This window comes from Acipenser ruthenus, chromosome 27 (genome assembly GCF_902713425.1).
Source record: "Acipenser ruthenus chromosome 27, fAciRut3.2 maternal haplotype, whole genome shotgun sequence".
Taxonomy (NCBI): Eukaryota; Metazoa; Chordata; class Actinopteri; order Acipenseriformes; family Acipenseridae; genus Acipenser; species Acipenser ruthenus.
The window spans coordinates 26013004-26157182 of NC_081215.1; the positions used below are offsets into that span (position 1 = coordinate 26013004).

General features: G+C 38.7%; 5 protein-coding genes across 7 annotated transcripts in view; 2 read left to right on the forward strand and 3 right to left on the reverse strand.

Moving 5' to 3' along the window:
• Positions 1–4299: 4299 nt before the first annotated feature.
• LOC117432150 (fin bud initiation factor-like) lies at positions 4300–7492 on the reverse strand. The gene has a single exon (XM_034053671.3). It carries the CDS (start codon positions 6720–6722, stop codon positions 6087–6089), a length of 636 nt encoding a protein of 211 aa, XP_033909562.1. The 5' UTR covers positions 6723–7492; the 3' UTR covers positions 4300–6086.
• A 26668-nt stretch (positions 7493–34160) lies between these two features.
• Positions 34161–40554, forward strand: LOC117432016 (sodium-coupled monocarboxylate transporter 2-like). The gene is made up of 15 exons (XM_034053389.3): positions 34161–34669; positions 34889–34954; positions 35052–35103; positions 35654–35721; positions 36012–36166; positions 36689–36829; positions 37117–37246; positions 37367–37455; positions 37725–37837; positions 38009–38076; positions 38187–38273; positions 38474–38652; positions 39253–39356; positions 39491–39615; positions 39854–40554. Exons 1-15 carry the CDS (start codon positions 34313–34315, stop codon positions 40013–40015), a joined length of 1896 nt encoding a protein of 631 aa, XP_033909280.1. The 5' UTR covers positions 34161–34312; the 3' UTR covers positions 40016–40554.
• Positions 40555–42509: 1955 nt separating this feature from the next.
• LOC117432295 (anoctamin-3-like) lies at positions 42510–113914 on the reverse strand. 2 transcript variants are annotated; one of them, XM_059002120.1, is made up of 27 exons: positions 113379–113914; positions 102284–102454; positions 77168–77359; positions 72217–72344; positions 71428–71583; positions 70865–70965; positions 70292–70336; positions 68929–69060; positions 68426–68532; positions 67900–67955; positions 66692–66813; positions 66127–66261; positions 64983–65079; positions 63065–63125; positions 52719–52801; positions 50184–50324; positions 49292–49456; positions 48924–48960; positions 48716–48827; positions 47538–47595; positions 47006–47103; positions 46485–46636; positions 45894–46046; positions 45550–45697; positions 45370–45450; positions 45101–45206; positions 42510–44862 (listed from the first exon to the last, which is right to left on the reverse strand). In XM_059002120.1, the coding sequence occupies exons 1-27, from the start codon at positions 113530–113532 to the stop codon at positions 44680–44682; spliced, it is 3174 nt and encodes a 1057-aa protein (XP_058858103.1). In that variant the 5' UTR covers positions 113533–113914; the 3' UTR covers positions 42510–44679. The 2 variants fall into 2 exon arrangements, with proteins under 2 accessions (XP_058858103.1, XP_058858104.1); XM_059002121.1 differs by lacking the exons at positions 102284–102454; positions 113379–113914 and adding an exon at positions 90409–90585.
• LOC117432296 (nuclear pore complex protein DDB_G0274915-like) lies at positions 55036–62846 on the forward strand. Its single transcript, XM_034905022.2, has 4 exons — positions 55036–55562; positions 58150–59291; positions 60363–60533; positions 61991–62846. The coding sequence occupies exons 2-4, from the start codon at positions 58184–58186 to the stop codon at positions 62110–62112; spliced, it is 1401 nt and encodes a 466-aa protein (XP_034760913.2). The 5' UTR covers positions 55036–55562; positions 58150–58183; the 3' UTR covers positions 62113–62846.
• Positions 113915–140534: 26620 nt separating the features above from the next.
• The window catches only part of LOC117432014 (leucine zipper protein 2-like), a 76649-nt gene continuing 73004 nt past the window's right edge, over positions 140535–144179 (reverse strand). For both annotated transcript variants that reach the window (XM_034053386.3, XM_034053385.3), the window contains exon 12: positions 140535–144179. This exon is cut by the window's right edge. The gene's annotated coding sequence lies outside the window, so the exon portion shown is untranslated.

Genomic DNA, 144179 nt, shown 5'->3' on the forward strand with positions numbered 1-144179 from the left:
GTGTTTCTTGTGCAGATCATGGCTCAATTTACTGAAGCTTCTTAACATTTTATGAAATTACAGAAATTTAGTACAGTTAACAGATTTTCCAGCCATTGCATTTTCCTCTTACTCAACTGACTCATAAAGTACAGAAGGAAAAAGCATCTGCAGCAAGGCATCAATACTATACATTTGGAATTCAATACTTTGAATACACTTTGAATCAATACATGAATGGATACCAGGATATATAGGACAGCCAGACTATCACAGGATGAGTATCTTGTCTTGTACAATCTAAGAAGGAATGCATGGAGCAGATGTGAAAGAATGAAAATCATTTTGCAATGTCTTCAAACTCAAAAGTCACTTGAGACGCGTCTGGGTTTCTAGACAACCTGTTTTCAGCCCACTGATTCCCAGTTCACTGTGGGATAGATTTTCAGATCGGTCTAAAGTTTGATTCTGTTCTTTGCACATTTCTTGAGTTGGCGGTGTTGCTCTCTTCTAGAGCTGCTTGTCGTGCAGTCTCCTGATGTGTTCATGGTCCTCCCATGCAGGATCTGCTTTGCATGCCCGTCTCTATAGAAATTCATTGGCCAGGCTTTTGAGTGTGTTATTTCATCGTCACGCTTAAGTAAGCCTACAGTTTTTATAACACACCACGTTGACATCAAAATTAATGACCCCAATAAAGAGAACTCTTTGCTAAAAACACACAGGCCAAATTCCCTTTTCAAACTTATTTCCGTATGTTTTTAGAGTCAGGTTTTAGGTCCAGTGCTAATACCAATAGGCACCTGCTTTTTTGTTGTTGTTGTTCTTCTTCTATGTAGTATTCTATTCCATGTGACTGTGAGGATTCATTAATGAAATTCTGCAGTATGAATGTGTTATGCCAAGGGTTTATGTAGCTTTAGTTCACCAGACAATTGGGCAGGATTGGCAGTCTCTGCTTGAGATGCCAGGATAGAATGGCAGTGGATGTAAAATACAGGGCAGAACCAAGGGATGCTTGCAGAGCTGCAAGAGGAGGACCTCGTGCCACCTGGCAGCGTGGTGCATTGTCCCTTACCTCTTTCATGAGCATGAAGTTCACCAACATTGTCTTGTAAGACTCTGCAGCAAACAATCACCATAGTGTGGTGTTCTAGCAGGGTGGATAGAGAAGATGAAACAAATGTGTGTTTGTAATAAAAGCAAGTACAGAATAACAGAGCATACTGTAGATATGAATGCCACTGTACTTTGAATGTGCCATACTCTATAGTAATATTATGTCTATTCCAATATGCTATGTTGGTGATGTGGCTGGCATCACTACTGACATCTGGCTGACTTTACAATTTGTAACCATTTAACTGGCAGTACTGTATGTAGTGAGTGTGTAAGCTACTTGGGCATAAAAGCAATGGTCTTTATCACTGCAGACATGCATCCTGACCACTTTTCTACCAATGCATAATACCAAAGATATGTAAGCATGCATGTACAGAGAACTGTCTTCTAATAGGATTCAACTGCCCAACCACTCATCTGTCCCACCAAAATGCACAAGCTGTATATGCTTTCAGTGCCAGAGTGTATTTTAAAATGCAACACCGCTGAGTTAGTGGTGTTTGCTGCATTTCAGTTTGCTTTTACCCCTTGGCTGTTTAATGTACTGGACCACTACTATAGCTTGAGTTTAAAACAAGCTGTCATGTGTTTGACAAATGACAGCACTGAATTGCTGGGGAAGTGCAAGTGGAATGCATATAGAGTAAATGGCATAATGTTCCAATTTTGTATTCATGTTTCCCCTTGTTGTTTTTATTATTGCAGACTACAGACTTCCAGGGGTTCTGACCCATGCAAAGTGTACTTATTATTCTTTAACCATGAAAAGCTCAATTAGGTTGGACATCATTAGTTCCAGGCAAATGCAAAAAACTGGGCCAGTCAAATGTACTTCCAAAGAGCAAGTTTAGTGCTATCCAACTGGGAAAGGGGCTGTAAAAGTTTGAGTAATGCAATAGGATACCATAATAATACCAGTGTATTACCCTAAAGAAACCTTAGCAGGACCATACACAGACCACAGCATTTCCAGCAATGGGCACATAGCACAATGGTCCAAAGCAGGGTTTAGCAGCACACTGGTAAAGAGTATAAGCCTGAACTGACCTATAATTGAAAATGCATGTTATTTTGTGCAAATGTAGCACAGTAAACCTTTCTAAGGGATGCGTCTAACTATAATGATCTAAGTGGCAGAGATGGACTTCAAAATATACAGTATACTTATATGATCCAAAAAGTTTACTTTTGTTTTTGTTAGTTATTGACTTGTTCGTTTTTTTTTTATGTATGTATTTATTTTTTAATTCTGTATTGCAACACATGATGAAGATGAAGGAACAACACATGTTCTTCTATAGTGTTGACTTTGAGACCTCTGACCTTATTATTATTAATAATAATAATAATAATAATAATAATAATAATAATAATAATAATAATAATAATAATAACAAAAAGAACCAACACATCTTCACTGGAAAAAAAGAAGGGACCAGCGATGATAATGGAAAACTTGGTTTGCACTACTGTAAGCTACATAACAAACCCCTTAAAACGACTTTGCCTGCAACCTGGTTGATGTTTCGCTGGTACAGTGTGCTGTTGTTTATCATTCAAAGTGAGAAAACCCCCACTGGAAAACAATTTCCATGAAACCCTTGAAATCAGACTGTGCTTTCTCTGTAGGGGAGCGGAGGAGAAATAGGAGCCAAGTGTTTATCATCAATCAGAGCTGTCAAATTGTAATTAGCTGGAAAGCAACCCAGAATCAGACCTTCTGATGCAGTTTCTGCACCATGATGGAAAAGGTATGAGGGTCCAGCAGGATGAGGGAGCTGACCTCCCACAGTACAGAAAGAGAGCACGTTATACACACTGATTAAGTGTGGTTGCATAATATAATATAAACCAAGTCGCTAGTGGAAAATAGGGGTTAGATAAGCTGTATACAAACTAAGGCATGTCGAGCTGTGCTGGAATGTTTTACAAAGAAATGATGACATAGCAGTGAACCTCTGCAAATTAACCAGGAGGTTGTGTGGTCCAGTGGTTAAAGCAAAGGGCTTGTAACCAGGAGGTCCCCGGTTCAAATCTCACCTCAGCCACTGACTCATTTTGTGACCCTGAGTAAGTCACTAAACCTCCTTGTGCTCCGTCTTTTGGGTGGATGTAATTAAATGCTAAATAAACTAATAATAACAGACCACCACTGAGTAAGGTCATCTAAGAGTTGTGCTAATCTGGTTCTGTGAAACTATCCTCAATACATTTTTTACTTTATTTGGTAGTCCAAGATCAGTGCCATCAGTGTCTGTGAAACTAGCCTTAAAAACCATACAGGCAAGTCCTTATTACAAGAGATCCTCTTGTCAATACTGGAATGTTGGATGGTAGTTGATGTCTTTCCTGTGTTTTTTTTCTTTTTGTAAGTTTTGTATTTTGACATACTGTACCAAAATGTATGATAGTAATATGAACCTAAAAAGGACCGTAGACAGCCATGAAACATGACAGAGGCACTTGCCGTGCTCTTTGTGACATGCCACTTAGTTTTAAATCCTAATCTATCAAACAAATATTTTCAACAGTGATGTCATTATCCAAATACCGAGAAGACTGCATACATAAAGCTGTGTGTGATATTAATTATAAAATCACATTCAACAATAAAATTAGCTTAAGCGGGTTGACAAGACGGAGATGGATTAGCTGAGGAAGCACATCATAACCAATGAGGGTTGCACCTCAAGCTTTTCAGCTGACAAGTCGATCTGATTGGCTGTTTGAATGTGTTCTGATTTATACTCATGAATATGCATTTGACTTCTACTAATGCCTTGTGAACCACAGCCCTATGAACTGGACACCACCCTCAACTCAACTACCAGTGTCAATCACGCATGAAATTCAGCTTGTCTCCCACTTACTTGAAATGCAAAAAGATTTTATGATTTTAACCGAGGCATGTGCCTCGGGTGTCTCATAGCTGGCTACGGCGTTGCTAAATGTATCAGTTCCAGTAACAGGGCCACTGTGTAATATGTGTTTTATATCTAAAGCTGTTGTCTGCGTTTTTCTTTTCTTTTTTTTATGGTTGCAATGCACTGGTATTATAATGGCAACACAATGGTTTTGTTTCAATTTTTTTTGTAAGGGCTATCTGTGAATGAAAGCTGTTTTCATTTGTATGGACAGCAAGGTATTGGAAACAGAGCCAGCAACAATACCCAGCAATGATTAATACATTTTTCCAAGTTCATCCTTAAAAGAAAAAAAAAACTTTATTTCAACCAATAATAACATGTAGAATACAATGTTGGATTGAAATCATTCCTGTTATGTTGAATAGAGCAATATCATGAGTAGGAATGATTATAGGATACTGAGAACATTTGACACAATATTACAGTTCTTCCTTTTTTGTGTTCATTAAATATACAGTCACAGCATTAAATTAATACAAGTTAAAGCTCATTTATATAACAATTTGTATTACAACAAAAGTTTTCTTTCATGTTATAATGTATATACAATATTTTCATTTAGAAAAGTGTTATAGTGACATGAAAAGATATGTAGCAACATAGGTAGACGTTGATTAAGATCAAAACGTTTGTCTAAATTCATTATTACATTTTTATTTTCCTACTAAAAATCTTAAGAAAGTGGATTACGATCACAAAACAATTCACCACATCACGCTTTTTAATTGTACAAGTAGCCAATTTGTTGCACAAACAGCTTTAGCAGGAGCTCTTAAATTAACATCCTGACTTTGTTTTTTCAAGCTTTGTAAGGCCAACATTTTGTTTTCTTTTTTTAGAAAAATAAAACATGTGTTATTTAAGCACGGTGGAAGATGCTTTGTGAATATGGGCCAAAGTGCTTCTGAATCAGGCTTTGGTTGGGTGAAGACATCTGCAGTATATGTAGCAAATACCCCTGGAGAAAAACATAACTCACTTTGATGTGCACCAAATCCAATTTAGCACAGGGCAAAGCATTGAATAGCTTTGGTAGAAATTGCAATAACTTAGCAATGGCCTTTTAATATATATTATAATATGTAGGACCAGGATTCTAGAAATGGCATGCAATACTACAAATATATTAAGTATATTTGTAGAATGGTGTACACAAATACTGGACTGTTCTATTGCCTTTTAATGTTTATTTTTTTATGAATCTACTCCAAAGTACTTCAATATTAATGCTGAATTAGTATTTCTTTTTTACTTTGCAGTAATGCTCAATGGTCATGATGCTCATGCAGGACTGCAGCTACAGCACCTCATGATCTGTTCAGTACTGAATTGTTCTACTGAAACCTATGCATAGCATTCTGAATGATCATGTTTTACAAGTGTTTTCCAATAACACAAATAAGCCGATTCAAGTCTTTGCCTTGTCCGTGGAGTATATTTATTTTAGAAGGGACTACCTGATAGAATGTGTTAAAATAACAGAGGACTGTAAATTCATATTTCAAATAGTAACTTGCATGCATATTGCAGATAAACTCAATCAAGCAATAATAATAATAATAATAATAATAATAATAATAATAATAATAATAATAATAATAATAATAGTGACATGAAAAGATATGTAGCAACATAGGTAGACATTGATTAAGATCAAAACGTTTGTCTAAATTCATTATTACATTTTTATTTATAATACTACTACTACTACTACTACTACTACTACTAATAATAATAATAATAATAATAATAATTAGTATGACATCAGGTGCATACATGTTAAGCAAGCACTTTAGCTAAGGTAGAGAATAACATCATTTTACCTTTTGAAAACAAGCACAACCTTCAAGTCTCATTCTGGCATTGAACCTATAGACAGAGCAGAAGATTGCAATATAGCAACCGTACACTACTTTTGACAGACGCATAAAGGGAATAAGCACTGGTGTTAAATGTTTTCTATACCAATGTTGCAACACTTTTTGGAAGCATTCATGCTTCGAATCATGGTTAAAACCTGTGTTATTTCACACACACGTGTATTATATTATCATGTCGTTAAGAATGCTCTTTCACATACTCGTTCTTGAGTCTGCCTAACCTTGTCCCGTGGCTCCTTATTGTCAGAGAGAGGAGCTCATGTTTATCCTTTAGCCCGACGTATGTATCCAACGTGCCTGTCAGGACGCCGCGGGTGTGCACTATCATGTCCAAAAAGTCATCGTTGATGCGATGCTCCTCTTTCAGTTCGTTCTCCTGGCTCTGTTTAAACTTCACTTCCAGTTCGATTAAAGATTTCTCGGAATTGGTAAATGCTTCCTCGATCTGTGACGTCTCCCTCCTCAGGTAATTGCTGTAGCTCTCTTCCCCGTCCAAATCGTACGAGATGCTCTTGCCGACTCCCTCCAGCACCCGCCCGGCATCCTCAATCTGCCGCTTTATGACTGTAAAGTCGTCTCGGATCACCGAGTCCTGGTCTTGCTCCATTCCGCACGTTCTATGGTCAGTCATTTTAAAAAGCATCTGGCAGATGTCCGGGTCGTCGTTTTCCTCGTAATTTCCATCTGGGACAAAGTAGTGGTGCAGAGTCCCGTTTGACATTTCTGGTAATAGTGGTCCATTATAAAAATCACAGCATACGGGCAACAGAGAAATACTAGCAGCCAACAGCAACTTAAACACAAACTCAAACATTTTTTTAATGATCTTAATATCAAAAGTTATAGTTTGTGTGTGTGTGTGTGTGTGTGTGTGTGTGTGTGTGTGTGTGTGTGTGTGTGTGTGTGTGTGTGTGTGTTTTACTCTATATATAATATAGTTAAAACGCGTATAATCCTTTGCAAAGGCTATCAGGGTTTCAATAAACACACGGCTGCAAAATATTTAATAACGATTTGCTTGCAAAACATCACAAGGCTTTCCAGTAAACAAGTCAATCCTAAATCCTGCGAGCTTATCAAGTTTGCAAAAAAAAATAAATAAATAAATAAATACAAAATGAGAAAACAAACAAACAAACAAACAAACAGAAAAAAACAGGCGTAAAACAAACAGGAAAACGTTTTTAAGATGATTTCCCCCGTGATACCCTCTGTGATAAGAATAGTTCCGCTCTGGATAACAACAACAACATCTATGGCTGCAGGATGAAATGTCTGTGTTTTTTTTCTTGGCTGTTGAATTTACCGAGGATGTTTTCAGGCTTGAAGGAGTAGAGAGTTGGATTAGGGAATGGTTTTGTAGTGTCTTTGGCCGTCTCTTCTGCTACTTCAACATCTGGATAGCGAAGACAGACTCTTTGGTTGGCTAATGATATCCCTTGGATATGTCTGCTCTCAAATTACAGCACAGCTCCGTCACTTAAAAGGAAAAGAGCAATTTCTGAAAGAACCCTAAGTGGGACCCTCTTATTAAAACTGTAGCACGTTTGTTCCGTCTAGGACGACATTATATAATACATTACTGACTCAATGTAAACGTGATCGCTCCCTTACACCTTAGTTGTTCCTTGCTAGTTTCATCTTACATAAAAGGGGTGTAATTTTACAGAGGATATACCATTATGTAAGTTTATATAACTGCATTCGTTTTCAATCAAAGACAAAACTGAGTATCTATTTAGCCTTATATTATTAGTTTATTTAGCAGACGCCTTTATCCGAGGCGACTTACAGAGGCTATAGGGTGTGTGAACTATGCATCAGCTGCAGAGTCACTTACAACAACATCTCAACCGAAAGACAGAGCACACACACACACACACACACACACACACACACACACACACACACACACACACACACATATATATATATATATATATATATATATATATATATATATATATATATATATATATATATATATATATATATATAATTATACGTCGCCCTGGATAAGATCGTCTGCTAAGAAATAAATAATATGTCTATATCTTTATGGACCATATTTATGATATTATAATAAGACGTGTATATACCAGCATTATGAATACAGTTTTAATGAATACTGCTGTAGAAGGCAAACAGCAGATGACTAATCTTTGTCCTACATAATGTCAAGCCAGGTCACATCTCTCAGCACGCCTCTACAGTTTCATCCTTTGTGTTTGTTCTTTTTTCAGAGAAGCCGCATTCTTGAGCAGTGGCGGTGGCTAGTTCTCTGCCTGTAGCCCCAGTCTATCAGTGTATGCTCCTGGGTCAGCCCATACTGGTGTCTTAACCTGCAGTGGAAATCTAATAGGATCTCACTGTGAATCATAACAGAGACCGCAGTGTGCCTGACCGGCAACACAGATACATGATGCTTTTAAGAGTATTACAAACCTTCACAAAAACAACTTTCGTATAGACGCCTCATATCAGAAGTGCTACATCAGTTGAAGACTTTAAGTCAACACTGAAAACTTAATTAAACTGAATTTTAAATGCTTTGTCTTTCATTCCTATACTGCTATGGATCAGACTGATATGCAATTGGGAAACCTCGTTTGAAGAACAGTCTGTTTGTTTCTTTAGTCCCAGTTACTGACTATTTGTTTTTACTGGATCATCTTTTTGGAAATACTCATTTAGCTCGCTTCACATTTTTGGCATTATCTAATGGTGCTACAATAAAACACGCAATTATATGTTTGTGTCTTTGTGTGTGTGGTGGGCAGGTATTACTATCAATTTGAGAAAACGTCCCCACAAAGATAGTAACTCCTAAAAAAACGACGTTGTAGGGACTTCCCCACTTTGTAAAACACCTTTTTAAGAACCAAACATGCCTTTAAAAAAAAAAAAAAAGCCAAAATATTTGTTGTCGACTTTCACTCGTGTGGAGTTTTGTTTGACTGGAGTTAGAAATAATAAATAAAAATATAGTGAGAGTCAATGAGAAGTAAACACACATACAGGAATGCAAACCTGTGTGTGTGCAAATGCATTATACCTAGGCCTTCTGTTTTTCGGGTTTTATTAATTGTATTTTTCGGTGATATTTTTTTGGTATTTTTGAGTTTTATGTAAATCGGTTTTTTTTTTTTTCTGGGGCTTTCGTTGTTGACATACTGTATGAAATTAGTTTTTTCGGTTACTTTCCAAAATGCTTGCGCGGTTTTTTTTTGTGTGTGTGTCAAAATATGTAACTCGACAGTACTTGCACACTTAAGTTGTACTTTCTTTGCTGTCTTCCCTATGGTCACGGGTGTAGGCATTTTTGTACACTTCGCCACAATTCTGTTTTAAATCCTCCATGTTTTAACTGTAATACACCTTTAAATCCCGCCAACAAGCCTCCACCCTGATTGTAATCTCGTGGAGTCTCCAATAGAAATGTAGGAATGTGCTGTCACTCAGTAGTTGGGGCGGGTTTACAGTATTCAGAACCAATCAATGATAGATACAATTCAAGAAGGCGGGACATTGCCCAGCAGCACTGGGAAATGTATTTATTATTATTTTTGTAGTAGGTTTTATTTTTTTTAAATGTGAAAAGGGTAAAGTCAACGTGAATTGATCAACCATTTCCACAGTTTTACAGTGTTTTCCGGTGTTTATTGGTTATCCACCGATTTAATTTATTTTTATACCGGGGGTGTTTTATCGGGTTTTATCTGTTAAAACCGAACATCAGAAGCCCTATTTATACCCCTGCTTTAAAAGGTAATACAAAGTTGCAGTAATTCTGTCAGCGCTCCATGCTTGTCTATGTGCTACCACTAGAGGGCGTAGTAACAGTTTGAAAACATATTTTGTCAATCATAACAGTAGCATTTTATCGTGCTGTAAAAAAAAAAAAAAAGCCCAGCTCGTTGAACCCATATGGCGTAGATACATATAAATAAAATAGCATCTGTTCTATTAAGCATGAAGTCAGATTATTTCCTTCGATTGGAAGAACACACTGCTGACAGAAATACAGCAGGAGAGACATGATCAGAATGCTGCAATCAATCAGGCCCTAATAAAACACAGTCACCAGGCTTTTCTCATGCTCTCGCTGGCTCTCTAAAGATGCCGCATGAAGTAATGCAGTTCTGTGGAAACACAGCTGGCCCACAACCACAATCTTGCTTCAAAATCTATCTGTCTGCCTGTAACGATTTAACTGCACGGAATTTATAGCGCATTCAGCATTATTATTATTATTATTATTATTATTATTATTATTATTATTATTATTATTATTATTATTCTGACAATGTAATTTAATGACAAAAGCTACAAAATGGTTTCAGTTTCGTTTAGTCTTTCAGCACTATGGGGTGCTTGATATGATTAGTATTTCTTTACATGCATGTTTTTTTTTTCAAGCTTTGGGATCTGTCGCAAGCCATACACTTTTATGCAGTATTTATTTATTTATTTTTGCTAAATGTACTTCCTATCATTAGTGTAGTCTTGAAAATTGCTCATCATTTGTCACATGGACTGGCACACACACACACACACATAGTACAAGGTGAGAGAAAGGGAACCCAAATCAAATGGTGCATTGCATGCTTTTAAAAGTTCAGCAATAAGTTTGCATGCCAAGGTAAATTAGTTTCTAAAATCGTAGCACACATCACGGTGTTCCCCTGATGGTTTAGTTAAAAACTACTTGCTTATGAGTTGCACACAGTAGTAATCAGAAGCAGCAGAGTGGGGCTCTTTTTCGATGAACCTCAGTACACCTATTATTATCTAATTGTTTCCCATTATGGGAGATCCCCTTTTATCTAAACTACCCTCATGCTACCTTTTCCAACCAGTTTTGAGGGAAAATCTTTGTCCACGTCTCTGGAGCAGAAGTTTCTAATTTAGTCAGAATTTTTTTTTTTTTTTTTTCTTTACTATCAAAAGACAGGCCTTAACTCAGAACAGAGACCAGAATGAAACACTGGTTTATTGAGCCACCATAGCTGTATTTTCACACTGGCAATTATTTTGATTGGATCCAGGCATGGGTGACTGTGTGGACTGCACAACAGTGTTCATAAAGAACCACAGGTTATCATGGAGACATTCACTCCTGTGATCTGTGCCCTGCAGTTGAGAGAATGCAGATCGGGCCCTTGCAGTTCTGCAGTTATTAAAACGCACACTTCCTATGTCTGGAGACACTCTCGTTTGTGTATAAGTCGACAGGCAAAGCTCTTTAATGGTTTGAACAGTGGTAGTAGAATGTGCTGCAGAAAACCACGTGTGTGTGCGCGCGTGTGTGTGTGTGTGTGTGTGTGTGCGCGCGGGGGGGGGGGCAGGGGGGGCTGCAGAGGTTTTTTGTCTCCTTTTGTTTTTTATAGAAAAGCCCTTGTCTGCAGGCTGCGCGCATTTGGAAGCTTAATTCCATTCTAACAGGAAGCAGCTCTGTTGAATTCCAGGGCAATGACTTTCAGAGAGAGAGAGAGAGAGAGAGAGAGCCTCCACATGTCGTGACGGTGGGTACGCTGAAGCGTATCGTATTGCATGCTATAGGAATGCATCTTCTTCTCTATACGTGCACGGAAACGGTGCATTCCATAACAATTAACATTACTATATATGCGAAAAAAGTTTTTTTTAAAAAAGAAATCTAGGCTTATCTTTTTCCGTTGTGAAACTTTTTGAAAATTTGATCTCAGTCTCCACTGACTATATTTCCACTTCATTAAAAGGTACAGTCTGGACAAAAAAAAATAACCGAACAAAAAATGTAATTACAAATATTCGCCACTGGAAAGCAAAGCTTAGTTTGTAGCCTATAAAAATAAATAAATAAAATAAAAACAGATTAATAAAAAAATTAAACACTATAGATTTCCAGTTTTCTCTACTGTAAACATTGTTTCAGGTGCCAGCCTGACTTTTAATGCCTTCTGTCTTTCAAAAACATTTCTTTTTTAAAGGCAGATCTTTGGCGAGAGTCAATTTTCTGATGAAAAAAAAAAAACAGTTTTTGCTTCTACTGTTTCTATAATGAAGAAGAAAAGTATTTCATAAAATGAAGACTCAATATTTTAATAATTAGCTGCAACGTACTATATATTTTAATAGATGTCTTGGGGTCGATGATATGCTGGTAAAAGAGTGGGTATTGATGACATCATTGAAAAACCCAAGCTTTCTATTACAAACTTTCTAATGACCATTACAAGTCATCTGCCGTTATTTAATACGCACTGGAAATATAACAGATTCAAAATAAACTCATTCTGTTTTCATCCTCACACTTTGCTGTATGCTTTTTTATAATAATAATAATAATAATAATAATAATAATAATAATCATAATAATCATAATAATAATAATAATAATAATAATAATAATAATAATAATACATTTAGATTCCTTTGAACTGCACTGAACGGGTCTGTATTGTATAAAATAGTATACGTGCTATGTTTCTGATGTGTTTCTAAATTGGAAGAAAGTAGCTTCCTCGCGATGTTTATTTAGAGGATAATAGTCCACATTTTTTTTTCACTGAGATAAGAATAGTGTCCTTCAGTCTTGCAGCAGACAAAGCATCTGGCATGAGAAAGACATGCGGCACCCCAGATCAATCAATACAATGTCATACTTTCAGGGGCTGATGAATATAGCTTTTTTTTAAATTGTATTATTATATTATTTTACTATTTAGTATTATTTTCTTGGATGGAACGATAATTGTGATCACTGCCTATTTTTGGATTGCTTTTCCAAAACATGTTCTTAATTAAGCAGTTTTTTTTTTTTTTTTTACAAAAAACAGCTTTACAAAAAACGTTTCTGTGAGTTTAAATCGAAACGAGAGCAGTATACACAGATAAGAAAGATTAACGAAAAAGAAGAAAGGTCACGGTCCTGAAAGATGAGTATTCCATTTGATTCCACAGGGGCCGACTTGACCTGGGGACGAGATTAGTTTGGGCCTTTGTTGGGCCAAGTTGTCTGTGAACTGTTTAGCACTGTATCATTCATACACAAACCCCGACCTCGTTTTTAAATTAACCTAACAATGGTGCCAAACAAGTCAATCCTGACTGTAGAAATGGGAATAATGATCTTGCTGATGCAGTGCTGTGTAGGGTTAATATCTGTAATGCACATGTCTGCTCTCTGTGCTTTTAGATAATAAAGTACTGTATGCTGCATGGGTTAAAAAGCACATGCTACACCATGACTACACTATACACCTAGTATCTTTAAAAATAACCCAGACCTGCTTAGTATGTATAGAATGTGTAATAATTTGATAAAGAGTAAACAGGGGCAGACTTACAACTGCATGCGTGTTTTAGACAGGTTCCCATCTTAAAAAGAGCAGTCTGGTTCTTTTAACTCGTTTTACAGAGTGAGAAATGAACCGAATTAAAAACATGTTAACAGAATGATGGAGAGTAAACCGGACGTCGTCTCATTTAAATCAGACACGATCTCAGCAAAAACCAGCCTTAATGAAACGGCTGTTCATAATCGAGTATACCTGCGGATTTAAGTGAAATGAAAACACAGCGGAAAGTATGTCTCTCTTGCCAAGGTACACACACCAGGATTCGGGTTTGAAGTGTGAAAAACTGGAAAGGTGGTCCTGTTCTGTGTTGCATTCTGGCAAGTACATTTTCTCTGAACAGCGTCCGTGAACTTCCCTTTTTTTTCTTTCTTTCATTCTGATGGGACAATTTGTAAGGGAAAAGACTGACGGAACAAACATCGTTCAGTGTTTTTTTTTTTTTTTTTGCACTTGTTAAAACATTTGTTTTGTGTTTGTGATAAACTCTTCCAATGTAAATACAGTTTTCATGATAAAGTCAACGTAATTACAAAATATATCTCTGGGATCTCGACATATCAAACCGTTGTCGAGATCACAAGATAAATGATCTCAGGAACTAGACATAACCATTATAACCAAGGCCTTTCCTTTCAATGTAATATTTTTATGACAGTTTTTATTTTCCCTTTCACAAAAAATGACGCGAATTCCTCATTTGGTAGATTTGTTTGCGTGCTGTGTGGAGTGACAATTTGAAATCAGTTCTTACGGTGTTATAGCATCAGAAGGGTATTCTGTGTGGTGACATAGCCAACGGTTCGCGCAATTTATCTCGCTTTTACTTCAAAAGTGTCTATTAAAATGACTATAAAAGTTAGATCAGTCAGTCAGCTCGATGTGTTATTTGATTTGTGATGGATTGTGCTGTGTACATGCTCTCCACTCAATATGAGAATATATCTATATTTCCACTGTTATTTTATAAAAAGAACTTACCGCAGTGCGCTGTCCAAAAGTGATTTAAGTGGCACCTATATAGTCCTATTACCCACAACAGTTGTTTAAAAATAGCGATCATATACATTTTTTTATAGAGCAACACCACATCCTTGCTAGAATTGCTTTGTGATATAATCGCTGGATGGTCACGTTCATAGTATCTTAATCTACTACAGCCCCCCCCCCCCGTTATTTCACTGGGCTGACGTTGAGAGCCTGAACCTGCATACTTTGGTATCCCCGGTAAGATTATAGTAAGAGAGGAGCAGAGAGTTAGCTGGATGGATCATGCGGTGTATCAGCAGCCAGGGAAGTGTCAGTAAATGAGGAGGTGCAGCTTTCCATTGCTTCAGCTCCACTCCTTACAGGGGGCCCTGTTGTTCCATAGCTTCTCCTAATGTTATAGTCCAGACTCAGTCCATTTGCAAGCAGGAATTATTTTTTATTGGCAATGCTGGCCATTTCAGTCAAGCGAAAAAAAAAAAAAGAAAAAAACACATTTTGGAAACAGATTTTCATTTTTCAGTATTCCAGATGTCTGCATCCCATACTGTATGTTGAAGAATTATATCCAGAATGGAACAGGAATTCTGTGTTATAGTATGCACATCCAAACATGGAATGAAAGTGATTATTCTTCTGTCTTGAAACCCTGTAATAGGAATACTGAATATAGACATCTGTATTATTGTCATGCTACTCACTGTAGAATGGAATATCTTTAACAGTATATCAGTTTCACTTGTATTTTTACAGCTGGTTTTATAAAGTATATTATGTATTTTTGATATAAGTAGTTTGCTTAATAAACTAGGGGATTCTGGGTTTGAAAAACTCCTTGGTCCCTAATTTAATACACACAGAGGAAATGCTGGCAATGCTAAAACAAACACTGATTGAGGAAGGACATCATATGGGATTGTCTTATGATTTAGTTTTGCATTGCCCACACAGAATCATGACATTTTCTGTTTTTTTTTCTATCTTGTTTTAAATAAATACCTCTTCTGTTTTGTTTAAAAATGGATCTGTTCTGCTTAAAGCAGAGCAGGTTTCTCACTTGTGCTGTGTATTGTTTCAACACCAGCACACATACATAACTGTCCCTGAAATTCTTCTTAAGGATTTGCTCCAACCAAACGTGCTATTTAAAGTAGAAACAGTATTAGCGCAAAGCTGTAAATCTGTCATGACGTTATTTATTGCTTTCAGCTTATCTCCTAGAAATCCTGCATGCATCAATAATTTCACTTATATCAGCACTGGCGGTGTGCTAGCACCGTTTTGACGATATAGGTTTGAAATGGACAGATTAAGCACTGCAAACAGGTCAATAGTAGACCATACATCAAGCCATTTGCGTAATCGGATACCTTAAGTGGTAATAACAACCTGCTATCTGCTTTAAAAGTAATGTTAAATATTCAAAGGCTATATTTAAACAGCACATTCCTTACCCTGGGCCCTTATTCGAAGTGCATGTCCACATCAACATGGAATCCATGCACATGATAATTGGGTTGCAAACTTTGTCAAGGTGAGCAGTTCTAGCTGAGAATGTTGGAGCACACATGTTGGTGCACCAGCTTCATTATGAAGAGTACTTTATCATCTGGCCCTGACTCCCTTCATGACACATTGCCTTCTCATTATTCCTGACAGGCGCATGACAAAGTGAAGGATCGAGAGCAGTAAGATAATTAAGGCCCCTTACACAAAATGCCTGAACAAATTTGTGATGATGATGAGGAAGCAGATGGATTCAAATTGGATTCAATGCTCATAGGAGGCATATGGCAACATTGATATATCTTTGCACAGAACCAGTGGGATTTGCACAGGAACAGGTGGGAAGGTGTGTGTGGGTGTGTGCATGTTTTGTTATTGTAATTGTAATGACATCACCACATTCTAACAGTTATGCCACAGCTGTATTTAATAAGAGAAAAGTTTCAGAAATGATTTAGTGCACATGGACTAAACCTGAATGCAATAAGGAACAACAACAAAATAAAACTACAATCAGTGTTTTTTTTGGAGGTTTTCAGAGAACATGTACATTTCACAAAGGAGATCAGCTTTCAGCAGAGGACTTTTGCAGTGATGTATTGACCTGTTCAGGAACCTGCTATCTCCATGTGTTTGAGCGTTCTACAGCTTGGAAGATGCATCACAGAGTATCCTGCATTTTAATGATGTACAGGTTTTAAGGTCAAGTGATGTTTGAAGCAAAAACAGTTTGTATCTTGTAAAATGTCAGCATCTACAGAGTAACTGATGCATTTGGAGGCCATAATTCACAAAGCTTGTGGCTTGGTGCTATAATCTTGTGCATGAGCAAGCGAGGAAACAATGCACACTTGGAATGGGGTCTTCATGCTGGCACAGCCGACCAATGAATGTTATTACGAGACAGTGAGATCTTCAGCTACCAAAACTTGTAGATTTTCTGTGAGAAGCTGCAGTAGATCTCCTCAGTTTGTAGCTTTTGTCATTTAATCTTAGGAATATTTCATAGGAGAACTTTTATTTTATTATTATTTTACTGTAGCTTTTCAATCTCTGCATAGTAGCAGCCTTGATCGTTTAAAAGGGCTGACCAAACAAGCTGCTTTTTTAGAAGGATTTCTAAAATATGTTTAGACTAAGATAGACATTTTAGAATCTCAAATTCAACAGACAAATAGCCTGCCAAAGATTAAGTAGAGGGTTTGGTTAAGTTTTGTTTATAAAATAGAAATATTAAATAGAAGAAAGCTACAGTAATTATTGAACTAACTGGGATATTGCCAATGAGTTTTCTGATGCTCACAAATATGTTGCCTATGGATGAGACTCCTACAGATAAAACTGCTGAAATGAAAAGTCATAACAACTGGATATTCTAGTTGAATATAATTGGAGGGAGTCTTGTGGGTTTGAGCAAGATTTTATCGGAACACAAAGAACGGCCAAGGCAGTAATCCTCTTTTGTTTGTAATTTTCAGTTAAAAACCTTTCTGCAGAGGCTAAATTAGATCATTGGTACCTATTTGTATGGTTTCAAGGCTGAATTTTATTTTCACGGTTATCTCAGATTTCTGTTAAATGCACCCATTGCCACGTAATATGTAGTTCACCGTGGAAAGTCCCATTTCTGTTAGAATAGTGTAAATATTGATATTTTTCATCACTTTAAAATAAACAAAGCAAGTGTTTGCCTTACCGACACACTACATGTAACTCTGCATTAGGAACCTGGCAGACGGTTTAGTTTCATGGCCTAAGTGTTACACTTACAACTTGCTGCTTCAATAGCAAACAGGATATGGAAGGTATGACAAGTTTATTATTATTTCTTTCGAGTTTCTGGCATATTGAGAGCAGAATGGCGGTTTATCATGCCTGTGTGTAATTAGGAACCACATGGTTAGGCTGGTGGGGTGAATGTCTGCACTGAGGGCTTCATGTTTTTAAAGCTTCCCTCTTAAGATTCATTAAGCAGTTTTATTAATTTTATTTTCACGGTTTTCAAGTCTTTAATTAAAGCCAGCTCAACCTGGTCCTTTACTTGAGCTCTTGTTTACAAATACTGCAAACAAACTGTAAAAAATCTTAAAAACAATGCCCACTTGGCAGAAACGGAATCATTTACTCCCCACATCTAGACTAACTGCTGTGGCTGCTGTACTATGATAAATATTGCCACTAAGTTAAGCATAATGTTCTTAATGCGGAATCCACTGATGATTTATAGCTCTTGATTATCTAACTTACTGAAAACACCTTTTTGTGTAAAATGTGAGTTTTGATGTTTGAGTAATATTATTTATCTACCAATTTCTTATAACCGCAAAATCAAAAGAGATTAATACACCATTCACCAGTCACAGGACAAAAAGAAAAAGCTAAATCAAATTATCTACCCCATAAATAAATAAATGTTATCTTTTGACCCAGACTGTTAAGTGAGTTTGGTCTATTTCAGTAATTCATTGTCTTCGTGAGTGCAGGACCCCAAAAGACTTGGCAGCCAGGAGCTAGTGTGGGACCTTGGACTGCTTAAAAGCAAAAATATGTTTGTTCCCCTTCCAAAAACCAACAAAGCCAGTATTTATCTGCTACAACCAGATGCTGTTAGAAAACTATTCAACCTAAATACAGCCTAACAGAGGAATTTAGATCTGCTTGATTACACAGTAGCGAAGTCAGGAGCTGTAAAACGAAAAATTCTTCACAATTTTACTGCTGGTATGCGGTTAAGCAGATTTTTTTTTTTTTTTGTTAGCTGGTACATTAAGGGGACAATCCAGTATGGGCTTTAGGGTTTGGCCAGCACTAAACATTGGTATTGGCAAGGGACTGGAGCTAGATTATTTTATTCTGTTTTCTCATTGCTTCTGTGAATTTTTTTTTTAGGTGAATTAGGATGCAGACAACAGGAAATCCTACAGACGGAATGTGTAACTGGTGGTATGGAAGAGAGAAAGGTTTGTCTCCATTGGGTCCTTTCCTAAATGATGGACCTATCTTCTGGAAATGTTGGGTTCTGTGACAACACTTAACAAGTGCAACCTGCAGCCATCCCAGAAATATGGAACACTTCGGAGCTAACTTTTAAGCAATTCTCAGATAGTAGAGACAGTTGCTTCACCTTGAGCCTTGGTGAAATGTAGAAAACATTCGCGAACTGAAAAAATATAATCATCAATAAGTACAGATGTTAATGCATCTCATAAATATATAAATTCATGAAATAAGATTATCTTATCTGCCAGCATTTTGTTCAAGAAGATGTCCAAGGACACCATTAACTAAGTCCATGAACACACTTGAGGGATCATTAAGACCAATTCATGGACAGTTCATGTGCCTTAAGTCTAGAACACCAGTTCAGTTGGGCAGCAAATGCCAAGAGTATTATATGGATTAAGATCTTCTTGAGGTTTTAACTTCCTGACTACAGCAAAATAAAACAGGTTAGTGCAGTACAGCTCAGGTAACGACTGCATACAAAGTTTCCATAGCGATTAAAATGTTCCAGGAGAACCCAAAGTCTTACCACTCTGAACTCTGAAATGGTAAGCAAGGTTGGTCCAGGACACCAACATTGATTCAAAACCTCCCAATGAAAACCATGTGCTGTAGGGATTCAACCTCTGGGCTTAGCAAGGGCCATGCATGTGCTTTGAGTGAGACAGTGGAATGCAGACTGAGGGACAATAGCATGATGACATCATTGCTGCACAGCTCATGAACAAGCTCTTTATTCCATGATAATCAGACTAGTAGGGCTTCCCTTCACTGAATGAACCATGAGGTTTGAGGCACTCAAGCTGTAAAGACCTAATTGCAATACTAAACCTCTTGTGCATGCATCCAAGAGATCACCATGAAAACAGCTGGTAGCAATGATGTAGACAGTAAGTGGTTATGAGATAGAAGAATAGACAGGCAGATACAAAATAAATAGTGGCTGTAGCCACACACCAAAAGTACTGTAAATAAATAGGTGGAATATTTATTTTTCCAGTTCCTCTCTGGTAGTCTATCCTAAACCCTGCAGTCTCTCAAACATAATAAATCTGATCCATTTCATGTGAGTTCTACATGGCTTTTCCTGTCTAACAGCCCATTACACAGACGTAGTTTGTGATTTTCACCGCCATCGATTTCAATTTGCCTTGTCATTTAGCCTGGATAATTGCAGGCTGCCTCTCGAAGTTGTGCTTTCCCAGCCAAAACTGGAATCCGGTTTTTGGAGTGAAAGTATTTAGTGTCCAATTTCCCAGCTAGAGTGGAGAGCTACAGTGGACGTTCTGGTGCACAGGATTCCTTCAGTGATAGAGAAGAGAGCCAGGCTGAGTATCTACTGTACAGGACAGGAGAAGCAACTATCTTGTACTTCTTGACTGTGATATTATTGCTAAAGGCAAGCTATACAAATGTATTGCATACATGTAATATAAACAGATTGTTGATTTGGGGTGTGAAAGCCGCAGGGGGTCATTTAAGAAATTCATTCAATATCACAGAACTGCACTTACTGCTCTTTGCAAGGAGAGAGCTGTTTTAGATTGCTGGGTTATTTACATGGACAGCATCAGTTGATATAAAACAGAAAGCTCTATAGAAGGGATAGACTCACAGACCATAATGTTTTATAGAATGTGTGATCTACTCATACTCTGATACAGGCCAGTAACTTTTAAGAGATATGTAGTAACCCCATCTGCTCTTCATATGATGTACACTCAACTCATTGCAAAACACATGGTTCAAAGTCAAAAACAAATCTGTAATGTGCAAATGGGGAGCTGATTCACGAAGGAGTCGCTGGAAATAGAATGACCTCTGCACTGCTCATCATTCATTCTCATGGTTGATTGGTTTCTTTAATCCCAGGAAAAGACTTTAATGGACCATGGATACACAGATGGAATGTGAAAGGACTTTATGAACTTCATTTCCAGAGGAATTGCTTAAGAACCACAGATTGTAATGCATTTTGCACATGCTGATTTAAAAAACAAAACCATAACATGTTTCTTAATAGCCTACTGAAGGGCTTTTCGGTGTTAGAAAAGTAACAGCCCATCAATCAAATTTATAACTAAGTGAGTTCCGGGTTAGTGGCATCCTTTTTAAAAAGCAAAAGACCTGTTTCACATTGCAAGATAGCCTAGATATGTTTGACCTGTTGTGCCACCATCACATGTGCCTCAGGTAACCCTGCTAATCTAAAGTTACCTCAGAAAACAATTAATGTTAATGCAGTGCATACACAGATACCACCCTGCCTGCAGATACTTGGATCCCTATATCAACCGGTGCAAGAGCAAAGACAAATTTTCCGAAAGGAATAAAACCATTTCAATGGTAAAAAAAAATTAGCAAGAAACCGCTTAGTTGAAGCAACAAGAAGGTATTGTTATTATGTGCAATTCATTGGTAAATTATTTGGAAAAAGTTTGAAAATTTTCACGTGAGGAAAGATGAAAGATGTCTTTGGCTTTGTTTATTATTTTAATTTTTTGGCATGTATTGTAGACTGTGTGTGTCCTTTTTGTAAGTCTTTCTGATTACGTCGTGTGTATATTTACCGCGGTGATTGCACCCCAAAGACATCCTGTATTTTTTTAACAAATTGTTTCGATGCATAATTTTGTATATGAAGATCTCTCTATTTAATCGTGACTTGATTGCAGGAAATCACAAGCTATAATTTAGAACTCCAGCGGTGCTCGGAACTCCACCAAGATTCTGAGACGTGCTGTTTTGATAAACAGTTTCTGTACAAGAACAAGGACCTAATGTACCAGGAATTGTTGTGTTCAAATGAGTTTGTTTCACTTAAAGTTTTTGTCTCCACTAGGTGTCAACATTCCACCATCTTAGTCCTAATCAGTCATGATTGAAAGAGTCATATGATTGGATAACTTCTTGAAATGGAAGAGTAGTCACCATAGCTATTACATAGATCTGTTGTATTCTGTCTTCTGGTGGTCTCTTGTAATCATGCCTCACCCCCTACATTGGACTCTTTTCCCATCTTTTTCATATAGGAGGTCTGGGGTTCTCCAGGAAAGAAGAAAGAGGATTAATTTACTTCTATAAATGTTATCATGTTGGCTGTTATCACCTTTGGACTCCTATGTTCCTTCCACTATTCACTTGTGTTTTTTTTTAATATGCAGCAAATAAAAACAACCTGTTAATAAAAGTACTCACATGCTAAACAGTTACACATGTGGAATTAAACTTATTTGGCACATCTAATTACGTTTAGATTTTATATATTCCATCAAGTTGTCAGAGGTGGGTTTGCAGGCTGTTCCATAGGGCTGTCAGCTGTGGTTAATGTTGGTTGGATCACAGGTTGTCATTTTTCTTTACTGTCTGGCTGAACCAAGAGCCATCAAGAAAAGGGGACACTGGGGAGGAATGACGAAAGCACAATACTTCAGCAATGAAAAATCTCTTTTGTGTGTGTTTTTTTATTCAAAGTCTTGACTTGAAAGCTTGCCCCGAAGGTATTCAGTCAGGCCTCCTGATTATCAGAATGATATATTAAAACACAACCCTTCCAAGAACATAGAGCGGGCGCATGTTTTATACTCATTATATTATTAAGTGGTTAAAATCATTTTTTAGATGCAAAGGTTAAAGCCAGATTCTGTTTGGAAGTGCATGAAACCAGCTGCTGAATGGCATGAATGAATGTTGCATAAACAGACTAATGAAAAGAAGTGAAACCATATGGCTCGGAAGAGAGCATGGGAGAGCATGGGTCCTGGAGAAGCCTCTGGGTTATTGCGGAGGTTGGCAATACTTTTCCCAAGGAAATTTGCTTCTGATTAATGACGCCACATAGGATTGTATGTGCACCCCATTCATTGATGGGTTCTTAATTGAAGTTGCTAATTATATCATTTTTTAATTGACCAATGTCATTCTTTTTTTTCTTTTATTGATTCAAAATGTAGTTTTGATCATTTAGGTCAGATAAAGCATTGTCCAATGTACACCTATCCTTTCCTTTCCTTAAATAAATATTCTAGCACTTAATCATACTGTTGCCTATCAGGGCGAAAGATGAAATGTAAAAATAAATTGACAGTTAGGCACCTGTATTTTACTTGGTTTATATAACCCCTACAACAGGGAAAGCATTTCCAAAAAATGTTTTTCATGTGTCTCGCTTTTTAACAGCAAACCAGTCATGGTCTAGTTTCAGCTCATTAAATTGTGATTTCATGCGAACTTGTCAGTTCTGCCTCCTCAGCACAGGAACCTAGACAGAAAGAGGAAATGGGTTTTAATAATAATAATAATAATAATAATAATAATAATAATAATAATATAAAATCATTGGAACTCAAATCTAAATCATTCTAAGGTTGAGAAACAGGTCAGAATTTCAATGTAATTTGATTATTTTTGTTTTACTTCTCCATTGAGTTTTGTGTTAAGGATTTCCTGCTGTGTTGCCAATGTTCTTGTGTCTAGATTGCCTCTTGCAGCGTCTGTACATGGAGTCTGATGTGCTTGTGTTTACTGCTGAGCATGCAAGCCACAGACCACACTGGGAACCATAGTTTAGCTCGGCACTAGCCATTCCTTACACATATAAAGACCCTTTTACTGATCTAGCCTACATTACCTATGGCAGGCAGCTCATAGTAAAAGCACCTTAACACAGACTTGCCAAAAAATAAAAGATTTTTGGAGATTTGGAGAAAACCTTGACTACCCAGAAGGAACTGTTATTAGTACATAGATCAGGTTACTACCACAAGAGAATCACCCTCGTTCCACATGGCAACCAGAGTTTAGAGTCTTTTTGCAAAAACTTTAATATGGTACACTGGGCTACTGAAGAAAGATTCTGTGATGATGAGCTCTCATAACAACTCACTTTTTATAAGACAGCTACATTTACAATGCACTCCTAGAAGTGTCAGATTCTGTGATCTTTAGCTCTTTAGACCAAGCTGAACAGATATATACGCTATGAAATTTTTCTCATAAAGCGGTTGACCAAAGAAACCACTGCATTTAAAAAAAAAACGAGTGGAAAAAATGACATAAAAAAATAACTGTTCCATAAAGCTGGTTTGGCTGTGGCTCTCTGTCTCCATGCCACATGCGGGATGAAGGGAAAAAACTGTCAAAAGAACATTTCAGATTTGTTTTGCAAATCAAGTGGATTTCAGAATGAAAAGAAAAAAAAACAAGAAGTATACATTTCTCCTTACTTCATCCCTGTAGTTTTTTTTTTTTTTTTTTAATACCGCAAAAAATGTATCACACCGACACATTATTTGCCAATTAAAAATAAATCATCTATTTCTTTTATTTGACAGTCTGAAAGAATGCAATCTGTGCTACTGTTTTCCCTAATAAATCATTTCTGATGGTGCTGGAGGAGATTTAGGGCACAAATATTGTAGGGAACAATAAGCATCTGTCTTTAATTGTATTTATTAAAGAAATATATATATATATATATATATATATATATATATATATATATATATATATATATATATATATATATATATATATGCTCTACTCTTCCTTGTCGAGGTTCCTATCTGTCAAAAAACCCTTCGGTCCCCCAGATCCTCTGTTTATCAATTGTTCCCGTAATGTCATTACAAGACACTGGTTCGCAACTCACCTTTCTTCACTTATCTCCAAAGTTTGTCTTTACAGACGCGGTTCTTGCGGGGAGCTGGTGGTCCATCCTTTTGGGGGGTTAGTGAGTCTCACTTCCCCGGCCTTCTTTACAGACGCGGTTCTTGCGGGGAGCTGGTGGTCCATCCTTTTGGGGGGTTAGTGAGTCTCACTTCCCCGGCCTTCGTTCAAAGGGGGTTCTTTCACAGCTCATGCGCTATTTCTTGTCTCACCAAGAGACTCCATTGTTTTTTTTTCTCTCACTGTACCAGTAAGAGCTGTAGTCATCTACAATCTTTAAATACTAAAGTCCAAATATTAACAAACTCTATCTTTCAGATACCCCTGCGGGTGCACTCCAGTGCCTGGCCTTGGAGGACTCGCCTCACCTCTTTGAGGGCGGCTCCTGGAGACAGGGGTTCTCTTTCCTTCTTCTTTCCAGGTTATGAACCTTTCCGTGTTTTTAAGAGGGTCCCGGGGGCCCATGAGGCTGACTTCCGCCATACGACATTCTTGCGGTATAAAGTCTGGACCCCATCCTTTGCCCTGGCCCACAGGCCATTAACAGCTCAAACCTTACCTGGCCAACAGGCCACTAACAGTTCAAAACAAGCACTCCTGGCCTGCAGGCCATCATCACTCCCTCTAAGCCTCTAAATACTAACCCATATTCTAACCCATATTCTTCACGCAGCCCTAGCTACCACCTGTGAAGTATAAAACAATTGTGAACCGGTGTGGACAGTAATTGCAGTGTAGTTAATGCCACTTAAATAAAAGTGGTCCTACCAACATCGCCGGTGCTTTAACTAGGTTTCCTAATTTGTCAGTAATTTAGCATTTTGCAAGACCTGGAGCAGCAGTACTGGGAGCATATTAGACCTGCCTCCCTCCCCATGCCCTGCCTGCTGTGTAACCTGCAGCCTGGAAGGTTCCTAGGGATCCTATTTTCTTCTCGTCGCTTTGTCTGCTTCGAAAGCTAATATATTCCATATGCTGATATTCTCATGCGGGGTTCCGTGCCAAAGCAAAGAGACGTCAGTCTCAACAAAATATAAAAAGTATATTACAAGGGTTTGGAAACACACTCCAAAAATATAGCGGCTTAAGACTCCAAAAGCTGATATCGTCTGAACCAAACCTGATACTGATGTGATCCATGAATTGAAAAAATAGGAGCAAGCAATGTTCTTGTATTGACGGTGTGCTATAGGCTCAAGTACATATACAGAATGTCGTATCTATACATATGGAGCCTTGTGATGGGGTGCTAGCTCGCCCCTATAAATTTGTGTTTGTTATTGTTGTTAGTTTTACTGTTTTCTTTATGTTTTTTGTGATTTGTTTTGGTTTGGATCAGCAGGGAAGGGGTTAAGTTCCTCCCTGTGAAAATAGATGTGAGAATGTGGCTGGAGCCTTAAGTGCTTAATTGTTAATTATTAGTTGATTGGGCTCCAGCCACAGAGTATAAAGGGCAGGTGAAACCCTTTGTGTGGAGGTGTTTTTTTCTGTTTGGGAGTGCTGGGTTTTGGGGAGTTTTGTGTTTGGAAGGAGGGAGTGTTTTGTTTGAAAAGCCTTGGAACCTGACCATTTATTTTGTAAGTTGTCACGTGTATTATTTGTATTTGAACCTTTTTGTTGGCCCTTGTGCCTATTTATTTGATTATGTTTTGTTTAATAAAGATCATTATTTCGCCCTTTTCACTGTCTCTGAGCCTCAAACCTCTGTCATCCTGCCACAAGCCTATATACACTTCAAAGCCACTTGTCTCACTGTATAACAAGGGTTTGAGCATGGTTTTAGATCTGCTTTGCTATTTTATCTTAAGAGTGTGTTCCACAAGGCTGGTGCTCAACAGCTGAAAGGCCATTGATCCATTAAAACAGGTCAAGCAGTCAAAGCTTCCTCAGTCTTATCAGTGCATCATCAGCATGGCTTCTGTGTACACTGTTAGAACCTGGCCGATAACAGTCTTCAGTGTGATCCCCATCTTAGTGACTTAACCGCTGTACAAAAGGTAGCTTTTCTTCTATCATTATTTGTAGCATGCATTAGGCTTAGGGCTGGCCATTTTCCAACACATAGGGTTGTGATCTCTAATAATGTGGTTGGACAAAATTATATAAAAAAACTGACACACGCTTGAGTGTAGGCTTTTATCAGCAAAGCTGCAAAGAGGAAAAGGCGTATTTTAAAAAAGTTTGCTCTGTGTTGTGCATCGAGTCTCCTCTGAGGTTAGCGCTTCTGAGAATAAATATGTTTTGTACTTTGTGACCACTAGCAGGCACAGCCAGTGCACATTTTGTGTGTCTTCTGTTTCCAAATCCATCAAAATAAATGTCAGAGGACGTGTAAAAATAGTTTTTTTTCCAACCCAGTCCCTTTTTAAATTTTCCAGGTTTCCTGTTGAAATAATTGCCTCCTTTTTGGAAACCTAAGCATTCTGCTTGCTGTGCTACAATCTAGTATGTGGCAGCCATGCCTTTGAAGACATTTTTATTTGTCCATATGGCAGCATTAAGTAAGAAGAACAAGAAACATGGGACGTAACCCTCACCTTGAAACCAACTACACCCAAAACAATATTTCATGAACCACATTTCATTTTATTACAATTGTTCATTCTTTTGGCCTTTAATGTCTTGAATGGTTTCAGTGAAGCCATGCATCTGTAATTTTGTTTTTAATCACATTTTTTAAAACCATCTACATTTAAAGGTATAATTTCACCTGTGCCTTGCCCTTTCACTGCATCTTTGATAAATAAATACTATAGGAAAACCAATATATTACCTGTACTTCATAGTGAAGAAAACACTCATTGTACAATACTTCTGATGGCACCACTTATTTGCCACTGAAGGTCATTGGGTAGTCATAAAACAAATCATTGTGTCTGGGCTTCAAGGGAGGCGATAGGCTACAACAGAAGATGTAAAGCCAGCAAGGTCTGCTGTTCGTTTGTATTGCTTCTGATCTTTATAATTAACTTCACAGTTGATCCAGTATATAACCAGATTGCCTTACATGTGTAACAGGTCAGGCTGTCTGAAACATATGTAGGTAACTATTCTAGAACACCCACTATATACCATGAAAGAAACACTGCTTTGCAACGGTTAAGGAAACAACAACGATTAAAAATGATCATTAATGATGATTGATTCTGCCGATTTCTTCTTACTCTTGTGATTTAATTGTTAATCCTTTCAGATTTTTGCTGAGAAAGTCATACAGCTCCCCTTCTCTTAATTCAGCATTAGGTTAACACATTCTTTCCACATGCGCTGAGAGACAGTTTATTTGGCAGGCTGACTCTCGAAACACTTTTTGTGCGTTAATAGTTGGCACGGTACTAGAATGGCACAGTCAGGAAAAAATTATTGATTTCACTCATTTTAATATTTAATACGCAATATTAAGAAACCCGCTTCCAGGATTATGCTTCTACAAGTCCAAAGTCCATTGGCATGCCTAAGCTAGTGACAGTATAGGGGCTCTATCTAATGAACTGTGCCTGAAATACAGCCAATTTGATATTTTGCACAAGGGACATCATTATGAAGCGTAGCCTGGTAAATCCTAAAGAACACAGTGCCCCCAGGTTGGTACACAAAGTAGGCGCGTTGTATCCCTACGCAGAAGTTGAACATAATATTCTGGGCCCTGGAGTCTAATCTAATTCAGTAATATTTGAATGTAATTGAATCTTACATTTGTTAAATAATACTGACGCCATTTCTGTGTTTAAATGTAAGTGGAGAAAGAGAGACACGTCCGTGCTGTAACTGTTCTGGGATATTCCAACTGTCAGATTCAATACAGGGAGCTGCCATTAGGTACCAAGGGCTCTCAAGCTGCAGTTAATCGTGTCACATCCAATGCAGGTTAACATGTGCACTGGAAAGGATACAAGTCTAATTACATTTCAGCAAAGGCTCTTCATCAACGCTGTGTTCTACATCTCAGAATGAGTTGGGATTGTTGATCAGAAACGAGAGCAGGCCTGTTCTAGTACCACATCTGTGAATGTCTGGGTTGCAGTGCGTAGGTGTAGGGGTGATGCAGGTGCTCCAGAAAAACGACAAACACAAAGTTCACGGTTCAAGTTCTTTTATTTTCTTTAGTGGTCGGCTTGACCATTGAAATAATAGTGCTGGCTTTACCCAGCTATGGGTATTGCCAGCGTGTAAACCAAGGGGTTGCAGTCCTCAAATAATAATACAAAAACACAGACACACAACGCAGATACATCTCTGGACAGTGAGTGCTGTAGGTGCAGGTGTGGTCAGTGGTGTTTGTTTGATCACAGGTGCAGTGCAGTCCGGGTTTATCGCTGGCTTGAAGCGGCAGCTCCCGGATTCGTATGAGCCGTCTGGCAAAGACAAATATACACAATTACACAAAACAAACAAAACACATCACTCACGATTTACAAATTGATCACTTCCTTTCTCGGTCCTAGTGGTAACCACATCAAAAGGAACAGACTGCTGGGGCCACTTCCCCCTAAATACCCTTCGCCACGCCCTCTTTTGGTGGCGCGGCCAGTCACGTCTCCTCCAATTCGTGACTGACACATCGCATACCGCATTAAGGCAATGACTTCTGGTATCACGGCCCCGCCTCCTTCCTGCATGGCCGGCTTCCGACTGACCCTGGAATGAACTGCCAAACCATCAATTACGGGGCACTCTGCTCCGATTATACCGCACCCTCACAGGGAGATTGTTGACTCGGATTAATTCGGTCTCACCATCATAGAAATCTAAGGAATGGCGGTGATGATCTAAACGACTGTATCGAATCAGCTCTATCAGTTACACACACAGTGATTTTTCAAGTAGAATGTGAAACTTTGCAGCAATGTTGCCCCATCTCCCTCTTTGTTATGTGTAAGACATACCCGTGTAAACATCCATGCCTCCTCCCCAGCCTGAAACACAGAGTCTCGCCTTCTGATTTGTGCAATTTCCTGTGTAATGGAGACCTGGCAGCCCAGAGGATTTTACCAACCAGGGTCTTATGTGGTACAGAGAAAGCATTATTGAGCTAACCCAAATACAAATCAGCCATTTTAGAATTTTAGTGGTCTGATTACATACAAACCTTTTTTTTACTGGTTTATTGTGTGCTTGTGTGTCGTCGCTTCTGTTGAGTATTGAAATTGCTCTGGCTCTTTACAGGAGACTAGTATTGATTATTGGAACTGCGCCTGTTTCCAGTTGTGAAAATAAGCATGAGTTCCAATCTGTAGAGATTCCCTTCTGTAGTATTACAGCCAGCCAGGGATTTCTGTGGAATGCCATCAGCTTTTCAGACATTTGCAGTAGTAATGTATTTTAAGTGATACAAAACCATCCGAAATCGCACCAAGAATCATAAATACAGTCCGGCAACTTGTCCAATGTAAATACGCATGTTGTCTCTGTTAACTTTCTTTAATAAATAGCTCCTTTTACAAACCTGATAAATCAGTTGGAGACAGTCTGATCCTGAGCAGAGCAAATCAAATCACTGGAGTTAAGTAAGCCAGTACAACCCAAACCTCATAAAACACAACTGAACTCACTATCTATGAGTATGGGTTTTGCTATGTGTTGCATTTAGCATATACTGTTCAGTTGCCTTTAGCACATCCCCCCCCCCCCACCAACCCACCCCCCAGTCCCATTTTTTTAGGTTTGCACATCTAGAAGGTGAGATTCCATATTGAATTGTTTATTTGCTCCTGGATAAAAGACCCTAGATAGTCAGAGGTGTGTGTGCAACCCTGCGCTGCACTGGTTTTAGAACTTTTAACCTCATCTCAGCTTGCCGACAGGGGACAGAATCCGTAACAGCAGTGTATCAACACTGCCTGTTACATATGGTGCAGATCCTTGTGCCCCAACTTTGATAGGGGTTACTGTAAAGTTTACGAGTTGTGTCATTGCTGCCAGAAGATGATGTATTATTGATGTACTGCATGATTTGAAATGGATGATTTGAAATGGAGTGATGTCAAGGAAACTATGAGTGATGTCAAGGAAACTGACCTTGGCACTGTATTCAGTTTCAGGGTGAAATAAGAAACTACATAATCAGCAACAACTGGATTGTATCAAACTCCCAGCCATTTCACAAAGTGAAATCATTTATTAGGATGCAAGACTTTGCCAGGATGATGCAACAGTTTCCATTGTTGTATTTCTCAGAAGGAACTTGGAAAATGCTTTACCTGTAAAAATACATTTTCATGAGATGCATTAGCTGGCATATACCCAGTAATGTTACCTGGACCCCTCTCTTGTCTGGGATTGTTAAAACTGGATAATTATCATAAGAATTTCTATCAAACTTACCTTGTAAATGTCTGGAACCGAAGACGCAAATATTGCCACTTTCTTTCCTCAGAAAGTTTTAAACAAGGGTTTTATAAATATATGTAAAGAAAACTAACAATTATACATAACTTTATTGTTTACAAAAGGTTGTTCAAAACGTTCTAAGCCACACCTTGAATCAGAGCTCCACAATGCAATCCATCCACTGCTCCTGTACTGTGCTGATTGCCTGCTGGAAAGGAAGATTCTTGCTTTTGATGTAACGGAAATTCATTTCCAAGAGGGGAGGGAAATGGTGTATGGAGACGTTTTTTGGGAGAAGCAGTGTACCAAATGCAATTGCCCCTCAAACGGTAAATGCCTAGGCAAGAACAGAGAGGTACGGTAAAGCTAAAACTGGTAACCTGCTAAACTGCATATTGACTGTGCAAAATTACCATGGTAAACCCTAATATAGGTGCGCTTCTGTGTCAGCCTGAGAAATGATTGAAAAGCTGTTAAGGCTGTACGACACCGTCCCCAAAAGGCTAGTCCACTCTAACATGCTGCTAAATGCAGTTGTTTTTACAGAATTCAAGCACTAATTATGCAATACACTATTCAGCCTGATGACAGAACATTCACCAGTTCATTAGCATTACGAACAGAGCCTGCATCTGATTTATATAAAGCAAATCTTAAAGGTGGTAAGAATTCCAAAGTGTATTGCAATCTGTTGGAGAAACATGCACTTTAAGAAACTAATGTTACAATCACTTAAGGTAATAAAACGAAAGTGGACCCATGTGATCAGTAATATTATTGGTTCATAGGAGGCATGTAAAACTTGCATCAGTATGTCATTGTCTTTTCTGGTTGGTTAAGAAAGGTGATTAATGGGGAATATCTTTTCTGATTGGTTAAGAAATGGTACAACAGTGTGCACATGTGTATTCGATCTTTGATTCTGTTATGACCTGTGCTTAGGGAAATACCCAGCTGTTTGACTGTATTGAATAAAATATTGTTGTTGAAATCTACAATGGGAATCACAATAATTATTTATACTGACAGATGCATGAAGGAAAAAAGAAAACTAACTTCTAACTAACATTTTTATTTTAAATTCAACATAATCTGACCTCAAGGTTTTATGAGGAAAAAAGTGACAAACAAAAAACAATACCAAGCTAGACTTTAAGTTTCATTCTAATGGAAGTGTTCAGTTGATTGAATACCATACTTATCACTTTTATGAAGGTTACAGCTATATAAATGTATTTCCTTCTCTGAATTAAGAAATATTTAATTTGATGTCAATAAACCTGGTCTGCTGTTTTAGTGAACAAGTTAGGTGGATCTTAATTGGAACCAAATGGTTTTGGTTGTTATGAAAGGTAACATTTTGAAACCTTCACCTTGAAAGAGATAGTCCTGCAAATTTGTAGAAATGAATGTCTTGTTTGCATTTTTAAATCAGCTATAATGTGAAATTCATCAAATGTGAAATCAGTATTTTCCCCCCAAAAAATGTAGGTAAAAAAAAAGTTTAACAGAACTTTATAAATGTTTCGTTTGTATTAAAAAATGCAAATTATAAAAGTTTTTAATGTCAGTGGTCACATGGTTTGCTGTGCTGTCATGCTGCTCAAGTAAATACATTCTTGCAGCAGCTTGGAAATTCACAAAGTCACATGATCAATGCTTATGACATCTCTGGTGCAAAGATTCCATGGAAATGTTTCAATAGTTTGGTCCCTGTAAAGCTGTTTAATACACCCCCATTGGGTTAGCTCCAGCAAGTCAAGAACGACACCATATGCATGAATTTCTATGGAAAAGGAATGAGCCGGCCCCCGTTCTGCGATCTCGATGGTTGATCCATGAAATCTTTAGAGGCGCATTGACCAACAAATGTATTAGGAGATCTTTATATCCCCATGTGGCGGAGTGTCCCGCCCCTATTTATTATTATTTGTATTTTTGTTTGCAGCGCGGATAAAAGCGCTGTGTCTTTTGTTATTGTTATTTATAATTTAAAACCTGTGAGGATGCGTGGCTGATCAGCTACTGATTATTTAACTAGCTGACAGTCACGCATTCTTACCAAACTTGTGCAGACTGTGGCCGAGGGGTAATAAGATAATTAACAGCTAGTTAACCCCTCGGCCAGAGTATAAGAACCTGCAGCTGTCCGTGCTGCGGGGTGGTTGAGTGTAGAGAGGAGAGTACGGGAGAGCGGAGAGAGAGAGAGCGAGGAGAATATAATGAACAATTGTTATATATTTAAAAATATACTTGTTTCTGTTTGTTTGGCCATCGCGCCTTTTTGTTTTGTGTTTTGTTGTTTGTTTAAATGTTTTGTTTATTTGATTTATTAAATACGCTGACTGCTGTTGTGTTCAGCTTCACCCACCCATCCATTGTGTGGGTTCAGTTACTTCCTGGTCCGTGTCGTCACCACTGCAAGCCATCCTGCCACATCCCAGTAATTAAAGATAGCAGATTTATTGCCTTCATAAAAACAAAACAAAACAAAGAAACTGTGCTCTGGGAACAGAGGGCCATAGTTTTCCCTTTAAGTGTTCCTTGAGTTTAAGGGTGTTGTAAAAGCAGCTCAGCACATTCAAGTCACTACCATAATTAAGGTAAAATGAATCCTGAAGTGCTGTAGTTAAATGTAATACTTAAAGTGTATGAAACCAACCCCAAGTATTAGTGAATCACACAACTGTTACAGAAGCAGTGGAGACAGAACCAGATAATAGATGTTCTATTTATTGAAGCCTTGATTTTATTTTACAGGCTGGGGAGGGGGAGCTGTGACTGCACTTAACCCCTTGATTCAGTGTCTCACACATTGACCCGACTGGTAATTGGCTTGTTCAGAGAATAGCAAACAAAGTCCATAGCAAACAAAGTCCACGTTGTCTGCATTCAACAGTTTTGAAATGGGTTCTGGTGAAGAATAATTAACCAGTTGTGACTTACCCATTATTAGTTTAACTGTGTTGGTTATTTTTTTTTATTTTATTTGAACCAGGAATGGGTTTTGCTGTCTCTTCTGTACATAACCCCCACATTCTTCTGCAATGAGTATAGAAGCATGACATGGGGAAATCTACAGTATATAGCTGCTATAAAATATCCAGTGAAATGAAAACAATAAAATCTAGGCTTTCAAGTGCACATTTGACAATCAATAGCCTTTACCTATTTGAAGCACAAACATAATCCATCTAAAAAAATTAAAAAAACACAGACCCTTCCCATTGAGTGTAATCATTAATGAAGTGTGGAAAAGTGAGGAAGAAAGATATCTCAGCAAGCAGCCTATCACATAATCACACTTTCCATACCATACTATAACTATCAATACCTTATGCATTGTAATTGGGGCATTGAGCTGCTATTTAAAGCAACTGCCTTCTTTTGATCGTTTCCAGTTTAGATTAGATTGGCAGGTCAGATTTTGGCAAAGTATGCAGACAATCTGTAGACGTTTCTAGGTGCGGTGTGCCCTTTCTACTTTGCACTGAGGTGAGGAGAAGCTGCACTCTGGCTAGTCTTGTTTGTCTTGCACCAGGCTGCAGTTGTGAAGCCATCACATTGTGAGATGCCGGAGTTTGTCAGTCCTGGGGTGGGTGTCTTCAGCACTTGGGATTATGTGGTGTTTGCAGCCCTGTTCGTGGTCTCCTCTGGGATTGGGATCTTCTTTGCAGTGAAGGAGAGGAAGAAGGCCTCCTCCAGGGAGTTCCTGGTAGGAGGGAAGCAGATGAGCTGCGTACCAGTGGCCCTGTCCCTCACCGCCAGCTTCATGTCAGCAGTGACCGTGCTGGGGACCCCCTCTGAGGTGTACCGTTTCGGGGGGGCCTTTGTCCTCTTTGGGTTTTCCTATTCCATGGTCGTGCTTTTCACAGCTGAGCTCTTCGTTCCTGTTTTCTACAGGTCTGGGATTACCAGCACCTATGAGGTAACTGCAGCTTTCAAATGCTTCGCTTTATAAAGTGTCACGCAAACGCTTTGGTTGAGAAGCACAGATCTCAAATATGTCATTTCCCGTAATGTGATGCTTTACTTAATAAATGGAGCTCCAACATATACACACATGTGTAATATATTCATGAGCTTCATTCCATAAACTTCATGTACACCTGTTTTTTTTTTGTTTTTTTGTTGTTTTTTTTTTAAGTACTTGGAGCTGCGGTTCAATAAGACAGTTCGCATTGCTGCTACCCTCATCTACATCATACAAACGGTAGGTATTTCAGATGTATTCATTTTTTTAATTTACACTGATGCATGTGTGCCCACAATGACCCTCCATTAAACTGTGCGTGTGGTTCTGCTTGCAGATTGTCTATACAGGAGTTGTGGTGTACGCTCCCGCTCTCGCTCTCAATCAGGGTAAGCAAAATAACTATTTTAGAAGACAAGGCACTGGTATTGGGTAATGGCAATGGATATTTTCTTTGTGGACCTCTGTGAAATATATCCTATTTTCCCTAGGGATCAGGAGTATTGTTTGTCATTTGTGTTGGCTTTACTGTAGCTAGGGATTGTATTGTCATGGAGGCACAAATTAGACAAATATATTTTTCAGCCTGGTAATCTGGTGTCTTTCATGAACACTTAATTCATTTGGCTGTTAAAATAAAACCTTTGAGGCAGCTCTTCTCTATGACATCATAGTCATGTCGAAATATAGGGCCCCTGCTTTAAATCACAAGAAACACTGAACTGATCAATGTGCTGTAACCCACTTTCCGCTGTGATACACAGACAACTGAAGGCCAGGAATTGAATCGACTCAATTGCTTTTCCGATACTGTCTCGTGGTGTGCCATATAGACAGTTCAAAATCACCTTCACAGCCCAGCGACTTTCACAATGCCTCACAATAATGTACACACTCTTTTGGCATTATTTCATACCTTTCTTTCTTTGTTTCTTACAGTGACTGGCTTCAATTTGTGGGGCTCCGTATTTGCGACTGGTATTGTCTGCACCTTTTACTGCACACTGGTAAGTATGGCAGTGTAAAGTTTAATCAATACTTTACTGGAGTTATCAGACAGACAAAACAAGCTTAACAGTGCTAATCTGTCTCTTCCTAACCATTCTGAGCAATGCAATTAGGCATAGCTGTGCAATGTAGTATCAATGGAAGTTCAATGGACCCTTTCTGGTTACCGTTATGTTAAGTCCTTTATTGACTCTTGACAGTGGGTGCTTGTTTGAAAGGAGGCCTTGTCTCATTGCTAGGACGAGGCGTCAGTAATGCCAGCTAGCACTGATGGTGTATTGTTTTTCAGGGTGGGCTGAAAGCAGTGGTGTGGACAGATGCCTTTCAGATGGTTGTGATGGTGCTGGGGTTCCTGACGGTCCTAATTCAAGGAACCATTGTTAATGGAGGGGTGACCAGTGCATGGGAGAAAGCGGAAGCAGGGTCCAGGCTGCTGGTCTTTGAGTAAGAGACATGACAACACGACACGTCTCAAACCGAATGCCTTCTCTTTGTAAAACTTCTTGATAACTTCAAATCTAGAAACATTCTTTAGCCGATTGCTGAGTAGCTAGTGTCCAGCTATCCTAGTGGACCCACTGTCCCTTTGAAATTTGCATGGTTTTACTTTGGTAACACTTTACATTAAGTGTCTCTAATTACTGTTTATTTACATATGTACTTACACATAATTGCAATGTTATTATACATAGTTACAAAGTACTTAATGTGTACATTTTTTACACAATATATGTAAGTACACAATTGTATCAGAAAAGGGTTAGGGTTCGATTTACCATTATATCATGTAAAAAGATTTACACACTAAATACATAGTATCTGCTTAATAACATTGTAATGATGTGTAAGCACACATGTATTTACTGTACTAACTACTATCTAAATACACAGTAATTAGGGGCCAGATGTACTATTTATGTGTTTTTAGAGAGGCATACTGTGTATTTAACAAGTTACTGTTATCAGTTTTGATCCAGATCCTTTAAGACGGCACACTTTTTGGACAATAACCGTTGGGGGAACCTTCACTTGGCTGGGAATCTATGGGGTCAACCAGTCCACCATCCAACGGTGCATCTCATGCAAATCAGAGAAGCATGCTAAACTGTAAGCGATAAACCTCTAAATAACTGCAGTAAAAAAGCCTCGGTGTCCTTTTGTAAAACTTAATGAGTGTTTGTCCAGGTTGAGTTTGACTTATTAAAATCAAACAGGGAATAAAAGGATGGCCTTTCTTATTTTTAGAGAAAAATTTATAACAAAGTCAATGAACGTGAATCGTCAACGTACAGAAATAGACAATGCAGTCTAAATGTCTGCTTATCACACGGTGGTCGTGCAGTGTGTACAGTCAGCGTGCATCTGACGCGCCCTGGTTTTGTTCTGTTTCTCAGTGCACTCTATTTCAATCTCATTGGACTGTGGGTGATCCTGGGCTGTGCAGTGTTTTCAGGGCTCCTGATGTTTGCCTACTACAGAAACTGTGATCCCTGGACTGCTGGGTTTGTGTCGGCTCCTGATCAGGTACAGTACAGTGCAGTGGCTTGCGGTTTATAATAAGACCGAAATGCTCTTAATCATTTGGAGAAAGCTTGTGCTAAACATACGGCCTTTCTTTTTTTTCCTTCTTTTTTTTCATTAAAGCTCATGCCATACTTTGTCATGGACATACTGGGCAGCCTCCCTGGACTTCCAGGGCTGTTTGTTGCCTGTGCTTTTAGTGGCACACTAAGGTATGCATGCCTGCTGTACTGTAATGTTGTATGATAGCAATGGCTCTACTGCAGCATGTTATCAAATATACAAGCAATGAGATACTTCCCCATAGGGAAGTGGATGCACTCCCCATGCATAGTTATGAGGAGATAACTTTCTTCTACCTGCTGTGGCAGACCCGTTGGCTGTAGATAACCTACGTTGTCAGTACTTTGACACTTGCAAAGCATGCTACTGTGACAAACCAGGTACTGCATTGCTAAAAATGCAACTGATATTTCCACAGCACTGTAGCAGCCAGCATCAATGCACTCGCAACCGTGACCTATGAAGATTTAGTGAAGAATTGCTTTAAGAATCTCTCTGACAGACTGGGCACGTGGATCAGCAAGGGACTGTGTGAGTACAGCTCTGCACCTGAATCAAGCATCTATTCCATATTTATTAATGTGAATTGCATTGGGTTTGGGAGGCTCTGGATTAAACCTCAGGTCAGAACACGTGAACGGGGTGGTGTGTGGTGCATTTGAAAGGGTTACCAGCTCGTTGTTGTCTTGTTTAATCTCCCAGGTATAGTGTTTGGGGTGGCCTGCACCTCAATGGCAGTAGCTGCATCACAGATGGGTGGAGTTGTGCAGGTAAGTGATACGCTTTGGGATGACGTTGTGAGCAGAGGGGCACTTCTCAGACACATTTGAATAAGTTGTTAGCATGCCTTCTTTAACGCTGTGCTGAACATTCCTCCCAGGCTGCACTGAGCATTCACGGGATGTGTGGGGGCCCTATGCTGGGACTTTTCTCTCTGGGCATCTTGTTTCCATGGACAAATTGGAAGGTGAGTCAGTTTTACAACATTAACTTTAATCTTTTATAACCCTAACCCTGACCCTGACCCTAACCTTAACCCTAAAATCAAAGCCAATAGAAATGGCTTGAAAAGCTCATGATGTTAATGTTTCTGTTGATTCTTTCCTTGATCTAGTCAAGCCCCATGGTTGTCACTGATATCCTGACGTGCCTGTTTAATCTTTCCAGGGGGCTGCTGGGGGCCTGGCGATGGGAATTGCCATGTCTTTCTGGGTGGGAATTGGAGGATTCGTTTACCCAGCGGGTCCTGACAAAGCATTTCCCTTGCCACTCAGCACCAACAGCTGCCTCCCACTGAACACCACAGACATCATAAGCACATCGGCACCCACCCTAGCCTCAGAGAGGTCAGTCTCATGTATTACCAGCATTAACAGAGATTCTGAACATCACACTTTTTTTTGGAAGAATCAGCAGGCTTGACTACTGTACTGTTTAATCTCTATTTATGCATTCAGATCCCTTCTAAAAGTTGCATGGTAAATTTTGCAATTTTCCATAATTGTTCTATGGTAATACTATGCATTTACCAGGGTTTGCCATCCTTCAGATGACACGTTAAACCGAGGTCCTATAAGTGACTCTGCAGCAGTTGTTGATGCATAGTTCACCCCCTAGTCTCTGTCAGTCGCTTTGGATAAAAGCGTCTGCTAAATGACTGATTCATAATTAATAATTAATAATATTTTTTTATGTCTATCGTGTTATCGTGTTTTCACTCCGCTTTTCTATGCTTTTACTATTGAAAACTTTTATAAGAGATAACTAATTATGTACATAACATTCCTCACAAAAAAGCAAAAATCTGTGGGATATATATATATATATATATATATATATATATATATATATATATATATATATATGCATGCTGTTGCTGCTTTTCACATATTTCTTTAAATTACGATAGATATGTTTTCTGATTATAAGCTTTCTTCTCTTTGTAGACCTCTGCTGGCAGATACCTGGTACTGCATGTCTTACCTTTACTACAGTGCTGTGGGCTGGATTGCGACTGTGATCGCTGGCTTTCTGATAACCTTAGTAACAGGTATGCAACAGGATCGTGTGTTTTTTTACTGGAAAAGAGAGCGCCAGTGTACACCGTAGATAGCTCTGCTTGCCTGGCATGGTTGGCATGTAAAAGATTTTGCACACCCCTAATAAAGCGAATGTTTTTGCTAGGTCCTAACCGTGGTGAAGACGTGAACCCAGTCCTGATACGTCCGGTCTGCAACCTGCTCTGTTTCTGGTCTGAGAAATACAAAGAGATGTGCTGGTGTGGGGTTCAGCACGATGCAGACTGCATGGTAAGCCCAACATAGAGAAGTGCTGCGTCTGCAAGTGTATTGCACTTATGAATAGAAGCATTTATTGTTAAGGACTTTAGCTCTGAGCTCGAAGCTGTCCAATGAGCACATAATGTCCTGCCTTGCACAATCTCGTGTTTCGTTCTTTATTGTCAGACTAATATATATGAATCAGCAGCTGATCGTGCAGATAGCACAGGTCTTGGTTGTTGTTACTGAAGCTTATTTTGTTTGACAGGAATTTCACGATAACGGTGCCTTTTCAATGAAATCAGAAACATCTACCAATAAAGAGCCACAGAACGGTTTAAACAAAGACCATGAGAACAACATACCTGGTTACAACCCGAAAGAGAAGTCCTACAGCAACGCAGGGCTGTCGAAGGACACGCATTTCTGATCATCCAACACTCAAATTTAAAGCACATCTGTTTCATCTGTTAGAAAAATCTTTACTTGGAACACTTTAAAAGGAATGTACTGAGGACATTGCAATGTTTAGCAAGGGATGGCAATGCTATTGCTTTTTGTTACTGAAACGCAAGCAGTGGATATAATGTTTCGCTTATGTGCGTTAATAGCATTGTAACTCAGTAGGATTTATTGTAAACAGGATAAAGGTGGCTCTGTATTGCCTGGGCTCTGCACTATTGACTTCATGGGGTTTGGACCCATTTCAAACCCAGCTATTAAAAACACCAATCAACAATATATATATTTTTAAAGACACTAAAAGAATGTAAGAAAAAGATGGTACATTTGTTATGCTTACATTTGTTGTGCAGCATGCCTTAGGGTTTGATTTTTTAGTATTTGCTTTTATTTTTAGTGCTAAACAGACTTGGCAGTCATAAATGATTTAATTTGTTAAGCAATGTCTGTGTAACAAGACTTCAAATAAAAACAGGTAACGGCTTCTTGTATGTCGTCAATAGATAATGAATACTGTCTTTTAACAATATCCAATAATTGTCAGTATTGCTATGTCAATATCTGTATTGCTAAACATTAACAGCCGTTGTTGTGTTAGGGTTAAAGGGCACATAAGAACCTTTTTATTTTATTGTGTTACATGTTCCCCATGTGTTGCTACAACTGTTGACGTAAGGTGTGTGTATTGTTTAATTATTATTTTTTTTTTACATTTTGACCACTTTTAAATTGCATTCCCTGCCTCAAGATGGCTTCCCATGTACCCGCACGGACCTCTCAGAACTACATTTCCCATCATCCTCCTGCTCAGTAATAAATCCATCTCATTTACATATGTGAGCAGGGGGATGATGGGAAATGTAGTTCTGAGAGGTCCATGCGGGTACATGGGAAACCATCTTGATAATACAATTTAAAAGTTTTAAAAAGTAGTCAAAATGTAAAATTAAAAATTAAAACAATACACATATGGGAACATGTAACATAACAAAATAAAAAGGTCCTTATGTGCCCTTTAACAGAAATTGTCATATACAGTCATAAACACCACACTTTAAAGATACAATCATTGCTTTATTACAGAAAAAAAGTGATATCCAAATCTGTATGGTACAGTTAAGTAGTTACAATCTTTACATGTAAACATGAATGAAGTAAACAATGGTCAGTAACTATACATCTCATAAGAACAAGCATATAGGTGCCTGATAGTAAAAACCCTAATCCACTGTGCTTACCTACAAAATCTCGATCAGAAACCCCCTGCACCAGACATAGGGGTGTCTTTTGTATTTGGGGGGGGGGGGTCTGGTTCATGCCCACTGAATGTCTGCAGCTTCAGTATGTGAAACAGCCTCCCCCCCCCCAATGATTGGGGGAGTAGTGAAAACAGTACTCAATAGTGCTAATGATAGTGGCTTTTAAATTGCTAGCAAGGATACACAGGGTTAGAAAAGCAATGCTCAGTAGGTGGGGGGCAGGGGGGGTTAATTATAGCAGAGTGTGGTCAGTTCTTCTGCAGAAATCAAGCAATGCTGTAGTTAAAATGCTATGTGCCACCAATATCTCAAGGTTAATGGAGGGTCATTGTGCAAAAAGCCGGTGAGCACCAAGCAGCACTGGATACAGAGAAAGGTAAAATAGCACCTCCTGCTGTTTGGACTTTAAATTGCCATTGAATTACATTAAACACAAGGAACTACAGTAATTTGATTAAGTGAAAACAAAATTATGGGAATTGATCTTGCCTAACAACCCCCCCCACCCCCTTCCCCCTCTCCCTACCAAAAATCTGGAGCATTGATAATTTAATTTTAGTTTAGGAGTAGAGGCGTTTTGCATATTTATTACAATTAAATATTTGGTCCGAATAGAAAAATACATATTCAATATATTCATTCATGTATTATTTTTTACAAATATTTTTAAATATTTTTTTATTATATATTTTTATTTGTATATTGAATTAAAAAATTAAATTATTATGGTATGCTATTTCCTCCTATTCTAGGTCTACATAATAATCTGGTTTTAAATTAAATAAATCTGGTTTTAAATAAAACAATAATAATAATAATAATAACAAAATAACAATACGTTTTAGTAGGAAGATTTTTCTTTTGGGTTGAAGCTTCTTTAAATTTTTGTTTGCACTTCTCTTTGCATGCAGTGTATGGTTAAGTTTTCACTTGCAAATGGGGCTTCCACTAATGTAACCCATTGGGGCATTGACTATTAATAACATTGACCCATTAATAATATGACCGCACAGGACCATCTGAATATGTACAGTTCTGCTGACCATTGCAAGACTTTTTGCACATCTTTTTTTTTAGTTGAATTATTTCAAGAGAGACGGCATGTTAATAAGACTTTTTCTTCTGCAGAATTCACAAACACATCTAAGGCATGCAAACGTGGTTTGGAAAAAAGCTAAGGTGCTCGATACATTTTTTTTAAGGGTTTAGAAAATCCGTTTTGCAGCAATCATTACTCAACATACAGGAATTCCTGAGGGCATTGAAAGCTTTTTTTTTTTACAGGTAAAATGCGTTTTACATGCATATATATAGTGATGCCCGAAAGTATTGGCACTCCAATTCACATTGATGTTATGATGAGCAAATGTCAATTTTGAGCATTAAGCATAAAAAATGTACTCCAAGATAGGAGGATGTCAATACTTTTGTGCACTACAGTATACATTTCATCTTTGCGCTAATAATCATTTTCTTTCCTTTTTATTTATTTTATTTTACACACAGTGTAATTTTTTCAAACTTCTCACCAGAACTATAAATGCAACAGCACACTACTTGCTAAGCTGACTTATTGCAACAGTGCCTACATTAGCTCCTGCCCCACCGTTTACCATGAGGAGCTGGGAATGAAAGAATACAAACCTAAGAACAGGTTAGGGAGCAGCACAGACTCTGAGACAAAGCTGTATCAAATCATAACACATGAATCTACACCTGGAGAGCTAGTTCTGAATCTATTGACACTTAAACTACTACTTATTTGTTTTTAGTACAGCAGGCAAACCCATGTGTGGTCTGTTAAAATGCACTGAAAATGACACCCCACAGAACTAAAACACCATATAACAGTAATACACTGAGGACTTTTAGAAGGCTGTTATATGGGCAAACCCCCTGTATTGCACAGGTGAAACAAAAACCATTTTGAAATAAAAACTTAGAGTCTGGTAATGGGAAGATCATTCCATGGTGCAGTTTGTTCTGTCGAAGCTTGAGACTTTTTTTTTTTTTTGTACTCTTTGTAACAGGTGTATGTCCTCACTGTGTTTTCCCTGCTTACCCATTCTGAGAAAATGCAAAGCTTTTAAGTTTTGAATTGTTTAAAAAAACTATTGTCACTAAGAGTCTCAGGAGAAGGCTGAAATATAATGATGTCAACATTGTTTTTAAGACAGTACAAAGATCCCCTCTTCTAAATGTAACATTGAGGATGCATTATAGAGGCTGCTATTTAACAGTTGCTGCCATCCTGGGATAGAGAAAGATAGAGAAGTAATCCTACTGTACATCCTTTAAAAAAGATCAGCTTTATCACACCTTGATTCTGTTTCCGAATGAAACCTGCCTTCTCGGTCACAGCTGGTAACAAACACTTTATAACGGTTCGGACAAGAAAACAGGAATGTTTTCAGAATCAATATTAAGCTGAATGCAGGAATAACTTAAAACGCAAGAACTATCTGCTGCACATGCATTGGATTTTAACAGCCTCGAAGAGAAAAAAGATCTGTACAGCACAACAAAAAGAACATATGTGCTTTTTTATGTTCACATATATTTTTGGGGCTTTATTTTAATGGAAATGCATGGGAAAACATGATATAGTATAAATTGTAAACACCATATGTTATTGTCAATGTCATATATACTGTGTGTGTATATATATATATATATATATATATATATATATATATATATATATATATATATATATATTGAACAAAAAAGCTAATTTCCATTTTTAATCATTACTAAAGCAGATGTTACTGTGTGCTGTAATACAAGTTTTTGGGTCATTTTAAACAGCTGCATTGTTTTCCACGTTGTGAATTAAATTAAAAGTATATTATGGTGATGTACAGTCCTTGATCTGCATAGTATACATTAATTACCCTTTGCGGCGTTCAGATTACACAAACAGGACAAGTCCTGAGGGACCAAGCTTATGGGAGAGCTAGCATCAAACACAGTGCCATTAGTGCAATGTGAAGTCACAAGCGTCTAAACTGCTTTCAAACTGTTTTTTTTTTTTTAATTTAATTTACAAAGTTTGGCTAATTGTCAAACTGCTTCGTTTATACCAAGTGACTGTTTATAACACACTAATGCTCATTACAAGGCATGATTTTCAGTACATACTGTATATGTGTTTAATTTCCCAAAAACACGATTGGAAATAAAATCAAATCTCTGCACTGTCTTCCGCGTCATGCTCGGATAATTGCCCTGTTTTGGATGCACTCTTGATTGGACGTGAATGTGGTTTCCAAGATCAGGTTCTTCGCAGATGGATTCCAGCTCTTCTTTCTCTTCTCCAATGCTGTTCGAGTCCTGTGCTATTCACATGCACAGCTGCTCTGCGGGTGCAATGCTAAGGCCATTCGTGGTGGTAGCGTTTGCCGTTCTTCTTCCTCTCCTTCTGTAGGTGCTCCAGCTCTGCCTCGTACATCATCTCCTGGACCAAGTACTTCTCCCGCCTCATTCGGTCACACAGGTCTTTGGGCATGTCCGGGATTAGGTAGGCAATGAAGGATTTGATCCCGAACACCAGGTGCTAAGGACAAATAAACATAAGAATAACAAATTAACCTTTTCGAATTAAAAAAAAATAAAAATACATGACATATTGGACAACCAGAAATGGAAGTATAAATGTTTTTTTAGGGCCTTTGCTTTTCTTTTCTGCAACCCATAATATATATTTTTTGACATTCTCACATAATTATTTCATGGTGTTATTGAAGTAAAATCAGCTGTTAAATAAACAGTAAAGTAACACAAGGTCTGCTGACCTCAAAGACGATAATGAATGCAAGGCGGGCTGCCAGCACGTGCCAGAACTGCAGAGTGAAGTCATAGGGTGGTGAGCCCCAGGGAGGAGCCCGGTAGTCCCGATACCTGCAATGACACATTATGACATCATATTTAACCAATCACATTGCTCCATTCCAGGACAGCAAGCACTGCAATCATAGATCACATTATGCAAAAAATGAATGTTATCAAACAGTACAAACCAGATGTGGTACCATACATAACACCAGGCAGCAGACATACATACCTGCAATAGCCTGAATTTCCATTGCCCAGCTCTGCCATGTTGAACCATGATAAACTGCTGTTCACATAGCCTCTCAAACACCTGGAAAAATGGGCACAGAGACATCACACACAATAACAGCAGTGAGAAGAACAGCTGCAACAAGAGATTCAATGGGATGGTAGAAATTGTTTTCCTTACTTTTCATGCCTGTAGCCCTGATCCACACAGGGCCCGTATTTGAATGCATAGACGAATCGAGGGATGTAGTCTGACGTAATGGCTATCACAAATGCATTGGTAATCACAGCGAGGACTCCTATCCCTTCAAGAATTCCATACCAGATACCTGGAAAACATATTGGGATCAGACTTTAGCAGGACCCAAATGTCATGCCTTGGATTGTCAGGGGCTACACAGCCCGGGAAAGCAATTTCACTATAACAATAGAACTGCAAAGACAGCATGATATTCTGGGATCTGTGTCGAGTCGTGATCTCAGTATGCTGGCAGGGCAGGTCTGGGGGGGGGGGGGGGGGCTCACCTATATCCGTAGCCCTAGCTGGCATTGGTCTTCTCCACTGTGTGACAAACTTGTAGGCATCCAGCCGGATTTCAATGATGTTGTTGAGCAGAGCCAGCAGAGGCGCCAAGGGGAAGGCTGCCACGAAGATCGTGGTGAAACCAAACTGCAACACTGGAGAAACAAAATACAATAAAAAAGAAAGAGTCTGGTTACAAAACATGGAAAATAGTTTTCTAACTGTGAGCAGCTGTGTGTTATGCAATAAATACAGCACTGTGCAATACATCCATATATAGGTTAGATATAGGGCATTTATATATTGCATGTTCTGTATCAGCCAAATAAAAGGAAACATATAAATAAAAGGAGACAAAGACATTTAGGAAATCTCATTTCTCCCTGATGTACTAAAAGTAGGGTCTATAAAGCATTGCATGATGAGCACCACTTGGTGGCAGAATTTCTGTATCCATCAGTGTTACAGAAAGCATGCAGCTGCTATCGGACATGCACAAAGAAGTATTGCATCGTGTGCCTGCAAAGAGACACATGCGTTCAGCATGAAGTGGAGCATTGCAGCACAGTGAAAACAGCTTCAGCATGTCTTACCCATTTCCAAGTACTCATCCACCAGGCCATGTGGATTCATGGGCAGCAGGTTCCAGTCCTCATCCCACTGCGGTAGAATCCCTTTGTTTTCCATGCTCTGCCTGGGACTCCCCTTCTTAATCTTCCTCCGAGACCACCAGTTCTGCAGCAGCCTAGACCAAAACAAATCCATGTCTTCTTCACTTACCTTGCTGTACCTTTTATTTGCCATGGTGTGCTGTTACAGTGTTTCTCAAATGCAGCCACTGCTGTGTGGCCATAGCTGTCCCGCCATCTAGCCCCTCTCCTAATTAACATTACAGTGGTGTTGGAAATGGTAACTGCTCTGCAGTCCTGTTTTCGGAAGCTAACTGTCTAATGACCTGCAGGGCTGAACCACTGGATCACAGGGGATGATTAGATAGGAATCGAGACAGTTACACGTATTGCAGAGAGTATTACAGGGAGGATAGATTCTCTCTTCAATCATGCTTGTGTCAGCGTGTGCTGCTCAGGCTCAGACTGGTGCCTCTGTTACTTACGGATAACCGAGCTCCATAAAATTGTTCCAGATTTGCTTTAAAACCATGATGATCCCCATCTGCATACAGAGGTCTATTAAGCAGCCACTAGGATGGCACTAAAAACAAAACAAAAACAAACAAAAAACCCACATGCATTAAAAAAAGAAAATCGCATTGAAATGGTTGCAAATGTGTTTTCCGTCTGACAAAATTATATTAACTATGTTCCAAAGGTTAAAATGGCACAAATGCCAGAAAAAAAATCCACTGGTTACAAGGAAATTGCCTCTTTTTTCAGTGTTTGTTTAATTTCGAACAAGGGAAAAAAAAAGGCAGGGGTGTCCAAAGTTGTCCCTTCCACTCCTGGTCTTTGTTCTAACCCTGTTGTAAATGGTTTAATTGAACCAATAAAACCTCCATCCAGACCCTGAAGTAGGTAATTATATCATTTACCTGTTAAACCTGGAATAGCCCTCTAGGACTGTGATTGGACACCCCATGCTCTAAAGTATTTTGTTGTATGAATTAAATTTAATGACAGTTTGCTTACCTCTTCTAACCTCCATCTCTCAAACAGTTTGTTATATTTCCCTGGCCGACCAGCAAACCTAGTTAACACAAAGCAAGATGGGGACTCAATCTAATATACTGACAAGCATGATGGATTTCAATCATTTACATTTTCCTGTAACTTAAAAGCAACTTTCTTGCACCATCTATTGTCAGTAAATTCCCCAAAGCACGCCCCAGTGGCTCCAGCAATTTGTACAACCATCTCCAGTAAGAGAGTGTGTGGTGTGCAGTGGCTACGAATTACATTTATTACAGGAAACTCACTTTTAACCTGAACTCAAATCACGTAAACATCAAGCATATTTCAGCCCCTTCCAATACTCAGAACAAACCGTCAGTCAAATAGCTAGTATCTTATTTGTCATTCAATAAACAATACGATCGGCAATGAAGGGATTTGTATCTTACCTCAATCCAAGGCCAGTGAATGTAGTGTGAAAATATGTATAATGTAGTAGTGCTGTCTAAATCAAGAGTCCATCACGAGTTTCCTGACTGAACTTAAATGATGGGGAAACTTTTAACAAAACTCAATAAGGGAAAGGAGGCTGTGTGGTCCAGTGGTTAAAGAAAAGGGCTTGTAACCAGGGGGGCCCTGCTTCAAATCCCGCCTCAGCCACTGACTCATTGTGTGACCCTGAGCAAGTCACTTAACCTCCTTGTGCTCCGTCTTTCGGGTGAAACGTAGTTGTAAGTGACTCTGCAGCTGATGCATAGTTCACACACCTTAGTCTCTGTAAGTCGCCTTGGATAAAGGCGTCTGCTAAATAAACTAATAATAATAATAATAAAGTTGAATAATTCAGTCTGCCTTGCATTCTGCATGCTCCATCAAAACCATTAACCAATCAGACCAATCAAACTTTCACAGTGAATTATTTTTGCAGTTTGATACGTTCCAGTTCTTACTGTGAGCTTAGCAGGATAAAAATAAATAAATAAATGACTTGATTTGTTGCAGCAATTCCTACTGAAGACAGCTTTCATAGTTTTATGCAAATACATAGCAACATTATATTTTGTTGCTTTGTGTCAATATAATTTTTTTATGCATGTACAGAAATCAGTAGGAGAAACAACAAATCAAACTGGAATATATTCCCTGCAGGATATTCTGTTCAATTTCATTCATTTAGGCATTAGATTATTACCTACCTTCCCAGGAAGAAAGCAATGTAAAAGATGGAGCTGTTCAAGTTAACAAACTGGAACAAGAACATTTTGAGAGCAAAGCTGTTCTCCCATTCCGATTCTGTACGGGGGTGCTCTGAATAGACAGAAAGATGAGTTATTTCATTTCATTTACACTATAAGAAACCTATTACTTGCTTTTGTATCTGTAAAGAAGCAGGTGCCCACTTACCTAAATTTGTAAGGAGGTATGCAACTTTTTCATATACCTTAAAAATAATAATAAGAGAAAAAAGCCAATGTGAATAGGAATTGAAGTGAAAAACATATTACTGGAAAGTTTGATAGTTTATACACAGATATGGTACTGGATGTGTCTCCCTTTGATTCCAAACAAATTTAGCGAAATAAAATATAATGTTTTTTTCTTTATTATACTTAACTGTGACTTACTATGCTTATGTCTGCTTTACCATGCTTTGATTCTGCTTTATCAGTTATAATTCACTACACTGTTTCAACACACAATTAGTGAGCCTCTCTGAAACAATGCTTTGCTGTGCAATGCACACACACCACCCAGGAGTTAAGGAAACGCACCACGTTGAGTGACATGATGATCATGAAGTTGATGCAGACTCCGGTTCCCGACGTCGCAAACTGCCAGTTCTTCTTGACAAACTCCCATTCAAACGAGGCAAACTGCTCCTTGGCGACCAGCCGGTACACAACCACAGCGAACACTGCGGTGAGCACCAGGGAAATCTGCAGACAGACCGACAAGAGATTACATTCAACCAGGACATGCTGTGCACTGTCAAACCTGTATCAAAGAGACAGAGAAAGACATGTATCTGAATCCCTGTGCATATACAGTATATAGATTACCCATGTCAAATCACTTGGCTATAAAGAGGGTTCCGTAACTGTTAGTTCTAATCAGGTTTTGCACTAGCGTAAAAAGTCTTTGGTGCACTAAACATTATCAATTGTTAAGCTACTACATTGTTTTTTTACTAAAAGAAAAAAGTGCAGATTTTGCACTAGAGCATATAGTATTATGTATGTTTGCATACATACATGCATGTATGTATGTATGTATGCGTGTGTGTATATACTATAGGGTGCTTGTTTTTTGCATGCATTTTTCCAAAGCGCCCCTTTGACCAAGAATCCAGACAGCGTACATCTGGGGAAATGAAAACATTTATTGAATGCAGTTATTGAATGGCCCACTAGAGGGAACTATTACTGTACTTACATGAACAATGCAGTAAGAGATAATGTGATGGAATGAAAAAAAAAATATCATGTTGTGGCACTGCCAAAAAATATTTAAGATGCTGGATTAATATTTAATTTGAATCCTGTCTGCTGTCAAGCTGCTGATAGTTTCTGACGCCTCATTCAATTTGCAATGTCACCTTGCAATGTTACATTCAGCCAGCACTTAGCAGCATGTGCTCCTGGGAGCCTGGTTCCTGGTTCATACCATGAGGAATATTCCTGAGACGGAGACCATGAGGCGGCTCAGCTTGTCTGTGAAGGGCTGGAAGGGCTCCGGCTTCCCGGAGATTGGATTGACTCGCTCCACCTTGGAATACTTGGCTTCAAACTGGGGCCGCAGTTCCTCCTGCCAAAGGACAGCATAAACAAAATCAACATGTAGCTTTGTGATCAACACCGGAACTGTGTTTGATAAATTCAACGCTGAAACCGACTGCAGTGGGTTTTTTATTTATTTTTTATTTCTAGAATGCTGGACTATATTACAATACATTATCACTATTCACTTATTTAAACTGCCTACTTTAATTTGGCTTTCATTTTTTTGATCTTGTCACATTTGGCAGGGAAGCATTGTTCCTGTAAATTTTTTTTTAGCTTTCCATTTCCCTGTCACTCCAATACGTTTTTATTATAGGCTTCACACCACTATTGAGCTGCAATATACAGATCAAAGCATTTACAAAACGGAAACTTGTGCTGCGTCTCCCAATAATTCTTTCCCATTCAGTTTTCAAAGAAACCAACCTTCAGACAGTTTGTTAATCTCTACAGGCTTTCACATACGTAAACACTCCATTTATACAGGGGTTATCAGCACAATAGCTAAGGCACAAAGAGGCAGATCAAACAAAAGCAGTGTTATACCCTGTGTAAGCTGCTGAACAACAGATTCAAATATTTAACTTGATAACGCGATACACATTCCCATTACATAGCCTGAGTGCTGTTGCACTTTTTAAGAAGGTCATATACTGTACAGAATTGGGCTCATTGAAAGTCCTGTTATTGAATGGATGTTATTGGCGGATCTAACAGGCAGGGAGTGGATAATTCCTCTACCCCTTTATAAAGGTGTCATTTTGAAAGACATGTTGGATGTGAAATGGCAGTGTGCTCATTCAGCCGACGAGGAGTTTGGCTGAGCAAGAGTAACATGTTAATTACCGTTGTAAAGCGACTTTGTACGTACTGTTTTTAAATCTGTTTAGGGCGGAAACACTTCCCATTGTTAAGCGTCAAGCTTGCAAATGCAATTACATTTTAATCACAATTCTTATTAGTAGGCCTACACTAACGCTTTAGAAATCTGAAGTCTTAAATCACAAGTCTGCAATAACAACATGTTCATTTTTTTTCAGTTCTTTTGGAACTGAAAACATAACCCTATGCCCTTTGTCTGTGTCCAGGACCGATAATTGCACCCACTTTATTACAACATTATCTCTGTATATTACTCAGCCTTCCTCAGTCGATAACAACTCATCCCACTCTAATAAGGAATAAGAGGACGTTTGCATTCTCCTTATCACTTAATGCATTATTCTCACCGCTGCCTCTCTGTAGTGCACCCTATTGCTTTGTGATTTGTCTTTTCATCCTTCAGTGTTTTCCAAAAGGGCAATAATAAGGATGTAGAAATTGCCCTATCAATCTCCAGGCTCTCTCAATTCCAGTCATGCCAGCATAGGCCCCAGCAAGGCTGTATTTCCACTAAGGTTTTGTATTGACGTCCTAAACCACAAGAGTGCTACAGTACATGACTAACCACCTCATAACAAGCCGAGCTGTAGCCCTTGTGTGGCAGAGTAGAGGCAGGAGGAGAAGAGATGTAGTCCTGGAGGGTGCTGCAGGACTACATCCACCAGAATGAACTATTATGGGACTGCTAAGCAGTTTACCCGTTTCAGTTACTGGCTTTCCAACACACAGTCGAAAAACATGCACCACGCACACGCACACGCACACGCACACGCACACGCACACGCACACGCACACGCACACGCACACGCACAGACTTCATAACACACCACCAACACAGACAAAAGACAGGCTTTTATACACACGCCCATTACATTAATTACAAACACTTAAACAACAATTAACTTAAACGATCCCCAAATGCACCCAGGTGATTCCCATTTAGCCCTGAAGGCTTCTGGGACCTGCAGCCATGACACCTCTCCCGTGCACTCCAAAATTAACTCTCACACCGTGAATCCCCAACAAACACACTGACAGGGCTCTCACCCTGTCTCAATATGGGATACAAGTAGGTCTTAGCTTGTTGTAGTACAATTAACCCTTATAGTCAACATTATGATAGCTAATTGAGAGAAAATTAAATGCATACAATTATTTATTTATTTATTTTAATCTGACTGTATTCATTACCGGTGGGTGATAAGAGAACAAATTAACTTTTTACAGTATAAGACACTAAAATAATTACAAAATGTAACTGTGCATTACATGGCAATGTTCAGAATAATAACCTGCCCTCCTCTGTGTCCCACTACTAATGTACGAGGGCAGGGGAGAGTATTTATCATGTTAAGTCACCTATTATTAAGGATCACTTTCACAAAATCCCTTGAGTAGTCATGATAACCAAGCTTGACTGTATATTTTTCAATTTTCTCTAAACAGAAAATGAATCATTTAACCTGCCTTTAAAACACCTATGGGCCAAGGCCAGGTTAAGACTTTCAACACGACAGAGTACTTTCTTCAATCCTACCTCCTCTTCTTCCCAGTCAATGAGGTCCCAGTCATAAGTGAGTTCTGCCCGTCGCCTTTTCCAAAACTCCAGAAACACGGTGGCTGTAATACAACAGAATGGCGTGACCAGCCTTGGATTGCAATTACAAGAGTGATTGTAAAAAACTTCAGATGAAGCAGACACTTCGGTCTCACAGATGACACTTTTATGAGCATGAAATCCTTGACATGTATCGTGTAATATATGTTGCAAGCCACTGCATTCACAATGGGTAGCAAGTGCTGTCACAAGCCACACAGGCAAGCTAACACTGCCACGTTGAAGCTAAATCGTTGCTTCATTATCTTTTTAAATCTTCTTAAAGGCTCATGGGGGTAGCTAATCCCTTTCTTAATCACGGTGTTACAAATCACACAATTAGACACACCTGGGATTCAATATCTTTTAATCTAGCCGGATGTCTGCACATTTTAAACAGATTGCTCAGGTATATTTCTGGGTTTTGTCGTTTCGCAAAGCATACATTAATTGTATCGTTTTGTGCTGGTAGGTGTGGATGCATTCTGTTGGTTTCCAAGCAAGCATCTGTTTCTTAGCTTTAGGTATTCCAATTGATAGTGTAAAGGTTTGTTAATCTCTGTAATTGTGTTTTAAGCAAACACCCCTTACTGTTTCAGTATGTCCCAGACACTACCATGAATTGTCCACAGAACACATTTTAAAGAAATGGCTTCTGCATTAGGGCAGCAGTGTGGTGTGGTGTAGTGGTTAGGGCTCTGGACTCTTGACCGGCGGGTTGTGGGTTCAATCCCTGGCAGGGGACACTGCTGCTGTACCCTTGAGCAAGGTACTTTACCAAAATTGCGCCATATATAAATAGGTAATTGTATGTAAAAATAATGTGATATCTTGTAACAATTGTAAGTCGCCCTGGATAAGGGCGTCTACTAAGAAATAAATAATAATAATAATTATGACATGTTGTAGAATTACATATCGCACTACTTGGATTATTTTACCTAGTCCAAGATTAGCAATAATCTAGGTCTGCGAAACCAGCAAGTGGGGATACCCTTTACTCTACCCTGACAGTCAGTATGCGAAACCAGCAAGTGGGGATACCCGTTACTTTACCCTGACAGTCAGTAGCTAGAACTTTGACCTGTTTGCATGGCTATTTTTGAGAAGCAACAAATGGTTCAAAAAGTCTTAACAATGCGAAGGAATACGGTAATTGTGAAATATCTATTTTTAGACCATGAATACGCAGAGTTAAAGCAATTCCTCCTAGTTCTTAAAATCTGAAGCACACAGTGGAGGTGTGTCATATCCAAGAGGATAGCTGGGAACTAACCAGTTACTAGCATTCACCAACCCAGACCCGAATGAAACAAAACAACACATGAAGGCGTGTCTGGGCTGCGAGAATTTGCCAGTGATCATGTGATCCGATTTCAAAAACAGCTTCAAATCACACAACAGGAAACTTACTGAAACATAACCTTCAGAGCTATTGTTTCCAAGGCCTCTGTGAAGAACTTCAAATACAAAAATGTGTTAAACGAAGTGTCCTTAATGATAAAACAAATAAATCTAAATAAATTTAAAAATAAGTAGCACTATCAGTTTTATAGACTTTTCAGATTTTTCTCCTAAATATGCCTTAATTACGATCAATGACTTACCATGATTTATAATACAGGAGATGATTATGATTTTTTTATCATCCTTTATGCTGGTTTCCTGCTCTTGCATAGCTTTGCAGGGAGCGGAGGCATAAAGAGGTGAGTGACGTTCAAAACAATTAGTGCTATTTATCTTAAAAGGGAAAGGCATGTCTCTTGTACTCAAATGACGAAAATGAACGATCCTGAGGGGTTTCTTTAGATCTGACATACTGCGTGCAATGGGGTTTAGCCAAAAAATGGTCACAAACAGCAACACACTAGCAAGCCCACATTCTTAAGGTGCCGTTTATGAGGCATCTCCAGGTGAAGTGCAATGCAGTAGTTTCAGACATATAGGTGTGTTTAGTGAGGTTAGGAAGTACAGAATCAACTTGGGTTCATCACTGTTAATTGTGCCATTTACACAAACTGTACTAAATACTGCAGATGCTTCAATTTTGTCTCCAACACCTGTTCTGTGCACAGACCCCCCACAAAGTTTACTCTATTGATTCAGACGTGTAAGCCGTGATGAGCACAATCTAACTGAGAAGTCGTAGATTATTCTGACCAATCACAAGCCCCTATGGTTTTTGGAGAAACCCAACCCCTGCCATCAAAATCCAGGAAGTGACATCGCCACCCAGCTTCTAGAAATATAGACATTTCAGGCAGTAAGCAGTCCAATTCCACATGACTCCCATGAGGCAGCTCAGGTGGAACATATCTTTCTCAGCATGCCCGAGGCCACCACGCACACATGAGCATTGTTGAAAAGATGAAAAACATACTATAACGTGGCAGCAGAAGCCTTAAAAATATCCATGCAGACTGGGTTTCCAAATATAGCTGCTATATATTCACGCAGGTAACGGAGTGGCCAGGATATGTTTACTCAAAACTGACTGCAAAGAAATTAGATCTTAGTATATAGGGAGGGGTCACACCTTGACTACCCCTCCCTGCTTGCTGAACAGTGTGGATGCAGCCAGGCTCTGGAGGTACAGTAGGTAAAGAAATCAGGTCAGTCCAGTTCTCAGGCTCTCTCTTACGAATATCAGGCCTCACCTGCTTGCTCTCTCCAGTCTAATTCAAAACACAGTTTTGGTCTGACACATCTTCTCTGTTGCACCTGTAAGCAGAGCTCCCTGGGAAGCTAGACTGCAGCTGCCTTTCTACAGATCAGAAGCACAAGGTAGGTGGCCTTTGGTATTCTGTATGATATGACCTAGACATATTCCAAACTTTATTCTTATGAAATGCTTGATCAAATTGAATTCATCATGTACTGTAAAGTGCAGCTTTTTAAAATTTTATTCTGGTAACATTCAGTAATTAGATGGATGGTTTCACATTACTGTGCCAACAGTATAAAGTTGTATAGAGTGTTTTCTTTTTTTTTTTTTATAATTTCAATGCAACTTAGATCCACACTCAGAATCAATAATAAAAATAAAAAATGGGAACTAATCACAAAGCATTTCAAATGCAGCAGTGCTAAGTTGGCAGTGTTTTATTTGCATATCACATTTTTTAAATTAACCTGATTTTGTAAATTTTTTCCCGTAGCTTTGTAACATTAAAATCAACAAAGTGTAATAATCAGTTTCACCGACATCAGTCTGATTTCTTATACGCTGTACACTAGAGTTTTTCGAGGGGAGTACTTGTTGCAGTTCAAACACTGTCCTCATTCACTGGCAGGTTTTGAGAGCAATGTAACTGGCTGATTAGGAAGTGAAGTGAGAAAGCACACAGTTTTAAGCTACCTGTTTAACTAATGATATCAGGCTGTTTTGTACTTGAAGCGTTCCAAATGAAAGGGCCTGTGGAGCTATGCAGGCTCTCTCTACAACCGCTATTGTCTCTGTTGAATTGAATAACTCTGACCCAACACACACACCATATAGTAAAATACTCCACACCAAATACTCCACACCATTGTCTTGAGTTCAGCACTGGTAACATTGATGTATTTCCAAGTATAACAGTTAGACATCGAGAGATATTTAGATTCTATTATATATAGGGATGTCTAACGCGTTTAAGTGATTAAGCATAATTTGGTCTGGGTTTACTGTACATAATAGTTCATGTTTTAATCAAGGTATTTGGTGAGGTGAGCTCTGAACTTTACTAACAGGTTGAATGGCAGACTGAATCACGATATTACTTACTTAGCACATTTTAGCACATCTGACTATGTGAACAAGTGATCTATTGAAGGATGCTCATTTCGACAGTCACGTGAAGTTGACTGTTCAAACAACATTCCTTGCTTTTCCTTTAAACACAAGGCGGGGCAAACCAGAACAACTAGATTTATTTTAGTAATTTACAGATTCAGACAGTACATTCAATGCATTCTCTACCCCAAACATTGTCTGGACTTCATTGGGATGCCTTACTGTACTCTATATGGAATTCAGTAGAAAAGATGTGGGTTAAACCAAGCTGTTTAACAGGTTCTGTGCTGTAAGGGTTTGTCCTGAATTACTGGCTCTTGCAGCCTCGATGGTTGCCACTTAGTTGTGTTAAAAGGTGTTGATAAGAGAAATATACATTTAGATGTGGTGTGAGACTTATATCTGTATTCAAGAGTGACATAGATGGTAGTTTAAGCCATCCATGCCCAGTCATTCTCTGGCTTCTCAGTTGAAACTGCAAAGGAAGGTTATAGTTAGTGTCAGATGGTTCTGTTTCACACACATGACACCCCAACGGATTCCTGATTACTTTCAATCAATAATGGCCTTGGATGCATTGATGAGATTCTGTATAATCCTTATGCAATGACAAGGATGAGATTCTGTATAATCCTTACGCACTGACAAGGAAGAGCGCAGAATAAAAGTTTTGGGAGGTAGTCTTTGACGAATATGAGATAGCAAAAAAAGAATGTGCTCCTCCCTCTGAATCTCTTGTTCAGGAATATATTGTTTTATATTTACAATATGGCATGTTCGTTCTTGTGCTGTGTGTTTGTTTTTGTGTTCTTAGTGCGTGTTTTATCGTACACTGGCAGTCAACACCCACACAAAAACATATTTGTATTTTAAATGAGTCATTACAAGCCAGGCTCCTCTTTGACTCACGTATGTACACTCATAGCTAACCTGTATAAATATCATCAGAAAATCAAATCATGCTGTGTTATTGACACCAAGTTATATTTTAATCATGATGTTTCTTATTATTTATTAAAGGTCCATGCAACAAGATACCTTTAATATATATATAGGGCAGCATTGTGGAGTAGTGGTTAGGGCTCTGGACTCTTGACTGGAGGGTCATGGGTTCAATCCCGGGTGGGGGATGCTGCTGTACCCTTGAGCAAGGTACTTTACCTAGATTGCTCCAGTAAAAACCCAACTGTATAAATGGGTAATTGTATGTAAAAATAATGTGATATCTTGTAACAATTGTAAGTCATCCTGGATAAGGGCATCTGCTAAGAAATTAATATATATATATATATATATATATATATATATATATATATATATATATATATATATATATATATATATATATATATATATATATATATCTCACATGACCTACAGACACCCTTAATCCCCACCAGTGCTGGGGTCAACTCCAATTTATTTTTAAAATCAATTCCCAATTGCAATTCCAATTCCTTCAAAACAACAGTTAGCTTTTAGAGACAAAAATAACTGGTGTAATGTGTTGACACTGTGAGAAGTTCATTTTAACAGAATGTTCCCTTTATCAGTCTCAACACACTTGAAGTTACTATTTTTGTTTCTTTTTTTTAGGATCTTGAAAGAGAGACTCTTGCTCCCAGTAAAGATGGCTTTTCCCTTGCCACTTATGACTGCGATGATTTCAATCTTTGCTCTCCTAGGGGCTACACAATCCCAGAGTTCAACCACCTCCCCTGTTGTTATAATGACCACCAATTCTGCTATAGCCGTAGAAACCTCTTCAACAAAACCACTCGAGGACACAGTCCCACTAGCATCAACAACAATAGTTGAACCTCAACCAACCATTTCAGAAAATTCATTTTCCACCACCAGGGCAATAAACAGTTCAATAAGCACTGCAGGGGAAGCGACTGTGACAGCAGTAGTTAGTAGCACTGCTCCAGAAACAACAACAGTCCTTACTGCCACCACAGAGATCACAACCGGCACCCCGGACTCGCTTAACCCAATAACTCCAGGGGACAACTATTCAAGCACAGGCACCTTCTCATCTACCACTCCTAGCAACAGAAACGACTCCACAACCACAAACTTCTCAACTTCTACCCCAAGCGGTAACTTCTCTACTTCTACCCCAAGCGGAAACTACTCCACTTCTACCCCAAGCGGTAACTTCTCTACTTCTACCCCAAGCGGAAACTACTCCACTTCTACCCCAAGCGGTAACTTCTCTACTTCTACCCCAAGCGGAAACTACTCCACTTCTACCCCAAGCGGTAACTTCTCTACTTCTACCCCAAGCGGAAACTACTCCACTTCTACCCCAAGCGGAAACCTCTCCACTTCTACTCCAAGCGGAAACTTCTCCACTTCTACCCCAGATGGTAACTTCTCCACTTCTACTCCAAGCGGAAACTACTCCACTTCTACCCCAAGTGGAAACCTCTCCACTTCTACTCCAAGCGGAAACTACTCCACTTCTACTCCAAGCGGAAACTTCTCCACTTCTAGCCCAAGCGGAAACTTCTCCACTTCTACCCCAGATGGTAACTTCTCCACTTCTACCCCAAACTTCTCAACAGCAGGTAACGTTTCAACAGCAAGAACAACAACAACACTGAGCAGTACGACTGCAAACACCACCCCCATGACTACAGGCTCTCCAGGGACCAACAAGAGCAGTACGACACTCAATTACATGAGTACCACCGCCCGTCCGGGGGCAGGGAACATATCCTTTCCTTCCAAAGGTGAGTCTTGTGATCATTTTACTTTCATACCATTGGGCACAAGTGCCAAAACTGGTAAAACCAGTGGCTTGAGTCTCCTTTTTGAAACATCATTATCATTTAAGTATACCATAACCTTTAGAAAACACACAATATAATGGCCTATCTTATTACCTATTCATCAGCCTTCTTTTGACAAAAAGAAGTAGGCAAAAACAGCTCAATTTAACTGCTGCTTTTTCATGTACTGTAGCATCTGAAAGGGAAAAGATGTTAAAAACAAACAAACAGGCTCCAACCTCAGAACACAAGAAGTTGGTATAACACACACACCAATATCTTTGATTTACGAACAATAAAACCTCTGTCTTTTTATTTTAATACAGGTAAATACAGAGGGCAAAACAGTGCAGATACTATGAGAAAAAGCTTAGAGAATGACAAAACAGGAAATTGCTCTGCCATAACTGAACACAACAGTTTGGTGTTGCCAATATCTGAAATGTGGTACTAGGAAAAAAAAATGCTTTTCAGAAAGAAGGTTTCATTCCTTGATCCTTTCCCTGAAACTAGATTAGTCTGAGAAAAGGAAGGGAAGTTTTCCAGTTGGATGTGCCTTGTCACCAGGGACAGGTGGAAAGTATGTGTGACTGACAAACACAAAGAGAGTCAAGTTTCACCAGGTCCAGGGAGGAAGCGCAGCCAAGCTCATTCACTCAGGCTCGATTCTTTTTAAAGGAAAAGTATGGAGTCTTATAAAACAGAGTTAATCTGAGCATGGTTCCAATTTAAAAAAAAAAATTGTACAACAGATTTTTGGTGGTACATTTGTTATGTAAATTGTTTAATTTATAAAACCCAGCTGATTAAAGAAAAAAATAGCAACACTGTAAATCCTTTAAAACTGGTTAACTGGAAAAGGTTTATTTATTTATTTATTTATTTATTTATTTAAATATATTTTGATATTATTGTTTATGTACTATTGTGAACAAAAAGATGTACCTACTGGGAAAGGACCAACTGCTATAACACACAACCTTTCTCCTGAAAACTAACATGAGATCTTATTTATTCTGTTGTGTTTTTCAGATGCCACTCCTCACAGTAAAGAAAATGACGTTGGTGTCACAGTGGGGGCCATTGTTGGAACAGCCCTAGGAATCTCACTAGTGGCTCTGGTCCTCTACTTCATATTTAAGAAGGCAAAATCAGAGTCCTTCAATCACCGCAGACTCTATGAAGATGTGTCTGCATATCCAGGTACCTTTAGGAACCCTGATTGGTTGTAACTGTGTTTAATACTGATTAGCGTACAGGGATTAAACAACACCACACCATTTTACATTGACAATATCTGGAAATGTTCTTTAGCCACCTGAGAATATTCATGCAATGCAAAGGTATTCTTGCAACAAGGAAATATAATCTTCTAACTATCTACTGGCACAACAAACAGTGGGCACCGCTTTGAATTTAAATAAGCAGTTGGCACCCAAAGAGGGTTTTTTTTTTAAGAGGTCATGAAATAATGGGTAAGTAAGTCAGAGAAAACCGAAACTCTCTGAACTTACTGACTGTTTTGATTAGTGGGGTACTATGGCCTGATCTTGTTACGAGAGCCTTATAAAAGCTTTTCATGAGATCAGATCCAACTCCTCCAATGAGGTATTTCCTTAACCACTGTTCACTTCATGCTTCCACATGCACTTCAGTTAATTCATGCAAAGTGGTACTTGCTATTCCATTAATCTCTTCATCTGCCACTGGAGTGCATATAAGTTCAGGATATGCAAGTATTTGTTTATCACTGATCCACTTAGCAGCTCTTTAAGAACCCCACAGTTTGGTTCAAGAAGACTTGCTTCACTTCACTTCTCTAGACAACTATCAGCTTCATTCAACAGCTTTCAGAAGAGACAAACTAAACAAAATAGGCAGCAGCTATGAATAAATGTCCAAATCAGCCATGTATTTTTCCAAAGCCGTAGAAATACATTTCAGCAGTATCTCAGCATCTGCTACCTTTTAAAATATGTATTATGTAAATATGTAAGCTTGTTTAGCCAATGCATCCCTCAATTGGCTGCATTTTGCACAGAATTTTTTTTACTTTTAATACATTTAATGGACCAGTTAAAACCTGGTAATAATACATTTTGCCAGCAGAAAATACTGGAAATGAGGACGTGTAATTAGGTAGCAAAACACTCGTAGCACACATGCATTCCAACCTCACTTGCTCTCTAAGTATGCTCCTTCTGAAATGCTTTAAAGGTCAAGCAGTAATTTATAGGTCTTGCAATTTTTTGTGCTGTTTTTCAGTGTAAATGTTACAGGTTCAATGTATTCTGTATTGTTCAGACAAGTCCTTTACCACCACAAGCTCCATTTAAGTCACACTGGCATGGCTGTGACAGTAATAGAACTCCTGAGGTCATTTTTTTTTTTTTTTTTAACAAGGAACACACCACAGCAATGTAATCTTCACTATTATACTACAACTTTTTATTTATTTAAACTTGTTTGTCTAAAATAATCACTGTAGTCCCCTGAATGGCTTGGAGCTTCTGTGTGAACCTTTTCATCAGTAAGAAGTGCTTTTAGAACAGGTGCCATTACTTAGTTTAATCTCTTAGCTGTGATTCTCCATAGACACAAGGATCTCTGCACCTCCCCAGCATGCTCGCATTCATTGTTTTTTTTTTTTTTTCTCGTAGTTCTCCGATTGGACAGCTCAGCTGATCAACCTGATCTACGCTATGAGGGATGCTACAATCCTGGAGTCACTGGGGACTCTATCCAAATGGCCAACATCCACTCACAAGGGCAGGATGCTTAGTGGACCTGGACAAGAATGGGCTCAGCTAAAACAAAAAAAAATGAATTAACACAACCCAGTTATTTATAATGCAATTTTGAAAAAAAATAAAAAAATCACCTGGTATCTGACAAGCTGGCTCGTCTTACAGACTTAAAAAAAACAACCCCTAAGCGACTGTCGCGTTAGAAAAGTACAGCTTTCCTTTGGCAAGAGAAACTGCCTTTTTGTAAATTCCCAAAGCTACCAGTGAACACAAACCTCTGCAAGTTTATTCAAAGCTAGCTTTCAGAGAGACTGCTGTAACGTTCCCAGGCAAGAGCACAATATTTACTGTTCCACATTACAGCAGTGATGTAGGCACTTACCCAAATGCTGGCTGTTTGGAAATTAAATACCTGTACAGTATAAATCAACAGGACTAATGTTTATTATAAATGTTTGGGGGCATAACAGTCACATTCTCTTTTGGGCAAAACACATGCCATGTTTTATTTTCCATGGTTAGTTCCATGGTTAAAACCAATTCACTAGTTGTTAGCTGAAAAAAAAAAATAGATTTTATAACTATTCATAATAATAATAATAATAATAATAATAATAATAATAATAATAATAATAATAATAATAATAATAATAATAATAAACCATGAATGCCGGTATTCTGCAATGCTAGCCTTATGAAAACCATTTTATTGTAATGTAACACTTGGTATTTCCCTAAAATAAATATATATTTGTTTCAAGTATTATAACTACGTGATTTAACTTGTGGTTAATAGCATCCTTTGGGTGCTTCTTGTTCTCATACACACATTTGTTTGGTGTTTAAGTAACAATAAAATGCACCTGCTTTCTTTAAGCAATAAAATCCAACAATTTTACTGGAGAAGAAAGGGGGACGGAACTGGGTTGAAAAATCAAAGAAAGGGGGACGGAACTGGGTTGAAAAATCAAAGAAAGGCTGCCTTACCCCATATCGCCATAAAAATTGCAAAGAAGACAGTTCCTCCGTTATCAAAAAGATGTGTAACCTGGAGGAACAAAAATAATTAATTACTAAGAAAATGCCATCTTATTGTAAATGTAAATAACATAATTTGCAGGTTGTATAGAAACCAGATTACTGGTAAACAGATAGAGATTGATAAGAAAAAAATATGGTCAGGTTTTGCATATTAATAAGAAAATAATTGATTCCGCAGAGATTTAGAAGATACGACGTTCATAAAATTGTGACTCCATTCATTCCTCCTGAGTGACACTCTTGTCAGTTATAGACTCATAATTATGCATGTGCTAGTGACTGGGGAGCTTGCAACTGAGTATCTACATCAACAATACAGCTCCTAATGGAGACTGCATGTCAGGCCAGTGAAAACGCCATCTGCAACATGCATCCCATTTCCCAGACCAATTTACACTGCAATGCCTATTTTAAAATTATAATGAGGATTTTCAAGATAAGTTATGAATCAGAACAGTCAAATTCCATTTTCGATTTTTATATTTCTTTATCTTTTATGAACACATAATGACATGCTGAAGTTTCATTTGATTTAGTGTTTGGTCATTTTTAAAAAGGCAGGAAGCACTTTTTTATACAGAGTTATAAAGGCATGGAACAGCCTGCCAGGTGACAGTTAGTATTTAAAACACTGGGAACAGTAAAAGAAACACTGGTCCTATTAAATCAGATCCCCCTAGTCGTGATGAAGGGTGTGCTAACAAGGGCAAGAGCCTTGATGGGCTGAACAGCCTTTTCTCATCCCCAAACCTCTTACGTTCTTATGTTCATTTATTCATTTAACATAAGATTATACAAATGGCATTCTACAGTAGGTCTTGAGCCTATTATTGCTGAAACATTTATGAAGACAACATTAAACTGTAACTTCTTGCTGATTAATGTTCACTGCTCCTCACTTGCAGTATGAGTTTCACAGGCTTACACAGATGGTGTTTGAGATGCATTGCACTGAGAGATGAGACTGCTGGCTGGGGTCGTACATTCTCAGATGATTTGTTCTGCATAACTCATAAGAAGAGTTATGTTATGATGATGTATTTGGATTAAAGCTTCTGCACTCACACTCCTTCCTCACTGTCACTGCCAAGCTTAATACTTTAGGATTTTAAACTGTAGTATAGTAGACACATTTTTAAACACATTTCAGGGATGGAAATAAGACTCCCATTGCATAGCGGTTTCACCCATTCCAGGTTTTACTACAAGCTTGATTAGCCACAGTGTATAGGTAACAAGCTCAGGTGTGTCTTATTAAACTCATAATAAAACTATGAGTGGATTAAACTGCTATTGCAATGGGGAGTCTTATTTCCAGCCCTGCATTGTCCTAGCCTTAGTAATTAGCCTCAGTAATTTTTCCTGTGTGAGTGCCAACCCCCCTCTTTACTATACCCTCTCCCCTTGTGGTACCAATTCAATAGCAATATCCCAATCTACAGTAGTAGCTGCAATAAACGAGGCGCGGGCTAGGGTTGCCACCTCTGAGGTACACAAAACCGGGACACTGGAACGAAAGGGCGGTTGTTAAAAGTTTAAACTCTCTAGAATTCCTACAGTCATCCAATAGGTAGATAATAAGCCTATGACTATAGAACTGACAACCAATTCAAACTGGGCGTCTCTTGCTTAAATAGTATCTTGATTTATTTAACTTGTGCTCAATTTTGGGCACTGCCATTGCGCTGTGTTGCTGTAGTAATCAAGATTAAAAACAGGATAAGATTAAAAACCACAATCTTTTAGTGTCCCGGGAAGGCATATTGAAATCCCGGGACGCCTTCCTTAAAATCAGGACGATCCCGGGAAAACAGGGACAGGTAGCAACCCTAGCTCAGGCCCTGCATCTGAAGTAATGGCTCACCTTTGCATACACACAGCTATCACTGAGCCTCCAGAATGAACTGCTGCGTTCACACATGGGGCACATGATGGTGTCGTTCGCTTCACAGATCTCCTTACTTGAGGAATTAAAACAGAAACAAGACACAGGTCAGGACGGCATGAAGTAGGTTTTTTTTGTTGTTGTTATGCCATCTGTGATCCCTACGCTAAAATTGAACAGTGTATTTATCCTGTTATCTCAACATGAAGTCTGACACTGCTCTTTCTAAAAAAACAAAACAAAACAACAAAAAAAACAGAACATTTTGCAGTTGATTTGGTTAACATACGGTACTGTATACCTCTATAACATGCAGGAACTGAGGATAACTAAATACAATTGTTTCGAATTATAGTATAGAAAATTGCCAATCTGATATCGGAGTAATTATGGCATTTTATTTGGAATCAATCCTTATATTAGGATTTGTTCAACCCAGGGGGGGTGGGGGTGTCATTACAAACCAGAAAACAAAACAAAAAATCATGATTGATTTTTCATTAAAATAATGAAACCAGTCTTGTTTGATCTGACTTGTTACTGATTTGGCTGTACTGTTGTTGCTGCTTCTGCTAAGGCTGCTCCCAACAGGCTCCTCATGAAAACCAGGTGAATAAATATATAGATAATCAACAGGAAGCATTTGGCAGCCAGGAGACGAATCTAAAACAGCACACTGAAACTCAGCATACATATTTATAGGAAAGGGGAGAAGGGAATAGAATTTGCACTGCTTTCTTTGAAAAACCATGCTGCTGGTTGATGCTATTGTCTGCTCAATAGAAATTCAAAGAGAAAAGTGTCTTAATTAAAAGCGGAGATACCTTTTTGGGTCAATAACTATATACTTATTTTTTACAATGGGGTTAATACAGTTAATTGCTTAAGTGCAATACCTCAATGGAAAGCAGGCTATCACAACTTTCAACAAATGACAGTACTGTAGCAATGCTGATTACCTGGAGCTATTTTTCAATGCTTCGGTTTAGCTTACCATGTGGTTCAGTGGAATTAGTGGAGGTCTTGAACTGAGTTATGGAAAGTAAGTTTAGGATGCCTGGCAGTTCCCTACTTTACTCCCACAGGGCATTAGCATGAAAGGTGTATCCATGCAATGTCTTACCTGACCTGGCTTGAGTCCATCGTGAAGAGCCCGTAGAGAAAGACAAACAGCCCAACGAGAGCAGCAGGGATCAGCATGCCAGTGTACCACCCCAACCAGGCGAAATACAAGCCAATCTTCTCCCCGAAGTACCGCCTGCAGGGAGGAACGCAATAAATACACAAGTGAGCTTTTACTATGTGAAACTTTTATAGGCAAATTAATGGATTTCAGATAATGAGGTCTGAGACGTTTTTCAAGTGGTAACAAACAGCTCTATCAGTAGCATCAGTGCATGTTGTATATTTATCTGTTGAAAATCTCTATTGAAACACCCCTATCCTATAGTTAAAAGGACATGGACATATTGAATACAATTTCTTAATTTCCTATTTGAATGATCAGTAGTTTTTTTGAAGCATTTAAAACCTTGTGATAAAATGCATGTTAAGAACTGTCTCTACGGTAGGTATAAAGGCAGTAAATGAACATGTTGGTTAACTTGCATGTTAAAGATTCTCCACCCAACCATAAACCAATAATATATTTTGTGAACCGTGTGGTGTGATCGGAGCTCCTATCTTACCTTATTAAATCCAACGGCTGGTACTTGTACCACATGCCCCACCTTGCCCATCTCTCATACAGCAGGTGTCTATGATTCTGAGCTCCGTGAGTTTTGATTGGATGTCTGCTTTTGTAGCTGCCCTGCAGGGTTCAAAACACGCAACTGTCTATTAATGCTTCAACAATAAAAATACATTTCATTTGTACAGTTCCGTTCACACCAAGCGTTTCACTGCAGTAGTAAATTTTAAACAACAAGCACAAGAGAAGCCAGTCAGAGAATCCACTGAGCAAATAAACAGCTCTTAACAGAGTAAAAACTGCCCGAGATTTCAGCACCTTTAATGGGTCTTTGGAAGAGTATTTCTACACCACGGTTTGTGCAGCGATATGTAGGGGTAAGGAGAAGGATAATAACATATATTTTCTATCAAATTGTAACAGAGATGGCTGATAGTGGCATCAGACCAGGAAATGCAGATACGCAGTACTGTGGTTGGATGCGCTAGTGCACAGATTTATTAAATAAAGTAAAAGGTTTAAACACAAAACACTTACACAAAACAAACAGCACGACGGCCAAAATAAACAGACAAACAAGCAAACAAGTATTGTGCTGAGCTATTTCAGCATGAGTACCAATGGTTTATATCTGGTGATTTCCTCTCCTCTCTCTCCCCCATACCTCCTCGCTGTACACCCCACCCCGAGAGAGAAATTTGTGCTGCTTTTAAGCAGCTGTGCCGGGACTTGATTGGTAATTACTCAATCTGGCCCCTGCACAGTCTGCATGTGAAGTAATTGTGACTTCCCTGTGCTCACATACCAACATACATTTGAAATCACCCGTGCTACATAACCCACATTATACAAAATAACCCCAAATACACCCAGGGGCAGCAGTCACCCAGTCACAGAGATAGAAAGCACTATGCTATTACAGAATGTTACAGATAAGCATGTGTACAGTGAAGAGGGCCATTGGAAGAAAGTGTTCTGACGGATGCACTGGAAGTAAGCGAGTAACTCTTCGAGAAAATCTCTTGTCCCAGTGGAATATCTACATCAACACCAGTTTGATGCTGGTAAATAAAATCCTGGTTAATATGTAATTCCTTCTGCAAGACCAGTGCTACTGTCAGTGTTGCAGTGACATTTATGTGATCTAGTGACATTTGAAACTTTGAAACTTTTTAAACATAAAAAAGTATATATTATTATAGATACCTCATGAGGAGGAAAGGCAGCTTCATATGTCCCATTGCCAAGTAATCGGTTTATACCTGAATTGCATACAATAAAAATCACACTTTACTGATAATTTGCAAATAACAAAGCCATACAAACTTACACAGTTCTACAACACACTGGGTAAGAGGTTCTATTATTTAGACCACTCTGTAGAGGAGGCAGCAGGCTGAGAACAACTGTATTGCATATTCCTGCTTTCACTAGGCGTTTTATAAGACTCACCTGAGCTTGTTACTCGAATTCGAATTAACACCTGGAATGGGTGAAACTGCTATGCAATAGGAGTCTTATTTCCATCCCTGCATTCAAACACTTTTCAAAACTAAGATGCATCCATAATAATGCAGTGCTACAGTTGATCATATTAACTGAAAATGTGTTTATTGCAGTGCCCCTCGATATTAGAAATGCCATCACAAATGGATAAGCTACAGGTCCATCATATACTCATTCACTGCTGATTCAGACCAAGCCACGGTAACAGTTTATCAGGCCCCCTTACCCATTTTTGATTTCCCATCTTCATACTTTGTCCTCTGCAGCATGTGATGAACTATCCTACTCCTTGTAGAATTACTGAAGAAGGTTTCTTTGTTGTTGATTGTAAAACTAGGGAGAAATAACAGGCTTTATTTAAACATTACACTAATGTTAAAATGATATTGAAATACCTTTTCCTTACTTATACCCGAGTGTCTGTAGAATTATCTAACCCTGTAATGCCCAAGCATTTTTTAAATGAGAAAAACTACTGTATTTATGTAACTAGAAATAAATGTAAATAAATATTCAGTTTCTTGCACACTTTTCCACCAGGATTAATCATGTACCAATTTACTACAGCAAGTAATAAGGCAGATTTTACTATCATCACCAGTGTGATTTCTACAGACACTGCATTATTATTATTATTATTATTATTATTATTATTATTATTATTATTATTATTATGGAAACACACAAAGAGATATTTCTAAAGAGGTGACCCCTCTTGTGGTTTCGTACTGGTGCATGCGTGCTCGGCTGAAAGGCGCAGTGTAGCAGTCTGTCTCCTCCAGGTCAGGCAGGGCCTCCTTGTCAAGCTTCATAGGGTTCCTCGGCAGCCAGCTCTTCAGCTGTCTCAGGTTGCGCTGAAACCTGGAGGAGGGAACGGAGAGGCAGCATGATAAACAGCATTACCGGCGCATACTTTAATCACAATCACCGCTGCATGCTACAGGGAAAAGCAAGAGGTCCAGACAGAAAGTTGACATGATCTTGAGCTTTAGCATGTACTGTAAGTCTCAGCATTTGATAATGACATGGTACAGTATTTTGTGAGCTTTAGCGTAAATAAGGGGAGCTCCTTGTAGAATTGCATTGCTGCCATTTAAATGATTGACTTTCAAAACCAAAGCAGCGATTGGTTTGCCAAGCATGTGCACAGTACCTTCCCTCTGTCTCTGTGGCCTTACATAGAATGGGAAATTGTGGTTGGAACACAAGCACAGATGCTGACATGAAGCCGAGTGTTAGGGGGGCAAGCACTGAAGGGATGCAGTGTCCACGCAAGTCAGCAGTTGTAAAACCACACTTAGTATCCTTTCCAAACGAATGCTTTATTATTATTATTATTATTATTTATTTCTTAGCAGACGCCCTTATCCAGGGCGACTTACAATCGCAAGCAAATACAAATACATTCAAGTGTTACAATATAAGTCATACAATAAGAACAAGAAATACAATAATTCTCAAGTGTGACAAACCACAATTCAATAATACAGCAGATGATAGTGAAAGTTACATCAGGATATGATTAAGTAGTGATAGTTACATCAGGATATGATTAAGTACAAAATACTACAGATTAAACACTTGGCAGATTACAATATTCTGAGGTACAGGATTAAATGCAGTAAAATAGGGGGCAGATAAGAGCAAAATAAAGCATATTTATCGCTGAAGTCCAGCAGTGTGGAGTAGTGGTTAGGGCTATGGACTCTTGACCGGAAGGTCATGGGTTCAATCCCTGGTGAGGACACTGCTGCTGTATCCTTGAGCAAGGTACATTACCTAGATTGCTTCAGTAAAAACCCAACTGTATAAATGGGTAATTGTATGTAAAAATAATATGATATCTTGTAACAATTGTAAGTCGCCCTGGATAAGGGCGTCTGCTACGAAATAAATAATAATAATAAGTCCAATTGCAAACCTGCTTGTGAGTCACGGGAGTGAAATGTGAGGGCACAGTGGCAGCGCTATTTTATTTTTTTGTTTATGGTTTTACATCTGCTATCGAGGGGATTGTTGTGCGGAATGGTATCTGGGGTTAAAAATAAATAAATAAATAAATAAATAAAAGAAATGCAGAGCACCCACCAACCTGCCCATCGATTTGCTCTTCCAATCAGTGAAATAACATTTTTTCCTGAAAGGACAGAAGAAGTCGGTTAAGTGTATATATAAAGACCACTGAAAAGTGATATCACACAAACTGACATTATAGCAGTACACATCCCCACACTGTACGGTCGATCAGATACAAGCTGGATTTGGTGTGCAGTATATCAAATAAAAGACTTGACAAAATGTCATGTACTGCAGCGTGTTTTCATCTATCACTCAGACCCATGCTCTCATGTTCAATAAGTAATGAGATCAAAGGAAGAACAAACACAAAAAACAGCCCTGTCTACAACACGTCGTATCATTGGAATATGCTTTAAATGTTTGTATTGTACACAATATACACCAATTCCATCAATTTTGAACCAACTGTTGTCTGTAATGCTCTTCAAACAGTGGGCATTTTCCTGAAATGCATGCAAATTATTACTGTTACTGTTTCTGCATGTGATGCAGTACAATACATTGAAGTGCCATGCAGTTCTGTTAGGCTTCTCCAAGAAGGAAAATGATTGCGGAATCATCTTTGCATTTGACTAACATGTATTACCTGAATGGCATTCTGATGTTCAGCTGATCTGCATATTTACAAAGCGTGTCCCAGGGAACATGGATTTTAACAAACATGATGTCACTGTTTGTCAACGACGGCTGTGAGAAAAAAAAAAAAAAAAACACAAGGAATTAAATAACTAAGTAACTGAAGAGAGACATTTCAGGACGCTGGGGAAAGAAAAAGGATGCCATTGAAAAATAAAATTCCAATAAGCACACTCATTGTACAAAAACATTTGCATCTCGAAGTTTAAAGATGCAGCAATATTGGCAAACTATTGATGTTCTGTCAGGACTCAGGTATGGAACTGTAGCAGAGTGGAGGCTGGATGCAAACCGGCCACGACGCGCCCACACGCCCAGGAGGCGAGCGTCTTAACCACGGAAAAACAACCAGGCTCATCTGCGTTCATGCTTATAGAGCTTTTAACCACATCTCATCTCACCAACAGGGGACAATCCGTAACGGCAGTGAATCACACAACACTGCCCATTACATAACAGAGATTTTTTGGTTTCCCCCATTAAGAGGTTACTGCAATCTGAAGACTGTCTTACCTCTTTTTCCAACATCAGCCCTTCTGCTCGCAGGTTCTTCTCAAAGGTGCATCTCTTTTCCACTTGCAGGCTGGACTTCTTGTACACTAAGATGTAGTCAATGCGCTTCTTCCCATCCCTAAAGAACAGGCCTGATGGTGCAGTTGGGTTGTTATCCTAGGGAAAGAATTTGCCAGACCTATTTAAAGTTTAAATACCCTTTATTGCTACAAAATGCATTTTTTTCACAGTAGCACTGGGCTTAGCAGTGAAGCAGTTAAGAGATTCTCAATGTAAAATTACCAAGCTCCACAAATCGAAAGGGTATTTCTAACTCTCATGACCTTTGTCAGACAAATCTTCGATTGGTAACCCTGCTAGTATAAATGAAAAAGCAACATGGGGTTGAGTACGTCTCGGCTGTGTCCTTTCAATAGGAAATCTATTTTATTAAGCTCCCATTGAGCTGAAAAACTAAAGACGTGTTTCCCAAGTAGATCATCCGTGTGCTTGAAGCACAGTAGCCTGTCCCTCCTGTTGCCGATACATTTGTAAAGATAAAGAGATTAGACAACAGGGGCTCCTATCTTTATGTCACTGTAGAGACTCATTTAAGACTCACAGAAATCAGTTATATACTGTTACTCTTGTCACATTTCTAAAAGCTTAAATATATATATTTTTTCCCCACGACAATGGTTTACAAGCAAAAATTGGATTTCAGCGAGAGTTTACAGTGTTTGCTTTCTCTCTCTGTCTCCAAGGGCTACATAAAGACTTGTTTTTCATCATATTTTTCTGTCACAGTACCTCTAAGGACTCTGTGCGGCCTTCCAGTTTTGGACGGTTCAAAGTTTTTTGGATCAAGAGGGACTGATCCGTCCGGAAGTCGTAGTTTACTTGTTCCGATTCATCTATATATGCATCCTTTCCTCCATCTGGGCAGAAACAGAGATCAGAGGCTGAAGTCAATTATTATTATAATTACATATACAGATAAAGTAAATATTATGTTTCTTTTCAAAACCGCTCTTGTGAAAGTTAAATATATTGGAGGATTCCCATGATGACAGTAAGGTGTACTTCCCTTTTGATTAATGCACAAGAACATTTTTTTGGGGGGTGTGTATTGGTGGTGGGAACTTTCATAAGAGCGGTTTTGAAAATATACGCCCAACATAATGGAGGTCCCACCCTTGTAACTGCTCTGAGATCTTATAACATGCCTAAATTTAGGTCCCTGGTATATTCCTGTCTCCATACTGATGGTTTGGACTACATTATCCAGACCAGCCACCTGGCTAATAACCACCAATTTGACACCTAATAAATTACAGCTTCTGTGGAATTCCTTTCCATGTTCCAAGCAGCTTCAGTGTTTCTTATTTGCATTGCAGATCATGGTAAATATTGATGGATTGAAGCCCTTTGAGCCTCAGATGCTTGTGGCCAGTTAGTTCTGATGCCATTATCATCGTATTAAAGAACAGATTGTCATTATGTCTATGAATTGATTACGATGCAAAAACGAATAACTGTAATTACGTCTGTGCACTGGCAGATGTTCAATAATGAAGGCCATTTCAAGGTAATGATTTTTGTTTACCATGTCAAAGTAAAATGCAATATAAGTGATGTGTGCGTATGTCGGTGTCACAACTGGAGGCTGATTTATGTTAAAAAAAAATAATAATAAAAAACCCACGAAAGAAAATGTCTAGTTCTTCTGCACTACTATTCTGGAAGCACAACATCAATGTCTGAAATCCTGAATTTCAAGATTACATTTCCATGCTTGGGGACAGTAATTTAGGATTGACAAATGACTAAGCTGTTCCTAATTTAGTTTAAAAATACACAGTGGCTTCCCTTCCCTTCTTTATCGCCAGTAAAGACATACCATGCTGGTCTTCTGCAGTAATTGAAAACTTTTTCTATGCTTCTACCTTTTATGACATAAGCAATTTGCTGTGTTGAAAGTCAGGGGTCGGGGATGGGGGATCTGTACTGAGTTATTTCCATGCTAAAGTGGAAATAATGGAAGGGCTGTCTTAAGAAGGGGCTGGGCGGTATTTAAGTATGAAATATTTAAGGCACCATCCTTTGCTGTAAGTAAATGGGCATGCATGGATTTGATTCTTAATCCAGATCCCTACCGAAGTTTTTTTAGGTTCCGATTGGATGAGAGAGGGAAAGTGCAAGGTTTCTTTGTGCCTGAACCACAGTACCAAATGACTGTGTGGAGCATGAAACAGTTCTAAAACATCCCATATCCCATATTGTTTAGTCAATAACTGATCTGACAGCACAGACAACGGAAACCATTAAGAGCTACTGCAGTATTAATGTGTCTCATCACTGCTGTGCGCTCCCTCTTCTCTCTGCTAAAGCCACTCTAAGACAGTATGTGAATGGTGTGGTCAGTGTTATGATCTGAACAATGGCAGATCTAAACACCACTGCTCTTTATCTCAATATTAATCATCCAGAAGTATACATTTACAAAAAAAAAAAAAACTGATGCTAATTAAAAACAAAAAGGAACTTTAGGCTTCACAGAGATTTTCAAAATCAATCTGCCTCAAATAAAAGACATTACGGAAATTCAGCCACGTACTGTAAAAGGCCAAACTGTTAAATGTCACTGCACAATCTAATTTGTATAAGACTGGCTTTGGGGATGTGCAGAGCTGTTAGACTTACAGAGAACCAAGCATTATTAAAAAGCTAATTATAAATACAGCTTGACAAACCACAAAACATAAAGGTTGGGGGCTTGTGTACAGTAAACAAGGCATCAGTCAATTTACTACTTGAATTTAAAATCCACATTGACCAGGAGTACTCAACTCCAGACCTGCCACACCATTTCAAGTTTCATTTTTAAGGACCTCTTCAGAACAAAGACCTGGACTGAAAGTGCTAAAGTTGCCTGATCTAGAAAGTGAGATCTCCATTATAAAGAACATGCAATAGATGTGAATACCTTAAGAGCACTTACATGCACAGTGACGTCAATGATTCGGGGTATATTGGTATTCCTGGGCTTTTAGCTGCATGATTCATACAGTAGGGTTATTAAAAATGTATTGTCCACTGAATTCACACACTGAAAACTGTGCCATTACAAATGTGTTGAAATCATTTTTACCAAACTGCACTTGAAATACAGCAGCATGACTGAATTCCTTAGTTGCTGTTTTTTTTAATTTATTTGTTTTAGGACAGCTTGTATCATATGTTTAACTGCAAGGCTATAGTTCTTAATTACTGCCTGCCACCAAAATCATGTCAGTGACATGTGCTGATTTAAGTGTGAGAAAAGCCTTAAAAAATGCATGCAGATTTAGCAACGAACAAATGGGTTCAAATTATACAGGGGGCACATTGGGATTAGTTACCTGTGAAACAAGACAAAAGTTGATACCAGAAAGTTCCTACATTCCTTTTTAATATTAACTCAGTTGTATGTAAAAATAATGTCAGCAGGGCAGCAGTGTGGAGTAGTGATTAGGGCTCTGGACTCTTGACCGGAGGGTTGTGGGTTCAATCCCCAGTGGGGAACACTGCTGTTGTACCCTTGAGCAAGGTACTTTACCTAGATTGCTCCAGTAAAAACCCAACTGTATAAATGGGTAATTGTATGTAAAATAATGTGATATCTGTATAATGTGAAATAATGTATAATGTGATATCTTGTAACAATTGTAAGTCGCCCTGGATAAGGGCATCTGCTAAGAAATAAATAATAATGTGATATCTTGTAACAATTGTAAGTCGCACTGGATAAGGGCATCTGCTAAGAAATAAATAAATAATAATAATAATAATAATAGGTTACTGATGCATTTTTAACTAAACCAGACTCAGCTTTTATTCTGCAGATACATTTTCTGTATGTGCAAACTGGTTAATTAAAAACACAACAATGTGCGATTCAGATTTAAGAATGGTATGTTTTAACAGGGTTTATTAACACAAAAATAACCGTCTCTTCCTTAATCAAAAACATTACTGTGTTCATTTTAACACATGTTTGTATTGCGGTGTGAAAGTCCAGACAAGGATCTTTCATAAGCACCATTATCAGAAGTATCATGAGTCAGCTGCTCTTGAATTATTGATTGCAGAGGCCACGATTGAAAGCACGATATTCCTTTTCCCGAGGGTGGATGAGCATAGATATATACCTGCAGAATGATTTTGAGGTTCACAAAGTTAATAACTCACAGTAATCTCCTGGAGTCTCACTGACTACCTCCAGACATGTCTCAGAAAGAAATGACCACAAAAGATACATAGAATTCGTAAAGTGCCTGACCACCGCCTAAAGAGAGTTATCAGACACATGCCAGAACCACAGTACCCTATGGTCTGCTGAAAGACAAACAGTATGCAATAAAAGGCATGTTGTTTGCAATTTCCAATTGATCTTCACTGTACTCAGAAGTGGACAGGGCTAAATCTTTAAGTACTGAGATATGATTGAATCATACAGTACATGTCCCCTATCACTGGTACAAACAACCCCTTACAATTATCAGTGCCATGACAAAGTCGTCTTAATAAACATGAGGATGTGGAACAGCTCTAGCCCAAAGTTCAGATTCCAGATGCTATTATATACTTTATGTCTTTGTTACCAAATCAATGTCTGATTCCTCTCGACCACAGTGTTAGTTGTCAGCAGCTGAATACTTCCCTAGACACAGATACCTCATGCTTTGTTGAGCCACCTGATACTGCTTTGAGCACTCTGCTGCCTGACAGAATGAATATTAAACCCACCATATACTGAAAGCAGTGCATTTGGCAGCTTACACTCTAACCTTGAGCTGCTGTGACATCAGGTTGTGTGTCTATCCCGTCCTGCTCCAGCTACAACTCATTCTGTCATGGATACCTTGTTTCACAGGAGGGCATTTCCTTCTGTCTTGCTAAATAGCATCAAACCCTCCAGCTGTGCTTACAGAAGCAGAAGGGTGAGGCTGAACCATGTAAGAACATAAGAGTAAGGAGCTCTTCATCTTGTAAAGGTCGCAGCGGGGCGCATGTGCTGTGTCTGTGCAAAGGGCATGGAGCAATGCATTCACTGATCCACAGTCAAGCTGTATAAAGGAATTGTCATAGGACTGTGTTCATTCCCAAATACAATTGTCAAGTACCTCTTATGTAAGAGTTCAGGGACCAGACCGGCTAAACTGAAGCATGCAAGTTCATGCCAGCCCAAGAAGTCATTGGAATTTATGATTGTATTCATTTTAAGAAAGTCAAGTACATTAGCCGAGAGGTTTGTTTACTTGAGTTTCTTGTAGCTTTCACCATAGAATTCTCATTTAGCTTTTTGAAGTTATGAATAATTGATGGTATCAACTCAAGACATAAGGTTATAGCACAGCAGGCAAACCCTGATAACTGAACGTACAAGGAAGGAATCTTATTTATCCATAACTATAAAACGCTCAGTGGTAATACCTATAGTAATACTAAAAGACTAAACGAAACTACGACAGTAAAAGATTTTCTCTTGAAGACAGTGAGAATGACATTCTAGTTTGTCGAGGAACTTTTATATTAGTACATGTCTTATTGAGTAAACTTATTCTGGAAGGTGGTTTACAAGAGTAACCTTCTTCTAGGTATCTGTCCAATTATACAGTACATTCAGCACTACAGCCTAGTGGGTAATTAATTAGAGCACATTCTATTCTCGTTCTTTCGAGTGCTGTAATTGTAACGCTGTGATTGCTCTGGGACTGACCTCTCTCACAGGAGATGTTGACGGAGGATGGCTCGGCGCTCTTCGCCTGTGGCTGGGTCTGACTGGGCTGGTGCAGAGACAGTTTGTTCAGATTCTGGGGGTGAGTCTGGCTCTGAGGCAGGCAAGGCATGCTTCTCCTGGATGGCCTCAGTGTCTTGTCTTTAATGATTTCACTGATACTCGTGTGCATACCTGAGGAGAAGAAAAGACAAACTAACGTTAATAGCTTGACACTGACACTTGCGGCTAATGTCCGTGCCTACGCAGAGAACATTGTACATTTATGTTTGAATGAATGAATAAAGTAGAACGTGACGTTAAAGTTGTCATTATCTGTTTTTTTTTTTAAACCTGACAATTTGTTTCCTCATCACCGCACTTACAGTACGAACGCTGCCTGGGTCCATTATTATTTGTTTATTTAGCAGACGCCTTTATCCAAGGCGACTTACAGAGACTAGGGTGTGTGAACTATGCATCAGCTGCAGAGTCACTTACAATTACGTCTCACCCGAAAGACGGAGCACAAGGAGGTTAAGTGACTTGCTCAGGGTCACACAATGAGTCAGTGGCCGAGGTGGGATTTGAACCGGGGACCTCCTGGTTACAAGCCCTTTTCTTTAACCACTGGACCACACAGCCTCCAATAGTCAAAGAAATACTCAGTAATGACTGCCCTATCACTACAAATAATAAATACAATGTAATTGTCATAAATGCCAAAAATCCCTATTAAAAAAAAAGAAAAAAAAGCAAACATTCATGAAGTTATTCAACCTTATCTCCCCTGTATAAAACGCAAAGACAAAAAAAGAAATACATCTCTGGGGATTGTACCAGTATATATAGTGCCATGGATCAATGGAATAATGGAGGTTGCCTCCAGCCAGGCTGTAATATTAGCTTTGATATCTGCATCAACAGTGAGCGAAATTCAAACAGAAAATCGCATTAGCATTTTATTACTGGTACAAGTGGATCTGCTCTAGGTTCAGAGCAAAGATAAGGATTTCTCCCCTTTTTAACAGAAAGGCATTTGGTAATTATCTGAGCACACACAGAAACCCCATCAAACTGCTCATGTTTTCATTTTGTTCAAACAGTACATTATTATTATTATTATTATTTATTTCTTAGCAGACACCCTTATCTAGGGCAACTTACAATTGTTACAAGATATCACATTATTTTTTACATACAATTACATTATTTTTTATACATTATTTTTACATACAATTACCCATTTATACAGTTGGGTTTTTACTGGAGCAATCTAGGTAAAGTACCTTGCTCAAGGGTACAGCAGCAGTGTCCCCCATCTGGGATTGAACCCACAACCCTCCGGTCAAGAGTCCAGAGCCCTAACCACTACTCCACATTGCTGCCCTATACATGTATTTTGACTTGTCAGCAAAGGGGGTTTTAAATTGAAATTGTCTGCAGTCTGTTTACTGCACGAATGTATGTTTTCCTGATGCGTTTTCACAGATAAAAGGTTAATTGAGTTGGACTCAGAATATACTCTGGTTTGTCAGCTCCCAAGGTGCTACTGTATGATAGCAATATTGCATTCCAATTGTGCAGCTTGTATCAAACTTCATCACTAACTGCAAATCTGCCTTCCAGGCCCAGCATGAAAACAAGACAGACCACTCCTGAAAACAAGGTTTTCAATATACTATAAAGAAATAGTGCTGGTATGTATACTGCAATGCCAGAAGGACACTTCAGGTAAGAAATTAGTTGTGGGTGACTGAGATGAGGCTGTGGTCGCCTGCTCCCTTTATGACCTCATTACTCTCCTCACAGGAGACTGCTCCACAACAAGCAAGCTTTCAGAAATTACTGATTCTGTTTGCAATCCAGCCCGCTGTTAAGATCTGGGGTTGGCTGTAAGGCTGCGGAAATGACTCATTCTTGCTTCTCAGTCCCACCTACTTTAGCTTTACTGTAAATTTACAAGCTAGAAAACAAACCTCAAACATTTTCCACTTAACTCCCTTTTTTATAATATTGCCTCACATAAAGCATTACATTCTAAAACAATCCCACAAATAATATCTGTCTGTAATGAATGATCTAATACCCAGATACAGTCCAATATATTTTTCCCAGAAATGTCCTTATAGCCTCTCTCTCTCCAGTTGTTTATTTCACTAATAGCAGGCCAAATCCAGACTAATGCTTTATAATACCCCAGTATTAAATCCCATTCTCCCCTATCTAATCTCTTCTATCGATGATTTTTTTTTGGGGGGGGGGGGGGAACAATGATATACCCCAGCAGGCTCATTAACCTTCACAGCATCTGCACAACCAGACCAGAACAGAAATCCATGGAAAGCGGTTTATCGGGATAATCCCCATAGAAAACTATTCTAGGGATGGATTTAGCAATAATATGTGCAGTATATTATTATGTATATAAAAAAAACAGGAGTCACAATAGTCACCCATATTGAATCACCTATTTTTTCAACCATGTTTTTATGTACCTGCATTTGTTTTATCATCTGAACAGAGTGAACTGTTAGAATTGAAAGATGTCCAGAGTTCAGTGAGACGTTCCAGAAAACAACCATAGAAATGACATGATTAAGGACTGGGTTTATATTGAAACTTCATATATTAAAACTATGGTTTTGTAAGTTACAGTGGTCTTGACCTCAGCAAGCAATATCTTTATTAAGATATATAAAAATAAAAAAACACACCTTGTGTGTCTTACTGAAAGGATCATTTGCTCACAATCCCTTACTATTTCTTCTTTAGGATGGAACAGCCCTAAAGCACTAACAATGCTTTTATCTCATGACGTTACCCCCTAAACCTCCCTGAAAACAAAGTTGTGTGTGCATGTAACTTAATGTTTTTGCAGTCCACCAGTAAATGGGTCAGTGTCCACTGGAAAACTCCATTGGAGTCCTTTTCAAAGGGAAAAAATAAATGCACTGAAAAAGTATTTTATTTTGCAACCAAGAACACTTTGAAGGTTTTGTTCGGGGAGCCAATGATTCTTAAGCCGAGTTGCACAAATCAACAAAGAGCATTAGCATACGAGTTCCCAAGAAGAGATCGCTGTCAATGAGAAAGCATGTTGAACACTGACCGGGATGATTTATTAGGGCTTCTCCCAGTAATAAATATCATTTGATAACCTTGGTGTAATATATGTGTCTGTGCTCTGTGACTTCATGAGACCTTGCTTCCAAACACTAGCAGAAACACCCCTAAACAACTCCAGCAACTACACAGGACATCCCTTTTCCATGCAATACTCAACACATGCCTTAAAATTACCTAGCCATTCCAGATGTGTAGCTGTCTAAGTCAAGGTCTCTCACCCTGTACTAACAGCATCAGAAAATAATCTAATTGATGCAACTGTTTTAATCCATGGGCATTAGGGACAGGTGGGCAATGGCCTTCTCCAAGCCCATCCTTAGGCTGCACATTTTGCCCAAGTTAAACATAAGTTTTGCTTGAGAACATTTTAGTGGCACTTCATAGCAATATGTAGCACTCGCCATGTAATATTACAAACTAAGTGTATCTCAGAAACAGCCGTAGATAATGGTTTGGGGCAGCAGTGTGGAGTAGTGGTTAGGGCTCTGGACTACAACTGCTGTTGTACCCTTGAGCAAGGTACTTTACCTAGATTGCTCCAGCAAAAAAAAAAAAAAAAACTGTATAAATGGAGAATTGTATGTAAAAATAATGTGTAAAAAAAATAATGTAATTGTATGTAAAAATAATGTGATATCTTGTAACAATTGTAAGTCGCCCTGGATAAGGGCGTCTGCTAAGAAATAAATAATAATAATAATAATAATTAGATAAAGTGGGGAAGTTTAAATTACAAATGATATGCACATAGCCATACAGGCCATTTCCCATGGATAATAAAATAAAATAACCTCTATTACCTAACTCAATTAGTGCTATTGTTGCTGCTTCGATTAAAAATGTGGGTTTAATGACAAAGCAGAGGAGTTGCAGTAATTGAGCTGCAGCAGCTTAAAGCAACATATTATGAAAGGAATCTTAGTTCTTTTCAGTTAACAGACTGTTCTGATTTATTTAGGCAATTAAGCCCAGGCAGGATCCTGTTCGTAAAACATCATGGTTATTATATGACTCCGTTCATCAGGATCGTCACAACTGGCATCAAACGCTCCCCTCCCCCCAACTGATCTTCCGTCCTTCTGACTGGTGTGTGGGTTGCAGAGGAGGGGTGACAGTTGGGTAGAAATACTGGGGTAATGTTTTTTAGAAGGTTGTGCTGTGGGGCTGCCTAAATCAGCAAATTCAGCTTCTACCATAGGTTTTGCTACAAAAACGATATTTTAGAGTGAGGTCATCCTTTTCCAACATACTGTAGAATATTTAACATGTAAAGCTTACTAATAGCGCTTGAAGAAGCATTTTTTTGTTACGATTTCGAAAATCCTAGCCAAACTGATTGCCTCTGCCAGGACCAACCAATTGTGCTTTAGTGCAGACCTCTTTCTACCACCTGTTTGAATGTGTTTAGTTCTGTTACGAAGGAGTTCAGTGAATCTACCAGGATACAGGGTTAAAAACATCAGTGGGCTTAATCCTGAGTATTACAGTAGGACCACCACAGTTTAGATCACTATAATCAAGCCCTGAGCCTCATTTGATATTGAAAGTACTTTTGTTTAGTTCCATTGAAATACATTACTCGATATTAGCATTGGAAAAAACAGCTTAAATATTTTAAAGAAAAGATAAAAAAAAAAAAGAATTTGGATGCTGGCCAATTCTCTTTGCTTTACAATACTTCCCTGTGCCTTACCATACCTCTCTGTGCTTTACAATGCTTCCCTATGCTTTACCATACCTCTCTGTGCTTTACAATGCTTCCCTATGCTTTACCATTCCTCCCTGTGCTTTGCAATGCTTCCCTATGCTTTACCAGACCTCTCTGTGCTTTACAATGCTTCCCTATGCTTTACCAGACCTCTCTGTGCTTTGCAATGATTCCCTATGCTTTACCAGACCTCCCTGTGCTTTACAATGCTTCCCTATGCTTTACCAGACCTCTCTGTGCTTTGCAATGCTTATCTATGCTTTACCACGCTTTCACTGTGCTATGCTTTTACTATGGGAAACTTTTACAAGGCAGTTTGGAACAGTCAAAAGATATTGGATTGTAATTATGGGCAGGGGCTGATCAGACAGACGATGATCAATACCTTGCTGAAGCCCGTTCTGCAAAGGCACTGAAACCGATAGTCAGTTTGAAAGTTCAGTGACAGCTAATAGAAAACGTGTCCCTTTTCCAGCTGCCTTTTTATCTGTTTTTTTCTGCCATGGCCACTCAGACTCAAGCAAGATATAAAGAACCTGTCAGGAAGACAACTGATGCTAAGTGTAGTATTGTGCCTCAGAGTGTCTCACTGACTTCACTTCAGCACAGTCCATTGCTGGCCACTTCTTTATATAACCCACTGAAGGCTGTGCCTGCCTTGTGGCACAGCACCGCAGCTACGGCATACAGATAGGGATGTATTCTTTTTAAAGCCTCCTTTGCTGCTGGATGTCAAAGATGAATTCGTAGTGTGGGAGTAAAAAATAGATATTTTGCAGTCATCTGTTGTAGTTGGATTTGAATCCAAACTCCAAAAATAAAGTTATTCTTTGATGGAAAACAAAAGAAAAAGTAACAAACAAACTAACAAAAAAGTTTAACCGTTTCATAGCTTTACCACGAATTAACAGTATCAGAAAGAACCTTACCCTCCAATCAGAAAGAACCTTTATATTCTTTGGGTGGTGCATAAACTTATGCATGTGTTAAAATGCTCATGTATGAATTTTAATGGCCGCCATTTTTAAAATAACTTTGACCATACCTAGAAACCCCTTTAAGACATGTACATACAGTTTGAATTTTAGTTTTAATGGGTTTGTGGGTGCCTAAAATGTAAGAAAAGACACTTGGATCATAGGTGAATTACAAAAATAATTATTAAAAAAGGTTATTAAAAAAAGGTTTGATACTTCTTAAACGGTGTTATACTCTTGTATTATTTTTAACAACAGCCTAGAAAAATGTTGTACAAAATATTTTATTAAACACACACCATGCTGAAAATTGATGCATTCACAAATGTGCTGATGCCCACTTAACCTTGGAGGTGTTTGTTTTATTATTTCTCAAACATTTTGACTTAAACACAAATACAAAAACATAGCAAAACTAAACTATTGGTAGTAAAAAGCAATTACCTAATACAATGTAGTTACATGTAATATAGTAACAATGTAATAGCTAGGCTGATTACATGAAGGGTGACTTGGATCCATACTAACGACTGGTTAGAAAATTGTCACATGGCACCAGCCTCAATTGTGACAAAAATTCTGACAGAAGATTTTGCGTCCCAACGGTCGGAACATGCGGTTCCCATTGGTTACAGTACGGTATGTACAGCATTTGTTTAATTGACAGTAGGGGGCCAAAGATTCTGTATTGTGAAAAATGTTCCATGGAGAGGAACCGGTGCCCCTATCTCCAAGTGCCAAAGGAAACTATTCAGTGGAGGTCTCTCATAATAAGGCAGGCCGTTTTTCATAATCTTCTTCTGCATCCTGACAACACAAGCAGAGTGAGTGCATTGGGGAGCTGGGAATAAATCATCTGGATTCCTTTTCTATAGGACGCTCTCATTGAGGGTCAGGGTTCAACCAGTGATTTATACCTTTTCAGTCTCTGGGTTTTTTGGTAGTGTTAACTGATGTGAGCTGTTCTTTGTAATTGTCAATGAACAGAATGTGAAGTGCTGCTTTTTTGACGTCAACCTTTTTTTTTTTTTTTGCTGAATAACATTCAGTGGTGCTCAGATGCAGGTGTCATGACTGAAGTTAAAAATCTCCATGGCAACTGAAAAATCTATTCCAAAGAGTGTACAGCACAACAAAGAACAGAAGCATTGACTGGAGCTGCATTTAACTCTGTCTGTAATGTCTGCCTGTTTGCACCCACGCCCAACACTATATATGAACACTACAAGAAAGGGTCTTGTAAACAAGAACATACTGTGCAACCAGTCATAAAATAGCTTTTCAAAAACACGCTAGAACATTTAGACTGCAGTATGTGATCTTCTGAGATCAAACACATCGGACTGAAATCTCCTGTGGGCAACTAAATTGTGCAAAAATGCATCAGCATGTTCTTTAACATCACCTGTACAGTGTCAAGACCTTATCTGTACATCAGAGATAACCAGCAATCAAACCCCATAAGGTCAGGCTGCAGACACTTGAATTTCCCAGCTTTTTTACAATAGTCATTTTTACTGAAAAACAGTTCTGGGGTTTCTGTTAAGAATAACTGCAAATTTAAAACTGCACATCTGAAAGGGGCGTCTAGTTAAGTCATACATACTGTAAGGAGTTTTATTCGTTTTTTAATGACCTGTGAATTAAAGCCACTTCAGTTCATCACTTGTGTTACAGTATGCACTGCGCATAATTATTTGTTTATTTAGCAGACGCCTTTATCCAAGGCGGCTTACAGAGATTAGGGTGTGTGAGCTATGCATCAGCTGCAGAGTCACTTACAATTACGTCTCACCCGAAAGACGGAGCACAAGGAGATTAAGTGACTTGCTCAGGGTCACACAATGAGTCAGTGGCTGAGGTGGGATTTGAACCGGGGACCAGCTGCTTACAAGCCCTTTTCTTTAACCATTGGACCACACAGCCTCCTCATAAGGGCCTCCTCATAAGGGCTTTTCAAATTGGTTGCTTTGCTCTTGACACGGATGAATCTCTAAAGAATCCACGAAAGCTTAAAACACAACTCAAAGCACAACTTGACCTCAGTCCTTTCTTTTGATAGCTCCATGTACCGGCAATTCATTTTTATACAACAAATTTCAAATGTAAAGTGTCTAAATAGCCCACAGTAGTTTAGACAGCAAAACCTTTTGAAAAACATCACTGTGTTGTCATGCATGAGGTTTACGAGAAGAGTCATATTTAATACTGCCGTGGAAAAAAAAAAACTCTTGACTAGTCAATTTCACTAAACTTAGCTAGGAAAGGAGCGGATTGTATTCCCTGCAATTTACGCTCATTCGTTTCTATTTCAGCGACAAACTCGCTACTTTGAGTTTAAATGCAAGCACATCAATACAGCCGGAGGAGGAGAAGCAGGGCGTCTGCCTAAGAAAAGCAAGTACGGGCTGCGGGGAGGCAGATTCTGCTTCTGCCCTATACTTGAAAGTATGGCAATGATGAAGACAAAATAAGCATTCAATAAGCCAGACCCCTCCTTCCAGCAACATTGTTTATTTCTGAAAAAAGCAAGTCCATGATAATATCAGTGGGGGCAACCATTTCACGGGGGGGGGGGGAGGGGGGGGGGGTTACCACTTTATTTAACATGTATTGTTTTATTGCTTATATATGCAACTAGACTAGAATTTCTATTTAGAATATGAAGTTAAAACTGCACTGCAGATCTCCTTCATTGGTGTACAGCTTTACCAAGCTGTAGTCGGGAGCCATAGTTAAGAGACCGTGCTATTTGTGTTCCGCCTCATAACTAGAATACTAGTGTTAATGTAATGACATTATGGGGCAAATGGGTACCATGACCGTATCGCCTTATAACCTGTTACATTTTGGCAGGGTTTTTATTTTTTGTAAACTGATGCAGTATAACTGGTACTACAGTATAGCACATAGTGGATTTACAATTGGTTAATTATTATCAAATATTTGATATATGTCAAAAGTTATTCATACTTGGCCTAAATTGAAACCCACAATGCACCAGGGCAGACATCAACGTTTTTTCTCGGTTGCCACAAGCTGCAGATCGATTGAAAAGACACATCGTTCTTCATCCCTGGAGCACTGAGAACACGGGAAGTAGGACAGCACTTCATTACGATTCACTGCAGAACTCTTCGTTTTATTTCAGTTCTCTTGACTTTCCCAAGGAATTGGAGGCCCCCAGAAGAATTGATTGTCATATTAAAGTAAAGGATGACAGCTTTATTGCTCTATAAGGGGCTAGCACTTTGCAAGCTTGCATCGACTGTACCAATAATGCAATTACAGGCTTCCCCCAAGCTGGCAGTTTCTGTGCAGTAGTAAAAAGGACTGGGAATGGGTGTATATCCCTGACATCATGCCCGAGGCACACACTTTTATTGAATGCAAGTTCTGCAAGTCTTCCCAGCAGAGTCGTTTTACCATGCCTCCCAGTAAAGTACTGGTTTCTATCCCACATTGTGAAACCCTGCTTTCGTCTTTGTTGATATGCTGAACAATCTATAGAATATTATTTAAGATTCCAAGACATGTCAAAGAACCTCCACACAATTCAGAGAGCTTAAAGTTATTTGGAGTTTTGTTAGGAGTTTTTTTTCTTTTTTTTTTTACAGCCTATTTTGATTAATACAACCAGGTTTGCAATGCATGGAACCTTTTTTTAAACTATTTTAGAGACAGTTAGAAGTTTATTCTCATACTTCAAACCAAAGACAATGTTTATTGTCACGCTACAGAAATATCCCTTAATACTTTTTTGTGCATAAGGCCTCAATCTTAAACACATTAATGTTTAACACATTGTAAAATGATTAAATGGTATGCTCACCCCAACAATATTTAATATCTAGTTTATGAGCAGAAGGATGGGGAGCACTGCTAATAAAATATATTAATGGTCACATTATGGCTGTTTCAAATTATTATCTCCTCCAGTCATTCACTCAAAATATTGAATGCAATTGCAATAGAGAGTAGAGACTGAAGCTATAGCGTCCCAAAGTTATCTGCCATTTTACACTGAAATAGGATACCTGGGTGGCAACGAAGTCATTTTAATTGGACACCGCACCTTATAGAATAATTACCACGACACCTACAGTAGGTGCTTTTTATTTTGTTTTCATGCAATCTTTTCTTCAGGCTGGCAGACTGTTAAGTGTGTGGCTGAGCTCATCAGGAGTTAAAACAGTAAACGAGCCGTGATCCTGCAAGCATTAAACCTCTCAGCTCTGAGCAAAGCATCTCAAAACACGCAGCTTTCATTAACTTGGGGCACTGAGCAGCAGCATCTCATACCCACAGCCTGACTCCTCGCCTGTGCACTGTAGTCCTGTGCTATAGCCCAGCTTCTGAAGCACAGCTGCTTACTGTATGCTGAAGGTGTTAAGAGCTGGTATGGGGTCTGTTTTTACAATCTGCACAGTGGCGTATCTTAATACCACCGTCCTAAAACAAACTGGAGCTTAGTTTTCATTTTTTCTTAACATTTTTATGGGGTTAAGAAAAAAGCACTTACTTAAAAGCCTCTCACGTTGACCGCTGTCCTACATTGCTGGCAGATGACTGTATGCATCCAAACTGACCTTTCTTAAAGACAAGGCTGCCCATGCCTTGCTGAAACTGAAACCCCGATAGTTCTGTAATTACTGATAATGGCGAAGATGGCAGCCAGCAGGAGCACTGATTAAGATCCGCTCTGGGGGTTTTGATTTACTGTGGTAACTCATGTGGTGGTTTCGGCAGCTACAAGGTTCATGTTCAGTAAAGGATACGTTACAATCAACCTTTTGCTGCAAAAGCATATTTTAAATGTTCAGGAGAGTCCAGATTTTTTTTTATTGTATTGAATTACTACCCTCTTGGGGCCCTCGTTGGCAGAATGTGCTCTTGGAAACCGAGAGAAACCATTACTGTGTTATAATGAAGTTCGACAGTATATATTTTTCATCCAGTATCCGTTTGCATAAATAACGTGTAATGTTCTTTAGTGATTTGGGACTTCATTCTTTTATCAACAATGGAATAAAATGCTAAAGCTGCTTAATGTTGCTGAAAAGGTCTTTAGCAGCTGTTTGCCATCCAGGGTTTAGTGTCTGCATGTTATCCCGGCTGTAGTATAATTGGATGAAGCAGGTGATAATTTACTCCTGCCAAAAAGCAGCTGAATTGCTCTCTTCATGACCACTAGAATGCTAACTGCATGCTACAGTTGTACCTGTATGACATTGTAAAGTGATATAATTGTTTAATTTGGAAAACAGAACTCAGATTGGCAAACCATAACTTGTTTTATATGATGAACAGAACATTAAAAAAACATACTTTGCAAAGATACTCTACATACAAAATGTTTTCTGAACACCTTACTACTCACTGTTATTCCTGACTGTGGCATAAAAGCGACACTGATTTATCTAAATCACTTCTCTGTTATGCAACCGCTGGTTCAAGAACAGTTTTAAGCTTCAAACTTCAAAAACACTGTATCCTAGCAGCAGACAGTTAAAAAACAAAAGATTGTGAGATAAAACAACATAAATCGAGAGGTGTTGTTTTTTACTCTCCCTCCAGGCAATGGGAGAGATCTCCAGATTGGAGGACAGCAAGGACTTGCTCACTGAGCAAAGCCACATTTCAAAACCATTTACGGAGGGGTCCATTTCAAAGGTTTACTGTTCTTTCTTTCTTTCACTGTTTTGCTGTTGTATTAAGAGTCATTTTAGGTCCTGTATCAGACACTACTATTGTCATTTTAAAGCAAGTGTCATATCAGTCCTCCTTTGCAGCTTAAGCGAAATGCAGAATATATCCATTCTATTGGCCACACTGCGCAGGTGGAGTTACTGTACCAGACCATTGACTACACGATTAGGATTTGCCACATTACCCGTGGGAGGGCTAAGTGTTTGTCCCCAGCTCCCCTGTGTGGCTGGACCTGGGACGGTCACAGCAAACCTCCAACAACATCGAGAGAACCGACAAACACACAGTGGTGCAGACATGCACACTGCTGTTTCTCAAACACATACGTAAACTAATACAAAAATAATCGCTGTTTGTGAGAATGTGCAAGCATGTTTAGCTTAATTCTTACCTGGTTAAAGGCAAGTGGTTGCACCTTAATTGAAAAGATGAATCTTGAAGTCAACAAATCTCAACAATACCTCCATTGTAGGTTTGACTATAAGCTTTTCAAACGAGACTTATTTAACAAGTAACAAGCTCAGTTACATCTAGCTAAATTTGTATTAGCTCAAAGTATGCTACAGCACTGTACAGTATATCCATATGTATCTATTTGATGTTCAGATATTACTTGAAACTGTGTCAGGTGGTCCATTTAAAAACTGAAACTGTTCAGAATCCTGACAGATGGCAACACTGACCTAAATCTACTGCAAAGATATCAGTTGTTCACAAAACATTTCCTTTTTTTACTGTGCAGACAAACAGAATGCTTTTAAACAGATACCTGCTTGTCACGCATATAGCTGCTATCTACAGTTCAATACGTGTACACCAGGGGAATTGGAAGCAATAAAACTGTTTTATAAAGATATCAGTAGCAAGTATTATTTTGAGCTTTGCAAATAATAGCACATGATATGAGTAGGATACAAATCAATGGAGGCACTGTACAGTCTATAACAAGGTCTCAGTATAGCTGGAATAGAAAATGCGAAAGGAAATTATGTTAGTCAGAGGAAAACTGTTAAACTAGACCAATATACGGTAGCTATGGTGTAGTAACTGCACGGAAAATTATATACATTATATATAGTCTGAAATTAATTTACTGTTTTAAGGAATCACAACTTAAATTTGAAATAATGTGTATTATTATTATTATTATTAGTAGTATAATAATAATAATAATAATAATAATAATAATAATAATAATAATAATAATAATAACAACGATGAGAAGAAGAAGAAGAAGAAGAAGAAGAAGAAGAAGAAGAAGAAGAAGAAGAAGAAGAAGAAGAAGAAGAAGAAGACATATTCTAGTCTACCTAACTGAAACAAAATACTTTTAAGGGTCGACTATCCCGAATGTTCTCACTGCGTTCTTTAATATAACCTGGTCTTGATGTGGAACACAAGCGAAAAATGCCCAAAACCACCGAATCAGAATAAACACATATAAAAAACTGAGCATACACAAAAGTTTAAGAACTGCACTTTCGAGCTAGAGTTTATTTCGTTTGCATGATTCGTTTTTAAGCAACCCTTAATGCAACTACTGCAACACTCCAACTTCAAGTACCGTTTAGGAAGGACTGCACCGCACAGAAAACTGAACGGGAACGATACTTCTTGCTTAACAAGCATCCCTTTGTACCGACCCAGACTCGCACTGTAACGGGCACATCTAACAATCCTGTCATTTCACATATGGCAAACCAAACCTATTCCGAACTGACCTTTTTGCTGCTTAAAGGACTGAATGGACCACGAGTGGTGCACCATCTTTCCGGTTTTAATGAGCTCCTAGTTCACAATAATCCCTTTTTCATCAAGTCTAAACTGCCAGTGCACGCCTGGAAGACCTGAAGGACGTACACTCAGCTCAGCTCCTCGCTCAAACCCAGTAGCATTCTGGAGAGCTGCGCAACCCGAGCACCTGCTTTTGCGAGCAGGATCTTCACGCCTTTGCCGTTGTCATGACGACGCAAAGCAAGGACAGTCCAGCATCACAATGCCTTCGTGGGCACTAGCATAATGCTGATCGCGCCCTTTATAGTTAACCACGATATTTTTGCACAGTATTTTTGCACTTTTACACCATGCCTTTTCCATTTCTTAGTTGTACTATGCGTTTACCATAGTTTTCCCCTAGGTTGCCGTGTTTATTAATATGCTTTACCATACCTTGATGTTCTTTACAATGCATCCCTATGCTTTGCCATGCTTTCACTATGATGTATTACACTTTTATAAGGGTAGGGATTTTGCAGAGTTAACAAAACAGGGACTAGTGCATTAGAACTTCTTTATTGGAATAGGATGCACCTATCTCGAAAAAATCTCATTTGACGATGAAATCAGTAGGTGTCAGAAAAGCCAGAAGCACAATCTTATACCTCTGTTAGAATGGGTTTAATGTGGAGTGACAGCCATGGTGTGTCAGATAAATATTGCACCATGTTGGCTCCACTTATTGCATGATGTTATATTTTGCCCAAACTCATACATTGCATTCAGTTCACAGTAAGGTAAGTAGAATCATCTGGAATACAAGGCGGGTGTGTTTCCTTGCTGCCAGACTGCATACCCAGCAGTATTTTGATGCGGCAGATTTGTTTTTTTAATTCAATATGTAAAAAAAAAAAGGTTTGTTAACTGTCTGTCAATAAATGCTAATTGCGATGATTATTTCACTGATTTAAAAAGACAGATAGAGACAAATCAATGCTTGCTTTTGTGCCCAAGTGAAAACCTCATCAAAAACAAGGACAAGTCCACACCCTGCCAAACCCAATACCCTGGGGTTTGTTACAAAGGCAAGCTCATTCACAGCTATTTTAACCCTCTCTTACACAGCACTGGTGGTGTTTGTCAGCATGCAGAATGCTGTGCTCTTTTTCACATTAAACCTTACATTGCTGCCTTTTGTTTTTGCAGAATGCATTTACAAGCAATGCCCTAGACCTAGATTGCAAAACAACTGTGCTACATTACACTATAAATCACCCAGTTTTCTCCAGGTGCCTGCCTGCTGCATGTGGCTCAAACATGTATTTAGATTGTCCCTCTAATGTCAATATAGAACAGTTACAGTTCAGTCACTTTCAGTCACAATGGGCAAGACAGCACGTCTGACAGAATTGGACAGTGGGCTGATTATAAGGGCTCAGTTAGCTGGACAGATTATGGATGTTTCAAGAGGACTTGGTCATAAGCATTCTAACCCAATACAGCATTCTGGAGAATAGCGCTTGCTGGTTAACCCTGGGTGGTGCTCATTAATTAAGGGCTCATGCATCCCTCCAGTACAGTTTAAACCCCTTGTAGGACTTGATGCATTGAACCAGTATCCCCCTGGCAGCTCCTGATAGTGGAGCACCATTCTGCTCTCATAAGTAACTGTCAGCTTATGTTTAGATGCAGATGTGATCATTGCTACTGTGGCTTACTGAAGTGTGAAATAACTTTTAAATGCCATACTGAAGCGTTTGAAGCCAAAACACAATAAAATTATCAGACACACCCTGGAAAAGAGATATGATGTCCATTAACGGTGCTTGTTATGGAAAATAATAATCAATCATGTACAGTATATATCAAATTTATTACACTTTAAGACAATCATGCATGCCATATTAGATACTGCTTAATATATAAGATAAAGTTGCATACCAATACAATCGCTACAAATTAAGAATTATACCATTAACAGGGTGGATCTTCAGCAGCCCACTGTTTCTGTGCAATAAGCAGAAGCTACTGCACAGTACAGCCGGACATAGTTCCATTTCTATACTGACTGCTATTTCATATTCCATGAGAGCGTTTATCATCCTGCTTATCTTTATCATTGTCTGAAGTCTACTGTATATTGTGCTTTATGATTAGTGACCTGTTACAGGGTCTGATGCATCAAATTTAATTCTAATGTTCCTATTTTTTTTTTAATATAATTTAGTTTTTATCATTTTCTCCCCAGTTTGGCATATCCAATTATTTTTAGGCTCAGCTCACCGCTACTACCCCCGTGCTGACTCGGGAGGGCAAAGACGAGCACACGCTGTCCTTCGAGGCTTCTTTTACACACCGCAGGCCCACATGCAGCCACCGCAGAGCTACAGCGATGGGGGATAATGCAGCTCTGGGCAGCTTACAGGAAAAGTATCCCACAGTGTAGTAAAGTAGGATTGCTTTTAAACCATGCACACCAGTCACATCAGCAGCAACAATAATCACATTTTCCCCAAATCCTAGTTTTTGGAGTTATCATAAGACCATCCATATCAAACCAGCTAAGCAACAGCTGGTCCTGTTTATAGGATTCTCTGGTTTGGGATTTTCATAGACGTGAGATAACAATGAGCCTGAGCTGGTCTGGGTGTTGCAGCTGTAACAGGGCGGAGGCTGGGTGCGAACCAGTGACCCGGCACACCGCAAGCGAGCGTCCTAACCGCTATGCAAAAGAGCCTTGCTTCTCTGCATTCGTGGTTTTAGAGTTTTAAACCTCATCTCATCTCACCGACAGACTCGTTAACGCAGTGTATCACACAACGCTGCCCATTACACTCGTCCCACTCCTAACCCCTCTCGGCCTTTAATTCCACAATCATGAAGAACTTATAGCAGTCTTCTAATGCACAGCAGTACAGGAATATTCCCTGTAATAAAAACAAGCCAAGTTCATGCTCGCATCCTGTCATACTGACTCACCAGGGAATTAATACACTGAAATTACTGCTAGCCTCTCTCTGCTGTTGTCTATAATCTACTTAGAAGGTCATGCTAGGTTGGTGTACTGTGGCGGTGTACAGCCAAGTCTTAATAAAAATCATCTTTTGCACTCAGATTCCCTGAAAAGTGTTATTTATATTCAGCTGATAGGCTGATGAAAGACTTGTGGTGTACAGTAGTTTCAAATTCCAGCATGTAACCCTGTTATATTCATGAGGCATGTTTTGGACAGTCTCTGTGAGTATTTTGTCATTTCTTTATTCATTTCAGAATCAACACAGATGAGAGGTATTCCTCCAGAAAATTGTGTTTTCATGCAAATAATTTCCTATTTAATCTGCATAGAAGCAGTTGGTGAAGAGAGGAGACAGATGCGGGGGGATATGTGAAGAAAAAGCGCAGCACTGTCATGTCTGGGCTCAGTCTAGAGCATGCATAAACTATTCATTTTGACGGGTATCATGTGTCATTGATGCAACTCAGCCGGAGAGAGTAACACTCACTACTGATGTGACTGCAAGCTGGATCATTGTTAAAATGGTCTTCATTAAAATGCTGAAAATACCCTTCATATATCAGGCCATTATGGTTGAGGATCCAGTATGCAATCAATTTCATAGTGAAGCATTGCTTGAATTACTATGCTGGGCTCTAGTGGTCACTTGAAAGGATTACTGGGCTTTCTCCGATGAATCAAAGAGAAAATAAGTTCTGGAAAACCATACAGCTAAAATGACAAGGGATTTGAAAGAATAATGATTTGAACTACTGGAAAAAAAAACATTACCAATCATCTGAAATGAGTGTAATAAAGCAGTGAAAGCATGGTAAAGCACATGTAAGCATTGCAAAGCACAGAGAGGAATGATAAAGCATATTAATAAACATGGCAAACCAGGGTAGACAATGGTAACCATGGGAAAGCATAAAAATACTGTGGTATACTCTTATAAGGGTAAATGAGCTGTTGTCGCTCAGATGGCTTTTCCTGCGATTTTAAATACATTTCAATACCCTTCTCAGCTCGCCTTCACTGCAGATGAAGCTGATATTAAACTTTCAACTGGAGTCTTGTAAAGATTCTCCCCTAGGCAGTGTTTGATGAGAGTGGCTTTATACCTTGGTAATGGGTCTGCCTGCACTCACCCGCCTTTCCTGAGAAAACTAGGTTACCCTGCTGAGACCTGCATTTAAAATGAACACACACACACACACTGCCTGCCCCTGTCTCTGGAAGAACAGATAGTGGTGGAGATCCAGTCATTCTGCTCAGAGTCCCTCAGCAGAGATAATCAGCCCCTGCTTTAATATATTCTCCTGTTCTATTAATATCACTAAAAGGAGCAATAAGAGACATGCTTTTCACAGTATAGTTCTCAAATATTTTCAATAGCATACTTTGTCCCCAATCGTTATGTAGCTTAACTACAGCAATGATTATTATTATTTGTTTATTTAGCAGACGCCTTTATCCAAGGCGACTTACAGAGGCTAGGGTGTGTGAACTATGCATCAGCTGCAGAGTCACTCACAACTACGTCTCACCTGAAAGACGGAGCACAAGGAGGTGAAGTGACTTGCACAGGATCACACAGTGAGTCATTGAGCGAGCCAGGATTTGAACCAGGGACTCCCCAGTTACAAGCCCTTGTCTTTAACCACTGGACCACACAGCCTCCTTAATGGCTTTGGAAAGACTCTCTGTTGGGCCATTGTGCAGCACAGATGTTTTTGTTGCAGCTATTCTGAAGGAATCAAGTAATCATACAGGAATATCCATGCATATTCCTCCATTAAACCTGTCAAGTTGAACTGTTGCCCTTCTGGCTGCCCATGGTGGCCCCTGGCTCTGCTGAAAGAGTTACGACCACAGTTTCTATTTTTTTGTCCACCGCTTGCAGAGCACAAGAATTTAGACTGCAAGTCAGCAATATGCTTTGCAAAATGTTCTGGTTTCCTGGCCAACGATACAAGATCAATCTCCGTCTATCGCAACTGGAAGTTGAAGATCACTGGGACTGACAGGAATCAACATTTCCGTCACTCAGCTCTATATGCACTGTGAAAAATTTCCAATGAGGAAACTGCAAGTACCTTAGTGAAGTTAGACAGCCCATAAACCAGTGATCCTCCATATACCCTGCAAGCCTATAAAGAAAGATTTCTGTGCAGGTCAAAAAAAACCCCCAAAAAACATTCAACTACATACATAATTAAAGTAAACTGAAATATTTATATTGAAATTTAAATATGAAAAATATATATTTCTAATGCATCTGAGACACAAGATGGGAGACAGAGAAAACCTATTTAATTATGTCTGTCTAAATAATTAATGTATTTCAAACAAGAAGTTTTCAGAAACCACAAACCAGAGAAATTAAAATTAAATTTGTACGACGTTACTGTCAGACAGACAGACAGACAGACAGACAGACAGACAGACAGATTCTTCTTCCAAGTTCTGCGCATCATCTGATAATTAATTAATTATGCCTCTGAAGATTCTCCGCTGTAATCAATACCCATGAAGGTCGAGTGGTGAGATTTTGTTTGGCACATTCATTTTATATATGCTATTTCAGCAAACAAAAAAGAAGAATAGAAGAAAAGGGAATCTGGCAGGCCCTTATTGTCATTGATACAACAAATGCATTCTCAGCTGGCAGCTTCGGGTGTGATTGTGATAATGCAGAAGGCTTGAGACCTTGTTCCAGAAAGATTGCATATTTTGACACTGGAAGAAATCATTCATGACGGTAACCCCCCATAACTGTTCAAAAACACAAGCTTTCAAGATGGTATCGTTTAACACCGAAGAAAATACTTCAAACCCTATGCAAAAACTCATGGGACACCAATCTTTGATCCGCTCATAATAAAGCTAAAGTGTGAGTTTTAAAAATGAGCTGGAGTGAAGCTGATCCTTCTCTTAACATTTAGTAGAGGACAAGAAACCTCCCTGACACGTGTTAGTGTCTGCACAATATCAGACGATGAATTGCTTTTGCAATAGTGCCATTTTGGAAGGAATTTCTGTTCTGGAAGGAAGGCGACTACAATTACCCTTAGAAAAGTTTACCACTCTGTTTTAGCAGCTGTTTCCATGGTTATACCCTGCATGTACTGTAGGTTATACTGGTTTGTTAAGTTTTTTAATATGCTTTACCATACGTCGCTGGGCTTTACAATGCTTCACTATGCTTTACCAAACATGGGGTAAAAAATACAAAATTACCATGCAAAAATAGCATGCTCCACTTTTATAAGGGAGACAGGGAGGGTTGCCTGCAGGCACAGGATAGGGAGCAGGCACACAGACTGCAGGAATTCTCCTCAATTGAAGGGATCAAAGCTGCCAAGGACAGCTGATGCTCAGTTAGAAGGTAATGCTGGGTTAGCACCTCTCAGTCTCTTCCTGTTAATGAAGTATGGATTAATGAAGTGTGATATACAAGACGTGGGATGCCGCCTAACCTTGAAGTGAACAAGTGGCACAGTGTGTTAAAAGAAATGCACAATGCACATACTGTCATAATAAAGCCATTTATAGCACTGCGATTGCTTGCCATGTGTCATTTAGTTAATGTGTAATTACTATCCAACTTGATGTGTAATTACAAAACAAAAGTGCATGCAATGTGTTTTCTGTTGTTTGTACATATGAATAAATACACTTTGATATTCACATGCTTCACGTATGTCATTCTCAAAAAAATAAATAAAAAGTTAAAGCTTTGTTCTGCTGTAACTGCACAATAGAACTGACCCAACTTTCTTTGACTGAAGCCCCTATGTGTGTCCTATATCACCACATGCTTATCGTCACTACTGTTTAATTTAATTAGGATTCTGCTGATGAGATAGTAAGTTAGTCAACAGTGCCACTTTGCTCAGTTCAGAGAGTGTTGACGCTGCAGTTTAGCAATCGGAAAAGTTGGAACCTATTTTTTCTTTATAGCGAGATAAGAATGTATAATGCAGTTATCTCAACAGCTACAGTGCTTATGTGCTATCTGAAAGTAGATCGCTATCATCAATCATCCAGACCCTGGAAAAATAAGCAAGAAAGCGATACAAAATGCTAGCTGCACATATATTTTTTATCGTGTTACACTGCTGTTAAGCTGTAGAAGCATGAACTGAGCGCATGCACATATTGGAAAAGATTTAAACAAAGTTCCTGGTAGATCAAATATCTCATGTGGTTTCTTAAAGAGAAACGTGGTATGGGTAAGAACCATTATAAAAGTTTCCCACAGTAAAAGCACAGCAAAGTGTAATAAAGCACAGTGCCAAAAGCATGGTAAAGCACAGGTGAGCATTGTAAAGAAGAACAAGGTATGGTAAAGCATATTAATAAGTATGGCGAACCAGGGTAAACTATGGTAAATGTATAGCATAACCATGGTAAAAAGCATGGGGGGGAAATGCAAAAATACATGCACAAATACTGTAGTAAACTGTGGGGAACTATCAGTAACTTGAATGAAACACCGATCTGTTCTTCTTTTGTTATGGGGTATGGGGTACTAGGATATGAAACTGAAACAGAATTCTCATAAACATTGAATCTAAATTAGTTAGGATACCCATGTCAAGTTTTAGACAGGGGTTGCGTTTCTATATATGTTATATTCTGCATGGATACCATCTGCATTTAAGAATGAGTGATGTGCTGCTTACAGTATTGCACGTGTTTGAAGTTTTCAGCCCCTGCACGTTCAGTGTTTATTTAGTAAAAGGACAGTGTATGGGGCGTGTGTTTTAATTGTCTTTCTTTTCTGTCAACACCATCTGCTGCTCGTTCACCCCCTGCCCCTCTCTTCAGCCTGCGTGCCATGTCTTTACAGTCCTCTGGGGTGGGATTGAAACAAGTCTTTCAATAATCCCGCGGCAGACTCCATTTCAACAAAAACATGGTCTCTGTTTAATAAAAGATTAGCTCCCCTAAAAAGGTGACTGTCATTTTACACAAGGAAGCTTTCTTTTCTCAATGGCAAAGGCACCTTTTCACAGCATTAAGGTCAGACGACAGCTCTTACAGTGCAGTGTGTGAGCCAATACAGAGAGAAAGAAGAGTGTCACAGAGCCCTCTAGTGGCGGACTAATGCTATAGCACAGATACCATTGTGCCCACAAACCTTGGAGCTAGTCACTTTAACGCGTGACAAGTTACTCCAAAACACCCTTTTTTTCACCACTGATATATTAAGAAACAAATTCTGGAGTATTGTACATTTGTGGAACCCTTTTTACTAAAGTTCTGTTACTGCACATAACACTGTTTGCATTTACTGCCTTATTTGCGTAGAGTGCAGTATGTAACGTGATTTATATGCCCACTGGGATGTAGAATTTCTGAGGTGAGAAAACACGGTCTAAATGGGTTAACAGTCAGACGCACTGCTCTGCATAATGTACTCCCTCGGATGCTTTCTCGTTCATTACGGTTGAGGAATATGCTGCCATATTGTCACAGTGTGATAGCGCTCCGAAGATCTTTAAACACTGTGGCTCCCTGGTGGAATACCAGCAGGGGAGGCATCACTACCCAGCGCAACCATCCTTGCAGGATTAGAAGATTACAGTGACCTACTTTTACCTGCAGCTAAATAGGTTACCTTATAATAAGGCTTCTGTTTGTGTGTATGTGTGTCTATTCTAAATCCATAATATATTCCCTTCGGTCATGATTTTTTTATTTACATTTTTAGAAATGTTAAACATGTGTTTGGACTCTATGGAGTGTGAGAAGTTGCCCTACCAAAACTTTGAAAAAAAAAAAACATGTATGCATTATAAAGTAGATATAGATAGGAAACGTAATATGGTGCAATTATACACAGTGACTGAAGGGGGATGTAATAATATACCCAATATGATGTAATATATAAAAGATGCATATCCCAGTTGAAAGTTGTGTAAGGCATCTGACACTCTGAGAAAGGGTAGATAGTAGGCGTTCGGTTGGCAGGAGGTTCTGTCTCCCAAACTGGACAAAATACTGATGCATCTATAGGACATGGTCTCAGTGAAACTCATGATCAGAGTCAGTTTTTGTGGTCAGCGTGCTTGTTTGAATCTTTTCCATCAAGCTGTGGGTTTTCTTGGAGAGAGTGGAGTTTATGGATATAAAGAAGCCCTGAATCATGTCTCTCTGGGGAACCTGCTTTAGATCTTGCTTGTGCAAGATCCTGTCCTGCCTGGGGACTTTTCCCCCTCAATCCTAATCCCTCAGAGATCACCACTAAACTGATGCACAGTGTGATGACGAGATGCAGGAAATTACTTCAGCCTCCTGATGGTTCATCGTTCTCGAGTGACTACAGAGCAGGAAAACAACAGGTGCAAGCTGATGAAGTTTGGGATGGAGCAGCCTTCTGTTTGCAAGGCAGGGCAGTCATTCATTATCATCAGGCTCATCAATTACCCCAGTCAGGGGTGGAGGAATGATCAGAGAACGGTTAACCTCCAAAAATGATGACAGCTGTGCTTATAAAAACGTCATGTGCTTCCCACGTGCCAGCAGAGAGAACTGGTGAACAATGAAAAGTGTCTGGCTTTCTGTTTCTATCATTCTTACTGTACATCAATCCAGCCATCAATGCAAGCACACTCAAAGGAAGTGACTTACAAACACTCATGCAAATCAGCATTCTCATTGGTTTAACAGGGGATTATAACAGCGCTTTTTAATGCAAGTAATCGTATTTCTTGATCTTAAGCAAGATTAACTACGGGACGCAAATTTACGGTATTACATTTGTAGATATTTTTGCTGTAGTAGTTGATACATTCAAGTAACGGTCTAGTAATTATCAGTCATTTCTTCGAATTATTCGCAATTATAAAGCCGTCAGTACAAGCACATGATTATCTTCTAGTTTCCAGTCTTTGAAGCATGTGACTTTACACCCAGGACTGCAGTTACATGTCATGTATAAAACTCCTCGAAAACGTGCACATAGGAGCCTATTAATAACATTACTACTGGTATATAGACCCCACCCCCCCCCCCCCCCCCCCACCCCCCCACTCCAGAACAAAACAGTACAGTAATAAAACATATATACAAATCACAATTATTCTAATAGTATTCAGAACAATACATTAATACCATAGATTATTTATAAAACATCTGAATATTTCATAAGGCTGTTGAAAAGGCAAAAGAAATCCAATTAACAAAACACAAGAGGTCTAATAAGGGGCGTCTGCTCAGAAATAAATAAATAAATAAAATAATAATACACTGCGTTAAGATGGGGAATGGAAAATAACTATGGTAAAAATATCTAGCAGCAAATGAAACATGTACAGTAGAAGCAAGACCTGCTTGGTTCTTTTTTTTATATTTTAGTTTGTGGTCTCTGGAGGTATTGGTTTGAAAGCACTGAATATTGAAACCCTCTCTTCGGTCCGCTGAAGTCCTCTGTCTCCATAATGTCCAATCTCTGGTCTCTTTCTTTCTTTTTTTTAAAAATAAAAATAACAGTCAGGCCTACCAAACAATATGCAGCACAAACAAAAGCTGTGCATCACAAACTGTCGCAACACTGCCTTCAAGCATGGAAATTCCACGATCAAACACAAAAATACAAATTTTGGCTTTCTCTCATTTAAAAGCGGATTTTTTAAAAAAATACAAACTGCAATTTGTTGTTTATCTGTTTGAGAAATGTAAAAGCATGACTGTCCTAGCAGTTTGGCTCTTGCAGCTCCTGCTGAATCTGTTAGAGCTGAAACTATGTGGTAGTTTTGCGATGCTGTCTATCATACGTTGCATAGCTAAGTTAATCTTTTTTTTTTATTTGTTGTGACCAGAGAAGCCAGGTTTGAAAGGTTAAAGGTTAAACTCTTAACACACTGTACTATCCCTTTGTTTTTATTTTCTTGTGTGTGTTTTCCAGGGTTAAACTTAGAATAAATACAGGAAAGCTTTCATTATCTGTTGCTCGTTTCTTTTAAAAAACTAATTTATTTCTTTCAGGAAGTGTGTTCCAGTTCCAGCCTTGATAACAGCTGTGGATTGATAACAGTCGCTGTACTGTGTGAATGCTTCACGTAACACAGTGATAAAAGGGGTATGGAAATGGATGAATTTCCTGTAAACACAAACAGACTGTGTTGAGTGGCTAATGGAGTGTGATAACAGAATTATTTGTGTTCATACTGGAGAAGTCATGTTAAAAGGTTAAAAGGAAGCTCTTACAATGTACTTTCTTGCCTTTGCCATGTAATCTCTAGTACACAGCAAAGAGGAGAGGAGCACAACTCTTATTGTAAATGAGGGATGCTGGCCTACATAAACTGTAAGATTATGAAAAAGTAATCTTACAACTAATTATTAGCAGTGTCACAGTTCTGCCCCAAGAGGGCAGTAGAATCCTTCCATTCTGTTTAATTGGGATGTTTGAAGTTACAAAGAGCTTACTGTACAATATCAGCACTGGATTTTGTTTTAATTATTTTTACTCAGAAATGTTTTTTCAGAAATATAATTTATTGCATAATAATAATAATAATAATAATAATAATAATAATAATAATAAAACCTCATTGAATAAATACTTTTGAAATCATATGACAGCTGATTTAGGAGACTGACACAGGAAAAGAAAGTCAGTGTATGAGGCTGGAGGTAAGGAGGGGGCAGTGTCAACAGAATAGATATTGATTTCTGGGTGTGATGTCCAGCAGGTGGCAGTGTTCAAAACCCCTGCTCCAGGTTTCCATTGCTCTTACCTGTGTGAGTCTCCAGTGTTCCATTGCTCTTGCCTGTGTGAGTCTCCAGGGTTCCATTGCTCTTACCTGTGTGAGTCTCCAGTGTTCCATTGCTCTTGCCTGCGTGAGTCTCCAGGGTTCCATTGCTCTTACCTATGTGAGTCTCCAGGCTGGAGGGGCAGGCGGTCAGCGTGGATTCCCAGGACTCGGAGCAGTGTAACCCAGCGGGTCTCAGCAGCGACTGGCTGCTGTCCTCATACCCCATGTTCCCTGAGAGGGAGGGGCTGGAGTAGTGCTTCTGCAGGGGGCAGGTACTCGACAACACTGCAGCGAGAAAACAGAGAGAGGGGCTGTCACTAGGGGAGTACCGATTCATCATGTATCAATACATCATGAATGGATGGATCACTTGATGTTTTTATGCATCGTACAAGTAGTCAACGTATGGTATTGTGACATCATAAGAACATAAGAACATAAGAACATAAGAACATAAGAAAGTTTACAAACGAGAGGAGGCCATTCAGCCCATCTTGCTTGTTTGGTTGTTAGTAGCGTATTGATCCCAGAATCTCATCAAGCAGCTTCTTGAAGGATCCCAGGGTGTCAGCTTCAACAACATTACTGGGGAGTTGGTTCCAGACCCTCTCAATTCTCTGTGTAAAAAAGTGCCTCCTATTTTCTGTTCTGAATGCCCCTTTATCTAATCTCCATTTGTGACCCCTGGTCCTTGTTTCTTTTTTCAGGTCAAAAAAGTCCCCTGGGTTGACATTGTCTATACCTTTTGGGATTTTGAATGTTTTAATCAGATCGCTGCGTAGTCTTCTTTTTTCAAGACTGAATAGATTCAATTCTATTAGCCTGTCTGCATACAACATGCCTTTTAAACCCGGGATAATTCTGGTTGCTCTTCTTTGCACTCTTTCTAGAGCAGCAATATCGTTTTTGTAACGAGGTGACCAGAACTGAACACAATATTCTAGGTGAGGTCTTACTAATGCATTGTAAAGTTTTAACATTACTTCCCTTGATTTAAATTCAACACTTCTCACAATATATCCGAGTATCTTGTTAGCCTTTTTTATAGCTTCCCCACGTTGTCTAGATGAAGACAACATAAACTCCTAGGTCTTTTTCATAGTTCCCTTCTTCAATTTCACTATCTCCCATATGATATTGTATCATTACACCCCTATCTGTCACCCACTGCGCTGTCACTAGTGCTGTACGCACATGACACCCTGTCAGCACTTTAGATTAGGAGGCATCAGCAGAACGAATGTGTTTTACAGGCACTAGTGCATGTTATATATTAATACAACATCACCATGTATGCACACATATATAATACTTCAACCCTAGCCCTGTCAGTTTACAAGGAAATAAGGAAGCGAGGTATAAAGGTGTGCCCTATTTCTGAAAACAAAAGTGGAAGTACTATAGGATCTTGTCCAGCTAGCTCAAGTTACAAGAACAAAACAATGAACAAGTCACTGTCCTGCCTTTAGCAAAGACTTAAAAACAACAATACTGAAACACAATTCCCGTTAAAAACAAGCTTGCAATAAAGGAATCATGCATGAAGGCCTGTGTTTTGGTTTTTGGATGCTCATGAAAGTGTCCTTGTGAGCTATTCCGGTGCGGTGCCTACCACTATTACAGTGGCCGCCAGAAACTCTGTAGACCACAATTCAGTCAGCAAACTACAGCTAATGATAATGTAAACTGTTGTAATCAGACTGCCCCATGCTGCTCCAGTGAAGACAGGCTGTCAGGTTTCGAACTGCCAACCCCCCCTCTGTGTGGCAAGAGCAGAACACAGAATGCCTGTGAACTTGTGGGAAGCCTGTTCAGTGTTTGTTGTTCTTTTTCAAGGGCGACCGAAATGGTTTCCATAACCTGGTCAATTTAGCAAATGCTTGCCACAGCTCTGCAATTGCAGTGCATTGTAGTTTACAGCATTCTCTTTAGCAATGCTCCAGTGCTCCGTTGCTGTCTCTGCAATGCTACAGTGCTCTGTTGCTGTCTCTGCAATGCTCCAGTGCTCCGTTGCTGTCTCTGCAATGCTACAGTGCTCTGTTGCTTTATCTGCAATGGACTGCAGTGCCTTGTTTGCTGGTCTCCCTGATGCCTCATTAAACAGGTTCCAGGTTGCAGTTAATACAAAATGCCACAGCAAGAATACTTACACTCATTAAGTATATTTGCCATATTTGCCCAGTTTTAAGGTCACTAAATTGGCTTCCTTTGAAGCAGTGCATTGATTTCAAAACGCTGCACCTCAATTCCAAGACTATTCATGGTTCTGGCCCTGCCTATCTGCAGAGTTATAAACTCACTTTTGGCTTGCTGTTTATTTATTTTGTAAAGTGTCTCTGGTGCTTGCACATGAAGGAATTTATATAAATGAAATTGTTATGGTATGTTATGGGGATGCCTCCCAGCAGACAAACTGGACAAGTTCCCTGAAAACAAGCAGTACTTTTATAAAATATATTCTTAACTGGGACCCCTTTGAAGTAAATTGGGACCCCCCCACCCCCCACCAATGTACCTCCTTTTGTATGTTATAGAGATAGTATATGTAGGTATACCCCAATAACCCTCTATCAGATCTGAATCTGGTCTTCTCTTTCAGTTCTTGAAAAGCCCCTCGGAGGTATTGTACCAAACAGGCATGTCTTCACTCTTGGGTTTTGAATCTCACTCATATTAAAACAGCCTGTCCTCTACGGTGTGAGAAGTAAAGCAACGGATCACATATTAAAATAGCATTAAGAATTCAGAAAGCACACCACATATTACGGTATACAGTTTGTCAAAAATCCCGCAAAGCTGCATTAAATGTGACTATAGCTGGACTGGAGAGGAGACCCTTACTTACTGTGTAGATGTGTTTTATTTAATAATAACAGTCATATCTGATTTAATAGCTTGGATAAATGTTGAGAGTACAGTATCTGACTTGTTATTTGTCACTTCTTTGGATGACTCAGGGGGAAACTTGCTTAATAATTTTCCAAAATTGCGTAAATTATCAGCGAGACATTAAACAGTTATAGGAGAAGCAGGCTAGCCTCTTGTGTATCCGCCCTGCACATCATTTATCAATCAGCGAGGTCAAAACATTTACACTCCAGAGCGTAACCTCTCACGTTCCCTGTGCAGCCTTCCCAACTCTTTACATGTCTGCTCTCTGCCAATACAATATGTTTTAATACACATCAAACCCCAATGCTCGAACAGACGCCACCTCTAGCAAATTCTTCAAAAACAACATTTGCACCTCAGATTCTCTTTAAGCAAACAGAGAGTAGTTAAATATTTTAAAAAGGGTAAATATACTTTGAACGCAAAAGTATAATAATAATTTACAGGAAGCGGTGCATTTTGACACCAATATATATATATATTTTTTTCTTCGCCTTCATACAGCAAGAGGCCAGGGTATTATTATAAAGTGAACTGAATAAGGAGGGCAACAGGACTCTGCAAGGTAATTTATCATCCAAGTTCATTCATTAATCTTTCTTACATAGGATAGTAAAAACGCATTTCAAATTGCATTCATTTATGAGAGTGAGAGAGAGAGAGAGAGAGAGATAGATAGAGAGAGAGAGAGAGAGAGAGAGAGAGAGAGAGAGAGAGAGAGAGAGAGAGAGAGAGAGAGAGAGAGAGAGAGAGATCGTTTCAGAATAGACAAACCACATTCAGCTAATAATAACCCATCCATCTGAGAAAACCTCCAATGACTGCCCCTCACTCCTTGGGGTCCTGCTCTCAAATGATTTAGAATATAATAATAATAATAATAATAATAATAATAATAATAATAATAATAATAATAATGTTAAGATACATGATCCCCATTAGATGATTATCAGGGGCTCAAGCTTTAAAGAGTAAGCCGCTACAGATTGGTGGAGAATAATAACGTTTTATTAATCTTTAATCTTCAGACAATAGCCTTTAGGAAAAAGAAAAGCACAAGCATGGTTCTGAAATACCTACTGCAATGCGCAGCATGCACTATGCAGTGATTGTATATTGTACTGTAAATACAACAGAGTTAGAGTATAGTTGTGGTAGGGTTAGAGTTAGGGTTAAACTGGGGCTATAGAGGTGATTTTCTGGTCTAATGCAGTCACTTTGTTGACTTCCCACTCCCATGCCCCTGTGAAGTCAATGAGATCCTTTCCCATTCAGTTTCCTCGTTAATCTCAGCTAGTTTTGTTTTCAATCTTTTACGGCAAGCGGGGTAATTATTTTCCGATTAGCAGCCATGATAAATGCAGCTGATATTGTACGTCTCCATCTGGTATTGGGTTTGGGAACTCTGAGACGATTTCCAGCTAATTTTACCACCTCGAGGTACAGTACACTGATAATGCAAACAGAGCAGGGCTCATGGGGTGTATTAAACTGTATTTGCTGGCAATCCCACAGGAAGCTCTCCACACAGTAACACCATTCTGTGCTCTACACTTGCCGATTCTGTTCTGATTCAGCACTGAGACGCCAGTGTTCACTCTCTCACTGCTTGTTTTGCTGGTACGACTTATTCTAAACATCCTGTCAGGGAGCTGGGGAGGGAGGTGTGTGTGTGTGTGTGTGTGTGTGTGTATGAGCACGGGTGTGTTTGCGCCTGGTACTGTATGCTAAACAGCCCAGTCGGAATTTTTACACCAGGAACACCTCTTTGCACTGATCTGCAAAAAATATCAAACTGAAAACTGAGCTGATGCACCCTGCTCTTTCCAAACACTTCCCTGATGATAAGGCATCACTTGGTGTGAACTGAGGCTCTGATCTGGTATAGCAACACTCTCTCTCCCGAGTACTGTACCTGCCACAAGCTTAATTCAGAAATACACACAAGACAATTATATCGCGCAAAGATTACTATTGCTCAGCCCAGTGGAATTCAACTCCTTGAGTCCAGGACTTTATTTCAACGAGGTCCTACATTATTAAACTTGGCATGTTTAATTTGATCATGTAGTACCTCATTTAATCTCTACAGTTACCGTACTGAATTGGTTCATAGCATTGTCGTACCACTATCAAAAATATGAACATGTTACCATTGTGGTACAGCTCTATCATTAGCCCACAGTGTAGCTTAACCCACCCTCTAACTCATTATTATTGCACGTGAGTGTTTGATTTCAGGGCTCATCACCGTCTGCTTGTTTCACCTGGTACCTGTAGCTACACTACAGAGTTCAGTGAAGAGGTTTCTTTACTGGCATAAAATATAAATAAAGAAGTTTCACTGCACAAATCACTGATGCTAAGCACCACATGTTCGAATCCCAGCCCTACCTGAAACAAACTAGGCCTATAGGCCATTTTTACCTGTATGACTCTGGAGCTTAAATAGCAGCGACAGCATTGCTCTTATGAAGCACCTTTCAAGATATCTCTGATGTCCCGTTTCTTATTTTAAAGTAGGGGATGGACACTGCAGCTTTCTGAACCACCGGTAATGCGCGGTAGTGTGTGGTTATGTGCGTCACATAGAATGGCTCGTATGAGGTAGCTCCTCATCTGCTAGAAACAACAAACACACGCAAACAATAAAGAAGGGGGCTGTCGACAATGCCAAGGAATGTACAGAGCTCAAAGAATATCGGCCCACGCTTGCAACAAAGAGTCTCTGAACTTTAATAAGGATTGTGCCAGCATTGATTCATTTGAAGAGTATCCTGTGGGACACTCACCAGGCTCTGGCTGGCATTAGCATTCGCCCCCAGGTGACTTTGAGGGATTGCTGTGCACTTACCACCATATTGTACACTTGATTAGAAACACATTTACCAGTGCAGTAATGGAGTCGTTAGCTTTGATTAAGGATGTATTTCAAACTGGCATGCTCGTTTACTGTATATGGATATTATAACGCTGAGCTGTAACAGGTACACATTTGGTAAAGACTGAATCCCTGGGTTTGTTTGTGACATCAAGCCCATTCCTTCAACCTATCTTCATTGTTCACTCAACAACTTAGGTTTGCATGTTAAGAGGGCTATATTGCATCTGGTCTTCTCTTTCAGTTCTTGAAAAGCCCCTCGGAGGTATTGTACCAAACAGGCATGTCTTCACTCTTGGGTTTTGAATCTCACTCATATTTAAAACAGCCTGTCCTCTACGGTGTGAGAAGTAAAGCAACGGATCACATATTAAAATAGCATTAAGAATTCAGAAAGCACACCACATATTACGGTATACAGTTTGTCAGAAATCCCACAAAGCTGCATTGAATGTGACTATAGCTGGACTGGAGAGGAGACCCTTACTTACTGTGTAGATGTGTTTTATTTAATAATAACAGTCATATCTGATTTGATAGTTTGGATAAATGTTGAGAGCACTTATAAATAACAGAGATGTGAATTTTTTTTTAGTGCAGTAAATTCACGACAGTATAGCTGACACAAATTATGTGGTAACTTCCCAAATACCATTAAAGGTGGGATCAGCAACTATATCTTTCATCAAGGCTACCATTCCTGTGATCCCAGCCAAACCCTCAGGGATAAATCTGCATTTTATTAAATATACGGTATGGTTCAGGGCTCGGGCTCTGCTTTGTGCCAATTCAGACATTTGAACTCAAACCTTTTAGCAACAGGACTACAGTATAAAGACACTTTTAGAGGTGTTTTATACGGTATAAGTATGGTAGGAACGTTTTTTGATCATTATGAAGATGTTTTGCAAAAGCAGGTTATTCTATTAGTCACAATGCCTAATGATGATCACTGCGTCTTGAATGAAGGCTGCTTAATCTAACTACCAATTTAAAAAAAAAAAAGCCAATACTGACACACGTTATAACAGACATGTTCAAAAGGACATATTTTGTCTTTAAATGGGCATTACTTTATTTGTTCTTCTTTTCCCTTGTTCTTTTTTTTATAATCTGCACACTTTCCTAACCTGTCCTAGCCAGCAGACGGCAAATTAACACAAAACAGGCGAACGCTCAGAATTTTATATAAACTGTGAACAGGAAGCGCGAAACCGAGTCGTTCACACACTTATTATTTATTAGTCTCCGTAACTTTACAGGCTGCTTCCCAGGCCAGTCCATTAGTCAAACAATTGAACGAATCCCATGCTGTGCAATGCCAGACAGACTGAGACTTTCCTCAGTAACCCTCAGTCACGTTAGCCTGGGATAAATGAGAAAGAGGTAAAAACTGTAACACTGACATATTTGTGAATCCCTCTTTAATAGCGATTACCTCTTGGGTAATGATATTGAATGATGCTTTTAAATTGAGTTCCATGTTTGTATTTGTACGCCCATTTTCTAGTGCGCCTGCGATTGATTGATTGATTGATTAATTGATTGATTGATCGATCAATAGTTAAGCAGACAAACTGCACTTGCGCTGAAGATCAGGTATAATGTTTTTTTACGTATTGATTCTACGTTAGGGGTTAGTCCTATCTGGGATACTGCAGTCCTTTCCATTGCATTATAATACATTATTTAACCCTGACAATGCAGAAGATACATTATTCATTATTACAGTCATTTGACCAGACTGACTCGGTTTCATTTTCCTCTTTAGCTCAGTTGTCAAATTGATCAGCCTATACCTACTGGAATAAGCCACTGCTAGATCTGTTGGGTTTACTTTGTAGCATTAACCATTTATTTAGAGGTAATCCTAGGGTAACAATGGATGAGGCAACATGGTCATTTCCCAGTGCTGTAAAATACTCTAAATCCATCAGTGATTCCCTCCCTCACAACACCCCACACAATCTTGATTGTACAATCAAACAGACCAGCCTCAGCCCCAGACTAATTTGCTTCTCATGCTGTTGGTGTTTGCATAATGAAGCCTGGAATACATAAAGAAGCCTACGGTGTGGTGAGAGAGTCTATCCAGCACTGAGCGCAAGCAATCCCTCAAATTAATAAATTATTAGCAGTACTCTAAGTGCTGGTGGATGGCTTATTCTGATAAGTCTGAGCTGCTGATACTGCTGCACAATAAACTCAGTTTTGGATGTGAACTGAATACCCCGGTATAGTTCATGGTCCAGGTTTTAGGTTCGTAGACACCATGGCACAAAAAGACTTCCAATACCATATTTTAAATGACGTTCGCAGTACCAGCTGCATGCGTGTTTTTGTAAACCCTTCTTTTCATCAGGGACTGGAGAGTTCTGATGTACATTGTTGCTGTCAAAGGGCACTATTCACTCACTCAATCCAAGGAAAGCTCGGATGTTAAATATGTTTCATTGATGGAATTTCACAGAACTTAATATTAAACCGGCTCTTGACAAAGGTGGGTCGCTATATGGAGAGCAGAACACAAACATATATATTAAGAGCCATTCACACCCACATAATATAGCAGGATCAAATGCAATAGAATGCTATTCAAAAAAATAGTAACACAGTAAGTTATCTATATATTTAGTGGGTGGGTTAAGCTACACTATGAGATAATAATGTGTGTGTGTGTGTGTGTGTGTGTGTGTGTGTGTGTGTGCGTACGTGCGTGTGTTCTTTTCCTTTGTTAATGAAACCATCAATACTCCACAACAGTTTCAGGAATATCAAACTTGTTTTTATTCATAAAAGCATACTCAAGAGGTGTTGGGAATAAGCCAAATGTGTGCAATATTCTATATGGGTACTCTTTCTCAGAGAAACCATTCTCATTACAATACATGTTACTACATCTCCACCTAACACTCAGTATATTCAGGGTCAACATGAAATAAACGCTGTGCTCTAACAGAACAGCTTTCAACACTGAAACAAGTGATTGCATAAAACCAGGAGAGCGTATCTGATGAAGAAAGCAGAATGTTCTGAGACTAATCAGCTTTAGACACAGCAACTGTTTTTTTTTTAAATTCATTAATTGTATTTTGTTTGAAATGAAGTAGCCTGCTGGGAGGATGTTTACAAAGATCTTGACATGATACAGGCATGTTTTTATATTGAATTGTGGCGCTTTTCCGTTCTGTGAGTGCCAATTACAATAAATATGGCATAATAAGAAGAACATGTGGTTAAGACCCTGTTTTTTTTTTTGTTTTTTTTTGCATATATATACACTCTGGAGGTTTTCCCTCAAAAAACCCTAAAAAGGCAAGACATAAACAAGTGGTGTCTCCTTGACAATGCTTCTGACAAGTGAATGCATTAGGCCCCTTGTAAATTAAACAATTTGACCAAAAACAGCCCATCAAATGCACTGAGTGATTCATTAAAACTGAGCGACTTGGCTGTTAAAAAAAAAAAAGAAAAACTGTAAACTTTGAAAAGCCTGTGCAATTTCAATGACAAAGAGCTGTTAATGATTACACCATAGTGCAAGCCATTGACTGAGTGAAACATTCCATTAAACAGGCTGCAGCACTGCCTCTTAAATAAGCAAAGGAACTTTCTTCCCCGTTCTCACATGGAGTAACTATCCTGTTATGAATATTTATTTAAAACTTGTATTATGCTTGGCTTTGCTTTATAGTTCTGAGTGAAGAAACATCTACCCCTTAAAACGTGATATATAGAGGCTTGCAATTAAGATGTAGAGGCATTATGAGCAACAGGGAGCCTTTATATAGTTCATAATACAGCTGTGTAACATTTGCAGGTGACAGACACAGACCATTCTAATGCATGCTACAGACGGCAGGGTTTTTTTTAGAGTGTAAGACACACCTTTTGAAACTGTCTTTATGTAGGACCGCCTTCTCTTTTTCTGAAAGATAAGAACTCTTCTGATCTGGGATAGAAGCAAACCCCCTTATTGATTTGTCAGTAGATAAACTGTCTCTTAATCTTAACAATCAGAGAAACAGTACATTTATATCTACAGGAGAAAAGCCAATACTAGATATCCAATCCAATGCCAAGCTGAAACCACTTTTTAAACCCAGGCTTAAGTATAGTAAGCTTTTTGCAAACACAGAGGACGATAGCTTTAAAGACATCATGTTGTTGTTGTTTTTTTTTTTTTTACTGTTGTTAAATAGTTGTTATCCCTCGTTAACTGATCATGTGATTGATGTCAGTCCCCAATGGAGAGACACAGTCTGTGCTGTCTTCAGGAATGCTATATTTACTCACACAACATGGTTCCCATTCCGAATTAGCTGGTCTGGCTGATGTGGTCTAGACTGTGCCTGTGGGGCAATCGCATGCTGATGAATCATAACCCATTACATGTGTGCAATGGATGTAAAAGAAAGCATTTTGCTCTTCATGGGTAAAATGTTAGCCATAAGGTTTTATTTTGCAGTCTTGCATACAATGATGACAGAAATGCATTTCCCATCCATATACAGTACCATTATTATTAGTTTATTTAGCAGACGCCTTTATCCAAGGCGACTTACAGAGACTCGGGTGTGTGAACTATGCATCAGCTGCAGAGTCACTTACAATTACCTCTCACCCGAAAGACGGAGCACAAGGAGGTGAAGTGACTTGCTCAGGGTCACACAATGAGTCAGTGGCTGAGGTGGGATTTGAACCGGGGACCTCCTGGTTACAAGCCCTTTTCTTTAACCACTGGACCACACAGCCTCCCTAGATACCATGGAATACCATACCCAGCTTCCACATTGATGTGACCTCAGTGTATAGCTACTCCCCCCTAAGGATCAGTTTGGGGTAGTCTTCACTTTGGGTCAGAACATAAGCCCTGGTTAAATGCTGGAGGACACTGTGCAGCCAGTAGTGTCTATCTCTCAGGGCACATTTTTTTTAACAAGAGCAATAGGGGTAAACCCAGGAGTCATGGCACATTACTAATTTCCAAATTCCAAGGATGTCAGCAGTAATTATATCCCACAGAGGTATGTAATATAAGAGTTTAGTGACCTAAAGGTTTAAAAAACAATCATATTGAAGATGTAACTGATAAAAGTTCATGTTGTACGGTAGTTTTTGCAATTTTCCCAATGCTTTTCCCATGGTTACACTATGCATTTATTTTAGTTTACCATTGTTTGCCTTTTTTAAAACAAATATGCATTACTACACTTCGTTATTCTTTACCATGCTTACCTATGCTTTACCATGCTTTCACGGGACTTTATTACAGTTTGCTCCGCTTTTACTATAGGAAACGTGTGTAAGGGAGAACTTAAAAGCAACTATCATTGTCTTCTGTACACTGTATTTGTATAATAAAGACTGGACAATCCTTTTTTATTATATTATATAACCCCCCCAAAAAATGTAATTTACAGAGTTTTAACTTACCAGTGGGAGTGGATTTTGATGATGGACAAGGGAAATCCAGGCTGTGCATATCATTGCTATAGTCGCCCGAATTCATGTGTCTCATGATATATGATTGTAAAGGTTTGCTAGCTTCAGTTCTGTCTGGAGACAAATCCCCGAGTTCAACATCCATACCTGTTCGTTAACTTCTCACTCCATCACCAAGACTGAGAAGATACTGTTCTTAGTTAAGGACAGGAGAATTAAACTAACGTCACTAGTGCAGTTCTGTGATGACAATCATTTTTGTAGAACAGCATTCAAACTGAAGGAGAGAGAGAGAGAGAGAGAGAGAGAGAGAGAGAGAGAGAGAGAGAGAGAGAGAGAGAGAGAGAGAGAGAGAGCGTATTCCACGTGGACCATGAGATTATAAACCTGTTGCCTCGATTTATATGTTATCTATCGCCCAGCAAGGATATCAGTTACAGTAACGCTGACAAGAGTCGCAGTGCCGGTCTGTACTAGAACGTGACATTCACTCGCACTTGTAGATTTTCTGCCATTAGTGGTGTTGAAGGAGTCCGTTCCAGCTCAAGTTCCACTTTCTTGTCATTTGCCACCGCGTTCAATCACATTCACTTATGCAACCAGAATAAAACAACGGGGTGTGGTTTATCATCCAGCACTACATACATTACATCCATGCGTTAGGAAGGCGGACCCACTAGACCCCAGACAGGAGTGCGGTGGGTTGCTTGCTCAGCCGCTCACTTGTGCTGTCTCTGACTTCACTTGATGTAATTACTCTTAAATTGTGCAACAGTCAGTCAGTAGCTCACTTTGCTGGCTGCACGCTGAACCAGGCTTTCTCAGTCATGGTATTATTCATCACAGCACGTTTCACTGGGGAGATGCAGCAGGGTCAAGCAATAATTATTTAACGCCTAATGTTTCAGCTGTGATAGTATTTTATATCTGATTCAAGTAGGAAATGGATCAATGAAAACAAGTTTTAATTTTTAATGCACAACTTTTATTTGGAATAGATAAAATGTAACAATGTGACTTGTTCGTTTCATTACTTTTATCTATCTATCTATAGTTGAGGCTCCTAATTAAGCTATTGTTTTGCTTCTGCGTTATGCACACTGATTTCGTCTTTAGAATTGCTAAAAAAAATTCTCAAAGAGTATCTCCCAACTACAGTATTTCACGGTTTTAATATACTGTATATACATTCCCTTCTGGAAGAAACGCTAGGCAGTTTTTGCGCTTTTCAGCGATCCCTGATGGACAATGCTTGCATAGGTTGCTGCTGGAGAGATATTTAAGTAAATGCTGGTATTAGCCAAGAGGACCACGTCAGGATCACACTCCCTATTCAATGAGGCCAGTATACTTTGAAAAAATAAAATAAAAAATTCATTTAATTTATGAAACGACTTCTATAATTCACACGACCACGATAGCCAGTGGCGTAGCCAGGATTTAGTTTCGGGGCTGGATGGACATTTTTTTGATGATGGTTTAATAACACTGGCACAGCATTTCGTACGTGTATACAATGCAGATGAAGGAATATCACTTTTTCTCTTTAACACGGAAATAATAAAACGAACGTGCCCTTGCATTAAATCAAGGCTCAATGTGTGTTCTACAATTTATTCCACTAGGTGGCACTATTACCAAATAAATCCCTTTTACATGCACGGGCTAACAGAAGCAACTACTAGCAAGCGAGTCACTGTAAGGATAGCGTTGGTTCTGGAGGGCCAGTCTACTGCACGCTACATTAGGTATAAATACATGATACGTGCTAATTTAGCATTTCAAACTTTTTTTTTTTGTAATACACTGTATTACATTAACAACTTGTATTACAATCTCGGATTATGTACTGTCTCCACCAACATATTCTACCCCATTATAAAAACGATTGCTGCTGATCTGAAACCACCAGGCTGTTAGGTAACCACTGGCAACCAAAAACGGCATCTCACATTTCAATGACTGATTCATTTGCAGTGTAAAAGTGTATATTTTCATTGCCCACTAAAGGGCAGTAGAGTTTAAGGTAGACAATTAACAATGATGTACTCCCGTGGGAGAGCCGTGTCCTCTGGCACAGCCTGCAATGTCTGTCTGATGAATCTGGGGGTCTGATGAATCCTGGATGAAATGATTCCTTGTGCCACCATAATTAAAGTGGGCAACTAAAAGAATATGCGGTATAATAGTAAATCAGAATGGTTTGCATATAATAACACTAAAATAAATAACATCAGGGAGAGTCAGCTCTGCGTTGGTGTGTGAAGTGAGTTACTGTAACACTAGGGGGAGCTCTTCCCTCTGCTTTCCGGTTACAGGAATAGTGTTAGGAAGGACTGTGTGTCAAGGGTAGCTAGGACTTGCTTTAGTTTAGGGACCCATTTATAAGACATCTATAAAATGTGGACTGTGCTTTATGAAGAATAGGAGTTTATTAAAAGGCCATTCTATTCAATCAATCAACAAATCTTTATTTTATATAGCACCTTACATAGAGGACCACCATCACAAAGTGCTTTACAAGATAGTGAGGAACAAAGCATAATACATTAAATACAGTGAAATACAGGGCATAGTACATTAAATACAAACAGTAAAAATAATGCAAACACATTAAATACAGGCATAATACATTAAATACAAGGCTAGGATGTGAATTCTAAACATTGTGGATGTGTGTGTCAAGCAGAATCATACAGATAAGATGGACTAAAAAACCTAAAATAGCAATTTAGACAACAGCTAAAAGAGAACAAGTGGGTCTTGAGAGTTGATTTGAAGCGAGCGACTGTGGGAGCATCAAACACTAAAGCTGGGAGAGAGTTCCAGTCGGGGCCATGAAACTAAAACAGCGCTCTCCGAGTGTGGTGCACTTTTGCTTGGGTATAACCAGCATGCCTGAGACAGAGGACCTCAGCTTGCGTGCAGGGACATAGCGGATCAGCAGGTTGGAAAGATACTCACATATTGGCACATTACGAGTGGAATGTTGAATGGTTTATAAAATTGCATGGCTATAGCTTGTTATTATTATTAATTACCCTCTAATGCTGTTTATAACAATCCATGTAACACTTGTATTGTTGCTTTATACACAGTTTATAACAGATCATTTTACTAAAGTATTACTGACTTGTTAAATGAGTCTATGGAGAAAAAGAAACAATCATTAATAATAACGTTCAGTACTATACATCCTAAAACTCTGTCAAGAGATAAAGCCACAGGAAAGGTAAGTGTTCATTATTATTATTATTTATTTCTTGGCAGACGCCCTTATCCAGGGCGACTTAAAATTGTTACAAGATATCACATTATTTTTACATACAATTATCCATTTATACAGTTGGGTTTTTACTGGAGCAATCTAGGTAAAGTACCTTGCTCAAGGGTACAGCAGCAGTGTCCCCCATCTGGGATTGAACCCACAACTCTCCGGTCACAAGTCCAGAGCCCTAACCACTACGTCACACTGCTGCCCTCCACAATCTTTGCCCGTTGGGATAAACCGCGGCCTGACTTTTTAAGAGCATTGTAGAGTCAGTTTCAAAGTGTTTTGCCTCAGAATTTATGACATTCAAACTATTTACTTCTTTCTTTTCATATTCAGAAATAACACGATAAAACTATCCAAAAAAAAACAAAATTGTCCCCTTCCTGGTTGATAAGCATTTCATGCACAAAAAGGTGTTATCGGCAGTCCCAGATATGACTATAAAGTTAAACAAATTGTGATAGTGCCTTTTTACAGAAAGCATGAAAGGAAAGGGCCACCGGGTTATTAGCTGGAATAAATCACTGCGCTCTCTTTGCAGCAGAGAGCGGTGCTTTATTAGGCTTTGTGTGCTGTGCTGTGTCTTGTAGGGGTTGTGTGGCTTATTACCTTGAATATGACTCTCCTTTACTTTACAGCCGGACATGTTTAGTTTTTCATTAGCTGCAACTTCTTTAATAAAATTTTATTGCCTTCATTTTGTTAGAGGTTTTATTTTATTTTATTTATTTGAGACAAAGCACAATAAAAATGATTAAATTCATTCCTGCACAAAAACACTATTACTCTTGATAAACAATAAAAAAAAAATCCTTTCCCTACATATAAAAGGATTGAACTTTATTAGATCATGCATTTTCTATAAAGGGATAAAGGTTACAAATGTATACTTTTATGGGACTACCTAAGCCCCTAAAGAGTTAATACTATTCAACCATGACCTGCACAGTTTTTCCTAACCTGCAGACTCACAGGCATACATTTTATTCATACTGGCACTTTGTGTTATTTACCATTTAGATATCCGAATAGATCCCTGACATTTTAAAGTGGGTATTAATACTTGAATATGTCCCTGAAAAACGTGAGTTTTGCTCGTAATAATGTGTGCGTGCCTGTATAATACAAAAGGGTGAGAGAATTATATTATTTCAGCGTGACCCGAAGCAATAGCACAATGGAAAATGGTGGACACACATTACATTGATAGAACATCATTTAAAGAAGCATTACATCCCCCTCAGCCTATTTAAATGTCAATGAATATATATATATATATATATTGCTGCCAGCGGTGCTTCCACCAAGTATTAACTCAATTATGATCTTTCAGTTTTGTATTTTTAATATATATATTTGTTCTCAATAAAACTATGTTATGACCTAGTTGGGTGACATAATCACTCAACTAAATCTTTGTGGTCCTTTTTATACTCTTCTTCAGTCAGATAAATGATTACTGCACATTCTGCATTATAATCCATTTATGCTGTTCATCAACCTCGATACCACAGCGCTAAAATCACAGATGATGTACTTATCTACTGATTGGCTGATTGCTTCTGATTGGGAATTGGCTGCTTGTGTTCCTCGCTGTGATTCTCTCTGCGTTTTACACTGCCTTGTAAACAAATGCAAAATAGCAACTGGAGACACATTGCTTCATGTCTTCCTATTCTTGCTCTGCAGTTATTCAGAAGTCAATTCCCTTTGACTTTGCCAGTGGCCTCCCTCCTGTTTTAATATACTTTCCTTCATACTGACTGCTACAGCTAATGTACATGCAGATCAGGGTAAAGGCTATCAAGGACAATACAGTCACTCGCAGCTTTCAAAACAGACCATATACTGTATATATGCTGGCCACCATATCTCAGCATCAATATATTTTGTTCGATATTGATGTTTAGATCACCTTGTTAAAGTCTGCCCTAGTATACTTTAGCGATAACGTTGAGTGTATAAAATCCTAGACTAAGTAGTTTTTATCCTAGTCAGGTAGACTTATGTGCTATGTGCTGCTTAGATTATCAACTGGTTCAAGAAAATAATACAACATTTTCTCACTGAAACCCCAAAGGGATGCCTGAGGGCCAGTGTTTTGAAGTGCTCGGTGTGGAAATACAGAAGGCTATGCATTGAACTTATTGTACAATAGCTCAAAGCTTTTTAAAAGTGCTTTAATGCTTTGGCCTGGCACTTCTTGCACTGTATTATTCCAAACCGTTTCATCTAGGATTCTGTTTGATCCTGAGATAGGTGGGAACTGCGTGGCACCGACAGTACTGGGGCAGCAAAAGCAGTCAAAATGAATGTCATGACTTGCAGTTCTTTGAAAAATAAGCAGAGACTGTATGCTAGATGAGATTCATGTTATATACATTAATCATGTATTAACTGATATCATAAACATTATTTGTATTGCATTATATTTTCATTTATTCAGTATTGTTATGTCTAATCTTAATTAATAATTGCTAACGAAACAATTATTAACATGTTTATAGATTTTATTTATCCACATAGTACAGGCACCTGAACTAGCTCAAAAATCCTCATTGCAGCATCCCAAATCCTTTGTTTTCTTGGAAAATTGCTATGTTTCCATTCCTCCACAACAAAAAGAAGGAAAAACATGGTAAACTGTGGTAAAGCATTATGTTACCAAGGGGAACGCATGGGATAAAATGACATTGCAAATTTATAGTGGCAAACTTTTATAAAGGACAATCCATGTTTAGCTAGGGTCCTTAAAATGCACACGTCTGGGGGAGCCTACAAAACACCTGCAACTATAACATCTTTCACATGTATGGCAGTGACTGAATTGTCTTCCTATTGAAATATAAGAAATTGTAATTCCGAAACAGAAGAGGCACTGCACTCAAGTGAACAGAGAAGGCTTTACAGATGTGCGTAATGATGATAGTACGCTCCAAAGCAGTCACTTAAGATATTGTGCGATCTTACAGGACATTACAGAGCAAATCCATAATGTCATTCAAGGCTATCATTTTAAGCATTTGATTAACTTGCAGCTGGTTTGAACGCTTGACATGTTTGCGTTTCTTTCAGCATTGCTACCTAGTTTAAACACCGAAGGTCAACACTGTAGGATTTTTGCCTTGCTCATTGTGCTTACATGTGGACTCTGCACATTGACCTTATGCAAGGATAAACACTGTTAGCGCATCTCCAGAAGCAAGGTTTTTGCAATACTCTTGGGTATTCACAAAGTTATCGGTCTGCGTCTGGTTGAAAAACTCGAAATCTGCATGTCAGCGAAGCCTTTCGAGATGGACAGCCTTGTCAGTAAAACCCAGGCAGACAGTCCTTGAAACGACAGTCTATCCCGGTGGGGATTTAAATAATGCAGAGTTGCTTAATGCCGCAATTGGACCATCTATCCGCTGAAGCTTCATTAGAAGCTCATTTCCAATAGGGTATATTGGCCTTTAGACTCTCTATTGCTCCCAGAACATTTGCAGTGTACTAGAGAGAGCCTGGGAACTTCCGGTTGAAACAAGCTGTCAGGTTTTTAATTTAACCGGACAAGACTTATGTTGATGCTCAATTACTCATCTTTCTGCGCTAGAGTGGAATGCCACAATTCACCTCTCCTTGTCCTCCAGAGGTTTTTAGTGGGAAAAAAATCATCTCGGAAACATATTCTCTGCAGGGTGTATAATCCTAATGCTCTAAATCAGCTTGTATGACCCCAGATCAACCCTGCTGTGTGCAACACAGGGAGAGGATGCGACACTAAATGGACAGCTGCAGTCTAGTTCACAAAGACTGTTGGACATGAGAAAAGGGCTTGTATTGTTGTAACAGGCAGTGAGGTTTCTCTGCCCCATGATATTTTGTTATGCAATTAGTATCCAGAATCTAGCAGGGAAAGAAATGACCATTTCTGCAGTTTATTGTATAAGTTCATGAACAGTATCAGAAACATTATAATTACACGTACATGCAAAATCAAACTTTCCACTTGTATGAGTGTGATTTGTTATAAACCTGTTCTCCTTGTTAAAGATCATTAAAAACCTTCAATAACAGCCTTCTGTTGCTTTGAACTACCCGTCAATTCTATTGATGACCGTTTTAACACTGGACAGATATATTGTGAGAAGTGTTGAATTAAAATCAAGGGAAGTAATGTTAAAACTTTACAATGCATTAGTAAGATATTGCTGCTCTAGAAAGAGTGCAAAGAGCAACCAGAATTATCTCGGGTTTAAAAGGCATGTCGTATGCAGACAGGCTAAAATAATTGAATCTATTGAATCTGTTCAGTCTTGAACAAAGAAGACTACGTGGTGATCTGATTCAAGCATTCAAAATCCTAAAAGGTATAGACAATGTCGACCCAGGGGACTTTTTTGACCTGAAAAAGAAACAAGGACCAGGGGTCACAAATGGAGATTAGATAAAGGGGCATTCAGAACAGAAAATAGGAGGCACTTTTTTACACAGAGAATTGTGAGGGTCTGGAACCAACTCCCCAGTAATGTGGTTGAAGCTGACACCCTGGGATCCTTCAAGAAGCTTCTTGATGAGATTCTGGGATCAATGAGCTACTAACAACCAAACGAGCAAGATGGGCTGAATGGCCTCCTCTTGTTTGTAAACTTTCTTATGTTCTTATGTTCTTATCTCTTTGCTACAGCTAGTGAGTGCACCACTGTCAATGCAATGCGCTTGTATGTGTTTCAGGGTTAATGACGCCATCCAGATGTCCGATAATTGTACAGCAGTACAGGATCTGTTATTGGATGAAAACACTGGAGAGTCAGTCAACATCCTATCTGTAATTCATTGTGTCATGACCCCCTTGGAGTAAAAGGAACAGTGTTGTGTTCATAAATGAAGTCACCTTCTTCATAACAGCATGACAATGGAACTGTTGCTCAACCCTAATCTCCACTTTAGTATGGATTGAGCCATCAATTAGTTGGATTTGTATATCGCTCAGGAACCTCGAGAACAATGATTCATTGTTTGTTAAACAGGCGCATTAAAACCCTGATGCTTCAAAGCTCAATGTGATGAATGAATAGGTCATCTTACTAATGAGAAGAGTAAGTGTCAAAAACTAAACCAGACAGGCTCAGCCCAATAAACCAGTGAAAGATGGATTTATGTTTAGCTCCATCATGTATTTATAAATAGTTTCATTGAACTTTACTTTTAAAATGACATCATCCTGTCATATTATAAATCACATATTTGAAAAGAGATAGGCTGTCATAAGAATAGCCCAATTGCTTTTGGCATCCATAACCTGGGTCCCTAAATCTGTGACCATATCCGAAAAGCAATCATTTGGCAGGACTATGAATTGCGAACATACTTAAAAAGTAATCATGCTGTGAAATGGATTCAATTAAATGACCCCTGTCTGCAATTAGGACTTCTTCTTTTTACCCGGCTCTCAAACGCTATCTCCTCTTGAGTTTTATTGCGTGATCACTGAAGTGTCTGGCTCATGTGTTAAAGGTGATTACGGTTCAGCTGTACAGCACGCTTTATCTTTAAATGAAATGCGAAGCTGATGACTGGCAGGTCTGTGCAACAGATACAACTACAGAGTTCTAACTAGATTTCTTTTTGTGTTACCAGGAAGGTAAATCAATTGAAAATATCCCATAAGCTACACACAAGCATCAGGCTAGTACCTTTGTGTAGTTTTCTTTTCTTTTTTTTTTCACTTTTTTGAATTGTGCCTAATGCATGCAAAACTATAGAGGTTTTCTCAACTAAAAGTGTTTTTTTGCAGGATTATTGTAAATATAGCAATTAACCAGGATAAAATAAAATAAAATCACAGTGAAGATGCAATCATGAAATTAAATCTTTGTATGGGAGGATGATGCCAACAGAGTCAATGCTACATGCTGTGGCGTATGACAAATGGCTTGGCACACAGGCAGCTAGGATAATGTCACGCGTTTAAACCCCATAGGGAAAAAAGAGGGGAAAAAGCCATCACAATTAGAGTAGCGATAGCTCATTATCAGCAGGAACCCTGCACAAGTGGTGCTACCAATGCATTAACAAAAAGTTATAATGCATTTTGCATAGTGTGGGGAAACAAAGCCTTGCTCTTTTCTATCATTCATTTGATCTGATTTTCTATCCATGGAAATATAAGTATCCAATTAGATTAGACCACAGGTTATTAAACACACGTATTCCTCTTCCCTTCCTCTACCTCTGCATCTCTAATAGTAAAGGCCACTATTAGGCCAAAAGGATGACTTAGTTGGAGAGTGAAACTAAAAATTAACTGAACATATTTCAACACTTTACATGAAGTGTCTCTAACTAAACTGTAATTCAACTGTAGCAGCACAGTAATTACACATAAGATGACGAAGCTACAGTGAAATAACATGTTTACGGGGGTGGTGTAATAACACAACTGTTTGCTCATCTTTAATCCTGAATACCAGCAGTATGGTTTTGACGTGCACACCTAGTAGAAAAAATTGAAACAGTTCCAAACCAGGGGTGCACAATTCTGATCCTCGAGGTCTGAACCACCACAGCTATGTTCACAATTTCAATAGCATTCTGTATTCCTTGCTGATGAACTTACAATAAATGTACAACTGGACTATTACTGTGGCCACATCCACAGTGATTGATCTTAACCTGGAAAGAATGAACAATCATTCTGCAACAGACATTACAATCTATCCTTCGCGAAAACCTTCCCATTTCCCCCATTGCTGCGGGGCATGTCCGGCAGACTGTTAACATATGGTACAGGGAGTTTAAGACACTGGTCAAACAAAGAGTCGTTTTATGGGAATCAAATCCTTTAAAAGAGCTCTACAAAGTTGATGGAGAACATTGAATTTGATATTATTCCCCAGCTCTGTTTATATGTGAATATCATAAATACCCTGACATGGGTATTATTTCTATCCTAAAATGCACTGGTTGAAGTTTAATCAGAAACAAACCCTTCCAAAAACCAGTCAGTATGTTTCCAAGGGAATCATTTAAAAGCCCATTATTGAACGTCTTCAAATTTGAATTATTAAAGGAGTCCTTTTTTCTATTTCACAAACCTTGATGTTACAAAAAAATGAACAACTAAGTTTCTATGAAACACTAATACAATTTTACCAAGAAAGCAACAGGTTAACTGCAGTGCAGGCAGAGCTCTGGAGGCAGCATGAAACATTACTGGAATGTCCTGGACCAAGGTCGGCTTCGGCTGTGACTGCAGCGTGTTTGCATTCCACGTCCTGTATGTGACCAAGCAATTAAGTGGCAGGCCATACATTTGTGTAATACGCAGATGAGATAAGGTGACCTCGGACTGTAGTGTATACTGTCAGTGATCTATGGGATGTTATCTGTGATGTCATAGCCGAATCTCCTTGATAAAGGGTTTGAAATCTGAACATCGTCAACCTTCTTTATTCGAGGAGATCAAGGTCGGCTTTAACAGAAGCTTTTACGAGAGGAGCGCTGCGCTGGAAGCTGATTTATAAAGTGGATAAGAGGAATCCCAGTCGCCCACGTTGATAGAGAATATAAAAATATGCATGCTGTTGCCAGGCCAGCTGATACTCTTCTGTAACTTTACAATCAACCGAACAGTTGCTGGTTTGAACATTTTAAAGATACGTTTTATAACCTGTGCTGAAGAAGACCCTTAGCCAGATTTAGTAGACCGTGAATCTTTGTCCCTACATGTAGCTGCAAAACAGTCCTCTATCTCTCTGTTGAACTTAAACAACACTGCTCTTATGCTGCGCCAGTTGTACTGTTCTGGTCCCTGGTAATCCATAAGTGGTGCTCATATAGATTATGCTGATTTAAGAGCTGCTATTTTTTTTTTGTAACAAGTAAAGCAGGGTTCCTGGTAGTGGAGATCAATCTTGAGTGAATAGCACCACAGATAAAAAGCAAGGAAATGTATAGTGCACCTTCTTTAAAAGTCTCTGTTAACCTGTAATTATGGTCTGCTCCTGTCCAGAATGATATGCCAATTACAGACGCCGGCATGGCAGCTCTGTGTAATAAGTAGAGAGAAGGAACTTCCTTTCTGTGGTCTGCCAATTCTGAGGAACAATTAAAAGTACTGTGTCAGCGGGTTGTTTCTCATTTCTGTATACACCTATTCACTTTTTTTTTGGGTGTGGGGGGGTGTGTAATTATATGAATAAATCATTTTCGAGGTGCACTGTGTTTGAATTGAAAAGCCTTTTTAATTTGTGACAAGATTTAGATTGTGTCCTACCAATTTCTTTTACTGAGTCATGCTACCTACAGTATTAAGCTCAACTACTTATTAGGAGGCAAGAAGGTAAGGAGGCTGTGTGGTCCAGTGGTTAAAGAAACGGGCTTGTAACTAGGAGGTCCTCGGTTCAAATTCCACCTCAGCCACTGACTCATTGTGTGACTCTGAGCAAATCACTTAACCTCCTTGTGCTCCGTCTTTCGGGTGAGACGTAATTGTAAGTGACTCTGCAGCTGATGCATAGTTCACACACCCTAGTCTCTGTAAGTCGCCTTGGATAAAGGCGTCTGCTAAATAATAATAATTATTTTTATTATTAGACAGCAAGTTTATTATTTTATGGTTGTCCTTGTGGCAGGGCTGAGGCCTGCCCTGTAAATAAATGTGGTTTGTTATTTAAAACCCACCCTTGCCAACTCAATGTGAGCATGTGGCTGGGAGGTTTCAGTCAGACCTCTCAGTCACATGCTAAATAAAAGAAAGAAAGAACAAGTGAGTAAAGTTCAGTGAAGGCTCTGCCCAGCCTAAACAGTTTTTGTTAGCTTTTGTGTAAACCTGTAAGCCTCTGAGTCTCATACCTGATGCTATCCTACCACAGTCCTCTTTACGTCTTCTCCAGTAGACATCTGCAGCCACATGTCTCCCGAGTACCAGTAACCTTTTGATTAGTTAATGCTTGTTGTCTTTGACATTATTGAGAATAATGAGAACAGCATTATCCACACTGATTCAGGCAGGTAGTGGTGGGGGGGGGGGGGGGGGGGGGGGCGCAGGAGGAAAATATCAGGAGAGCAAAAAATGGAAATGCTCATTTGCCAGCATTACATTTTCTTGCAAGTTGACTTTCGTGAGCATGGGGCCCCTGTGAAATAATAAGCAAATGTTTGTTGACTTGAGTCGTTCTGTCACAATTTTCCCTTTGTGTTTTAAATAATACATAAACGATTTGGTTTGTGGTCTCTAATTTACACAACAATGGTCTCACCTTTATGGATGGAATTTAAGAAGTTCCATTTTGGACAATATGTCACTGTACATTGAATAAATGAAATGTCTATAGCATTACATTGGACTAAACAGTTCAGGCATAAAGAATAAGAAAAGCTACAGTGAAGTGCAAATTAATGAAGATAAAACTACTTGATACAGTACATTGTATAACAATAACACCAAAACTGAAATACAGTAGTAAGCTTTATAAGAAGTAGGCTTGACAATATTGTGAAGGTGGCTTACTCCAGTGGAATAATGGATGCGTGCAGTACACTTGAACGTTGAGAGGATCTCTTGACTTGAGCCTGTCTGTGTTGTATGAAAGCCTCTATTTATTGTACCTGCCCTGCTGGGGGCTGGGGTTGTCATTTTAAGCTCTTCCATTCATGTCGTTGAGTAAAAGCAAAGGGTATGTAAAACCACAGCTTGAGAATGGGATTCTGCACACTTTTTAATACTCGACGAATGCTTGACAATTATGGCACTTAAACATATGTGAGTAGAAACAAGTCCTGGCTATCAGGTTACTAATTATGCTTCTGTCGCAGTATGTGTGGATAAATCATATTTATTACTTACTTCATCCCATTCCGTACAAGAGATACTAATTACTTTTTTTTTTTTTACTTGTTCTGCTTAGCAGTATAATGGCTTAGTAGGATTTCAGTATCTCAGCTAAATTGGAAGCTGAGCATCAAGACTTATGCTGCTGAAGGAGCTGGTCTCACCTTTAACAGCAGACTTTGGCACCCAAGTTCAAAGACAAGAAGAGCAAAATATCATGTATTAATGTGAATTCATTTGTAGAGCTGTAGAACGACACTTTCTTCAAAACATGGTACAGAATTTTGCTATGTTACCATACTGTTTGTTTTTTGAAGGTACTTACAATGACCTCTGCTATGGCACCTCTAACTTCTTTTTGGGGGGGGGGGGGGAGGTAGAGACTGCAGTTAGGAATTGTATGGTAAAGCATTGGATCAATATGAGGGCAATCAAAGATAAACAACTGACGTTGTTGGAACAGAGAAAGCCATTGGTGTTGGGGTTTTACAGTTCTGCTTTTTCTGTGGATGGCGATGTTAGTTAGTTTGATGCTCAAGGATGCACACACACAAAAAGCAATATCCTTTTGTTTTTCTATTTCAAAAGTAATTCATCCAGACAGATATAGATTATCTTCATAAACACAGACCATGGTATTCATGGCACTGCTCTAGCAAACCAGTGTGCAATTCTTTCTGACACCAACAGAACCATTCATTTCATAGAGTCTCCTATAAACAATTTATTCTTCCTTTCTTGAAGAATGCGCTGTGGATGGGCTAGCATAAACCTCTTTCAGTCGCAATCTGTTCTCCACTATTTACAGAGAAGTACATCATCTCCAGCTAACAATAGGCGATTAGCTCATTTGTATGTATCTGTATTAAACAGAGACTCCACAGCAAGCTACTCAAGCTACTCTGCATATATTTAAATGTGATTTAGGAGTCAATTCTGCAGGCTCCATAGAACTCTGTCTTAAGCTATTGTATTCACTGATCATTATTAAGCAAATATCGAACAGCAGCTGAAAGCATCTACTTCAGATCGGCTAACTGCTTACAGCCATTTCAGTTGTGATGATAATCTTTTCTTTGACCAGCATTGTGTTGTAATATATTTATATATTGACCTTTTATTCAATAATGTGAATATTACTTAACAATGAGATTTCAATGGTGTGTGTAATTATAATACTGTATATATATATGAACCTCGTCTTCTTTAATATTAGCATCACAAGGGTATCCATGTATTATAAAAAAAAAAAAAAACAATAGATGGGCCTCTTCAGTGAGTTACAGGAAAACAATTCTATCTCGGGTTTCTGTGACAGTTTATAAATTACTTGACCTTCGGTCTTGTAATTTATGACATCACAGAAACCCTTGATGAAATTATTTTTCTGTATCTCACTGAAGCCCATCTATTATATATACAAGTAAGTAAGCTGGTCTGAGTTGAGTGGGGGACGGAGGGGGGGTGATGTTGGGACGCCAGAATCACCGTCGAGCCCTCTTGAGGTGTCGTGGGCTAGTCGACGAAACACCGAGCATGGAAAGTGCCCACTTGAAGACCCCAGAGATGTACCTTACTTAGCTCAATCCAGACAGTTGTCATGCTGATGCTCTGGGGAGACCGCACTGTGGTTGATCCCCTGAGCCAGTATCACAGCCGTTGCGTGTGCTGATGCGCTAGGGAGGCAAAATGAGCTGATCCCTGGAGCCAGCATTACACTTCAGCCATCAACACCAGACAGAAGGATATCTACATCATCATATGGAAGGAAACGCAAATGGATGGAGACACAGGTGGATCACATTAGTTTACTGTAAAGCTACATTTTAGTTGGTGTGGTGCTTATCTTGGCGAGAGCTGAGTTCAAATCAGCATGAAGTTTTAACATCTACTCTCATGTAATGGAAATCATTATATATATATATAGTATATATAGCTATCTTACTGAAGCCAGCTTTATCTTAGCTCAATTACAGGAACATTACACGCAGAGGTGAGATTACTGAACCCACGCTTTACAATAAATGCCTCTCTGCAAAGCAATTAAACTTGAATGAAGTATGTATATTAGTCTTGTACTTGTAAGGAATTTGATAAATCATATCTGTAATTATTATTGTAGTCTTCTAGTCATATTCTTTAGTTAGTGGCAATTCCATTAGAGTAGGTGTAGATAGGAGTTTCACAATAAAACAATTGAATTGTTCCATGATAAAAACTGGGGTGTGCATGAAGGTAGAACCTGAGGTCACAGACAAAGGTTTCTGCTTCAGCCCCGGAATCTCTTCCTGGGCTCGCTTATCACACTACAGCAGACACAATGTGTGAGATCTGAATAAACCAAAATGTTCAATTATCTATCTGCATGCCAAAGTTTCATGGGGGTTAATATTGGTGTGGACAGATTAATTAAACATGTAAATAATTCGAACATATGTACTGTGCAGTATTTGACATAGCCATTCTCTATCAAATATATGTATAGTCACTTTAATAGACAATCTTGTTTAGTTCAATGTTACGTGCTACAGCTCTTTCTTTTAATGATGTGCCTTGTCACTGCGCCATACCTGGAGATCCATTATGCATTGTTTAAATCAATGGGATGAACATAAGATCTCATTTAAATCAAGAACCCAGATCTTATCCATTCAGTTTATAATTGACAGACTCAAGGTTAATTGATTGACCTCAGCAGTTTTTGGCATTTTTCAGGCTCAAGTTTTAAATTGAGTGTCACTGTGGCTCCCATCTAGTTCAATACTAATCATCACGCTTTACAAAAACGGCACTCTAGGTAAAGAATCATCACTGAACCCAGCCATGTAAACCATGTGCTTTTCCAGCTGGTATTAAACCACAGGGAAGCAATCAACTGGGCCAGCTCTTCAATAGCCACAGGGCTGCTACACTGGGGCACACTGAGTTCAGGAACTCCTCAATAGCCACAGGGCTGCTACACTAAGGCACACTGAGTTCAGGAACTCCTCAATAGCCACAGGGCTGCTACACTGGGACACACTGAGTTCAGGAACTCCTCAGTAGCCACAGGGCTGCTACACTGAGGCACACTGAGTTCAGGAACTCCTCAATAGCCACAGGACTGCTACACTGAGGCACACTGAGTTCAGGAACTCCTCAATAGCCACAGGGCTGCTACACTAAGGCACACTGAGTTCAGGAACTCCTCAATAGCCACAGGGCTGCTACACTGGGGCACACTGAGTTCAGGAACTCCTGAGCTTTATGTTCCTGACGTGCCTCGAGGAACATTTAGATTTACTTGCTTTCAGAAACATAAACCAGACTCATGGAACGTAACCTCACACAAGTTGTGAGATCTTATCTAACGCAGGGTGGTATTAAAATACATTAAGGTATCACTTTACATGAAGTGTCTAATTACTGTGCATTAACACAGTAGTTACTTGGTAAATACATGTGCACTTACATATAATTACAATAGTATTATGAATAGTTACAATGTACTGAATGTGTACATCTTTTTGCACGGTATATGTAGGTACACAATTGTATCAGAAAAAGGTTAGATTTACACATTAAGTACATTGTAACTATGCATAATAACATAATGGGAAATCATATCAACATCTATTTCACTGGCATCATATAGATATGTGGTCAGAAATAACACAGTAACTACCTTTTAATATCATATTCACACCTAAATCATGCATGGTCAACACATGATGAAAATGTATTCATACCCTTGTTCATTCTATTTAAATAGAATGAACAGGGATATACAAGAAATGTCATACTTGTGCTTTCTTTAATTGAACTGAGTCTATGCATTCTACTGCATTTGACCCTGCTAAATGCTGTGGGTGTGAATGGCTCTTAATATATATGTTTGTGTTCTGCTCTCCATATAGCGACCCACCTTTGTCAAGAGTCGGTTTAATATTAAGTTCTGTGAAATTCCATCAATGAAACATATTTAACATCTAAGCTTTCCTTGGATTGAAACTGATTGCGGTAAGTGCAATAATAAAAAGATGAGGTCATATTATTTGATGTTCTGGTTGGCTGGTGCTCGACTTTCTTGCCTAATATAATATTGATTTAGGAGGGTGAGAAAATATTCTGCATAGCGGCAAATAACACTCAGAGTGGGGTTCTCAGTTGCTTGAGCAGCGCTGACATACAGGAGGATTGGCAATCGCTATCTGTGCTTTGCACTCTGCAATAAGTTCTCTTGTTATCGGTCTTTGTTATCCCCTCTAGGATAGATGAATGGCTGTTTTTCTTCACAAATGAGTCCTTGGATGCCAAGGTAATTAGCAACCAGCGAAAATTAGCAGGAAAAGCAAATGCATGATAAACAAGGTTTAGTAATAAACGTTGGCTTCCTCCCTGCCGCTACTTTATGTATATGAAAAAAGAAAAGGCTGTGTTAATAGAGCATGTAATTTCTATTCTATGGGAAAGCAGTCAAATTGCTTCACCTGTACTCAAAAGAACAGCTTGATAGGATAGAGGTGTCTCAAGCAAGTAACTTGCTGGCTGAGAATCACTGGAGGCTGGTGGGAAAATGTAGAGAGAAGGAAGACTTTTCAAACCCATTGAGATTAATTTCTGATGTGGTGTTTACAAGGCTCAAGAGTAGTAATTCTATACAAGTTCCATCTTTTCTAGTTCCTTTATGGCTTTATTTTAATTACAGCTTTGAGCTGACTTTGAGAGAGCTAAGCAAGAGACATGGGATGTGACTCTTAGAAACGTCCTTTAAGAATGCAGACAGTATTATAAGGTCGGCGTTGTGCAAACTAGATCTGACGTCATAGTCTGGGATTCATGTTGCATGTCCTTGATCAAGTACAGCAATGTTCCTAGTCAAGGTAATTATGAAATTATTATCTTCAATCAACTCTGCCCAGCATGAAGTCCAGTATATCCATTTATGATTCATGCAAAAGTCATTTTAAGCTTAATTTTTCTTCTTAGTAGCATGCAGCAGTTAAAACATGCCCCTTGCTTTTCATTTAACCAATCTCAAGTTTTAACAATTTAAAGTGTTGATTTTCTTAATTACCTTAACAAAGGAATAAATAATTAAAATGAACTATTTAGGTACCAGTCATTTTTTTGGATCACCTATATGGGAAAAATGAGGGATGAATACTGTTCCAATACACGAAGGCTATATCAGCTTTTATTGAAGAGTCTGGTGTAGCCGCATAGCATTGGTCCCTCGCTGAAATCCCTTCACTAAGGACACACTTGCAGTCTTAGAATAAAATTATTTCACTGTTGCCAGGATTGGCAAGAATGATAATTACGAGTTATTGTGAGGTACGCAACTCCCCTGCTCCCCTACTTTTCAGACATCTAAATTCAGACAGATGAATAGATTCTTCTGGGAGATGACTACACCAATTTATGTCACAAAGAGACAGACCCCACCCCTCATTCCTCTATGTGAATACTACAAACTCAATGTGTTACAATACATAAAGCTGACTGTCACACAGTGTGCACCTGTACAAATAATATACAGTACTGCTTTGGCCCAGCTGTCCATTTCCAATCATACCCTCGAAGCCAAAGACAAATCAGGAACAGGATAAACACCTGCCCATGTCTGGGTACCAGTTGCTACCATCTGTGATTACAGTACATATCAACAGCAGTGTTTGCATGACCCAGCTGCACATTGTGGGCACAGCTGCAGAGGAATGTGGGGACAATTCCCAGAATCACAGGTTTTAGAGCAGGCAGGAGATGAGCAAAAAAAAAAAAAAAGAAAAGGCATGCTAATTGGTAGGGTTGCCACCTCAGGGGTACAAAAAAACTGGGACATTTGTTAACGGAAAGTTTTGAACTCTCAAGAAATCGTATTGTCATCCAACAGGTAACATTGATAATAAATATTGCGCGTCTATTGCAGTATTATTGCATTTTGATTTATCTAACTTGTGCTGAATTTACTGTACTGGCATTGAGGTGTTGCTGTACTAAACTACATGGATGTGGAAGCATAAGAATAAAAACAGGAAAATATTGAAAAAAAATAATCATAAAAAAAGTGATCTTTTAATGTCCATGGAGGCATTTTGAAATCCCGGGACATCTTCCTCAAAACGAGGTTGATTCAGGGAAAACAGGGATAGGTGGTAGCCCTGCTAAAGCGTCAACAGCCATGGGGCAATGCAAATTGTAATCGAATGTTAATGGAAAGCAATGTTTAATAAACCCTGTTCTTTCAGATTACTGTTGGGACATTCACAGTCAGAGATTGTTGTGGGTGTGAAACAGATACCAAACACTGATGTTCAAGTTAGACAGCAAGGTGTCTGCATCATTACTTAGTTCTCGGGGCCGTACAGAGTAGCTCCGAGCAGGGCCCAGTCATTAGTTCAGGATCACCCAGGGGAACGTAATACTTGCAGGAGATGGCTGTTGCTGTTAGCCTGTTTGTCTGTTTTTGTTGGGTGTTCAAAGATGTATTGGATGTGCAGTGTAAAATCAAGGTTCTGGAATGGCCTAGTCAAAGTCCCGATCTAAATCCGATTGAGAATCTTTGGTATGAGTTGAAGAAGGCTGTGCACAAGAGAAGCTCTCGGAATTTGAATGAACTGGAACAATTTTGCGTTGAAGAATGGTCAAAAATCACTAAAGAATCATTCCAAAAGCTCATTGACAAATATCCTAATCGTTTAAAAGAGGTTATTCTTGCTAAAGGACCCTCAACTAGCTATTCATTTAATTTTCCTTGTCAGGGTATGAATACTTTTGAATTAGCATTTTTGGAGTTTTGCAAAAAAAAAAAAAAATTGCTATAATAAATAATTGTAGATATCTACTTTTTTTCCCTCATCCACCAAATCAAAACTTTTGCTACAAAATATTTCTCCTATAATTATTTTGTTTTTGAGAAATTTCTAGAAATTATACATTTCCATTGGGCTATGTAAACTTTTGACTACCACTATATATCACAGAGCATAAAAGAAAACAGAACATGGCTCTACTGTATATAAAAAAAGAAAATAAAGTGTGTGCTAAACAAATGAATTATGATTGAATTGAGTGAGTGTGGAGGTGGGGTTGGATCATGAAGATAAACAATATCCAGGATTACTTGTACTGTTTGCAAAGTACTGGTTCAGAAAGCCATTAGAATCGCTGGTACCCACTCATGTGGATACCTCTGCAACATGCGTGACTGCAGTGTGATTACATTTTCATCATTGAAAACATATTGGGTGATTGGTTACCATACAACACGCTTATGTTAATACAGTCTTCAATTGTGCAGTGCTGTGTAAAATAGGGTTGATAAACTGGTGTTATGTAACACTAGTTACACAGATTGCATAGCTATGTGAAGTACATGTTAAATGGTGGTGGCACTGCTATATTATTTGGACCAGCTGTATAATTAGACTTGCTCCTTTTTCAGTGTTTATTTCACAGAGTATTGAAACAACTGAAACACCGCGAAACCTGTTTATTGTGACCAGCAGCTGACAAAATCCAGAAATTTCCAAGCCAAGGAAAATCACAGCAAATTAAACGGGTGTCAGTCACACCTGACACTTTCCTAGTGACTTTGGGGTAACACTTTACATTGAGTGTCTCTAATTACTGTGCATGTACATATTAATTACACAGTAAATGCATGTGCAATTGCACAACATTTATAATGATATATGTAAGTACACAATTGTATCAGAAAAGGGTTAGCGTTAGGGTTATATCATGCAAACACATTTTACACATTAAGTACAGTCCATTGTAATTATGTGTTTGGGTTAGGGCTAGGGCTTGGATCTCTGCCCACTCAATCACAGCTCAAAAGGAGCAAGCCTACTGTATGTGTAATCAATTCATTGCATGCAATACAACCAGTCACCAGTAGAGGGAGACACAGATACAAGAACAGAGCCTCCAGATTACATTTTAGGAGCACTGCGAAAACAGTGGTCAAGCCAACATTATAGTTTATGTGTGAATAAGCTGAGGACTTGAGCCTCCAGCGTTGACAATCTTTTCACAAGCTACAATACAGGTGATCACCAGAAAAGCAATCCAGCTCTGTAGGATGTCAAGAATGAAGTGAGACTGATTCAAACTGTAGAATGGGTCAACTTCACAATTTGGTGTGTAAAGAGTGAAGGGAGTCATGGTTTGAGTATAATTGGCTTCATCATTAGGGCCAAGGAAGTGTTGTGTGAATATCCAACAGGATTGTATTGAAGTGAGGGGATTGCTGCAGAGTTACCTTGCAAAGTCCCAGAGGAGGTACAAAACGGATTACAGCGCATTGGCAACACAGAAAGGCTGTCAGATTTGCAGGAACATGCTTGCTAAATGCCGTGTAATGTCACTACAAAGCTGTGCGAGGAGGAGGCACTTAGAAGTCAAGTGGAATGCAGCTAAAAATAATAACTGCTGTGCTCTAACAAAGAGAGCTGTAATCTGGCTTTAAGAAGTACACTCCCATTAAAAGTTTACCGTAGTGAAAATACCATACAGAAATACTGCGGTAAGCTTTTAAGGGATAGGTAAGATTTCATACAATTGCAGAAGTATGTTGTATAATATAGTTGATCTAGAATGAAGTATCATAACCATGGTAAGAGAAGCAACGTTTTCACTACAGAATAAGCACAAGTGTCTGCTACTCTTTCCTTCGCAGCTAAACAGACTTGAACCCACATTTAAAGCCTGACTCATTTTATTTGTATTTGGAGGGGGGTAATAAATGATTTGTAAATGAGAAGTTCAAACAATACATACAACAAAATGAGAGACTGTGCAGCAATATTTGATTTGATTTCATTAATACTTTAAATTGGTAGTGTTAAAACTTCCTAGTACATTATTATTATTATTATTATTATTATTATTATTATTATTATTATTATTATTATTATTATTATTATTATTAGCCAGTTAAATAGTAAATTGAATTAGGACTTCAGTGGTTTTCTCGATGGGTTCCCTATGTGATTTATAATAGAAAAAATAGAAGTACATGTCACTGTGGACTTCAAGTTAAATAGAAATGGACTAAAGCATGACTTTGGTGGTTACTGTCTGCAGACTATTTTAGTGATCTAAAGAGTCTTAGAGTGAAAATCTTAGTTAGTTAAACAAACACAGAAAGAAATGAAAAAACAAACACAAAATGCCCCTTAATACTTGTGCATACCCTCAACTACCAAGAGATAATTCATGGAACAAAAATAACATGGAGACGTTTCAATCCCAAGACAAATAGACATTGTTTCCAAGGAAATCATTTGCATCTAACAGCTTTATAAAATTGGAGATGCTGGTGCCCGAATGTACAATTATCCAAGAATGTGAATCTAGAGTTGAGTATTGCAGTGGGGCTAGGTATTCCACTCACTGCTGTGTGCCTTTAAATAAACAATGCAGGGCTGTGTTAATGGTGTAATGTACCATACTTCTCTGGAGCTCTCTTTTAGAACCAGGCCTTCTGTTTAGTACTCAAGTGGAAATAAAATCATTAGGGACAGGACTTTAGTTAGAACTGCATAATGACCTTTCAATAAAGTGTGTGACTTGCAGTCTGTGCTACACAACTGAACAGAAATAATTACATTTAGCTTGCCTTCGAGACATCCCATTAAAGCAGTGGGGGGGGGGGGGGGGGGTGCTGTACATAATAATCAGATAGTTTTACAACTGCCCTATGAATCAGTCTATAAAGTTAATTTGCAACCAGGCATGCAGAGAGTTCAAAGATTCAATATGTACAGCATAATTGCCTTTTATAGATCTCATCAACTGCCTTTAATATTCCCCTTATCACATAACATGCAGTATTAGTAGCAGAGACCTGGTCTTGGTCCCGAGACCGGTCTCAAGATCTCATTTTGAGGTCTCGGCACGTCAGCCTTGACAATACTCTCGCTTATCTTATATCCCCATTTTCACCAAAATTAAAGATTATCTTAATTTTTTCAAAATCCATTCATAGACATAGATTGCTATTTTTTGTTTTAAATATATAGATATATAGATATATGCAAATGTATTAGAACACCTCAACATTTGTCATTTATTGCAAGAAAACCTCAATTCAATTTTAGGTCAGTAATCAGCGATATAGAAACAACAGGCACTCATGTGAAAATGTTAGACATCTTTGTGCTTAAATTTGGCATCTTAATAAACAACTTCTGATTCTGAATAGTGTCATGCATTTAACCATTTTCAGCATGTGTGACATTTTAAAGTCAGCAATTAATTTAGACAATCACAATTTTCTTTTACAAGTTTTGACAATTTGCCAGGATTTTTGGTTACAGTGGTTTGATTTCATAGGCACAACAAATCAAAACTGCAGAAGCAATGGGGTGTTCTAATAATTTTGTGTGTGTATATATATATATATATATATATATATATATATATATATATATATATATATATATATATATATATATATATATATATATATTAATGAATACATTCAATTTTTGAGCAATGAAACAGCAAATAAAGCAGCAATTCTAATAGTTAATTTCAAGCAGAATGCATACAATACTGTTATATAGTGTCTTCTGCTAATCCACTGTGAAAAATGTATCAAGTAAACAATTTTTCAGCCTATGCATAATTTTATATCATGCTTATATACTACTAATACTACTAATAATATTTTTTAAAAGTGAATGCATTGTATTGCTTTATTATTTCTAAAAGTCTGATGTGAAAGAAGTGATTTTAGAAGCACAATCCTATATGTGTATGTGAAAACATGAGAATAGAAGGATTGAAGCCACTGAATATTACTTTCTATGTAGTTTGCATATATACTGGTCTCGGCCTTTTGGTCTTGACTACATCACTGTTTAGTAGCCCTTCATTCTGCCTTTCTCGTCGATCACATTGAAAGGCCAGCTACAATAGTATGATTACATTAGCAGAATAGCAGGCAGGATCTGCAATGCTTCCCTGAAATGCAAGTCTTAAAGATTGCCGTGACTGTGCAGTGTATTTCCAATCACTCCCATTATCCTATTAAATGCTCAAAGAAAAACAAGCAGGTATACCAAAAACAGCAATACTAAATTGCCTTCACTGCTTATAATGTGAGAATTGGCAGTCATACATGGGCACCGTTTAAGCTGTCCCACAAGCCCCTTTCACAAAGTGCATGGAGGGATTCTATTAAAAAGAACTATTTTTCTAATGCAACCATTGTTAACATTCGCTCGGGGACTATTTCACAGCCTAAATATAGAATTCATTCTTTCAACCCTGTACATTTTTTTGTACATTTAAAATCATTGAATAGAGGGAGAAAAAGTAAGAGATTACTTTCCATGGCCAATTAGTTTTAATAGGGATATACCCTAATGAGAAGAAACAGAGTGGCTTTTGAGATTATGTGCAAAAGAGCTCTTTATCCAGATTATCTACATCACTCAAAACACATCCATATCTCAGGCAGAGGGCGTACTGGCTACTGATTGCAAATTATCTGCCAGATATGTGCTTTACTGTAGGTGGTCAGACACATTCTTCAGTTTGTTCAGCTTACATAATCAGTCCAGGGTTACACATCCCACTACTGCCACCATTAGAGTTACCAGATTTTTCAGAGAGAAAACCGTAGAAACTCTAAGCCGTTTAAATAATTGTATATAATAACTGTCATTGGTTGTATGTTTCTAAGAATTCAACAGCTACCTCCGATCAAGTTGAGAGTGCTGGCAACTTGATCAGAGGTAGCCCCTGAACACTTACAAACATACAATAAACAAGTCATTGTTTTCTCTCTATTGTTTCTACATGTGAAATGTAGAAAAAGCCAGGTTAAAAAAAAAAATTGATAAGCTATTATCATTTAAAACATGTGATATAATGTGAGTACCGGGACAAAAAAAATTAAGGCTGGAAATTGGAACAATCCCATATCAATCACTCCCTTAAATGACAGCATGTTGCATCTATCTGGTGAACACAATAAATAAAGAAGGGGTAATCTGTGTTGCAGTTTACCAGTTCACCAGGCACAAAGAGGAACGACTGACCAATAATTTAAAATGACTAATATATTCAGCTATCCTGCTGGACAGTACATATCCTGAAAGGTCTATTAACCTGAATGAGTGAGAGCCTAATAAAAAGCTAAAACTAAGCAAAATAGACAGTGGATTTATAGTAGCTTTATATATATTTTTCTCTTCATCTTTCTCTATCCTCAGAGGACTTTCCACAGTGCTCTGTGCAGCAAGGGCAAGATCTGGGTGAGAGAGTTCATGAGTTTTCTTCACAGATTTAACATGGTGTTGATTCCTGAGGAACATTTTCAGCCGATTGGCTGCTATGACCCTTGCCTGACGGAATGCTTAAACTTTAAAATTATTAACATTACCAAAAATGTATTGATGAAATAAAATAACATATTGCTGCACATTCCCTCATTTTGTTTAATTTATTGATTGCATTTCTCATTTAATATTCATTTCCTTTCCCCCTCCAGATACAAATTAGTCAGGCTCTGTGTAGCTGCTATGTAAAGAGTAGGAGACACTTGTGCTTATTCTGTAGGGACAACTTTGTTTCTCTTACAAGTTTCTGGAAACTCTGTTACCATGGTCATGATACTTCATTCTAGTTTTTGTTTTGTACAACAAAATGCCAATCATTAAGGCATTACAGAAAAGAAAAAAAAAATGTGACAAATGATGACATTTAAATTTAAAGTCTTCAGAAAACGCCACTGTTGGTTATTTTTTGTGTCTGTCAGCAGCTGCAATTGTAGGTTTGTCTGCAGGGAATCAAGTGCTGTCAGCAAACACTGCTTACCTGTCAATATCAAAATTTGTCAGGCTGAATCATGGAGTGGGTTTCAGGCTGGAGTCGTGGTTTTTAAAAATGGCGTGCAGAATCCCAGCAGTTTGAGGGAAGATATTGTCAGATCTTGAAGCTTACCATTACTTGTCATGTATATCAATCAGAAATGTCACAGAGAAATGGCAGCATTCATGAAGATGAAGCACTTATTTTATTCAGGTGATCATGATTTATAAATACACTGATTCTTGTCTCTGTGCCTTAAAATATGCATGAATACATCAAATAAAAGGTATTTGGAATGCTGATTTGGTTATTTTGCAAGGCTGTGCAAAATAACCAAACTTGATATATAGATACACACACACACACACACACACACACACACACACACACACACACACACACATATTATTCCATGTTTTCTTTTTTATTATTTATGCACTTCACTAGCTTGAGGAGGGGGGAATTGCAGCTGGATGAATCATACATCCAATAAGATGCACACCACTGGATATGATGGCGTATAGTATGCCGATGGTTTTCAGGAAGTAGGCTTTAAAATTGACCCTATGGTCCCAAGGTGAGTGGCTACCTCCCGAACTGGAGAAACTGAAATTGGTCACGCCGTAGCCTCTTTTCCCATTTATACTACAGCTTTGTGTTAACCCTAGGAGACTGTGGTACAGTGCTGTGACCATCGTACAGCCGTGAGAACGAGGCAACACTTTGCAATTAAATCCCAGAGCTGTAGATTATAGAGGTTCGGAGAGGAGTGTCGAGAAATCAGTGGCGTCTGAATGAGATCAGCGCTTGAGAACCACGGTGTGCTCCTGAGTGAAAAAATTAATTACAGAAGGGTTAGGTGTTGGATTTCAGAGCCAGTGCTTCAAAACAAATGAAAAGAGCTTAACCTTCAGTACATTTTAATAACAGGGCTTTCTTGGATTCAAACTAATTCATTATTCATTTTATTGTACCCCGCAAGGCTTGAGCGGTCTGGGAATAATCTGACAGTTGCGATACATATAAAGCCACACAATAATCAGGTAAGATGTAAAATATTAAAGAGTTAATGAAAAATGTATATGAATGTAGCACATCGTATACAGTTGAAATGAAGTGGTTTTGTCACTTAAATACAATGGTAACACATCAAACTAGAACAAGACAATTAAGCCTTCTTATTAAGGCAAGGTCAAAAAAGCATGTTTGTTTTATTTTAAAAGGCACAGTAAAATAGGTTTGAATGTTTTCAATTCTCAAACATTTTATTGATCAGAAATAGATTACACAATTCAAAATAACCATTAGCAAAACATCAACACCACTTGGTAATAAGTTAGTGATCTAGTTATTTAACAAAAACAAACAAACAAGCAAACAAAAAACGTCCCCTTAAAATCCTGCATTGCTGTGAAAGATTCATATTGACAACTCACAGCCATTCACTGTGAAACAGCGCCCTGGGGTTTACTTGCAGAAGGTTACTCTCATTCCTCTAGAGAGACTGTGTGCTAAACAGGTTCTTAAGGTATATCAGTAATTCATCATCAACATGGCTAGGAAACCCATTGCAGGCCCTCACCGACATCAGTGTAAAGAAGTGTCGCTTACCCTCTGTCCTCATTCTGTCTTGTTTTTTTCTTTTATCTGGGACACACACATGGCCAGTAACGACATTAAGTTTTCAGTACATTTCTAAACATGTAGTGACACCATGGTTGCTGTCTACTAATATAAAACTCACGGACAAAAAAAGAAAACTAATAAATAACAGTATAGAGTGGTATCAGGAGTAAACTGATGCCAGAGAGTATATACAGATACCCTTTTGCATTTAAATTATACTGCTTAGACACTTGTCTGCAATGTGTGCCCAGATCAGAAATTATTTTGGCTTAATAAACTCTATCCTGAAGTCTCACCATTAATTGTACTTGACCTCTATGTATCCAATTATCTTTCTCTGTGAACTGTAAAAAAAAATACTGTACATCTTTGCTAATTGTGTCACATGGGTGTATACATTCAGCTTTCCAGCTTCAGACAGCTATATGCATTATTTACCTTAGGTGCTGACTTCTGTGGTCATTATTCCATATATCTAACCATACAAGACTCTTGAGGCAATGATCTCACACAACTGTATTTCATGTACAACAGTAGAAAATGGCACCAGCTGACCTCATCATTTCTAGTATTCGGGGGATAACCACACAGCTGGAGCTTCAGCTGACATCAATGACAAAGCAGAAACTAGTCAGAAGTCTATGGCTCACAATATAATGAAGGCATCAACTCCTGTTTTTTTTTTTTTAAAGCAGCGCATTTTCACAGCACACTGGTTGAAATGTGTGTTATATCTAGAAGATACACTGCCTTTTATAAAGACATGACTTAAGAGCAGGTATGACTGACAGCTGTGACAGTGGTCTTGATCCAGTGACTGTAGAGACCAATATGTGGCTGCATGTCATGATACATTGCCAAGTATATTAATTTGCCAAAAAAAAAAAACTAATCTCATTACAAAGGACAGCTCCACATCACTAACCAGTAAATGCAGCTCTTAAAGGGAATCACGGTGAATAATTCTGGTAATGAGTCGGAGACCTAAAATACAAGGCTTTACTTGAAGATGTGCAGGTATTAGGATCCAGCCTGACACCAGCAGTGTAAGGAGTTCCGTATTCCAGGGAAGATTCTAATAGCTCTTGCACAGGAAGTGAATATATAATGTGTGTGCACAGGAAGTGAATAATAAGTATTTTTTTTTGTTTGCCTTTTTTTTTTTTTTTTTTTTTTTTTAAAGCCTTGTTACTGGTTTGTATGCTTCCAAACTCTACTATTGCAAAGTACTGGTAGGTCTTTTCAGTTGACCAAGTGCTAATGTCGTGTCACATTAGGATCAGTGTCTGGATCTGAGGCATCTGTCCCTCTCTGTGTAACTGCACAATCGAACGCATTAACAGAGTAACCCTTTAAGTAGAGGCCACTTTAGTGGCACTCACTGTTGAGTACTGCCTTATAGCAATCCGTATCCTTTTCACAATCCTCTCCCTACGGGTAGCACCCGCTGGCAGTGCCTTTAAAAAAAAAAAAAAAAAATGCTCCCTCTATTTTGTGTTTAATGGAAACAAAATACTATAAGTAGCAGATTCCTGGAGGGTGTCCACAGGACTGTGGAGAATAGTTCCCAGAATGTCTTTCAAAACCTTCTGTCACATGTGGTTTCAAAAAGACTTTTCACAACATAAGCCTTTAATCTTGGAAATTTGTACTTTAAAAGGTACAGGTTGCTGTAATTTTGTGGTTTCCTGGAACTCAATTTTCTACAATAATTATACAATAATTGGTTACTATGACAGCATGGCAAAGGGTTAGAGACTCAGAGACAGGAGCTGTGGGTTTAAGCACTGGGGCACACATTTATTTTACAAAAATCAATCAAAATACTGCTCACAGAGCAAAATAAAAAGGCTAAAGAAAACAAGTCTCAAGCACAAAACAAAACAATACTTACAAAACAAGTCTCAAACACAAAACAAAACAATACTTACATCCAGCTGGACATTCGCCTTCACAGACCAAGGACAAGACCAAAATCAAAATGACACTGCACCCAGCAAGACTCACCTCATTCCTTTCCCAACACACCCTCAAACAAAGAATTTTCTCGCCTTATATACCATGTGGCTGGAGCCTAATTAATCATCAATTATTCAATTAAGGCTCCAGCCACATTCTCACATGTTTTTGGCAGGGATAGGATTTAACCACATCCCTGCCAACCACCAACACACCAACCAAATATCATTTACAAGCCGGGCTCCGCAGAGCAAAACAATGTTTGACACACATCCCCTCCTACTCCAAGCGTCCCTGCACTTCACACACCTCACATACCTTACAACATTATTATTTTTTTATTTTTATTTTTTATTTGGGGTCCAGGGGCCAGGTTCGTTATAACTAATTCGGATGAGATGTAAAACTGAGGTCCTATTGTAAGTGACTCTGCAGCAGCAGTTGTTGATGCATAGTTCACGCCCTAGTCTCTGTAAGTCGCTTTGGATAAAAGCGTCTGCTAAATTACTAATTCATAATAATTAATAATAATAATGTACCATACGGTGTTTAAAGTTGAGTATTGTGTAGGTGCAGTGTTACATTACATAGCCAGTTGTCTCAATGCATTTTCTATGTGTAAGTGTGATAGATAGGGTGTCATCAATATTTGAATAACTTCGGGAAATGTTCTGCTCGGCATAAATGATTCCAAACTTCCAATCAATGTTCTTGTAATTGTGCAAATCCATTATTACTGTACACACAGTAATGTATGGATATTCCTCTCAGTAAAGTTATAAAGCCCTTCTGTGAATTGTTATATACCTTCATTGATGGCCTCTTAAATATTCTGAAGTCTGTGCATGAAGCAATATATGATGCTGAAATACTGACACAGACATGTTGTAAAACAGAACATTCTACAAACCTTGTTTTTCTTTTTTGTTTTATTAATGGCACAGTGATTTGCTGAGAAAAAGGGGATCAAACATAACAAAATAAATATAGTTGAACATTTTCTATTTAAATGTCACTAGCACAATAGCAACATGGTAGCAACTACGGTTTCCTTTACATCGAAACTTCTGTCGTAAAAAGATTGATTGTCATTAGTAACAACTGACAATAGTCCTAAAGCCTACAGATACAAGAGTCATAGTACAAAGTTGTTTATAAAAAAATGCACACAATCATTGTTTTTTTCTTAATCTTTAAATTATTGCTTTGAAATAAACACACAAACACGTTATAGTATAGGTAGAAAGCCCTTGCAAAAATGAAATATATTGAGCTACAACAGAAGTTTTGATAGAATTTCTTTAAT

Excerpts from the sequence above, each read along its gene's own strand:
- LOC117432150 (XM_034053671.3), bottom strand. The coding sequence starts at position 6,722 with ATGTTTGAGTTTGTGTTTAAGTTGCTGTTGGCTGCTAGTATTTCTCTG.
- LOC117432016 (XM_034053389.3), top strand. The coding sequence starts at position 34,313 with ATGCCGGAGTTTGTCAGTCCTGGGGTGGGTGTCTTCAGCACTTGGGAT. Across the intron at positions 34,955-35,051 it reads TCATCTACATCATACAAACG|ATTGTCTATACAGGAGTTGT; the intron begins GTAGGTATTTCA and ends TTCTGCTTGCAG. Across the intron at positions 36,830-37,116 it reads TCAGAGAAGCATGCTAAACT|TGCACTCTATTTCAATCTCA; the intron begins GTAAGCGATAAA and ends TCTGTTTCTCAG.
- LOC117432296 (XM_034905022.2), top strand. The coding sequence starts at position 58,184 with ATGGCTTTTCCCTTGCCACTTATGACTGCGATGATTTCAATCTTTGCT. Across the intron at positions 59,292-60,362 it reads CATATCCTTTCCTTCCAAAG|ATGCCACTCCTCACAGTAAA; the intron begins GTGAGTCTTGTG and ends TGTGTTTTTCAG. Across the intron at positions 60,534-61,990 it reads AGATGTGTCTGCATATCCAG|TTCTCCGATTGGACAGCTCA; the intron begins GTACCTTTAGGA and ends TTTTTCTCGTAG.
- LOC117432295 (XM_059002120.1), bottom strand. The coding sequence starts at position 113,532 with ATGGATGTTGAACTCGGGGATTTGTCTCCAGACAGAACTGAAGCTAGC. Across the intron at positions 70,337-70,864 it reads AACATCAGAATGCCATTCAG|GAAAAAATGTTATTTCACTG; the intron begins GTAATACATGTT and ends CTGTCCTTTCAG. Across the intron at positions 49,457-50,183 it reads TCTCAGGAATATTCCTCATG|ATTTCCCTGGTGCTCACCGC; the intron begins GTATGAACCAGG and ends GTCTGTCTGCAG.